Below are 144,179 nucleotides of genomic sequence, written 5' to 3' on the forward strand. Positions count from 1 at the left end.
ATGTTTCACTGAGGGTAATTAAGTACCCCTGATTATTTGTTCACATTACCTACGGAGTGCTGCCTGTTTTTTACTTTGTATATACATGGGACAAGGGTCTTTTCCCCAGGGCCTGCACCCACAAGCCGCCTGTGATGCTGGACTTTGAATTTTCTGTCTAGATAGATAGATATGAGATGAGCAGAAGGTCACCCAATAATTTAGAACACCTAGACCCAAATGTAGGTAGGTAATTAAACCTTTTAATTTTTCAGAATTCGTAATCAAATATAGGTTTTACCCTAACATGACCTCTACTGCCTCCAAGTGTGAAGGATGGTTTATTTGCTTATATTCTCTGTATGAAATTACATTATGAATTATCAAGCAGGATGCCGAATTACTAAGATATGTATTATGTGAAAGTGATTATAATAATGTTTAAATGATTTAGTTTCGTGGAGCAGATATCTTGTCTGGAGTTCCCATCTTGGTTCTTTTGTAGTGAATAGGAAAGTCACTGTTCCTTTAACGCCAGTAATGTTGGTTTCGTATGTTTTATCTTTGACCTTGGCTCCCATACGAAGCTTGCAGAGAAGGCACAGGGAGTGAGATGGGAGGGTGGCAAATATGCTTGTGGGAAGGTCTCCCCCATCTCCACGGGAACATTCTGCCCAAGAGAGATAAGGCCACCTGCAAACCTAATGTGTGAAGAATTATAATGATGTATCTGGAATGTATCGTATGTCTGTAATTGGCTGAATAAGAATTATGGTCACATTGTCCCTGATTGGTTAACCTCAAGCCTACACCCCTTCTGAATGATAGCATTATAGTTTGAGTTTGGAAATAAACCTCCAGAGGAGTATTTTGAGCATATCAGCAGCATCTGTGTGTTTTCTTCTCCTCTCTCTCAGTATGAAATATCCTGATTAGGATGCTGGATAAAGTGCCTGGCATGAGGGTCTGTTGGACTCGTCTAAATTTCAGTCTAATATATTTTGAGCCATTGACTTCCACGACACAAGCCACACTCCATGAGAGTTCTTGTTGACCCAGTAGTTTATCGTCGAATCCCTGTCATCCTAGTTACATAGGATATAGTCACTAGTGATACAGAGGAGAATCCTGTCCCTTGAGATCCAGGAAAAAAAAAATCCTATTCCTGATGGCCCAGTGAGACAAATGAGATCGAATGAGGTGGATTACATTTTCTAATATTTAAAAGGTGATATCCACTGACCCAGAGAAATAGTGTCCAACCCCAGCTTAACCAGTTGGAAGCCCCCTACCCCCAATAAAGATTGTAACTTTCCTCTCTTAATCAAGTTGTAGCCAGTCCCTTCTTGGGATTTCGTCTAACTCCTGATGGCCCAGTGGAATAACATCTAGTGCCTTGGTTTAATGGCATAGTTTTTGCTAGAGCATGAATTTGGCTCCTTTATTGCATAGGCAGTCATAAATCATGTCACTACATCATGGCATCATTTCCTGTGAACTGATCAGATCTTGCTCAGGTGGGCTGTCTGACGGGAGTGTAAAATGTAATAGACGGCTTAGACCTCACCAAAAAAGTTGAAAATGATCAATTTATTATAACCCAGATAAAAAAAAGTCCACCTCAAGTTACCTGTAAGGCTATATTCACACGCTTAACCAAAAACGTCTGAAAATACGGAGCTGTTTTCAAGAGAAAACAGCTCCTGATTTTCAGATGTTTTTTTTAGCAACTGGCGTTTTTCACGGCCGTTTTTGGAGCTGTTTTTCTATAGAGTCAATGAAAAACGGCTCCAAAAACCTCTCAAGAATTGATATGCACTTATTTTTTTAACGTCGGAACAGAACGCCGTTTTTCCCATTGAAATCAATGGGCAGATGTTTGGAGGTGTTCTGCTTCCGATTTTTCGCCATTTACGACCCGAAAAACGGACGAAAATAAGCCGTCCGAACATACCCTAATACACACTGACTTGCAGGAGAGCATTGCATTCACCAGGGACGGTGAACATCAAACAAGCCAATCTTGGCATGTTCCTTACCTCCAGAAAGAAACTGTTTGGTTTTTCAGTTGTGGTTTGATGAGAAAAAAAAAGAAAAAACTATTGAGCTTGTATGCTATAATTATACCTGCCACAGAATATGTCTCATAAAACAGGCATAATCTGCCTTATAAGAATATCCAATTATGATCTATTGATGTGATGAACAGAGGCGTTTGTTGAAAGTGCAACTGATACATGCAGAAACTTTGGAGAACGAAAAAAAAATCAAATAAAAAGTGGATTTTCATAATCTCTCCATGGAATAAAACTGACTACTGAAAATGATACATTATAGTGAGAATTTCATTAAGCTCCTGTCTGGCAACATAACAACAAACATATTTGATGAAAAGTAGAAATGTTACTTAGTTAACTGAAGATCTTGGGGATGATGCTTCAATCTTAAATCTGTATTTCAGTGTCATTGCTATGTTCTCCTGTAACGCAGATACCATTTAAAGAGGCTCTGTCACCACATTATAAGTGACCTGTCTCCTACATAAGGAGATGGGCGCTGTAATGTGGGTGACAGTAATGCTTTTTATTTAAAAAAACGATCTTTTTTCACAAAGTTAGGAGCGATTTAAGTTTATGCTAATGAGCTTTCTTAATGCCCAAGTGGGCGTACTTTTACTTTCGACCAAGTGGGCGTTGTACAGAGGAGTGCATGACGCTGACCAATCAGCATCATGCACTCCTCTCCATTCATTTACACTGCACTAGCGATATAGATATATCACTATGTGCAGCTACATACACAAACCCTAAGGGTATGTGCACACACACTAATTACGTCCGTAATTGACGGACGTATTTCGGCCGCAAGTCCCGGACCGAACACAGTGCAGGGAGCCGGGCTCCTAGCATCATACTTATGTACGATGCTAGGAGTCCCTGCCTCGCTGCAGGACAACTGTCCCGTACTGAAAACATGATTACAGTACAGGACAGTTGTCCTGCAGCAAGGCAGGGACTCCTAGCGTCGTACATAACTATGATGCTAGGAGCCCGGCTCACTGCACTGTGTTCAGTCCGGTACTTGCGGCCGAAATACGTCCGTAAATTACGGACGTAATTAGTGTGTGTGCACATACCCTACCATTACTACAGTGTCCTGATAATGAATACACATGAAATCCTGCCTGGACGTCATGTGTACTCAGAATCCTGACACTTCTGACTCTTTCTTTGTGAGATTCCGGCAAGTGAAACCAAATCTCGTTTAGCTCCGAGATCTCGCGAGATTTCGTATCCGTTGCTGGAATCTCACAAAAAAGAGTCAGAAGTGTCAGTATTCTGAGTACACATGACGTCCAGGCAGGATTTCATGTGTATTCATTATCAGGACACTGTAGTAATGTTAGGGCTTGTGTATGAGGCTGCACATAGTGATATATCTATATCGCTCGTGCAGTGTAAATGAATGGAGAGGAGTGCATGATGCTGATTGGTCAGCGTCATGCACTCCTCTGTACAACGTCCACTTGGTCGAAAGTAAAAGTACGCCCACTTGGGCATTAAGAAAGCTCATTAGCATAAACTTAAATCGCTGATAACTTTGTGAAAAAAGATCGTTTTTTTTAATAAAAAACATTACTGTCACCTACATTACAGCGCCCATCTCCGTATGTAGGAGACAGGGCACTTATAATGTGGTGACAGAGCCTCTTTAAGATTTTGAAAGTAAGGTACAAAACAAGTCAAAAGCTTAAAAGAGTTGTACTCGTTTAATAAAAAAAACTAAGCAGGCAAAAGAGCTGTTTCTCTATTGAGACTCAGTCTCTGACTGCTGATCTTGGAGACAAGTGCTTGCGAAACAAGTTATATCTTTTAAGAATTTCTCTTGAGCAGCCCCTACTCTCTAAATTTCTATCCCTCTCTTGCCTCTACCCCCAGAAAGGTTATTAAACAAGCCCTCAAAATTGACCTACTCACTAATGCCTAGCTATCTTCCCATCTACAATTACTGTCCCACTAGTTCTGATTCCCGTCACTTACTTATCTTTCATAATAATATATACTCATTGTAAAATTGTGCTTAAAGGAGTGTCCCACCATAATAAGTGATTGTATATTTGGCTATTTGATCAGTGACTGCTTGGACCCTAACAAATTATTAAAACAAAGGGGCTACGGCACCTCCTTCAACTTTTTATCTTCAGAGAGTTACTCATGACCAGGACAGAGAACTGTAAAACTGTCCCAATTGTACTCAGCATAGTTGGACTAGTTGGCATGCTTCAAAAAATACATATGTCCGCCAAGTTCAGGCAGGGGCGGGAAGGTTGAAGTGTGAAAAGGAATCTGTAAAGGATCTGCCAGGCACAACTTCTGTGTATACGCCCATAGGTAATCAGTCTGCACCTGAGTCTATGTCTCTGAGACTGACTCCATCTTCCACCACTCAGGATGGCAGGCTTAGGAGTGGGAGAGCCTATCGCAGCCCGGCCAGACGGAGATAGCTCCCGCCCTCTGTCTATTTATACCTGCCTTTCCTGTTCCTCCTTTGCTTGTGATTCTTCTCGTGTGGTTTCCTGGCCCAGCTACAGCTTCTAACTATTTGATCCTGCTCCATACTGACCCTGGCTTACTGACTACTCTCCTGCTCTGTGTTTGGTACCTCGTTCACTCCTGGTTTGACTCGGCTCGTTCACCACTCTTGTTGCTCACAGTGTTGCCGTGGGCAACTGCCCCATTTCCCTTAGCTTGGTGTACCCTTGTCTGTTTGTCTCGTGCACTTACTGAGCGTAGGGACCGCCGCCCAGTAGTACCCCGTCGCTTAGGGCGGGTCGTTGCAAGTAGGCAGGGACAGAGTGGCGGGTAGATTAGGGCTCACTTGTCCGTTTCCCTACCCCCATCATTACATAATCACAAGCCCATATACCTAGTCTACCCTGGTCCCTGACACTACTATGGACCCCCTTGAGACCCTGGCCCAGCAAATGCAGGGTCTCTCCCTACAGGTCCAGGCCCTGGCTCAGAGGGTCAACCAGCCTGACGCTACTATGGTAGTGCCCCTCACCTCACCTCTTGAACCCCACCTCAAGTTGCCTGACCGGTTCTCAGGGGACCGGAGGACTTTTCTCTTCTTTCGGGAAAGTTGTAGGCTCTACTTTCGCTTAAAGCCTCACTCCTCAGGTTCTGAGAGCCAGCGGGTGGGTATAATTATGTCCCGGCTCCAGAAAGGGCCCCAAGAGTGGGCCTTCTCCTTGGCTCCTGACACCCCTGAACTTTCCTCCGTTGATCGTTTCTTTTCTGCTCTTGGACTCATTTATGACGAGACTGACAGGACTGCCTTTGCCGAGAGTCAGCTGGTGACCTTACGTCAGGGTAAGAGACCTGTTGAGCAGTATTGTTCTGACTTTAAGAAGTGGTGCGTAGCTTCTCGGTGGAATGACCCTGCCTTAAGGTGCCAGTTTAGGTTGGGTCTGTCGAATGCCCTGAAAGACCTGCTAGTTAGCTATCCCTCTTCTGACTCCCTTAACCAGGTTATGGCTTTAGCGGTACGACTTGACCGACGTCTCAGGGAACGACAACTTGAACGTTTTTGTGTTTTCCCCTCTGACTCCCCCATGATGCCTCCCGAGGTCCCGTTGCTTCGCTCTTCCACGGAAGACTCGGAGGTACCTATGCAACTCGGGGCCTCCGTGTCCCCCCGACAACGTAGAGAGTTCCGCAGGAAAAATGGTCTCTGCTTCTATTGTGGGGATGACAAGCATCAAGTGAACACCTGTCCTAGGCGTAAGAATAAGCAGCCGGAAAACTTCCACGCCTAAGTGATCATCGGGGAGGTCACTTGGGCGCACAGGTATTTCCCGTAAATATGAAACATAATAAAAACTTGCTTCCCTTTCAGGTCTCTTTTGGTGGTAGGTCTGCTACCGGCAGTGCCTTCGTGGATTCAGGGTCTTCTGCTAATATCATGTCTGTGGAATTTGCTATGTCTCTAGCTATGCCTTTGATTGATTTGCCTAAACCTGTCCCGGTAGTGGGTATCGACTCCACTCCTCTTGCTAATGGTTATTTTACACAGCATACCCCTGTTTTTGAACTCCTTGTTGGCTCCATGCATTTGGAGCAGTGCTCTGTACTGTTGATACAGGGATTATCGTCCGATTTGGTTTTAGGCCTTCCCTGGTTGCAGTTGCATAATCCCACGTTTGACTGGAATACTGGGGAGCTTACCAAATGGGGTAATGAATGCTTGACGTCATGTTTTTCTGTTAATTCTATTTCTCCCCCTGAGGAGGTGAACATGCTACCTGAGTTTGTTCAGGACTTCGCTGATGTTTTCTCTAAGGAGGCCTCCGAAGTGTTACCTCCTCATAGAGAATACGATTGCGCTATCGAATTGGTACCAGGAGCTAAGCTCCCTAAGGGTAGGATATTTAATCTTTCTTGTCCCGAGCGTGAAGCCATGAGAGAGTATATCCAGGAATGCCTGGCCAAGGGTTACATTTGCCCCTCTACTTCTCCGGTAGGTGCTAGCTTCTTCTTCATAGGGAAGAAGGATGGTGGTCTTAGGCCATGCATTGACTACCGTAACTTGAATAAGGTCACCTTAAGGAACAAGTATCCCCTTCCTTTGATTCCTGACCTCTTTAATCAGGTTCAGGGGGCCCAATGGTTCTCTAAGTTTGATCTACGGGGGGTGTATAACCTTATCCGCATCAAAGAGGGGGATGAGTGGAAGACTGCGTTTAACACGCCCGAAGGTCATTTCGAATACCTCGTCATGCCCTTTGGGTTGTGTAATGCTCCTGCGGTCTTCCAGAATTTCATAAATGAGATTTTAAGAGATTACCTGGGGGTATTTCTTGTAGTGTACCTTGATGACATACTGGTGTTTTCCAAGGACTTGTCCTCCCACATTGAGCATGTCAGGAAGGTGCTCCAGGTCCTTCGGGAAAACAAGCTGTTTGCGAAAACCGAAAAATGGGTGTTTGGGGTACAGGAGATACCATTTTTGGGTCAAATCCTCACTCCTCATGAATTCCGCATGGACCCCGCCAAGGTCCAGGCTGTGGCGGAATGGGTCCAACCTGCCTCCCTGAAGGCGTTATAGTGTTTCTTTGGGTTCGCTAATTATTACAGGAGATTTATTGCTAACTTCTCGGTCATCGCTAAGCCTCTTACGGACCTCACTCGCAAAGGTGCTGATCTCCTCCACTGGCCTCCCGAGGCTGTCCAGGCTTTTGAGGTCCTTAAGTAGTGCTTTATCTCGGCCCCGATGCTGGTTCAGCCCAACCAAATGGAGCCATTTATCGTGGAAGTTGACGCATCCGAGGTGGGAGTTGGAGCTGTCTTGTCCCAGGGTACCAGGTCCCTCACCCATCTCCGTCCCTGTGCCTACTTCTCCAGGAAGTTTTCGCCCACTGAGATTAACTATGATATTGGCAACCGCGAACTCTTAGCCATTAAATGGGCATTTGAAGAGTGGCGCCACTTCCTGGAGGGGGCTAGGCACCAGGTAACGGTCCTTACCGACCACAAGAATCTGGTTTTCCTAGAATCTGCCCGGAGGCTAAACCCGAGACAAGCTCGATGGCCGCTATTTTTTACCAGATTCAACTTTTTGGTTACCTATAGGGCTGGGTCTAAAAATATTAAGGCCGATGCACTGTCGCATAGCTTCATGGCCAGCCCTCCTTCGGAGGAAGATCCTGCTTGCATTTTGCCTCCTGGTATAATCATTTCTTCTATTGATTCTGATTTAGTCTCTGAAATTGCGGCTGATCAAGGTTCAGCTCCCGGGAACCTTCCTGAGGACATGCTGTTTGTTCCCCTGCAATTCCGGCTAAGGGTACTTAGGGAAAATCATGACTCCGCACTATCTGGTCATCCAGGCGTCCTGGGTACCAAACACCTCATTGCCAGAAACTATTGGTGGCCTGGGTTGCCTAAAGACGTTAAGGCCTACGTCGCCGCTTGTGAGGTTTGTGATAGGTCCAAGACTCCCAGGTACCGACCAGCGGGCTTACTACATTCTTTGCCCATTCCCCAGAGACCTTGGACCCATATCTCCATGGATTTTATCACCGATTTGCCTCCATCTCAAGGCAAGTCGGTGGTGTGGGTTGTAGTAGACCGCTTCAGTAAGATGTGCCACTTTGTGCCCCTCAAGAAACTGCCCAATGCCAAGACGTTAGCTACCTTGTTTGTCAAACACATCCTGTGTCTCCATGGGGTCCCTGTCAATATTGTTTCGGACAGAGGGGTACAATTTGTTTCATTGTTTTGGAGAGCCTTCTGTAAAAAGTTGGAGATTGATCTGTCCTTCTCCTCTGCCTTCCATCCTGAAACTAATGGCCAAACGGAGAGGACTAATCAATCTCTAGAACAATATTTAAGGTGTTTTATCTCTGACTGTCAATATGATTGGGTCTCATTCATTCCCCTCGCCGAATTTTCCCTTAATAACCGGGTCAGTAACTCGTCAGGGGTCTCCCCCTTTTTCTGTAATTTTGGGTTTAATCCACGGTTCTCCTCCGTTTCACCTGGTAGTTCCAACAATCCCGAGGTAGAGGTCGTTCATCGGGAACTGTGCACAGTCTGGGCCCAGGTTCAGAAGAACCTAGAGGCGTCCCAGAGCGCACAAAAAACTCAGGCTGATAGACGACGTTCTGCTAACCCCTTGTTTATGGTCGGGGATCTGGTGTGGTTATCGTCTAGGAACTTGTGCCTTAAGGTCCCGTCCAAGAAGTTTGCTCCCCGGTTTATTGGGCCGTATAAGGTCATTGAAGTCCTCAATCCTGTCTCCTTCCGACTGGAGTTGCCCCCATCTTTTCGAATACACGATGTGTTTCATGCCTCCCTCCTTAAACGCTGCTCCCCGTCCTTGGCTCCCTCGAGGAAACCTCCTGTTCCCGTTCTCACCCCTGAGGGGGTGTAATTCGAGGTGGCCAAGATTGTGGACAGCAAGATGGTCCAAGGCTCCCTCCAGTACCTGGTCCATTGGAGAGGATACGGGCCTGAGGAGAGGACTTGGGTACCCGCCCGGGATGTTCACGCTGGGGTATTGGTCAGGAAGCTCCACCTTCGTTTCCCCAATAAACCAGGTCCACTTAGAAAGGGTCCGGTGGCCCCTTATAAAAGGGGGGGTACTGTAAAGGATCTGCCAGGCACAACTTCTGTGTATACGCCCATAGGTAATCAGTCTGCACCTTAGTCTATGTCTCTGAGACTAACTCCATCTTCCACCACTCAGGATGGCAGGCTTAGGAGTGGGAGAGCCTATCGCAGCCTGGCCAGACGGAGCTAGCTCCCGCCCTCTGTCTATTTATACCTGCCTTTCCTGTTCCTCCTTTGCTTGTGATTCTTCTCGTGTGGTTTCCTGGCCCAGCTACAGCTTCTAACTATTTGATCCTGCTCCATACTGACCCTGGCTTACTGACTACTCTCCTGCTCTGCGTTTGGTACCTCGTTCACTCCTGGTTTGACTCGGCTCGTTCACCACTCTTGTTGTTCACGGTGTTGCCGTGGGCAACTGCCCCATTTCCCTTAGCTTGGTGTACCCTTGTCTGTTTGTCTCGTGCACTTACTGAGCGTAGGGACCGCCGCCCAGTTGTACCCCGTCGCTTAGGGTGGGTCTTTGCAAGTAGGCAGGGACAGAGTGGCGGGTAGATTAGGGCTCACTTGTCCGTTTCCCTACCCCCATCATTACAGAATCCTTATGTACCCTAGTAAAACATGGACCAATTTGTCACGAATGGGAAAAAAACAAATTATTTCTCACCCCATGACCTCATAGAGGGGGTCCTCCACTCAGAACCTCCCACTTTGAGCCAGAGTCGCTATTATATGGTTGGCCATTACATGTATTACATGGTTGGCCATTCAGTTGAATGGCCAGCACGTAATATTACATTTCCCCTGCATTGGCAACTTCAGAAAAAATGTAGGGCCAGATGAAATTTTCCCCCGCAATCACAGCTGATCGCTGGGGAATCTAGGAGCCCGACTAGCTTTAGAGAATGGGTGGATATACATTCATGTTCTCCCATGATGTAGGACAATAAACCCGACACCTAACACATGTGACATTTACATTTACAACTTTACAAATTTGAAACACCTGAATCATTGGAGAACATGGCAGATTTGTTGTAGAAATTTCTGCAAATCCACTCTATACAAACCTCATTTCTGCAGTCACCGAATTTATGCAGCAAATCTGCCACGTGTGAAGATACAGTAGTACACTTATATTGTAGTTACTATCTACTGAGACATCCTGACAGGGGCGTAACTAGAATTCATTGGGCCCCATAGCAAAAATATTGGCCCTCACCACCTAGTAACAGGAAATGAAAAGAGACGTAAAAGTACTATTAATTAAAGGTATGGATAATAGCGCCATATTTCAGAGAGCCCACATATTAGTGCTAGATAGCAAAAAGTCATAACCCACAAAAAGGATCAACGTTCTTTCACCTGAGAGGGCTACGGCTGTAGTTACGTTCATGGATCCTAAGTAACTATAGAAGAGGTATTTCTAATTATCACAGAAGGCAAAAAAATATTTAAAAAACAAATCACTGCATCATTTAGTAAATAGTCCTCTTCTCTCCAATAAAACCCAGTTAGAAAGTTCTCTTATGCCTTTTCTCAGAAAAGTACAATAGAAGACTTAAAGCCAACAAAGACAAAATAAAAAAACGAATTAATGGAATAAAACTAAAAAGAATGAGTCAAATTTAAATACACTGTCCAATGTACTGAGGCATTCCAACCTTCACCCTGTGACCAGTTCACCTCAGGGATATTCAGTAGCACAATGCATGGACTCTGCACAAAACCATAGGGGGATTTTTTATTTGGTCTTTTTCTTATAAAATGTAGATTATGGATTGACTACCCTGTTCACTTCAGTTTCGGAACTCAATCAAGAAAATTTAATTTGACATGTGAATCCATCTACTGTGGTAATGGGGAAAAACCTTCGTAAAATTCTAGTTGCCTCACATGGAGCACTACAGTTACAGTCAGCTCTATAAAGTCAGCGATCTTCAGTAAAATCTATCATGAAAAAGTTAGAAAACATATTTATTTACTTCAGTAGATTATTTTTTTTCCCAAAAAATCCTTTTCAGAATTTCATATACTTTTAATTTGTATGTCTAGCTACTACATAAATTGTGCCAATGAAGCCTTTGAATATTTCCCATATAAACTTTCCTCCCTTGTCACAGTGTTTTCCAACCAGGGTTCCCTGGAACCCCGAGGTTCTTTGAAAACTGGTCAGGGGTTCCCCAGAAGACAGAAGTATGAAGACCTGCCACTTTTGCAGTAGTACTAATTTTATCCTGTTCATACAGTAGATGGTTGGTAAAGCAGCCAATAACTCTGGGCCAGAATACAACACTGGACAAGAATTATAGAATGCCTTACCTGCTTCTACAATAAGCTTCTGTAAGGTAGGAATGGAAGAACAGGTTCCTTAGGAGTGACAAACATTTTCAGAGAAAGTATAGTGGAAATAGCACCTTGGTAGATGAGCGTCTGGTGCACGTCACCTGGTGGGTTTGGTCCAGCTCACCCACACGGGGCCTGATTATGGGGAAGACACCTGGGGCGCGCTCTGGGATCTTCACCAGAAAATGTTTGTTGACTGCACTCAGTTCCATAATTAGATGTTTAGCAAAATGTTCTTTATTCCAACATGCTATAGCATAGCATATTGGTATAAAGAATATTTTGCCACACATCTTATCATAGAACTGAGTTCTGTAACTAAAAATGTTTTTGAAACGTTTTCAGGGGACCCCTATGATAATAAGGTTGGAATCACTGACTTATTAATGGGGTTGTCTTGTTTAGAAAAATAATTTTCAAGTCCTTTTAGGGAATTCTGAGTTAATTAAAGGAGGTTTATAAAGATAAGATTGTCCTGGAGCTCTTTCCTATCAATTAAAAGAGGCTTTTATTTCACATCCACAGAATAAACTTTTGGTTTAATAAATGTGTCCATTGTGTCAGTCCAGTCCTATCCTCAGTGCTTCTGGGATTCCATTCCCCGTGTTCTTTCTCAGTGTTTCACAATCAATCCTCTACCTAAATGCCACGGAAGCCAACAAACGGACAGACTCTCTCCTCCTTTGCTCTTGTATCCACGCCTCCAGACTACCACGTGTCCTATGGACCTCTGAGTATAACTTAATCTATACATACACCTGTGGCAGTGAGAAAAGAAACACAAACACTGCGCCGAACCCCCGAGTTTTCTTATTTCCACGCTTTTCAAGACAATATTTATAAAAGACAGAGCCCAAGAGAATAGGGCAAAAACATTTTATTAAAATCCAACAAATTAAAATGATCCATAGCAACAGCAATATCTCAACCGTTTTTGCTTTTCCAGCTTTCTCAAGGGATCATTTGTCCTATTCTCTTGGGCACTGCCTTCTGAAAGTGTTTTCTTGAAAAGCGTGGAAATAAGAAAACCCGGGGGTTCTGCGCACACGGTTTGTGCTTTTTCTATCACTGACACAGGTGTAACCACTGTGCTTTGATCTTCTTTTAATTATGGGAAGTTCTCCAATCAGGGGATTTAGCTATTAATCAGAACAGAGAGCGGCTGCAAAGGGCAACTCTCTCTTTAGGACCTGGCATGTCTGTGATTTACACAGACAGCCCAATGAATTCAATAGCAGCTGTATAATGCTCCATTTACCCTGTGGCGGTAATGCAGGAGAAATGAACAATTGCTTCCAGGTTTCCCCCAGATTGCAATTGATTATTTGTGGCCCCAGCAGCAGTATTGTTGATGGACCCTTTTAACCCCTTCATGCACCATGACAAAAGTGCACAACATGGTGCAGGGGGAGAAGTATGGGGCCCGCTCACAATGCTGCGGGTGTCAGCTGTATATTACAGCTGACACCTGGCACTAACGCCCAGGAACAGCGATCCTTTAACCCCTCAAGGTCGTTTAACCCCTCAAACGCTGTGGTCAATCGCGACCGCAGCATCTGAGGCGTTATAGAGAGGGGGCTTGCCCACTCTGACAGCTGATTTGCTACCCCACAACACGAATGTGGGGTGCCGATGGTTGTCATGGCAGCCCAGAGGCATCACAAAGCTCCCAGGACTGCCTTCACTTTGCCTCTGTTAAGCCCTGCCTCTGGCAGGGCTTAACAGAAGTCGGTAAAAATGACATACATTAGTATTGCAGTGTATTGTACCAGCGATCTAATGATCGTTGGTTAAAATCCCATATTTGGACTAATAGAATGTGTAAAAAAAAAGTTAAATAAAGTTTTTAGTAGTGAAAAAAAATAAGAAAAATATTTAAAGTTAAAAAAAACCTTTTCCCATTTTTCCTGTGAAGTAATGTAAAAAAAATTAAAAATTAACAAAATTCGTATCGCTGCATCCGTAAAAGTCTGAACTATTACAATATAGTGTTATTTATTGTGCACGGTGAATGAAAATAAAAGAAAAAAAATAAAATGCCAGAATCGCTGTTTTTTGGTCAACTTAGCTGTGAAAACAAATGTACTAAAAAGTGATTGAAAAGTCGTATGTACCAAAACCTGGTACCAATAAAAAACACAGCTCGTGCAACAAAAAATAAGCCCTCATACCACTCAATCGCTGAAAAAATAAAAAAGTTATGGCTTTCAGAATATGGAAAAAAAAATATATTTCTTTCTAACAAGTAGTTTTTTCTTTGTAAAAGGAGTAAAACATTAAAAAAATCAATATAAATTTGGTATCGGCGTAATCGTGTTGAGCTGAATATTTTTTACCGCGCAGTGAAAGATGCAATAACAAAACGCAAAAGAAAATGGAGGAATCACAGTTTTGTACAATTTTATACAGGATATTTTTTTTTTCGGTTTCCCAGTACATTATATGGTACTTTAAACGGTGTCAATAGAAACTACAACTCCTCTCGCAAAAAAACAAGCCTTCACACCACTTTCACACAGAAAAATAAAAAAATTCTGGCTCATAGAATGCGGGGAGTGAAAAACTAAAATGAAAAAAAAAATTGCCTTGGACTGTAAGGGGTTAATGAACAGCAAAAACTTGATTGGTACTGTGCTAGCCAAAAAAAAAAAAAAGCTATGTAATGTATAATATTTTTGTGTTAAAAAAAGACAAAAGTTTTATAGGAGTGCTACCTTTATTGCCTTACCAGAGTAATTATATGGAGTTCCTTCATCAGGCAAGTTTTTTTGATGGATAACTTGTATTGCCACATCCGTTAAAGTCCATGCTATTACAATATAATGTTATTTAACCCACTTGGTGAACGCCGTAAAAAAAATTAAACGCCCAAATTGCTGTTTTTGGATCACCTTAGCTCCCCCAAAATAATGGAATAAAAAAGTGATCAAAATTCACATGTACCCCAAAATAGTACCAAAAACACTACAGCTTGCAAAAAATAAGCCCTCACACCGCTCAATGGACAGAAAAATAAAAAAGTTATGGCTCCCAGAATATGGCAAATGTTTTTTCTTTATTAGGGTATGTTCACACGCAGTGTTTTCAGACGTAATTCAGGCGTTTTACGCCTCGAATTACGCCTGAAAAAACGCCTCAATTACGCCTACAAACATCTGCCCATTGCTTGCAATCGGATTTATGGTGTTCTGTTCCCACGAGGCTTAATTTTACGCGTCGCTGTAAAAATACGTTGTGTAAAAAGACGCCCGTGAAAAAAGAAGTACATGTCACTTCTTGGGACGTTTTTGGAGGCGTTTTTCATTGACTCCATTGAAAAACAGCTCCAAAAAATGACCGTAAAATACGCCGCAAAAAACGCGAGTTGCTACAAAAACCTCTGAAAATCAGGAGCTATTTTCAGACGTTTTTGGTAACTGCGTGTGAACTTACCCTAAAAGTGGTAAAACATGAAAAAAAAAACTATATCAATTTGGTATCTGCATCATCGTATCGACTCGCAGAATAAAGTTAACATGTTTTTACTGCACGTTGTAAATACAGAACCCAAAAAACAACGGTGGAATCTTTGTTTTTTTTTCCATTCCACCCCACAAAGAATATTTTTTCCGTTTCTCAGTACATTATATAGCACAATAAATAATGACGTAAAAAGCTACAACTTGTACCACAAAAGCAAGCCCTCATACGACTATATCAACTGAAAAATAAAACAATTATGGCTTTTGGAAGGCGGGAAGGGACAAAAAATGAAAATGAAAATCCAAAAAATGGCTGCATTACCAAGGGGTTGACAATGTATGGGAAGACATCACGTTGTCCCCTAAGAAACAATTCTACTCCTAAAATATAAAAGGCACAAAACAACATAAATTCAGTTCAAGGGGATAGTGACAGCTTTATTAGTTTTCTTATATAATACAAAATTAAACAAAAATAATACATCTAAAAGTAAATATAAATAAATTATAAAATAAATAAAGTCGTTAGGCCACCAGCCGCTAACCAAAACCAGTTACACTGGTGCATTCCTCCCCACATAAAGTAATACAAAATGCATGTCATGCCTATGGCCGTGGGCCGTCAGGCTCACTTACCTCCTGACGCCCGCAGCCATGGAACTAGAGCGCTGGTCCCCATCTCCTCCTCAGGAGACACCAACGCTCACTTACGCTTCTCCCGGCCGGGTCCCGTAGGGTGAGCGCGCACGCTCGTGCCTGCTCTTAAAGGGCCAGCGCGCGCACCTGAATTTAAGTACAAAATTGGCCCATGAGTATCTGGACTATAAGAGGGGCCCAGCCCCTTTCTGCCATGCCTGAGCCTTGCTGTCGTTACCTCAGTCTGTCTATGCAAATGGCCTCCTAAGTGTTTTCCAGTTCCCAGTGTTTCCCGTTCCTGCTACTTGTAACCTCTATCCTGTGCTATCCTGGTCAAGTGCCGTGCTGAGCTGAAGTCGTGCTGTGCTGAGTACCACTCCTGCCCTGCTCCACCATGCCTGGTGCCTGCCTGCTGCCTACCTGCTGCCCAGTCCCAGCCGAGCCTGTCTTGCTACAGTCTGAACTACCACAGGTACACTATATGAACTATAGACTGTGACCTGTGTCCTGTTGGCCAGCTGCCATACCGTCAAGGCGGTGCGGCCCAGTGGGTCCACGTACCCAACGTGGCAATGCACAGGGGTTGTCTTCATGAGGCAACCCCATTAAAAAAGACCTGTCATGTCCCAAAAAGTTGCATTGGCGCCATACCTTGGATTCCTGTCTTCCCCATATTCCTGATCCTTTTTTTATGTCTCTGTGTGACTCTGTTCCTCATGTTAATAGATAAATAAATTGACAACTGCTTGGTCTCCCTCCCAAGTGTCAACTGATTGTGAGCCTAAGCCCCATTGACTCTGGGTGGTAGAGACAACCCAGTTGTCAATTTCTTCATCTATTAGCGTATTAGCTGCAGAAAAGAGTGGGGCTGATTGTGGTGGAACAGAGTCACATAGAGACATACAGGTCCTCTTAAAATATGATTTTGGAAATTATTAAAGGTTAACTCAACATTCAACAAACTTCTGACATGTCTCGAGCACTAAGACCCCCACCATTGCTAAAACGAAGCGGCAAAAGAGCTAGTGTGAGCGCTGAGCCGCTTAGTTTCTGTTCGGCTTTTTCCAGAAAGCCGATGTCGGAGTATGGGCTCATGGACTTTCTATTGAGCCCGTTCTCTGCTATATTGATTTCCGGAAAAAGCCGAACAGAAACGAAGGGGCTCAGCACTCACACAAGCTCTTCTGCTGCTTCGTTTTAGCGATTGGTGTTCGGACCCCCACCAATCAAAACTTATGACATGTCACTATGACATGTCAGAAGTTTGTTGAACGTTTAGTTTCCCTTTAACATATTTCAACAACATTTTTATAATCTCCTCTGGATTCATCTTTATGATGTCATAGCATTATCATAGAAACATTCCGATGAGTACTACACACTTGTATTCAGACTCAACAGGGATGTGAAAAACTGATATTAATTCTAAGAAATGTGAATTATTAGGCTAATGGTGATGCAACTGGTTTTTGGGTTAAGATGTTCCCTGCTTTTTGTTCTGAAACAAGTCATTATCATACATATGCAATAGTAAGGTACATCAAGAAGAGGGCAAATAATACTTTTTCACTGCTCTTTATACTTTTTCCACTGCCGTTCATATTTCTCCATTCAAATCTATAGTGATGGATGGGAGGGAGACATAAGAAATAAGAGCAGCATGACAAAATGACTATAGATTATTAAGCAGGTCAGCAGAATAGAAGACTGAAAGTTAACATTCTCCAACAAAGACCCAACTTATATTTTGTTACCATGGTAAAACTGGTAACAAATGTATTGTGCTGTGGAAGCCTCAGGGAGTCTTTGGCTACATGAACCCAAAGTGGGCTTTTATCAGTAACAGGGCTAATCCCATTCTTAGCCTTTTCCTAATAGAAGTGTGTTGCCATAGCGACAGACATTACAATGTATCTTTTAGAGATGTTAATTTTCACTAAGTATACACAAACTGTCGTATTTACATGGGAGACGTTGCTATTATTTTAATCCCTGTATATGATTTGTACTAGTCACCAGGTTTTAAATGCCACCAGTTCTCACTCTGATGGACTTTTGTGTTTTTGCTCATTACAATATAATGTCATTAAATAAAGTGATTTATCCAGGGCTGATTTATCATAGATATTTTTACATTTTATGTAAATCAAACAGGACTGGTAATGCTCAGCTGTGCATTATGATGTTTGATAAGATTTCCTACTACCCCCAACTATGCAGCTGCTGAGATCTCTTAAAGACGTGAACATTCATGGCTACCACTGCATGAGCATACGTATTTCTACATAATGTTTTCCTTAAGGCTGGGTTCACACGACCTATTTTCAGACGTAAACGAGGCGTATTATGCCACGTTTTACGTCTGAAAATAGGGCTACAATACGTCGGCAAACATCTGCCCATTCATTTGAATGGGTTTGCCGACGTACTGTGCAGACAACCTGTCATTTACGCATCGTCGTTTGACAACTGTCAAACTACGACGCGTAAAAATACCGCCTCGTCAAAAGAAGTGCAGGACACTTATATACATTATATGCAGGACACTTCTTTCAGATGTAATTTGAGCCGTTCTTCATTGAACTCAATGAAGAGCAGCTCAAAATTTACGGCTGTCCTCTAGAGAAGCCTCGCATAATGCGAGGAGGAGGAATTATGACTGAAACGAGGCAGCTGTTTTCTCCTGAAAACAGTCTGTCTTTTCAGACATAAATGCCTGCTATCGTGTGCACATAGCCTTAAACTCTAAGGACTGAGCCCATTTTGGCATTAACCCCTTCCCGCCGCACCCATTTTTCAGATTTCCACTTTCGTTTTTTTCCTCCTCACCTTCCAAAACCCATAACTTTTTTATTTTCCCGTCTCTATAGCCGTATGAGGGCTTGTTTTTTGCAGGATGGGTTGTAGATTTTCACTGCACCATTTATTATACCATATAATGTACTGTAGTAGGAAACTGGAAAAGAATTATTTGTGGGGTGGAATTGAAAAAAACAGCAATTCCTCAATATTTTGGGTGGTTTCGTTTTTACGGTGTTCATCATCCGGTAAAAATGTTAACTTTATTCTACGGGTCAATACGATTACGGCGATACTTATATAGTTGTTTTATGTTTTACTACTTTTACAAGGAAAAAATTGATTGTTAAAAATAAAATTTGTATTTTGTCACCATATACTGAGAGCATTACCTTTTTTTTCCCCGTCGATTAAGCGGAATGAATGAGGACTTATGTTTTGAGGGGCAAGCTGAAGTTTCTATTGCTACCATCTTGGGGTACATAAGACTTTTTGATCACTTTTTATTTCATTTTTTGTGGGAGAAGTAACGAAAAAAACGGCGATTCTGGGGTTTTTTTTTTTTGTTTTTTTTTTACAGCATTCACCATGCGGGTTAAATAATTAGATATTGTAATATTTTGGACTTTTACAGACGCAGTAATACCAGTTATGTTAATTTTTTTTACATTGCGCTGGGGGAAAAATGAGAGGGTTTTGCTTTTGCACTTTTTTTACTAGTCCTCCATGGGAACTTGAACGGATCACTTGCAAGATATACTGCAATACTAATGTATTGCAATATATGGTTATACTGACAGTCTGCTAGAAAAACGCTGCCAGACGCAGGGCTTCAAAGGAGTACAAAGATGGCAGACCAGGGGGCCTTTATTAAGGCCCCCAAGCTGCCATGCCAACCATACGCACCTCGCAATCACGTCGCAGAGGAAGCGATGGCACATCTGAGGGGGCTGCCCCCCACTACTTTCTAACGGCTTAGATGCCATGGTTGCTATTGACATTTCGACACCCTTGTTCTACGGAGTGGGCTCAGCCCATGAGCCCGCTTCATACTCCCACATCTGACCTCCGCCGTGTATATATATGGCGAATGACAGGAAGGAGTTAAGGACTGCAGGAATTTCCTATTTGCATCACCACATTCCGAGACTCATAAGTATTTACATTTTTCCATCCATGTAGCTGTATGATGGCTATTTTTTTGCAGGATAAGATGTATTTTTTTAATGACAACATAGCACTTATTGATTTCCTTATATTATTATTTGGGGAGAATGCAAAAAAAAAAAAGCAATTGTTTTTTTCGTCATTAACCATGCGGTATGAATAACGTGTTCACTTTTTTTGCGGGATGACCTACATTCTTCAATGGCACTACTTTGGGGTGCATATAACTTACTGATTAACTTCTATTAACTTTTATTGGGGGAATGAAATAAAAAAAACAGCAGCGTTTGTTTTTTTTTCTTCTGAGGGTATGTTCACACGGCCAAATTTCAGACGTATACGAGGCGTATTATGCCTCGTTTTACGTCTGAAAATAGGGCTGCAATACGTCGGCAAACATCTGCCCATTCATTTGAATGGGTTTGCCGACGTACTGTGCAGACGACCTGTTATTTACGAGTCGTCGTTTGACAGCTGTCAAACGACGACCCGTAAATTTACTGCCTCGGCAAAGAAGTGCAGGGCACTTCTTTGCCACGTAATTTGAGCCGTTCTTCATTGAAATCAATGAAGCACGGCTCAAGGTTTACGAGCGTCTCAGACGCCTCGTAAATTACGAGGAGGAGCTTTTACGTGTGAAACGAGGCAGCTGTTAACAGTCTGTCTTTTCACACGTAACTGCCTCTCAGCGTGTGAACATACCCTAAATGTATGCCCTTTACTGTGTGGCGTAAATAATGTTGTTGTTTTCTCCGATCTTGGCCGTCGGAGTGGTATGTCAGCTGTTTATTATAGCCGGCACCCGCTGTTTATGGTGCGGGCACGGCTCCACTGTTCTTACATCAGTGTATATATCTTTTAAAATTATACCATCAAAGTTGAGGTAAGGAATATATTAACAAGCAACTGCATGCATACACTATATGGCCAAAAATATGTGGACAGCCCTCCTAATAATTAAGTTCAGATGTTTAAGGCACAACCATTGCAAACAGAAGCATAAAATCAAGCACACAGTCATGCAATTTCCATGGACAAAATTGGTACTAGTACGGGTCTACTGAAAAGCTCAATGACTTTAAACATGGCACTGTCACGTCAGTTTGTGAAATTTCAGGTCTGCTAGATGTTCCCCCGAGCAACTGTAAGTGTTATTCTTCTGAAATAGAAGCCTCTAGGAGTAACAACAGCTAAGCCACGAAGCGGAATACCACGTAAACTCACAGGGCCACCGAGTGCTGAAGCGTGTGGTGCAAAATATGGCCTATACTCTGTTTACCTCTCACTACAGAGTTCCATACTGGCTCTGGAAGTGAAATCAGCACATGAGCTCTGTGTTGGGAGCTTCATGAAATGGGTTTCCATGGTCAAGCAGCTACACATCAGCCTAAGATCACCATGCAGAATGCCAAGCGGTGTCTGGAGTGGTTTAAAGCATGCCAACACTGTACCCTGCAGCTGTGGAAACGTTCTGTGGAGTGATGAATCTCGTTTCCCTTTCTGGCAGTCTGAAGGATGAATATGGGTTTGATGCATGCCCCGAAACGCTACCCATCGAAGTCCATAGTGCCTACTGTACAATTTGCTGGGTGAGGAATAATGGCATGGGGCTCTTATTCAGGGTTTGGGTTTAGCCCCTTATTTCCAGTGAAGGGTAATGGTAATGCTGCAGAATTTTAGACAATCGTATGCTTTCAACTTTGTTGGAACTGTTTGGTGTGCGGCCATTTTCTGTTATTGTATTACTGTGCCCCTGTGCACAAAGGGAGGTCCATAAATACTGGGTGTGACAATTTTGGTGTAGAGGAACTTGAGCCCTGACTTCAACCTCATTGAACACTTTTTGGATGAATTAGACCGATGATGGCGAGCCAGACCTTCTCGTCCAACATCATCACTGTCCTTACAAATGCTCCTTTGGCCCAATAGGACCAAATTTCCACGGACGCACTCCAAAATTTTGTGGAAAGCCTACCTAGGGGAGTGGAGGCTGTTATTGTTGCAAAAAGGGAGACCAGCTCTATGTTAACACCCATGTCTTTGGAATGAGGTTTCTAACAAGCTTATATAGGTGTGATGGTCTGTGTCCACCTACTTTTGGCCATATAGAGTACCATAGAGGCAGGCCAGGAATCTTCTGTTAAGAAGAGGGACCCTAGCTTTTATGTTTCACATAGGGCATCTGTAATGATGATAACTACCTCCGAAGTAGGGCCCTATTGAGATTTTAGCTATGGTGCCCCCTCTATTCTATGTATACATCTTATATGTAATTATTAATGATTTTTATTTATGGTCTTGTCACATTGAAGGGGACATTTTAGAAGATGTCTCCGGGTAACATTGTAATGAATGGACTCCCCTGCCTAAGTGTTATAGAATACTTTTCCTTTCACATGCTATTGGTTGCCACTATTCACATGACATTGGCCACACCCATAGACAACAAACTATGTCAAACACCAAACATAACCCAATACTATCACAAAGGTATAACTAAAACATAACATGAATATGTTTCTGTACACAAAAAGAAAAAATTTACCTTCTACACATACAGACTAAAAACTATGACCAAAAAAAAGAGATATGACAGCTCCTCTTTAAATGTGTTCCCAGAATATAACATTGATGTACTTAGGGTAGGCTATAAATATGTGGTTCATGGGAGTCTGACCCCCATCACTCCCAATGATCAGCAGAAAGATGGTGTTGCAATTACTGGAGTACCCAACGCAGCACCACCCTCATTCATGTAGCTGTGTCTGATAGGGCAGAGAGGGGACGGCAATTCTCTGCTGATCAGTGTGGATCCCTGTGCTAGAGCCGCAGTACCGGACACAGCCACATGGTCAATAATGGTTCTGTGTGAGTTACTGCAGTGAAGGGGCCTTGACGTTCCAGCAAATGACTCTTATTTCTGCTGATTATGAGGGTATCGATGATCATACAAACACTCTCAATATTGCTGGAAAACACTCTCAATATTGCTGTTTTTCACATTGTGCACAGTCAAAATTGTACTAAAATTAAACTCAAACGATTATATTTTGTAACATTATCTAATTTGCTTTTCTTGTGAGGAAAAAATAATAATATATCAAATAATAGTATGTCATATATTTACAGAGCAGGGCTTATCTGTGCTTCCCTCCCTGGGTCTATGATGTAATCTTTCGGCTGCCTCATATCCACTCCCTGCTCTTTTATGTTACATATCGTATATGTTTTTTCTCAAAGATCTGCATTCATTTCACCTCATTTTCTGGAGTACAGAAAAGTCTTTTGAACGTGTTTGTTCCTGTCAGCTGGAGTCTATCTCATTTATATCTGATGACATTCATGGAGGGATGAGCCAGTCTCAACTGTCTCTCACCCAGAACATAGCAGAATGGTGTTGCAAGTATAAATACTCCATTAGACATTATATATTTGTTAGAATGGCCCCACAGGTTCATATTGTTAGAGTGGAAGGCATGGAACTCTCTGAGATGATGTTCACCCAGCTTTGGATAAAAGTTTCTGCCAACTTTTGCCTTTACTTCCCAGGTTCCCAGTTAGGTTCTTCTTCAGTTAAACCTAGTACCATGGGTAAAATTGAGCAATCTGTATACATTAGTATTTTCCTGCTGGCGCCCAATAAAACACCAAAGTACTATTGAATTAGAGGGTGTATTAAAAGGGGTTGCCTGCATCAGACAATTCCTTTTTGCAAGAAGGGTACTCCAACGATAAGCTGAGACCTCTAACCATAAGCTTTAATCTGTGGGGGAATTCTGCAATAGGTGTTCAATTTGTCTGTCCCGCCACAAGGGAAATGAACCGTTACATAGCTCTTTTAATCTATATTGACTATTAGTGTATGTAAGGTTGTGCCACATCCTCCAGAGACTCTCTCTGCTCTGGCTACTTGATGAAGGTCCCGAATGAAAAATCTTCTCTATTAACTCAGAACGTCGTAATAGGGTATTAGGGAGTTTTCGAAACAAGACAACCCCTGTAAGGCAGGAGCGACCTAAATCATATATACAAAACATCACGTTATGGTCATTTATTGCAAGATTGGAACTTTTTGGTATCCCTGTACTGCATAGCTCTTATACTTGATGAGTAGTCGTCAAGGCTGTGTGTCTTCAAGGAATATCCATTCCTCAATTATGGACATGATAGCAGGAAAGTGGTGAGGCTGTAGATGAAGGAATGGTGAGGTGTAAAGAGTAATATATCTTCATTGTATACTAACACCCGATATTAAAAGTTGCCTTGGTGTTCAAGTAACTAACTGAGGACTTTTAGTATCCTTAGATCCTGCTACCTACATTCTTGCAGTTGTCAGATCTGAGTAAGAACAAGACACCACTTTGAAGCACTTAATCCTAAGTGAGTTTGCTAAATGGCACATAAAATTAGAGATCTTCTCCATTCTTAACAAGAAACATACAATATTTCATGAAGTTTTATTGCCCCAGAAAAAAACATTAATTACTTCAATAACAAGAGCAAGATCCCAGCATTAAATAACCATGATCTGTTGAAAGGGGATTTGCTTCTCCATGCCGGCCATACATCACGTTACTTCCTTTCCTCAATAGAAAGTGTCTCTGAGTGATTGTGACATCATGTGCAAAACATTTCTCTTTTTTAATGTAAATTCTTTTCAGACATTTCTCCCCATTGCCCAAGTTTGACTTTATTTTACGGTTCAGTCAGAAGAAAAATCTAAATGTTGTTTGGTTTCACATAGCTCACATTGTGTATTGGATAGCCAGGATTCTCTCAGCAGCTCAGCAGCATTTTCCAATGAACAGTCGCCGTTGTTGTAGCAACTGGTAGCTGATTTGTAGATAAAGGATATGTCAGGGTGGCAATGCAAAGAAAGAGCCATCTATCACCATGTTCCTACCACTCTCTCTGCCCAAGCAAGCCACTAAAATGACGCTGCCGCTCTGGCATTCATTCATTATATAAGGAACATGCATTTTTTCATGTCCCCAGGAAGGAGAATGATATGCTTCTACTTGTGTTACATATTTTTGCAACTGCCAAAGGTTTATCATAGCCAAAAAATTGAATGAGCAAAATTTGGAAGTGTGAACAGTTCACAGAAGAAGTATAATACATTTTATCATTTCTAAATAGTTTGTTTCTAAGCTTTAAGTCAACAAGATTAGATAAATGTGGTTTTGTTTTATATCAGCCTTCAATAAAAGTTTGATGAAAGCAAGTAAAGCAGTTATGACTTCCCCCAAGATATTTGCCAAGACATTCAGCCATACTCAAGTTCAGTAATGTTTTCTGTATATAACAGAGGTTGTAAAAACTGTTACTAGGAAACTAGATCTAACCACTGTTATTACAAAAATTAGGCCAATATTTAAAGGGGATGTCCACTTTTGACAATCCTTTATGTTATAAGGACTTCCCGAAAATAAGCTGATCACAGGACTCCCAACAATCAGCTGGAATCTGCAGTCTAGCGTGGTGGAAATTGTTTAATTTACCTGCAGTGCTCCAACAGGGGAAATTAAGTATTACACAATGTCCATTGAAATCAAAGGACTCTCTGTGTACTGCAGACACGTCATGTCCTCCATAAAGAGAGAGACGTTCTTTGTAACTGCTCTCAGTTCCAGCTAATTAAAGTCTATGTACACCTTCGAAAATTTTATTTTTAAATAAAAATTATTTTTACTTTTTCAGATACAGCTGCTTTGTATCCTGTATACAGACAAGCTGTATCTTGCACTGAGACCTGCATGCAAGATCCACCTGTTATCGATCACATCTAAGTTATGAACTTAGATGTGATCGATAACAGCTCGATCCTACGTGTCAGAGACACGCAGGATCCTCTGTCACTAAACCCGTCAGTGCCGCTGACCTTACCAATACAGGTTTCAGCATTAGATACAGCTGCTCTGTATACAGGATACAAAGCAGCTGTAGTTGAAAAAGTAAAAGTAATTTTCAATAGAAAGTTGCACCAATCACACTGATAAACTTTTTTATTAAAAACAATAAATAAAACGTTTTTAAAGCTGCATATAGCCCATATTGATAGGTTCTGAATGTGAAGTCATTTCTATTACAGAGCTTGCCTTATGATGATAACCCCTTTATATATGCTCTATGAGGACATCATAGAGTGGGTCGCAAGCTCTGGTGGACCTGGCACGTCTATGTATTACATGGTCAGCAATTTATTTAAATGTCCGGCATGTAATACTACATTTCTGGTCACAGCAGGAAAAATATATAGGGTAGCTGCAGCATTTCTTCCATTAACAGCTGATCCCCAAAAGTAAGAGAAGCCGGACCCGCTGTGATCAGCTGATAACAGGGTGACTGGTATTTACATAGGGGGTGACTTACTTTAACTCAAAATTTTCTATTAGGGTATTTAAGAATAGGTTTTCTAAACTAGACAGCCCTTTTATTGGTCAATATCAATTTGGACTTTGACATTCCTTCTAAACTATACTGGTCCATTTTCGTTTCCATAGTCATTGTCAAAATCCCCAAAAATAAAATAAAACTCCAGGGTACTGCTAGACCAAATCAGCTACTAATGAAGAACTCAAAAAAATAGTCCACATTTTTCTGTACATAGACGTATAAGCAAAGAGACGGTGGATCTGTGGCAGTAAGGGACAGAAAAATGAGGAGTCTTAATGGATTTCTTTTGATTATCTAGGTAATATTTATACCAACTAATAGTCCAGAAATTCTGATAATCCAGGACTTTGGCAGTGGCAAGCATTCCAGTCTATCAAAGTCCTACCATACCTAAGAGTTGTTAAATGAATGATGGTGACGTAACTAGTAATAATAGACAATGAGCTATGGGACCATGTAGAGCATAGTCTTTTTTTGTATAGACTAGTATATTTAAAAATGTTGGTAGTGTAACTTCAAACAAATGATAAGGTTTCACATATGTAGATACTTATATGTTTATACCAAATAATTGTTAAAGGCATGGTGTTGCCCTAAAAACATGTTTTTTTTAAAAAAATTAAACATTTAGTGTGTGGGTGATTAAACATTGTTCAAATTTTTTTTTTTTTTTTTGGCACGAGCCATGTAATATTATAAATTATTTCTAATTTATAATACTACCCATTTTTGGCCACTAGATGGGGCTGTTCCCAAAATTGCAGCATTGCAACATTGGGTTAAAAGCCCTCTCTCTAGTGAGCTCTCAGCATCCCCCCCTCCTTTATCCTGGCTAGTGCCGGGATAAACGAGGGGTTTGAAAGGTTTAACCTGCTACACTGCGTGTCGCCATTTTTTGAGGTAACCCACAGTGTAGTAGGTTTACATATAGTAGTAAACACACACAAACACTAACATACATTGAAATCTCTTACCTGCTCCTGCCGCCGCGGCTCCCTCTGGCCCGTCCGCTCCGTTTGCTGCCGCTGTTCCATGTGCACAAGTCCGGAAGCCGCGACCGGAAGTAGTAATATTACTGTCCGGCCGCGACTTCCGGTCCACAGGAAAATGGCGCCGGACGGCGCCAATTTCGAATAGGACTGTGTGGGAGCGGCGCATGCGCAGTTCCCACACAGACGCCGTACACGGCAGTCAATGGGACGGGAGCCGTTCGCAGTCCCTATGGGACTGTGGCTGCCGTGTTCCATGTCTGTGTGTGTCGTTAATCGGCACACACAGAAATGGAACAAAAAATGGCAGCCCCCATAGGGAAGAAAAAGTGTAAAAATAAGAAACAGTAAAACACAAACACACAAATGAATATAAACGTTTTTATTACAGCACTAACATCTTTAACATATAAAAAAATTATTTGCGATGACACTGTTCCTTTAAGTACCTTTTTTGTCAGATTTTTGTTGTTCACATACACCCTAGTATGTGTATAACTGGGTATAACATTGATATTATGAACATAGATAAAAATGCTAAAAAAAGAAAAACATCAGTACATAAAAAGTGAATAATATTATGTACCATTTGCTCCTAGCACCATTAAGAAATAAATTAAGAGCTGGTACTGCGGGGGTTCTAGACTTGGAAGACCCTGGAGCTGTTTATCAGCTATGACCCCACTCCAAAAACTACAGCTGCTTCTTGGGGCTGAGCCAACACCACGGGGTGAGGTTCCCAGGCAGCAAGTTGCTGAGTTGGATGTGGCGGCTATTGGACATATGTTTAAACTATATATAATATATTTGATTAGTATACTGTGTGAGGTGGCTAGCAGAAGAGGACGACGTGGGAGTGGGGCAAGGTGAGTACGCTACAGTTGCTCCTATTAGGATTGTCTGTGATGACAGAAGGTGTCCCCTTTCAGGAGAATAAAGAGTTTCTCTTGCTCTGGAGGACACAGCAGGTCTATGTATTACAATCACAGTACACAGATTTAAATAAGAACTGTGTAATTCTTAATTTTACCTGTGGTGTAGAAGAATTTAAAATTTGCTGGAAGAGTCCACCACAAATTACTACCAGCAGCAGAATAACCTGTGATCGATCACCCAGGGGACATTTCAAGCAAAAAGTGAATGTCCAATGTTGACAATGATTTTAAAGCAAAACCACCTTCACCGAGATTTGCGATATGAAACTCACACCTATCCACGGGATAGGGGATAAATACCTGATCACTACAAGCAGCACCACTGGGACCCCAAGCGATCACTTGAACGGAGGTCCTGAACCCCGCTCCAGTTTGAATGGAGCGGAGGACAATCATGCCGTCAGTCCCATAGATTTTGAAAGGAGCAGTAGGGCACATGCTCTATTTTACCTTCTGCTCACTGTGATCATGCAGTGAGGAGGAATGTGTCTAGTGAGCAGTGGGGTCCCCAGCATCCCCAGTGAGGTCTAGTGAACATTCTAATGAGAAGTGGGGTCCCCAGCTATTAGACATTTATCCCCTATCCTGTTGACAGGTGAGAAATTTTAATATTGGGACAATCCCCTTAAAGGTAATTGTCTGCATAAGTAGAATAAATATATTTTCTCCAGATCTAAAGTAGAAAATAAGTGTGAACAAAATAATTTACACATATATATACTGTGAACCTCCCTATTGTAAGTAGATTTAGCAGTAATGCATATTTATTTATATTTAGCGGTTTAGGTTACATTAGTGTTCGCAGTGTGATGTCACCATTTTTTTGTGTGCTGTATAAATTTGCCATCACAGGTGTTCTTGCACCTGTATACACGTTTTGTTTCATTTTTCTGGAATGTGCTGTTCAAACGTTTGTGTTGTTTATGTGATCCATATATGTGGGGTTAGTGACTGCCTCCATTTTTTGATCTTGCACTCCTCCCATTCGGCCCTGGCTGATTTTAATTAGTTTAATACTGGTTCCTACCATCCCCAGATATATGTAGGCTTAGTCCCAGCTCTATGTGTATGTGCAGCGTAGTTCCCAACCTATGGAGGTCGCCTTGTCGTGGCAGGTGGGCAAACACTTTTTGATCAAAATGTGCACTAAGAGCCTCCCTATTGTAAGTAGATTTAGCAGTAATGCATATTTATTTATTTATCTTTATTAGTATATATATATATGTTTATATATATTCCCCTTAACTCTTTTTAAATAATTGTTTGATCACATATACTGTAATATACCCCTTATTTGCTAAAGGAGTATTGTATGTATTGTATGCACATTTCTTACATGCTGTGACTAGACTTGGATGTCAGAAACATTCAGATCAATTAGCAAAATATTTACTGTAAAAGCATGTACTTCCCATAGGGGGTGCTTTGTCCTGTTGCCACCATGATTGCATCTCATTAGATTTCTTTACCAGTAACGTAACTACCGCCATAACAGCCATAGCGGCTGCTATGGGGCCCGCGCTCCAAGAGAGCATTGGGCAGCCCGACACCACTTTCAACTGTATCTGCATCCTGAGGATGTAGATACAATTTAATAAAACGGTGGAGCAGGGAGCTGTCAGAGCCTTGTTCCACCATTCACTCACCCCTGACGTCGGCTCTGGTCTGGTGCAATACAGTGCCATCATCGCGCCTACCAGTCCCAGACTGCACATGCCTGAAGAGTACGCAGCTCCGTCTATCAAACGAACAAAAGAACAAGGCTAGGTATGTATTACTTTTATTATTTTAAGAGGCACTATTACTGTGTGGGGAGGCACTAAGGGGGCATCACTACTGTGTGGAGAACTAGGATGGCATTACTAAAGTGTGGGGGGCACTAAGAAGCATTCATTACTGTGTGAGGGGTACTAAAGGGACACTATTACTGTGAGCAGGCACTAAGTGTCATCATTTCTATGTTCGGGCACTAAGTATTCTTCCTATGTGGGGACACTAGGGGGCATACCTACTGGGTGTGTGTGGCACTAAGGAGGCATAATTACTGTGAGAAGGCATCCTGTGCGAGGAGTACAAAGGGGGAATTATTACTGTGAGGGGGCACTAAGAGGGCATCATCACTGTGTGGTGGCACTAATACTGTGTGCCACACAAAGGGCACTAAGAAAATGTGTGGGGCACAATGAGGCACTTTTGCTGTGTGGGGGCAGTATTACTGTGTACTGCACAAAGGGGATCACTATTACTGTGAAGGGCACTAAGGAACAACTCTTAAATCTGTTTTCCACTATTATTTCTTTGCTACTATTATTTTTGTGTGACACTATTTTTGCAGCAGTAGGTAAAGGCGGCAGCAGAATGGGAAGTTTATGTAGAGGTTTAGGGTTAGGATGTGCTGGAAAAGCGAAGAGCTAAACACATCTGGGCAGCAAACTCAGTAGAGACGAGTCGTGGCCAGGAGAAATTGTATGACTGTCTGGGTCTGATGGGGAGAAAACGGAAAGTGAATAAGTCCAATCAGAAAATACGTCACTTGTGAGTCACTGGATATAGTTTACTGTATTCATTGCACTGTATTCACATACTTTGTAGAGCGCCAGTGTAGAACTGGTATTTGACCACAGTATGGGATCTGTATGGTGATATTATTGGTTATGTTGGTCTTTTGCCAGTTATATGTAGTCATAATGTGGAGGTATTATTTTGTCCTTGTATAGTATTATTATTTGGTAAGTACATTACTTTATTACTGAGAGGTAAATTATCATATATACATTAGTATTTATGATGAAGTTAATTATTTAGGGGCAGGGCTGATGCATTTACAGATATAGGTTTCAGGCACCGCAATGCTGATTTTCATTATAAAGTAATTTTTCGGGGACACTGTACTGTTTAGACTGAGTATCTAAGCCTATTATGTGTTCAAAAGGTTGTCTTCTTATAGCTATACTGCCTTCAATATATCTTCGGGGGAGGACATATGCTTTTTGGTTTGTGCCACTGATCTTCCAGGGCCCGGAAGTGAAGAGGACCAAGAAGACCCATGAAACTAGTATATTGGGGTCTGGTCCGGGATCTAAATTTTGTTTGTCTGGACTGACAATTAAATGCAATAAAAGTCTTAAGTTTTTCACATGGAGCTGTTAAATGTTTTTGCTTGGGTCGGGGATCATTCAAAAGTTTGCTGTGGGGCACAACCTTTTCTAGTTACACCCCGTGAAATCTAGCCTGTTTGTAAATAGTAATTCTATGTCTAGATTGGTTTTGATTTCCTTTAAGTGTCATAACTCAACAGTTATATTATTGTCCAAAAAAATATGAAAGACATTTGTATGTATATACTGTTTATTTGCAGTCGCAGAATTTAACGCAAACATACCCAGTGAAAATTACCTTTTCCCTCATAGAAAATATTTATATAATAGTAACGTAACTAGGTTTAGTGAATCATGATTTTTATAATTAAAACACTCCTTCGGCCAAGAATAAAAATGTAGTCCACATGTGTAGTTAGTGGGTGAACTTTCTCAAATTACAAGTGGGTATATTTAAATCGGCATGTTTCATAGGCTGACCTCCATTCTTATGTTTTCCTTCATAACCCTGTCAGTAATGTGAGTGTCCTCCAATTGCCTCACCCCCTTTTGGTTCCTATTTGGTGCAATAAGTCATGTGCAGATAGGGAGAGACAAGGAAAGCTCACACTGTGTCAGAATGGCCATTCCTCTATTTCTTGTTATTGAGAGGTAAGGTCCTTACAGGGCAGTACCTGGGTATTTCCTTTTACAATGTTTGCCAAGATCAGTGTGGGGCTTACAGCCTGCAACAAACGCACCGATACAGGATTACAAACATAGTAATGTACTTAAAGAGGCTCTGTCACCAGATTTTGCAACCTCTATTTGCTATTGCAGCAGATGGGCGCTGCAATGTAGATTACAGTAACGCTTTTTATTTTTTAAAAACAAGCATTTTTGGCCAAGTTATGACCATTTTTGTATTTATGCAAATGAGGCTTGCAAAAGTACAACTGGGCGTGTTGAAAAGTAAAAGTACAACTGGGCGTGTATTATGAGCGTACATCGGGGCGTTTTTACTTCTTTTACTAGCTGGGCGTTCTGACGAGAAGTATCATCCACTTCTCTTCAGAACGCCCAGCTTCTGGCAGATCACGCTGTGACGTCACTTCCCCAGGTCCTGCATCGTGTCAGACGAGCGAGGACACATCGGCACCAGTTGATTCTGCAGCAGCATCAGCGTTTGCAGGTAAGTAGCTACATCGACTTACCTGCAAACGCCGATGCTGCTGCAGAATCATCTGAAGCCTCTGGTGCCGATGTGTCCTCGCTCGTCCGACACGATGCAGGACCTGTGAGTGACGACACAGCGTGATCTCTGGAGAACACGGCTGTGTCTGCACTGCCAGAAGCTGGGCGTTCTGAAGAGAAGTGGATGATACTTCTCGTCAGAACGCCCAGCTAGTAAAAGAAGTAAAAACGCCCAGATGTACGCACATAATACACGCCCAGTTGTACTTTTACTTTTCAACACGCCCAGTTGTACTTTTGCAAGCCTCATTTGCATAAATACAAAAATGGTCATAACTTGGCCAAAAATGCTCGTTTTTTAAAAATAAAAACGTTACTGTAATCTACATTGCAGCGCCTATCTGCTGCAATAGCAGATAGGGGTTGCAAAATCTGGTGACAGAGCCTCTTTAAACACCCGCCCTGTGTTTCTTTGTTTTAGTCAATGGATGACCACTTTAAATGGATGGGTAAAACAGGTAGAATTACCTGTATTGACCTTACTGCATTTTCTCTGTTGCCAGTTCAAACCACCAGGTGGTAAAGCTATGAGACTTTCTGTCTCTGGGAGTGGTGATGGTTAACTTAAAAAAGATCTAGATCCCTTTCCTGAAAAAAACTGATATTGCTGTTTATCTGTATTACTTTAGTATAAGTAATTGAGTCAATTATTCATCTTGTTTGCCTTGTATTGACTTTTTTTTATTCCCCTGCATATGCTAAAATGAGCAAATGCCCATGGCCATTTCTTGAGGATTTTTATTGATTCTACTGAGTTCAATTCTCAGTGAAAACCACCACAAATTTCCAGAATAAAAAAGGCTCTATAGAGCATCTAGACCGCTTTGGCATGTTGTCAGATTTCCGGTGAAACTGAAATATGTGTCAAAGGGGTTTAGCTCTCTATGTCTAGAAGAAAGAACAAAAAACACGGCGCCACATGGTGCAGGTCACAAAATATGAATGAGTAATAAAACACATGAATTAGTGGCAGCTCACCTATTTGGGTTGTGCAAGGACAGGCACAACACTGGTGAAAACAGTAAATGTGGATGAGATCAAGCTGCTGCTGGGTTCAGTATCCGGTCAAATGGCCAAAGTGAACGCAAAAATATAGGAAATAGGGTTGTAGATACCTGACCTGACGAAGACGCCTGTTCGGCGTTGAAACGCATTGTCTGCATATTAAAAGCTCTTACCATTACCACTTCATGTCTATCCTTGGATGTTAGCAGCGCTATGTTTGGTTACATTTTTTCCACAACCCTATTTCCTATAGCTCTCTATGTAGCCCTTTCATCCTGTAAATTCATGATGGTCTGAGATCACAGGCTTCACCAATATGACTTTCTCATATATCTATGACATATCTAAGGATGATTTTGATTGTACAGTATTTCCCCATTAAGCATGCTGTTATCTGCAGGGGTACAGGGGATTTGGAGCACTGTATGAAAGAAAGGGATCACCGACTAGTAATACAGTTTCTACTTTACCATTTTAATGTAAAGCTTTTCTGAAATAAGAAAAAAGTGATAGGTAAATTTTTACTATTCTATGTAACTTCCTACCTGTGGATTAGACAGGCTGAAACAATACACACATGGTTCTTAGTATGAGTACATGGCCCCACACCGTACACAACTTTCACAGTTTTCTTGGAATTTAATTTAAGATACATTATTGAAGGCATTATCCAGACAGAGAACGTAAAAACCTACATACTCAAGGCTATATATATCAGAGATTCAGACCATGCGACTGCTACGAGGCCATTGGAGAGAGGAAGCTCAGCCTTGATTAGTCCTATCCCTTTCGCTATTGGGTTGTGGGAGAAAGTTCATTCTTAGCAAACAAGTTAATGGAAAGGGTGTGGAGGCTGTTCTGTCCTAGTGGCACCGTAATAGTACTCTGGGGCTCCCTTTCCATTATGTACACCTCTGCTCACATCGTAATAGCTTAATAGAAGACCATATTTCCCATATATCCATCATCAGTGACAAAAGAAGGTGGTTGGCACCTCAAAATATTAATTTAACTTTAAGCTGTCGACCTATTGTCAAATTATAATTAATACCCTTCTCCAGAGCAGGCATTCAACCAGCCACATCCACACAACACCAAGCCTCCCATGTTTGTTGCTTTCAGCCAATAATATAGTTATATATCCTCCAGCATGAAGATGTTATTCTTTGGATAAGTTAAGTATTAAAGAAGAAAAGACATAAAAAAACATATTTCAGATCCATGATTTTATTGCGACTAAAATGGATTGAGGAGCTGATATAGTCATTGAGTTCACACTGCATATTACTGGTCAATGGGAAAAAAAAACAAATTTCTGCAAGAAGCCATCTTAGCTGGATGCTTTAAGATGAAACCATACTGCAAAATTAGAGATGTGATCATTTAATATCTAAAGACACATTCTGGACTGTGTGACAACTGCGTCAACAAGATTAATGCTCTTTCCAGTAGTAAAACTATGATTTTAGTCAACTGTAGTGAAGCTATTTTGCTCACAGAAACACAACTTTTTGAATACCCTCTTACCAGAACTACAGCATTGTGCATTATATATATCAGTAGTTAATAAAACCAGAAAATTCTTTATAAAAATATTTTTCATCTTTTATCAGTTCAGTAGTCTGACAATAAATTAATCTCACCTAAAACCTATTCTGATATCTTATACAATGATCTAACACTGTTTACAAAAATAAAAATAAAAAAATTTTACATAAGGACTAAAACAAACACTGCACTAACTGTTAACATTGTATAGGATATTTGTACTTGTTTTATTTTATTTTTCGTATTTTTTTGTATTTTTCTGCTAACATTTCGCTTCCCGCATTTTTGAAGAGACAAAGCAGGCGAAAGCTCAGAGCAATCGGATAAAAAAAACTTTAAGCTTTGTGTGTTATCTGTGAGAATCAGGCTGTGTATGTGAAGCTAGTTTGTACAGTCATAGTCTACAGTCTGTCAGTGATAAAATCAAATTTGACAGTAACACAATATAGAGATTTAATAGGCAGCATACACAGCACATTTGCTAATAATAACCGAAGAGTTTAACGACTGATGCATGTGGGAAGCAAAATCTGATTTTCTCTTTTTCCTCTTCCGAATGGGATAAGCAAGTAAATATTTAATGCTAATCACAAATTTAAGCCTTGTGACAAATTGTAGACTACATTACCTCTACCAATTACGTGTATTCTGCAAATTGCTTATTAGAATACACACGACATCTATTAACTGTTAATTCCCTAACAAAAGAAGAGGAAAAAAACTGACATTGAATTCTACCTATTATTGATATCAGACTGAAAAAAAATCATACTAATTATAGTAAACTGGATATTAACAGACTCAATCCGTATGTGTTTGCTAAACCCCAAAAGTGAGATACTGAGTACGTTCTGATGAAAAACTGAAGATTATAAAATTATACAGGCAGGCATAATATAAATAAAATATTCATATAAAAATAGTCTCTTACAAAATATACTCTTTTCCGTATGGTCCATTTTCTATACGTTTTAAATTTTGTCTGGAACATTCCAACATTTAAATCCAAATGTATTAATTTAGAAAAAAAATCAGAAAAAAATAACATAATCAGACAATTAAATATCAATAGTGATTATTCCAGACAGCTAGCAGCAAACAGCATTAAAGTATTGAAGAAAAGACGTCTGCTTTCGCCATAGAACAGGAAAACAAACACAATTATCCCTTGTACACAGCTATAAATGGGATCTGAGTAATACATATTATTTACACCTCCAGTTTTTCCAATACAGAGATCTCATTTTCTAAATAATTATACGTTTTTTGTTTTGTTGGTTTTTTTTGCTCGGTATAACACATTTCCAAATGGCAGTAGGTTTTTTCTTTATGTTAAATAAATTAATATTAGTTTACTCTAAAATATATTGTTAAATATCATCACTAATATTTAAATTCCCTGTGCCAACAAAAATAATTAAAATATATTTATATGTATATATAATATATATAATAGCGCCTTATTAAAAAAAATCAATCATGGAGCAATAAAATCGAAAAAAAAATTAAAAATTATGTCGAGAAAATTAGGAGCATAAACAACCTTAATCTGTATAATCCACACACTAAGCGGGAAATCACGCAAATTCATTGTTAAACTATCCATTCAACTTTGTTAAAATGGCAACTTTGTTAACATTTTATAATGTCTTTCTGGTTCCAGTCATGTAGTTTACAATCCACAATTCCTTATTTTTAGGTTTGAACCACCAGTGGCCTGATTCTTCAGACGATTCATGTCTATCCAGAAGAAAAAAAGAAATAAAAACAGGGTTCAGGCTCCGACTACTTCTCAATTTGTGATGTGTTTCTTGATGGAATGAATCATTGAATGCTTTAAGAAGAAGACCTCCTACATATGGAGAACACCTCAAAAAACGATCTTATCTCTCTTGTACTCTTGTAGTTGTAGACAGTCTGCACAAACCTACAATGAAGAATTTAGACATAATAGGTTGTCCTCGAATGAGTGGTCTCATAAATACTCAAACAAAAGACAACAATGGTCCATTCACTTCGCTTCCTACAAGGCAATGGGACTCTAGGCCACAGTTTTGCTGTTTGTGGCTTGAGATCTTGTGCAAATGTACGATATTAGTTACTAGTGATAAAAAAAATGTCCTCATGCGGGTAATGATCTCATTTACAGGTGAAAACTTCTGTTCTTTCACTGCATGTGTTACATTTCACATAGCAGCACCAGTGAAATTTACAGTTACACTGCCATACACGAGAGTACTGGTGGGTATTGTACCCTCTCCCACAGCACATTAAGTCACAGCCACTGGTGTGTTGGGCTGTTTTGTTGCACATTCGACCCTGTGTCCCCATACTGCCTGATACTGGGTCTTCATCACAATAATTTGGAGATTTTTCTATATACACTAAGTCTCTGTCCATTGGTTTGCGATATGACAGGGGCTTTTTGATTTTGAGGAACATCGGTCGCTTATGTCTGCTGGCTCGAACAGGCTCAACTTGAACAGCATCACTGTATTTGTCCTTCAAGATAAATCCTATTTCACGGAACTTTGGCAGTGTGGTCCAGCATGTTTTTGTCGTACAAGATCCGGATACTCCATGACACTTACATTCCAGTTTCATGTTGTCCTCTAAGACCTGCAAAAAACAAAAATTCCAAAAATTATGTTAATAGAACAAGAGAACAACAGTCCAAACTGTAAAGCAGCCCAATAATTTACCAACCATACATAAGAAGCTCAATCAGATAGAAAAAAGAAATGTTTTCAGATGATCAAATAAACCATCAGGAAATATTACAAGTACTACTTCTGGTGACCATTCAATATGTTGGAAATGTTTGGAAGGCTTTTCTGATTAAAAAAAAAAAAAGACTTCAATGACATGTCAATTAGACATGTCATTAAAATTATATTGGCAAGAATCCTGCAGATGGAACCGAAATATGAGGGTCCAGTCACTGAACTTCATAGAGAGATGATTGTAGACAGGCAAATACTAAAATCAATGGGAGTTTCAGAACCCATAGATTATCTCACTCTTAAATTTCCATGAGCCTACTGATTTTGCAAAGGCATTATGGCATGCTTATTAATCTTCACATAAAGTCTAGCACTAGGACTCTTTTATTCAATACATCAATGGGAGTCCCAGCCAGCCATGAAAGTCTTATCAGTCTTTAAACCTTTTTCTGTACTGTAGACAAGGCTATATATATATATAAAGCTCATTAAAGGGGACCTGTCATGTGATACATGTTGTCCAATCTGTAGGCACTACGTTATAGAGTAGGAGGAGCTAAGCAAAATTAAAAGTATTGGGACACCTACAAATTACACCTACTGGAGCTTTTATGACATTACATTTTAAATCCACAGGCATTAATATAAAGTTTCCCCCTCCTTCCCCCTTTGCAGCTAAAACAGCTTCCAATCTTCAGGGAAGACTTTCTACAATATTTTGGAGTGTGTTTGTGGGAATTTATGCCCATTCATCCAGAAGAGCATTTGTGAGATCAGACACTGATGTTGGACAAGAGGGCCTGACTCGCAATCTCTGTTTCAGTTCATCCCACAAGTGTTCAATGGGGTGGGCTCTGTGCGGGCCGTCAAGTTCTTCCAAACCAATCTCACACAACCATGTCTTTATGGACTTTGTTTTGTGCACTGGGGAACAGTCATGCTGAAACAGAAAAGGGCCTTCCCCAAATTGTTCCCACAAAGTTGGAAGCTACAATTGTCCAAAATGTCTTGGTATGCTAAAGCATTAAGATTTCCCTTCACTGGAACTAAGGGGCCTAGGCCAACCCCTGAAAAACAACCCCATAGCAATATCCCTCCTCCACCAAACTTTACAGTTGGCACAATGTGTTTTCCTGGCATTCACCAAACCCAGACTTCTCCATCAGACTGGCAGATAGAGAAGGGTGATTCATCACTCCACAGACACGTTTCCAGTGCTCCAGAGTCCAGTGGCGGCTGCTTTACACCACTCCATCTGACACTTGGCATTGTGCTTGGTGCTGTAAGGCTTGCATGCAGCTGCTCGGCCATAGCAAACCCATGCCATGACGCTCCCGGCACTCCGTTTTTGTGCGGATGTTAATTCTAGAGGAGGTTTAGATATCTGCAGTTACTGTTGGTGACTATTTTGCACTATGCACCTCAGCACTCGGCGAACCCTTCTTTGTAACTTTACGTGGTTTGGCACTTCTTGTCTGAGTTGCTGTGGTTCCTAAATGCTTCCACTTTACAATATTACCACTCACAGTTGATTGTGGAATATCTAGGAGGGATGACATTTCATGAACTGACTTGTTGCATCGGTGGCATCCTTTACAGGACCATGCTGGAATTCAGTGAGCTCTTTAAATAGGCTCTGTCACCAGATTTTGCAACCCCTATCTGCTATTGCAGCAGATCGGCGCTGCAATGTAGATTACAGTAATGTTTTTATTTTTAAAAAACGAGCATTTTTGGCCAAGTTATGACCATTATTGTATTTATGCAAATGAGGCTTGCAAAAGTCCAACTGGGCGTGTTGAACAGTAAAAGTACAACTGGGCGTGTATTATGTGCGTACATCGGGGCGTTTTTACTACTTTTACTAGCTGGGCGTTCTGACGAGAAGTATCATCCACTTCTCTTCAGAACGCCCAGCTTCTGGCAGTGCAGACACAGTCGTGTTCTCGAGAGATCACGCTGTGTCGTCACTCACAGGTCCTGCATCGTGTCGGACGAGCGAGGACACATCGGCATCAGAGGCTACAGTTGATTCTGCAGCAGCATCGGCGTTTGCAGGTAAGTCGATGTAGCTACTTACCTGCTAACGCCGATGCTGCTGCAGAATCAACTGTAGCCTCTGGTGCTGATGTGGCCGACACGATGCAGGACCTGGGGCAGGAAGTGAGTGACGTCACAGCTTGATCTCTCGAGAACACGGCTGTGTCTGCACTGCCAGAAGCTGGGCAGCACGGATGGAGGTCGGTGCAGCAGGTAGCGCCAGACATGGCGGGCAGTATCCGACGTGGCAGAAGACACTGGACGTGGCAGAAGGCACTGGACGTGGCAAACGACAGCCCAGCTTTTACAAAATCATTTGGAACCTCTTCTTCACATCGACTCCGGCTGATTCTCCAGCCGCCGGTGTTCACTCTGAGGGCCAGCAAACTGCCTATACATGGAGCATCAAGGCTCCATACGTTTGATGATCGAGTTGTGCCGACCACCTAGCACAACTCCAAAAGGTGAGTGTATTTCACACATACACATCATTGCTATCACTGACCACCCTGTTTCTGAGGCATTACCCCAGAGGAGCGCTCTGTGTCTCTCTCTTTTTTTCCCATATCATTGTCAAAGTACAGTATATAGCTGGTTTACAGTTCTATATGATATGAAATTTGAGGTGCAATTCAATTTATGTCTACCAAAAGATATTACCTGCTAATACTTACAAAATGTATAAATTACAATGACAATCAGAAAGGAGTGATATCAATTCTTGTACCAAGTAATCAAACACTGTAAAGTGCAAATTAGGTCATTGCTGGCAGTTTGGACCCCCCTTTCTACTTCTATATGGTACAGCAGTCCAGAATTAATATACAGTATATCACATTGGTTACTTTTTTACTACTGTTACATCTGGATTTATTCTGTCTGTCAGGGTTAATGTAAAGACTGTCTACAAAATTATAGAAAACAAAGAAAAAGCAAATCTTAGTTTTGCCCAGCCAGAATCCAGACAAGTACCCAATGGAGCTTCTAATTGAAACTGTCAATATATTGTCTACCCGTCCATGTGTGCCTAATACGCCCCTTCCAAACAGCATAATTTCCTATCAACGTATTTCATTAGCAGCCAAGCTGTAGACAATAGTGATGCTCTAAGGGAATAAACAGTTTGATTGGAAAAAGCTGAGTGTGCTGATCAAGTGGATCAACAAGCGAAAGAGTCCGCTGTTCACGGAGCTCCTATGCAATATCGCACAATATGCCAGCTGACTCAGGAGCTTGGTGAGCTCAGAGCTTTCTGGGTGTCGCATACCTGGCAAAGGACCACTGTACGGATTTGGTGTCCCTTCTAAACCAATAGCTAATGACATTTTGCCTAACCTTCTTGTCATAAACCCAGACAGATTATATGGTTGTATCCTGCAATGTTTTACTGACACAAGTGACTGTTCAAAAATATGTAGTATTTGTCCAAATAGTTAATATAAATTAAACTATAGTAATACTATATAGTAATATACTAGTAATACTGTATAATAATACAGTAGCAATACTATATAGTAAAAAAACTAGTAATGCAATAATTTATAGTGCTATACTAGTAATACGACACTATATAGTAATATGCTAGTAATACAATTCTATATAGTAATATACTAGTAATACAACACTATATAGTAATATACTAGTAATAATACTTTTTAGTGATATACTAGTAATACAATTCTATATAGTAATATAATATATTATGCTAATCTCTACTATATTATACAATGTTATACAATGCTATACTATACTATATTATGCTATAGGATATTAAGGAAATCAGTATGATTGGTGCAACTTTGTAATTACTTTTTATTAAAAATTATTTTTACTTTTTCAGCGGGACTGACAGGTTCAGTGACAGTGACTCCTGCGTGTCTCTGAAAAAGTAAAAATATTTTTTAATTAAAAGTAATTACAAAGTTGCACCAATCACACTGATACACATTTTTATGGAAAAAAAATTGTCTTCAAATGTGTATATAGCCTTTATAGACACAGCTCATTTAGATCTTGAGTACACAGCATATTTTTCTGTGTTTGTCTCAATGCAGTCTGAAAGTCATAACTATTATGTGGACATTGATGCGGTTGGTGACTAGGGATTTTGAGACTTGCTGAGACTGGATACAATTGTATACATCTCTCAGCTCTCAGTGGGCAGGACTAGTTCTGCACAGGCTTTCAACCTCTGGATGCAACTGAAAATGCTTTTCTCCACTGACAGCAAACAGAGATCTTAAATCACAAAGTATATTAGAAAGTTGCATAACATTTTAATTCACAATCAAGCTTTATTCACATAAATTCTACAAAACTAGAGCTCAGAGCAGGATTTGCGTTCATAGGGAAGTCACCATTTTCCACGCGTCTAGGACTGGAAGTGCTGATGCCCCACAGGGCCAATCTGGCCGAACGGAATATCCGAGGATCCTCGGATGGGCACAGATTATGATACTATTACAGCCCCTGACACAACAGTGTCTTTTAGGTTCAGCAGGCAACCCTTTTTGAGGCAGATTTTGAAGATCACTTTTCGTTGTGGTCATTACATTGTTTTTGGTTAATTCACAATCCATTAGTCCTAATGATCATGATCTGGCCTGTACATGCAATGGCATAAGCAGAGTTTACAATACAATATAAAAGGACATGCACTAGTTCTCTCTAGCTATGGGGGGAACCTCTGGTGGGCTATGGTACCCTAGTCTAACACTGGTGACTTCACAATGTGAGTGACAATGTGCAGGTTACTAAGCAGTGGTCCAAACTCATTCACATGTTTCAATATGTGTTCACCATACGTCACAACTTTTAAGTATCACATAGAGAGGAAACGCTCAGGCCAGGTATTCTGCTCCTGGATTAGCCTCTGACGTCACTGACATCAAGGGCTTTCCTAAGACAGGAGTCACCGGCCAGAGAGCTTGCGTTGCTCAGGCCAGGGACTCTATAGTTGAATGCTGAAGCAGGGAGCTGACAGTTCCCTGCTTCAGCATTGGATTTAACTGTATCTGCGTCCTGATGACGCAGTTACAGTCGACAATGGGACACCGCCCGGAATCCGGGACGGTTGGGAGGTATGGCTCACTAGTGTAGCGTCCATGGCCACGGGCCGTCGGGTTTACTCACTTCCTGATGCCCGCAGCCATCGCTCCGGTCTGCTGTGTCCCGTAGGGTACGCGCGCACGCTCGTGCCCGCTCTTAAAGTGCCAGCGCGTGCACCTGTAAAACAATCATCATCATCAACCATATGATTTCCTGGTCTATAAGAAGGACCCAGCCCCTCTGATCCTTGCCTGAGCGTTGTTAGTTTATCCCAAGTCTGTCTTGCAAATGGTCCCTTAGTGTTTCCGTTCCAGTTGTTACCCGTGCCCTGTTACCAGTTCCTGTATCCCGTACTATTCTTGTTCCTGTGCCTACTAGTGTTGGAGTCGTGTCTACTGCACCTGCTGTCGTTTGCCACGTCCAGTGCCTTCTGCCACGTCCAGTGTCTTCTGCCACGTTCAGTGTCTTCTGCCACGTCGGATACTGCCCGCCATGTCTGGCGCTACCTGCTGCACCGACCTCCATCCGTGCTGAAGCCACAGCCACTGTCTGGACTAGTTCAGGTACCCAAGTGTTACTATCTACTATAGACTTTCGTATAGACTGTGACCTGGTCAGCTGCCTCTCCGCTACGGTGGAGCGGCCAAGTGGGTCCACATACCCTGTGACCGTACGCTCAGGCCATGGAACCCGCTGGTCAGCCCAAGACCGCAGTCCTGAAGATACCGACAGAAATGCATGACCAACGCACACGTCAGGATCAACTCTTTGACGCTGTGAATTCTATCTTGGTCTGTCTGTATCTACTAACTGTTCCACCTCCGGTTCTTCCTCCAGAGGCTGTTGCTGTGCCACTGCCCGTTGCTCCTCCTGTTTGTTCCGGATCCACAGTTCCTCTGCCTCTTCCTCCTCGCCACGACGGTGATCCCAGAGCATGTAGAGGATTTATTAATCAATGCACGGTTTATTTTAGGCTATGGGCTCATCTCTTCTCCTCCGAGGAGGCCAAGGTAGCATTTATCATCTCCCTCCTTGCTGGCAAGGCCCTCGCATGGGCGAACCCAATCTTGGAGCAACAAGGACCTGTATCCTTGGACATAGCCTTGTTCCTGCAGTCCTTTCGTGCCGTGTTTGAGGAGCCGGGTCGAACATCCTCTGCCACAGCTACTCTGTTGACCCTCAAGCTAGAGGGTTCCACAGTAGGGGAGTATGCTACCTCCTTCCGTACCCTGGCAGCCGAGCTGGCATGGAACAATGAGGCACTGGTGGCGACCTTCTGGCAGGGACTGTCCTCTCACATCAAGGACGAACTGGAAGCCCGCAACCTTCCTTCTACCTTGGATGCCCTCATACTATTAGCCACCCGGGTTGATATGAGAATCTGGGAGCGCACTCAAGAGGTTCGACAGGAGAGCTGGGTCCACAGACCAGCACCCTCGCTCCAGAGACCACTATTGCCTTCCCCTAGTGTGCTGCCTGAAGAACCCATGCAGGTAGATAGAGTCCGGTTGTCTGAACAGAAGAAGCAGCGCATACGCTCCTCTGGACTATGTATGTATTGTGGCCTTAAGGGTCATTTTGTGCGCCATTGCCCACAGAAACCGGGAAACTCCAGTACCTAGGGTTGGTTGGAGAAGCAACTCTAGGTGGAACGTCTCCAAACGTTAAAACCTCTGCCAAATTATCAATTCCTGAGGCCATGATCTCCGGAGAGATGTCACATCCCTCCTCCGCCTATCATGACTCCAGAGCGGCTGCTAATTTCATCCAGCAGGATCTAGTGGATCGTTTATATCTACCCACAGTTCGTCTGGAGAGACCCCTGGCTGTTGCCTCTGTGAATGGTCTACCATTGCCCGATCCGATTGTCTTCATCACGGAGCCATTGACACTACGGGTCGGAGCTCTTCACTCAGAGCAGATCGCCTTCCTTGCACTACCTAAGGCTATCAATCCTATCCTGCTGGGTCTGCCATAGCTTCGCCTACACGCCCCGGTTATTGACTGGAGTTCCGGAGAAGTTCTTCAATGGGGTTCCAGATGCCATAGCTATTGCCTGTCACAAGTCCGTCCTGTTATGCCCCCTCTGCCTCAGTCACTCTCCGGTCTACCATCTCAGTATGGCAGTTTTGCGGATGTCTTCTGCAAGCGAGAGGCTGAGACGTTGCCTCCACATCAGAATTATGACTGTCCCATTGAACTGGTTCCAAATGCTTCTCTTCCCTGTGGACGGGTATATCCTCTCTCCTTGCCAGAGACTTTATCTATGTCAGCCTATATCAAGGAGAATTTGGTGAGGGGTTTTATACGAAAATCTTCATCCCCGACTGGGGCCGGCTTCTTCTTCGTTAAGAAGAGAGATGGATCTCTTCGACCCAGCGTTGACTACCGTGGTCTCAACGCATACGAGGAGCCAAAACGTTTCTAAGCTAGACCTGTGGGGGGCTTATAACCTAATCCGGATTCGCCAGTGTGACGAATGGAAGACGGCATTTAACACCCATGATGGGCACTACGAATACCTAGTAATGCACTTCTGACTGTGTAACGCTCCCACAGTATTTCAGGAATTCGTCAATGATATTTTCCGAGATATCCTCTATATGTGTGTTGTAGTTTATCTCGATGATATTTTGATTTTCTCCACAGATCTGATGACTCATCGGAGGCATGTCCGTCAGGTTCTTCTGCGACTAAGGGAGAATCGCTTATATGCCAAGTTGGAGAACTGCGTTTTTGAAAAGAGGTCTTTGCCCTTCCTGGGCTACATCATCTCAGATCAAGGTCTTAAGATGGATCCTGAGAAACTAAAGTCTGTCCTGGAATGGCCACGTCCTCAAGGCCTAAGGGCCATACAGCGGTTCCTGGGATTCGCCAATTTCTACCGACAGTTTATTCCAAACTTCTTATTTCTAACGGCACCCATCTCTACCCTTACCAAGAAGGGTGTGAATGCCAAGGTATGGACTCCAGAGGCAAAGTCCGCTTTCATTAGACTCAAGAAAGCCTTCACTTCAGCTTCGATCCTCCATCATCCTGACGTATCTCGGCAGTTCTCATTGGAGGTGGACCCTTCCTCTGTTGGTGCAGGTGCACTTCTGTTCCAGAGGAGTTCCAAAGGAAAGGCAGTAGTATGTGGCTACTACTCAAGACTTTTTTCTTCTGCTGAGCGCAATTACTCTATTGGAGATGGATAGCTACTGGCCATCAAATTGGCTCTGGAGGAGTGGAGACATCTTCTAGAGGGCGCAGCTCACCGCATCTTGGTCTACACCGACCATAAGAACTTTACCTACCTTCAGTCCGCTCAATGACTAGATCCCCGTCAAGCCAGGTGGTCGCTGTTCTTCACCCGTTTTCAATTTGTGCTCCACTACCGTCCCGCTGACAAGAATGTTAGGGCCGATGCCCTGTCCAGATCATTTGAGACAGAAGACACAGTGGAGTCCCTTCAGACTATCATAAACCCGTGCTGCATTGTCACTGCTAATCCTCTGCAGGTTAGAGATATCCCTCCGGGGAGGACTTTTGTTCGGTTGGCAGACAGGAGAAGAATTCTCCACTGGGGACACAGTTCTAAACTGACTGGGCATGCTGGTGTCCGCAAAATCTGAGACCTGATTGCTCGTCACTTCTGGTGGCCCACGCTACCTAAAGATGTTCTGGACTTTGTCTCTTCTTGCACGGTGTGTGCGTCTAACAAAGTTACTCACTCCAAGCCTGCCGGCCTGCTTCAACCTCTGCCTGTACCCAATGCCCCCTGGCAGCACATTGCAATGGACTTTGTCACAGACCTTCCCCCCTCAGCAAGATGCAACACTGTCTGGGTGGTGGTGGACGGGTTCTCTAAGATGGCACATTTTATCCCGCTGACCGGCCTACCTTCTGCTCCCCGACTGGTGAGTCTCTTCATTCAACACATCTTTCGCTTGCATGGCTTGCCTCTTCACATTGTGTCCGACCGGGGGGTTCAGGTTACCTCAAAGTTCTGGAGAGCCCTTTGTAAACTCCTGGATTTGAGATTGGACTTTTCCTCAGCCTATCACCCCCAGTCCAATGGACAAGAGGAAAGGATCAACCAGATCATGGAGAATTATCTCCGCCACTTCATCTCTTTACAGCACGATTACTGGGTACAACTTCTTCCATGGGCCGAGTTCTCGTACAACAACCACACAAGTGAATCCACCACTTCCACTCCATTTCACATTGTGTACAGTCAACATTCTAGAGTCCCTCTTCCAGTGTCGACTACATCTCAGGTACCCGCTGCTGACTCTGCATATGGGGACTTTCTGCAAATCTGGCAACAGACCCGGTCCTCTATTTTGCTGGCAGTCGATCCCATGAAGCGAAAGGCAGATACAAAGAGAAAAGAGCCGCCTCAGTATCTTCCGGGTACCAAAGTCTGGCTATCCTCTCGGAACATTCGTTTGAAGGTGCCTTCGTACAAGTTTGCTCCCAGGTTCCTTGGTCCTTTCGAAATTCTGCAACAGATAAACCTCGTCTCCTATAAGCTGCGGCTGCCTCCTACCCTCAGAATCCCCAACTCCTTTCATGTGCTTCTAGTTCCACAGTTGCTCCCAGCAGTTCTTCTGATGTGTTTGAGGTGAGGGAGATCCTGGACTGCAAAAGGGTAAGTGGACGGACTTTCTATTTGGTGGACTGGAGAGGGTTTGGTCCTAAGGAAAGGTCCTGGGAGCCGGAAGAGAACCTCAGTGCTCCTGCTCTCATAAAGAAATTCCTCTCTCGCTCTGTCCCCAAGAAGAGGGGGCATAAGAGGGGGGATACTGTAGCGTCCATGGCCACGGGCCGTCGGGTTTATTCACCTCCCGACGCCCGCAGCCATGGATCCGTGAGCGCTGGTTACCATCTCCTTCCTAGGAGATGCCAGCGCTCTCTTCCGCTTCGGTCTGCTGTGTCCCGTAGGGTGCGCATGCACGCTTGTGCCCACTCTTAAAGGGCCAGCGTGCGCACCTGTAAAACAATCATCACCATCAACCACATGATTTCCTGGTCTATAAGAAGGCCCCAGCCCTTCTGATCCTTGCCTGAGCTTTGTTAGTTTATCCCAAGTCTGTCTTACAAATGGTCCCTTAGTGTTTCAGTTCCAGTTGTTACCCGTGCCCTGTTACCTGTTCCTGTATCCCGTACTGTTCTTGTTAATGTGTCTACTAGTGTTGGAGTCGTGTCTACTGCACCTGCTGTCGTTTGCCATGTCCAGTGTCTTCTGCCACGTCCAGTGTCTTCTACCACTTCCATTGGCTTCTGCCACATCGGATACTGCCCGCCACGTCTGGCACTACCTGCTTCACCGACCTCCATCCGTGCTAAAGCCACAGTCACTGTCTGGACTAGTTCAGGTACCCAAGTGTTACTATCTACTATAGACTTTCGTATAGACTGTGACCTGGTCAGCTGCCTCTCCGCTACGGCGGAGCGGCCTAGTGGGTCCACATACCCTGTGACCATGACAACTAGCAGGGCTGGATCAAGGTCAGTGGAGGTCCCTGGGCCAAACATGAACAGCACTGTTCATATGTCGTTATGCGCCGGGAAAACTCCCAGCGGTTACACAAAATGTAGTCATAGGCCCCCATTCAACCTTTTTTACTGTAAATACCTTTTTTTACTGTACAGAAAAGTGCATCAGACTGTGCTTTTCTATACAGTGAGCCACCGCTAAAAAAAAGTGTACTGCATATTGCACATTATTTTTACATTGTGGCCAATGGCCGACATATGCCACTCTATGGCTACTGTATACTATGGCATACATCAGAATAGAAGTCGAACAGTGGCATAACTATAGAGGACACAGCGATCGCAATTGCCCGCGGCCCCCCGCACCACTTCAAAGACAAGTTACTATAGTAACTGGGGCCTATTTAATAAACTACATGGGCCCCCGTTACTATAGTAACTGACAGTACATACCCTCCTCGTTCCGGAGTGTAGCCGAGGTTCTGACGTCACAACTCTATGCGCTGCACACAACATCCCGACCCTGGTTGGAGTCACGACCTCCGCCGCGGCCGCAGAGGAGGGTAAGTTTAAAGAGACTCTGTAACTACATTATAAGTGCCCTATCTCCTACATAAGGAGATCGGCGCTATAATGTAGGTGACAGACTACATTACTAAAGGTTTCCATTTGTCACCGTTGTGACAGGGTTACGTTTTTCTTGACGCATTGATGATCTCAATGGTGAGGGAAACAGAAGCTGAGGTTTCAGTTTGCCTTTCCGTTGAGGGGTTACCCGATGGAAACCTCCGACAGAACCCCTCAACAGAAAGGCAAAGGTGATGTGAACAGGTCCTTACTAATGTTTTATTTTTGTGTTTGTATTTTTTTAAAGGTTCGGCCGTTGGACTACGTCGGATTCGAGAAATACTTTGATGACGGCTTTTTTTCAATATCAATAAAATGGTTAATGAGGGTTGTGTCTGGGTTTTTTATTTCAATAAACCTATTTTTTCATGACTTTATATTTTTATTACTACCGCCTTAGTAACGGCCGTTGACTGATTGACAGCGTCCATTACTAAGACGGGGCTTAGTGTTAGCCGGTGGAAAGGCTAACACTAACCCCCATTATTACCCTGGTACCCACCGCCACCAGGTGTGTCGGGAAGAGCTGGGTACGATCCAGTACCGTACCATCTGCAGTGATGGTCGGGCACTGAGGCGGCTGCAGGCTGCTGTTCTTAGGCTGGGAAAGCCCAAAAACAGTGGCCTTTCCCACCCTAATAATGCTAGCCTACTGCTGTTGTGTTGCATTTGGCCCCCACGTCATTTAAAAAATAAAAAAAATAATTGGAAAGTACGATGTGGGGTTCCCCCATTTTTATAACCAGACAGATACAACATAGCAGCAGCAGGCTAGCATTACCAGGATGCAAAAGGCCACTCGTTTTGGGCTTTCCCAGCCTAATAATACCAGCCTGTGGCCGCGCCAGTGCCCCTCCATCACTACAGATAGTTGGGTACTGGATCGTACCCGGCTCTTCCCAGTACCCCTGGTGGCATTGGGTACAAGGGTAATAATGGGGGTTAGTGTCAGCCTCTTCATGTCTAACATTAAGCCCCGTCTTAGTAATGGACGTTGTCAATCAGCCAGCGGCCATTACTAAGGTGGTAGAAATAAAGTTTACAAAATTACAAAGACATAGAAAAAATATTTTAGTGAAATAAAAATCCCACGCACAATCCTTGTTATCCATTTTACTGAGAATAAAACCAATGCTGTTATCGAAGTAGTCCTAGAATCCAATGTAGTTGAACAACTGAACTTAGAAACATAAAAAAGCAAAACAATTCTTATACTTCCCTTTCCTGGGTCCAGCGCTGGAGCCGCAATGTCAGCGAGCTGGGCCCTATATCTAATCCTATCATGTGGGATACTGTCTTCTGAGCCACTGTATCTAATCCTATCATGTGTGATACTGTCTGCTGAGCCACTGTATCTAATCCTATCATGTGTCATACTGTCTGCTGAGCCACTGTATGTAATCCTATCATGTGTGATAGTGTCTGCTGAGCCACTGTATCTAATCCTATCCATAGCTATAGGGTCGTAGTGCTATAAATATGATGTCTCCTATATACACATGTACATACATGCAGACACATTTTTTGGGGGGGCATATGTATTGGGGCAATTTCCCCTGACATTTCAAGACATTTCAAGACATTAGTGATGCCCCTGGCTACAAGTGCTGCATCATTGTGTCACTTAGGAGACCCAGCGATGCAGCTGAAAGCTGCGGGCTGTCGGCCATGAAAAGTTTGGGGGGGGGTCAAAGAAGAACCTTTGCATCGGGGCCCATGAGCCTTTAACTTTGCCCCTGAAGTCGAAGGTATACGTCATGGATGTAAACCTCAGACGTATAGTCGTAACCTTCAGCTACAATATAAAAGATTACAAACATGACAATCACAACAATTTTATTCCAAAACCTACCATCAAGTGAGCAAGTAACAGTACCCTGCAGTGTCTAAATAATGCCGCCACAATACTCAAATAACAGAGCAATATAATGCCCAAATAATAATACCAGTAAGTGCCCTAATAATACCGCCATACACTGCCTAAATAACAATGCCAGGGCCGGATTATCAGTGGTGCTCCTGGAGCACATGCTCCAGGCCCCAGCCTCTGATTTGCTCAGGGGGGCCCCCCAGGCATAATTTTTTTATTTTTGCATCTATGCTTCAAAATTGTGGCAAATTTAGCAGGATTTGTGCATAACTACATTGTCTCTAAATGCCTCTACGCATTTACAAAAAAAAAACGCTGTGTTTTTGCCGCGATTTTGCGCAAATCAAGCCAAACAGCAAGTAGGAGAGGAGTAGGACCTTTGGTGATATCATAGTCACATGACAAAGGTTCTAAACCACTGAGGAGGATAGTAAAGTGATAGACGGTAGAGTGGAGGTCAGGAGACCTCAGAAAGGGGAGGATATTACTCCTAATGCATCTCTATGCAGGGAGAAAAGATACAAGGATGCTGCAGAGAGGTGGAAGGTAATGTGTGGTCTGAAAAGGAGATAGAGCAGTGTGTGTGAGGAGGGGGGTACATATGAGCAGTGTGTGTGAGGAGGGGGTACATGGGAGCAGTGTGTATGAGGAAGGGGGTACATAGACGCAGTGTGTGTGAGGAGGGGGGTATATGGGGAGAGGTGTGTGAGGAGTGTGGAACATGGGGAGCAGTGTGTGTGAGGAGAGGTTTACATGGGAGCAGTGTGTGTGAGGAAGGGGGTGTACATGGGGAGCAGTGTGTGAGGAGTGGCGGTATATGGGGAGCAGTGTATGAGGAGGGGGTACAAGCGGAGCAGTGTATGAGGAGGGGGTATATGGGGAGCAGTGTGTGTGAGGAGGGGGTACATAGGGAGCAGTGTGTGAGGAGGGGGGTATATGGGGAGCAGTGTATGAGGAGGGGGGTATATTGGAAGCAGTGTATGAGGAGGGGGGTATATGGGGAGCAGTGTGTGTGAGGAGGGTGGTACATGGGGAGCAGTGTGTGAGGAGGGGGGTATATGGGGAGCAGTGTGTGAGGAGGGGGGTACATGGAAGCAGTGTGTGTGGGGAGGGGGGTACATGGGAGCAGTGTGTGAGGAGAGGTTTACATGGGAGCAGTGTGTGTGAGCAGGGGGGTATATGGGGACCAGTGTTTGAGGAGGGGTGTATATGGGGAGCAGTGTGTGAGGAGGGGGTATATGGGGAGCAGTGTGTGAGGAGGGTGGTGTACATGGGGAGCAGTGTGTGTGAGGAGGGGGTATATGGGGAGCAGTATGTGAGGAGGGGGGTATATGGGGAGCAGTGTGTGAGGAGGGGGGTTTATGGGGAGCAGTGTGTGTGAGGAGGGGGGTACATGGGGAGAAGTCTGGAGACGGGGGCATGAGCGACAGTCTGGGGGGTACTGGAGGTACATGGGGAGCTGTGGGATACTTTAGTTTAGTGATGTGTTGTAAGTAGTGTGTGTGTATCTAGTGCTTATGTGGTGAAGTGTATGTACCATCTGTGTGTGAGACGTGTGAGTGGTAAATAGGGGAGTCTAATCTGAGGATCTAATATTTAGGTGTCCTTTTGCGGGTCTGAATTTATTTAGGGGACAGAATTGATTTTTTAAGGAGGACCTGTCACCAGATCCCAACATCCCATTTACATGTATTACCTTTCGCCCGCTCCCTCCCTGTTTCCAGCGCGAGGCAGCTTAGAACAAATACGTTTGATTAGAAGGCTTCTCCCTGCGCGGTGTCACTGGACAAGGCTGGTCATAAGCTACTTCTCGCTGATTGGACAGCGTTAGAGGCTGTGAAGATGGCTCCACCCAGGGAGATTCACTGTAGTTCACGCCTTGTTGGCTAACTACAGAGAATTACCATATCGGGACCTAAAGTACGGAGCATCATTACTCAGGAACAGGGGGGAGCAGGACAAAAAGAAAAACAGCGTTGGAAACAGGGAGGGAGCGGGCTAAAGGTAATATATGTGAGTTGGATGTTAGGACCTGGTGACAGGTCCTCTAAGTCTAGTCTGGGATTAAATTAGTGGTTCAGTTTTGGGGTCTGATTTAATTTTGCAGAAGTGCTGGGTCACAGATGTCTCGGCAGCAAACTCTGCAGTCATCAGGAGACAACGTCACAGCGGCCTGTACCGGATGAAGAATATAAGTAAAGAGAATGCCTCAGAAAAAAACATCACCTGTTAGTCACTGAATGTAATAGGTATGAATTCTGTCTGTGAGTGCAGTTTATGGTCCGTATTATGTTACACGGTTCTACACAGATCACCACAGAACTGATCATAAGGGCATGTTCAGACTTGGCAGAAATTTGCCACTACCTGGCCACAAAGGAATTCTGTAGCAAATCCGATAAGTCTAAACATGCCCTAATAAGAAATCAGGAAAACCACCCCAAATTACAAGTTTTGGGAAAGGCTGTCCTGCATACCCCTGATGGGTTATCAAGCTTTTTTTTTTCTTTTTTTATATAAAGCATACAGCACTTAGGCTGAACAACAATACAATAGTGTGGAATACAGTCATATGGTGTCAGGTGGAGTGAGAGGTCAATCTGTCTATAAATGAAGACCGCCGATAAATGAGATTGTACTATATGAGGAAAATATTTATAGATTGAGAGTGTTGGAAGAGAAACCTTTGCATATGTGGGTTTATGGAAAAACACTTCTCTCTTTGTGGCTGTGGTGGGTCACAGGTCAGTGGGGTGGAGTTGGGTTTATATTTATACTTTATATTTGTACATTTTTTAAAGCAATAATTTAAAAAAAAGTCAGGTGCAGGACTACAACAAGAGATGGCAGTGCTGGGGGTTGGGTCCTAAAGCAGAGAGTAAAGTACCGTGTTGTCCTGTGCGTGTAAATAAAATATGTCCTTATTGTATTTTATGTTCTGTATGGAGCACTATATGGGGGTATTATTTACACATGGCATGGTGATATTATTTGGACTGTATGGAGGTATTATTTACACATGGCATGGTGATATTATTTGGACTTTGTATGGGGGTATTATTTACACATGGCATGGTGATATTATTTGGACTGTATGGAGGTATTATTTACACATGGCATGGTGATATTATTTGGACTTTGTATGGGGGTATTATTTGAGTACTGTAGGTAGTTCAGCATCACTTGCTTTTAGACAGTATAGATGCTGTATTACACTATTTTTAGGCATTGTATAGGTATTATTTTCACATTGGAAGTTATTATTATGTTTGTTATTATGTTGGTATTGTATTGCATTATTATTTCTATATGATATTATAGTAAAAAGTGGAGCAAACTGAGTACATCAGGATATATTCAGTCATAATACTTTTGACTTTATTAGGCTCTGTTCACATATGCATTGGAGGCTGTTAGGAGCCTCCGTAGCAGATTTGCCTGACATTACTGAAAACAAAAGGCAGAGCATGCTGCGCTATTGTTTCCAGTAAAACCATGCACAACCCTACAGAAAGCCGATGGAAAACATTAAAGTCAACTGGTTTCGTCGGCCGCCGGTGGTGTCCATGTTGCAATGGAACCGTTGCTTCCAGTATTTCCTTGTTCTGCTTCTCTGATGGAGCAGAACAACGGAATTACCCGACACAGGTGTGAACCCAGCCAGAAATGTAAATATGTCCCTGCCTGGTAACAGTGATATTGTGCTGAAGGAAGAAGCACAGTGTAGCAGGTAGGAGCCAGGTAGTTAATGGTGTTTTTATTGTGCAAAATTCTGGTGCAAGATAAGAGATATGTGATTTATGCTACAGTATATATTGTCAACCACACAGCTTAAAATGTAAAGTAACATTATCATTTTTGTCTGGAGTTGGTGAAGGTCCCCAAATTAGTAGGGGGGCCCCATATAAATTAACTGCTCCATATGCAGGACACCCTTAATCTGGCCCTGAACAATGCCATACCATGCCCAGATAACTGTGCTCAGGTCTTAGTTTTAAAGCCAAGAATCAGAAACGACTTTTCTGTAAATAATCCTGTGAAGTGTGATTTAGGCCCATAGTTAGTGAAGACATAGGGGCATTTGCTCCCAGTGCCCTTCAGGCCCCTGTTCACTAGGATGCAACCCGCAATAAAAATGCCTGAAATGCTCTCTCGGGCTTGGATAATTCCTTGATAATTACCTTCTTGACCTGAGCAGAGGGAGTTCAGTGGCTTTCAATAAACTGTCCTGTACAACATTTCCAACTATGCAACCAAACAGCAACTCCGCCTGAAGCAGCAAGCATGAACTTACATGTAGACATTCATATCATACTATTTTATTTTGAACTTGTCATTTATTGTAAGTCTTATGAAAGGAACAGGGAGTCATAAATCTTTCCGACTGACAAGTACTTCAGTTTATCAATTTCGATGTTTCTTTGGTATGTTAATAGACTATCTATAGACAGTAAATTAATAGCAATAGTGGAATTATGATAAAAGAGAAAGTTTTAAACTTCCAGTATTTGATGCTTATTACAGATTTAGGGGTGATTTAAAATAAAATGTGCCAATATGAATAGCCTTAGGTTGGATGGTGTTCTTTGCAGTAGCTTCTAATGATCCCCCCTTATGGTGTAGAATATAGTGACCAAATAATACAATGATTTAGTATACAAATAACCATACCATATAGTGTCCAAATAACACCACCCACTAAAAAAAAATAAAAAAAATAGGGAATATAGCTAGATCCAATACAGCTGCATCTCCATAAGTTCGTGCACCAAGTGTGGGATTGGGGGAGGAATCTCCAGGTCCCCAAGCCATCAACACCAGTTATGCCAAGTCACACGGAGATTACTCAGATCCCAGCCTTTTAACCACTTAACTGCTAATCAATGGCGACCGCGGCATCAGGGTTGAGGGGGGTGGCCTCCTCTGACAGACCATCGACCCCCCAGGCCACAGTCACGAGGTGCCAATGGTTAACATGGCTGCCTAGAGGCCTACTGAAAGCGCCCAGGTCTACCATCTTTGTGCTACTACTAAGCCCTGCTACCATCTATTAGGAGCCGGTAAAAAAAACACAATATACTGATATACGTAAGTATTGCATTATATTGTGCAAGCAATCCAATGATCGCTAGTTCAAGTCTCCTAGGGGGACATATAAAAAAATATAAAAAAAATTGCTAAGGTTTTTTTTAATGTAAAAAAAAATATTACAAATTTAAAAAAAAAGAAAAAGATTTTTCCCCTAAAATAATGTACAAGAAAAAAAAATTAACATAATTGATGTAACTGCATCCATAAAAGCCCAAACTATTCTAATATAATGTTATTTAACCTGCACAATATTCTGTCAAAAATAAATATAAAAAAATGCTTGAATGGCTTTGTCTTGCTGTTTTATAGTTTTTTCTTTGTAAAAGTGGTAAAACATGAAAAAACTATATAAATCTCATATTGCTGAAATCGTATCAACCCGTAAAATAAAGTTAACATGTATTTTATACCACATGTGAACGCCATAAAAGCGAAACCTAAAAAAAGCTATGGAGGAATTGCAGTTTTTTTCTAATTGCACCCAAATTTTTTATTTTTTTTTCAGTTTCCCAGTACATTATATGGTACATTAAATGGTGCAATTAAAAACTACATTATATTGATCGTGGGGTTGACAAATGAAAGGGGGCGGGTCCCGTTGTCTCATGCTGCAAGCCATGACATTCTGATCATCGGAGTTAATGGTTTTATACTGAGAGCTCAGGGGCTTACAAAGGTCCCAGGGCTGTTTATTGCTAATGCCTACTAGGGCATACCTTAGATATTCCCTAAAAAATGCCATTTTATATGCAGAGGCAATAAGGTAATGTCATATAGAAATATGACATTAAGTTATTCTTGAAAAAAATAAAATTGAAAAATCCTCTGTTATATTTTCTTAGAAATCAGTTTTTATAATATAATAAAAAAAACAACAGTTAGGCTTCGTTCATATCTACGCTAGGGCTCTGTTCCGATGGAGCTTTCCGTCGGAACGGAGCCCTGACAGACACAAACAGAAACCATAGGTTTTCATTTCCATCACCATTGATTTCAAGGGTGACGGATCCGGTGCCAATGGTTTCCGTTTGTCTCCGTTGTGCAAGGGTTCCGTCGTTTTAACGGAATCAATAGCGCAGTCGACTACGGAACGTCGGGACGGAGCCCTAGCGCAGATGTGAAAGAAGCCTTAGTTAAATCCAGATACATATTTTGGTATCCTCACACTCATAACAACTTGTTCAATAAAGAAAAAAAGTATTACATTCAGTATTTCTCATTGAAATCAGTGTGTCATGTGCCGGAACAAGAGAAACACTTTGTAGCCGCTCTCCTCTCTTGCTAATATATGAGGCTCCTAAACAGGGGTCCCCCGCTATTAACTTAGAATGCCCTAATAGGGTATTTTAAAAAGGGTTTCCTAAAGAAAACGGCCCCTTTAAAGTCAAAACTGGCTTCATTCATAAGGGATTAGATAGCAATTCCAAAACCTCCTTAAAATAACGCCCACATCTCTCTAAATCTTAAACAAATTACGTCTTTATATAAACCAATTCTATTCTTAAGAAAGGAATGAAATTATGTCAATCTGTAAAATCTTGTGTGATAACCTGAAACAGATAAAAGAACCATGAGACAGCGTTCATCTCCTGACTTTTGATCTCTTTAATTCCCATTCATAACTTAGTACATTAATGTCTTCTTATCTGCTGAAGTTGAGAAGACGCAGAACCTGTGTGTCATGTCTAACCTTCCCATGTAATGCAACATAGTAGAAGTGTTCTGCCATTGTCGTAATCTCTCCTAGAGATCTCTTCACACAGAAACAAAATATTGTGTAAACTCAGGGGCATCAGCAATTTGTCAAGCATAGCACATATTCATCCCATTACATCTGTGGGGGAGTACAGGCAAAAGTGTGAACAAGATACCTGTAGTAAGATTGCATTGCTAGGAGACGTTAACTGTTTACAATGTGATGTCTATCCCTGTAGGAGTGTGAGGAGCATAAAATAAATATTCTCTGCAAACCTAGGAAATAATAAGGACAAACTTTATTTATCCTTAATCCCAAGGCAGTAGATTATTATAGGGAGAGACATCCGATCACAATGAGCGCTGCTCATATTGACTTTTTAGTAAAGTAACACTTTTTGTAGCTTACCTACTCAGACAAAAACACAGAATTGTGGGCAAATGTTGCCCATAATTTGAATAGATGTAGTACTCTATGTAGCTCCCTTGATTCTGCCCAATTTTTAAACATATTGTGAGGGGGGGGGTCTAAAATGCAACACTTGATTCCATGAAGGGTTAAAAATCACATTAGATAGGGCAAGGTCATGGGGTAGTCAAATACACATACACACACACACTCACACATTTACACATATGTTTGTGGCTGACTATTTCTCTATAATTTTTTATTTAGCTGAAAACAGATTTAGATTTAGCAGAAGACGCAAACAATTTTTCACATAGATCTTCCAAGACCTGTTCTCATTTTTGGCAAAAGATATGGAAGAAGCACAAAGCACCGGCATATAAAGAAAAAAAAAGTCCATAAAAAGATACAAATACTAAAACAAACACAACTTTTGTGCACCAGGTCTCATCGTGCTTCGTACTGCTTGGAATCAATGAGACCCGCATGAGTCTGGTGGTATCAGCTACTCCCGCGTCTCCTCATGCTTCTCATTGATGGTTTGTATGTGATGCACTGATAGGACAATTTCCCTCTGTCCTTTTTCCCTGTTATGGTGACTGGGTCAGGTTTAATCAGTGGGTGTGAGATGTGAATAGGCATACTGCAGGTCTTCGATTCCAGGACGCTCTCTTTAGAGATAGGGGAAGAACAGACCAGTTGTTGCACTTTACCTATACAACCTTATTATAGGATTGTAACAGACTAATTATTAATCCTATAAGTACTGATAAAATTAGTGCAGCAATTTTATTTTATACATACGTTACAGGTTTAATAAATAAATAATACAGTTTATAAATTCTAAATAAATGCTACGTTTAGAGTCTTTGTGAGCTCTAAGAGAATATAAGAATTTTTGAAGACAAACGCTATTATCATACGATAGTTAGTGACAGCCTGCATATGAGTAGATTATACCGGCTATAGAGAAGACGCTGGGGCAGCTGAAAAGTAGAGGATACCCTACCTATATACAGGAGTGTGCTGATAAGGGACACCTTGCTGGCTAAATTTGCAAAGGGGTTTGAACTGAGGACTCCACAGTGTGATGTAAAGGTGGCAAGAAACCACCCATTTTTGTTTCTTTCTCCTGTGCCGTATATATTGGCTGTATAACACCAGGGTTTCAATACATGAAAGGATTGTCTTTAATATAAAACCTAGTGCTGACTGGATAAAATAGCCGTTTCTATAAGTGGACCCAGTGTGTAATTACAACATGCAGTAAAGCCATGACGAGGTGGGCTACCGCAGAGAACCAGGACAGTTCACCAGTTGGTGTTTAATACTTTGGGGCTGACCATTTTCTTTGGAGGGATTCAGTGGCATTGTATAATATTTGAGTCTAGTTTTTACATAGGTTGAAGGTTTGAATAGTCGGGAAAGATAAATAAACTAAGTACCCCAGGAATATTATGTGATATTTAGTGCTCCCGAGCGTATATGCCAAGATAAAACAAACGCCAAGTAAGAAGGAGACCCAGCGAAATGAAAGGTCTAGAGGGCTGACACCGATTAAAGACTTAAAATGCGCGTCCTGGTTAAAATAGACACCACACAAGGGGAGAACAAAATGCAGAGATACCTTAACTCCCCAGGAGCAGCTTGTGGATTCAAGGAGAGCTGTAGATAAAACAGCTTCCTGCTCTAAGGCTAGGGCTACACGGCGACTTTGGCCGCAACAGAGGTGGCACGGCCAAAGATCACATTGTCCCGCTGGCTGCATCGGAGGTAATAAGCGTGAATGTGGTTCATTTGCAACCCGCAAGTTTCCACGACTGTGACACCACAGTTGCAAGGAATCCAAGGCCACTGGACTTCTTAGAACTGTCGGGTCATGGCAACATGCGGGTCGCAAAATTCACTGTGTCGCAGCCAAAGTCGCCGTGTAGCCCTAGCCTTAGAGCTGGAGGCTGTTTGAGATGGGGTGCTTTGACATCTGGAGAAGGAATAATTTATCCAGGTGTCTATTCTCCTGTTTTTCAAAAACACATAACTCACTAAGTAGAATAGACCTGGTCCTGAGAAATGAGGAACTGGTTCCACATACTGTATATCAAAGGTTAATTTTTAAACCTGGGGATGCCTCTAATCATTCCCTTTGTTAGTTATATTAAAGAAAAATCCAAGAAATACTAAAAATAATGGAACAAATTCGAATTGACTAACAAGTATCGAAACTCCTGAAAAAATAGAAAAATAGCTAAAGAGGTTTTTTTAAATTAACCGGGATAAACAGCCTCACACCTTACAATATGGGACGCGGGGAAGGTGTTCCTTAGAGGCATAATTATTAAAGAAATCTATAATATTAAGAAGGGCTCTAGGAAACAGAAAATGGGGTTCAGGGAGGAAGTTCATAGGATTGGAATTGGAGTAGGTAAATAAATCAAAATGGTGGGAGGCTCAAAAGCAATACAAGGATGTGCTCTGGAGGAAGGCGGATGATTCTTGCATGTTCTATAAATAAAAGGAATTTTTGGAAGGGGGAAGAGCAGGAAGATTGTTATCAACATTGATTCAGAATCAGAAAGGGTCTGGGTGGGGCAATAAGAACAAAAGAAAATAATTAACGATCCGGATGATATATTGAATCAATTTAGTGAATATTATGAAGAGCTAAGAGCTATATAGTACACAAGTTAATTTTGATATTATACAGTTAAGTGAATATCTAGAAGTTATTAAATTTTCCCAAATTACTTAGGTGCCGGTGGAATTTTTAGATCCCACAATAACAGTGGAGGAACTTGGCTCCACTGCCTTTTCCCAGACCATGAATCCTCAGGACTGGATGGTTTACCATTCAAAATATACAAACAATATCGAGGCACTCTTATTGTAGAACTCCTGACAAAATTTGACGGCTCATATGATACTGTAGCAGTACTGATCTCAATGGAAGAGGCTAACATAATTTGGATTTTAAAGCAAAAAAAGATGGTCTACTCCCAGACTGTCCAATTTCATTATTAATGCTGATATAAAAATATTAGTGAAAATCTTGGCTAGCAGGCTACGGAATTGATTCCCTCGTCCATACAGGTCAATGTAGATTCATGCCAAATAAGACGTGTAGTAATAATCTTAAAAAACTATATTCTATTATGCAATTGACAGAAGAGGATAGAGGGGACTGCTTGATACTGTCCCCAGACACTAACAAGGCTTTTGATAGTGTTGAGTGGCCCCTCCTAGGGAAAGTAATGAAAAGATTTGGCATGGACCCAAGATTCATCACCTGAACAAAATTACTTTACAACAATCCTAGGGTAAGGGTATCAGTGAATGGAAGAACTTTGGATTCCTTTCCTTTAGCAAGGGGTACAAGGCAGGGATGCCCACTTTTGCCATTGTTTTCTGCGCTAGTGATTGAGCCTTTAACAATGTGCATAAGAAAGGATCGTGATAGCCAAGAATTTAAGGGACAATTGTCCGAGAGTTGACAATCACTATATGTGGATGATTTGTTAATTTTCCTTAGAAATACAGGGTAATCTATTAAGCAGAAATTATTTCGGCGTTTGGGAGATTTTCTGGGTTAACAATAAACTGAACAAAGTCTTTTCTGCTTCCATTGACAGAAAAGCCTTAGGAGATAGAAACAAAATGTCAGGCCTTGTCCTATTTAAAGAGGCTCTGTCACCAGATTTTGCAGCCCCTATCTGCTATTGCAGCAGATAGGCGCTGCAATGTAGATTACAGTAACGTTTTTACTTTTAAAAAACAAGCATTTTTGGCCAAGTTATGACCATTTTCGTATTTATGCAAATGAGGCTTGCAAAAGTACAACTGGGCGTGTTGAAAAGTAAAAGTACAACTGGGCGTGTATTATGTGCGTACATCGGGGCGTGTTTACTACTTTTACTAGCTGGGCGTTGTGTATAGAAGTATCATCCACTTCTCTTCACAACGCCCAGCTTCTGGCAGTGCAGCACTGTGACGTCACTCACAGGTCCTGCATCGTGTCGGCACCAGAGGCTACAGTTGATTCTGCAGCAGCATCAGCATTTGCAGGTAAGTAGCTACATCGACTTACCTGCAAACGCCGATGCTGCTGCAGAATCATCTGTAGCCTCTGGTGCCGACACGATGGAGGACCTGTGAGTGACGTCACAGCGTGATCTCTGGAGAACACGGCTGTGTCTGCACTGCCAGAAGCTGGGCGTTGTGAAGAGAAGTGGATGACACTTCTATACACAACGCCCAGCTAGTAAAAGTAGTAAACACGCCCCGATGTACGCACATAATACACGCCCAGTTGTACTTTTACTTTTCAACACGCCCAGTTGTACTTTTGCAAGCCTCATTTGCATAAATACAATAATGGTCATAACTTGGCCAAAAATGCTCGTTTTTTAAAAATAAAAACGTTACTGTAATCTACATTGCAGCGCCTATCTGCTGCAATAGCAGATAGGGGTTGCAAAATCTAGTGACAGAGCCTCTTTAAATAGTTTGAATACCATGGGATAAAAAACTCAAAAAATTGAGAGAAATATAAAAAAAATATAACTTTCGGAAAATCTTTAAATTGTTAATTGCAAGTAGAGGTTTTTAATCTTTTTTTCCAATAGTCCGATGGTTCAGTGACAAGTCATTCAAGACACTAGAAAATATAGTGAATGACTAGATTTGCGAGGGTAAGGATCAAGCAGATTTATTTAAAATTTAAAGGCAAAGATGTGGGTTTATCCATTCCTAATTTAAGATTATACTTCCTAGCCAGTCAAATATAATCCCTGGTAGGGTGGAACCAGCAGGACTATAATACTTATGTTTTGAAATCCTTTCATAGTGATAATATATTTACGTTACCTAAAGGCGTTATCCCAATAATACAAATTACTGTATCACTTATCCACAAAATAGGTGATAAGTGTTGGATCGCTGGGAGTCCCACCGCTAAAACCCCCACCAGTCCAGAGAACAGGGTCTGGAGTCCTCTGTATAAACAGAGCGGCAGGTCATGCATGTGCGCTGCCGCTCTGTTCATTCTCTTTGGGGCTGCCAGAGATAGCCGAGTGCAGTTCAAGGCTATCACGTACGCATGCGTGACCTGCCACTCTGCTCATACAGGGGACTCAGGATCCCATTCTCTGGATCGGTAGGGGTTCCAGCGGTGGGACCCCCAGCGATCAAACACCAATCAACTATCCTGTGAATAGGTGATAAATTGCTTTAGTGGGATAATCCCACCAAAGATGATACTGTAACATATTATTTGGAAAGCGTGAAGGAACAATTTCGTATTACTACTCATAGATTTTTTACTTTATTTAAAAATTGTTTTACTTTTTGAGATACTGCTATCTGTATGTAGCGCTAAATCCTGCTCCCCGCAGGTCCGCGGGACTGACGTGTTCTGTGACAGCGGGTCCTGCGTGTCTCTGACACGCAGAATCCACCTGTTATCCATCACATCTAAGTTCATAACTTATATATGATAGATTACAGGTGGATCCAGTGTGTCAGAGACTCGCAGGACCTGCTGAAACAGAGCCCATCTGGTCCACGGGACTGCCGAATTCAGGTCACAGCGAAAGATACATTTGCTCTGTAAAGTAAAACAAATTTTTAATAAAGACTGACATAAACGTTACACCAAACACATAGACTGACTTGTTTTTTTGTTTTTTTAAATGCCCCTGAAAGTTTACATAGACTTTAATTGAATGTGTCCCAGAGATCAACACCATTTTTTTTATCATACACTTTATTATACACAAGTTAGAATCAGTACAAGAAGAACAGATAAATGTCCTAAATGTTTAGGAGGGGATGGGGACCTTATTTATCTGCTCTAGAGTTGTCTGAGATTACACGGTTACCGAGATATTGGAAAGGAGAGATACAGTAGATACTGTTGAACAGATATAACAAGTGCCCTTGCACCCGATTGTATTTTAGGGGAGGGATCAAATTTGAAAGGATCTATGAATGAAAAAAAAGGGGATAATGAGGACATTGTTTCAAGCTAGAAAAGATAAGTTAGATACTGGATATCGATTCAGTTTCCATCTGTTGAGGAATGAGAGGAGCAGATAAATCAGGTCATACATTTTGAAAAAGCTTGGTTTTAATTTTTTCAGGTATGGAACCAATAGATCAAAAGCCAAAGCCCGGTCTATAATAAACTAATACAGTTCAGACTGCAATTTAATTGTGATGTTTTTGAGGTTTTTTTTATCTCTCTGTGTCACTCTCCAGGGTGTGGGGTGGGGGAGTATATAATACACAAGTGTTGCTTGTTGTGGTTTTAAAGCTATTATTTCTTTGGATATTAAGGATACTTTTATGAATAAAGAAGAAAAAAAAATTTGGAGATGGAAAAGATACCACAGTGCCCCGTCAGTACAGTCCTTACTTAAAGAATGACTTGGTCTAGACAGATGTACAGAGGTACTGGACAATATTATAAAAATGTCATATTAATAATATTTAATATTATTAATATATTTAATATTACCTGCACTATACAGTCAGTGATTGGGCAGATTTATTAACACTTGTGAACCGTGCAAATATTTCTCCCCCAGTGCACCATGTACCAGATTCATGAACCATGAATTGATGAATCTGACGTCCACTACACAACCTCAGGTATGACCTGGCGTTATTTGCCGACACTTTTCTAAGTAAAAAGTGACAAAAAACAGATACGTTTGTATGTGTCAGAAAGAGATGGTGCAGGGGCTTTATAAATAGAGAGTTTTAGCATAAATGCCATCATTTCCATGTATTTATGCCTAGAAAGTTGGGGTAAATAAAGATATCTGCCCCTTTGTCTCTGAGCTGTTTGGGGAGTTCTTCCATCTTTAATAAGTTAGTTTTGCCAGGAACATTCCCGATACAGGTGTGTTTATACTACAATCACTTGAAACACTTTAGGCCTTGCGCGTAAAAAGCTCTTTTACAAAAATGTTGGTGTTGTCGTTAGCAACCAATCAGTTCCCTTCATTTATTTTCAAATATGCCTTTGGAAAACACAAGTCGACCGGTCACCATGGGCATCACTGACACTTTTTGTCTTAGCAATTTTTTATGGATCAGACCTGTTGACTGCACAGGTGATCTCCATTTGGCAAATTATTTCTAAAACCATTTGGTTGTGCCAGTGATGATTTAGGTGTTTAAAAGCTAAGACCTAGTATGGCAGCACATGGAGTCCCTGCAGTTTCATACTACATAGACAATCTGTGTGACAATGTGTAGTGACCACACAAGTAATGGGGAGAATTAACAATGTATTCACACAAAGAGATACTGACAACAAAGTGTTAAAGCAACTTCCTACAGTGCACTGTTTTCTATTTTCTTAGAATTCACAGTGTCTATTTATGATGGCGTCCTATATCTTAAATTGTAATCCACTAAGAATATAGATGTCTCTTTTCTGTTATCCAACAGGAACGAACATATAGATATATACTTGTAATCCACTGGGAATCCGGAGAAGTCTAAACTGTAATCCAATAATAAGGAATATATTTTTGTAATCCACTAAGAATTTGGATAATTTTATTTATTTATAGTCCAACAGGAATGAATATAAACATGTATAAACTTTTATATGTTGTTAGATAGAATATTCCTTGAGAAAGAGTACGCACAGACTGCGCACTATACTGTGGGACAATTTCTCCCCAATTTGTAGGTTGAACAGTTGGGTTTACTACTCTGTGTTGAACTCCAATTTTCTATGGTTATGTTGGAGTATCTCTTCTGTGACACGGTATAATATGCTATCAAATTTCATTTGCTGAGGGAATGGTCCCTTTTATTACTGGGATACATTTTTCTCTCGGAGACGGCCAAGTTTCTTCTAACTGTTTAATTTCCAGAGCAGGGGTCAAATATATACAATAAGGGTGATATTGTTGTTCACTCACAATACTTTTTATTTCTTCTGAACTATCACCTTCATCTTCTTCCGCGGCCAAACGACCCGGGTTACGAGTGTGAGTTTGCTTTAAGGTCCCCTCACTCGTTACATCTTTTCCCCCTTTTATATTCAACTGTGGTCCAACAGGGGCGTAACTAGGAAAGAGTGGGCCCCATAGCAAATTTTTGACTGGGGCCCCCCCCTCCCCTGGGTGTCACACAACCCCCCCTCCTTGTAGATAGTGCCTTTTTTACAGCCCCCCCCTGTAGATAACGCCAAACAGCCCCCCTGTAGATAACGCCATACAGCCCCCCTGTAGATAACGCCATACAGCCCCCCTGTAGATAACGCCATACAGCCCCCCCAGTAGATAGCGCCATACAGCCCCCCCTGTAGATAGCACCATACAGCCCCCTCTGTAGATAACGCCATACAGTCCCCCCTGTAGATAACGCCATACAGCCCCCCTGTAGATAACGCCATACATCCCCCTGTAGATAACGCCATACAGCCCCCTCTGTAGATAACGCCATACAGCCCCATCTGTAGATAGCGCCATACATCCCCCCCCTGTAGATAACGGCATACAGCCCCCTCTGTAGATAACGCCATACAGCCCCCCCTGTAGATAACGCCATACATCCCCCTCTGTAGATAACGCCATACATCCCCCTCTGTAGATAACGCCATACAGCCCTCCCTGTAGATAACGCCATACAGCCCCCTTTGTAGATATCTACAGGGGTGACTTTTTGGCGTCATCTACAGAGGGGGCTGTATGGCGTAATCTACAGAGGGGGCTGTATGGCGTCATCTACAGAGGGGGCTGTATGGCGTCATCTACAGAGGGGGCTGTATGGCGTCATCTACAGAGGGGGCTGTATGGCGTCACCTACAGAGGGGGGCTGTATGGCGTTACCTACAGGGGGGGCTGTATGGCGTTACCTACAGGGGGGCTGTATGGCGTTACCTACAGGGGGGCTGTATGGCGTTACCTACAGGGGGGGACTGTATGGCATTATCTACAGGGGGGACTGTATGGCGCTAACACCATACAGTCCCCCCTGTAGGGAACGCCATAGAGTTCCCCCCTGTAGGGTACGCCATACAGCCCCCCCTGTAGGGTACGCCATACAGCCCCCCCTGTAGGGTACGCCATACAGCGCCCCCCTGTAGGTAATGCCATACAGCCCCCCCCCCCCTGTAGGGTACGCCATACAGCCCCCCCTGCAGGGTACGCCATACAGCACCCCCCTGTAGGGAACGCCATACAGCACCCCCCTGTAGGGAACGCCATACAGCGCCCCCCTGTAGGGAACGCCATATAGCCCCCCCCCTGTAGGGAACGCCATACAGCCCCCCCTGTAGGGAACGCCATACAGCCCCCCTGAAGGAAACCCCATAAAGCCCCCCCCATAGGGAACACCATACAGCGTCCCCAACCCCACAAAAAAATGTGACCTACAGTGTGTGCTACAAATAACATGCATCCCCTATCCACAGGATAGGGGATACATGTGTGATCGCTGGCAGCGATAGGGAGAACGGGGGACTGAAAGTCCCCCGAAGTTCTCCATGACTAACCTCTGACTTCCGGGGTCTGCGCAGCTCAATAAAAATGAAAGGAGCGCGGGTCACGCATGCGCACAAGCGCGCCCGGCGCTCCATTCATTTCTACGGAGCTGCCGACACAGACCCCGGAAGTCTGAGGTTTGTGATGGAGAACTTCAGGGGACTTTCAGTCCCCCGTTCTCCCTATCAATGCCAGCGATCACTCATGTATCCCCTATCCTGTGGATAGGGGATACATGTCTTTTGTTTAATGGCAGAGCGGGGAGATACCTCCCTGCTCTGCCGTAGTCTTCAGTGGCGTCCCGCTGTAGCAGCCATAGCGGCTGCTAGCGGAGCCTCCGGCCCCCTCATGCCACGGGCCCCGTAGCAGCCGCTACGGCTGCTACGGCGGTAGTTACGCCACTGGGTCCAAGCAATCTTCTTCAAGGTGATGGAATCTTTCAATCTTGGGGGTGGAACTCCAAATTTGATCTCTGTGAGTGTCATACTATCATGGGTCCAGGAACAAGAATTTCTTCTGATGAGATATTATTGAGTTTGCCTGTTCTTTCGATTTGGGCTTGCCCCCATACTTCTTCCTCTTCAGGAGTATCTAAGTTTCATGGTATTATACTGTCCATCTTTTGGATTAATCATTCATTGGTGTAAGTGCACGGACGTAGCATGTTTCAGTGAAAAACACGCTTTGGACCTCGAGTCCCTTTAATTTTGATTTCAAACACTGGTAAATTTGGATCTGGCTGTCTTACCACTTCATATGGTATTGGTTCCCATCTCCATCGGATTTTCCCTCTGTCCCTAGTAGATCTATTATGAAGTAACACTCTCTTTCCTACTTGTAAGGGTAAATTATGCAATTTTAAATTTGTGGACCATTCTCTGGGGTCTAATCGATGTACCAATATTTCATACACATCTTGTAACCGCCTTTGGTATTCTTCAGCCCATGTTTGCGGATTCCATTTGTCTTTGCTTGGAGTTTCAGGTACCATAAAATTCATTGGGCAACGTCCGTTTTGTCTGAACATTAAAGGAATGGAGGGTATCCAATTGTAGTGTGTACAGTATTGTTGTAGACCCACACTAATTTCCTTGAGAGTGACATGGAGTAGTGTGTGTTTTCTGAATTTGATACATACAAAACAGTTCTTCTATGACCTTCCTTCGCAACAGGCACCTTGATCTGAATGTAATCGGGTAGGACAACCATATGGCAAGACTAAATGTTTCCACAATGCGTTAGCTGCGTACTCTGCAGTTTGGTCTCGGGTAGGAACTCCTACAGAAAATTTTGAAAAGAGATCGGTAATGATTGGTAAAGTGATTGGTAATGACCAATACATAACGGTACCCTTGTGTTGAGTCTTCTACTAGTAAGAAGTCTATTGAGACCATTTGTAATGGATAAGTGGTCTGAATATTTTGTATTAGCGCATGTTGCTCAGTTTATTTGGCCAGAGTACAATTTCGGCAAGTAGTACAGATGTATTGGTCAATGGCTTTTATTCCTGGATAATAATAGAACAGCTGAACCCATTGAAACTTTTTTTTCTGTTCCAAAGAGCCCCTTTTTCTCGTGAATCCACCGGACTGCTTCACTCATCTGTTCCATGTTGGTTCCAGATCAGTGGGTAATTATGCTCCTCGTTATAGAATGTAACCCTCCAGAACGAGACTATCCTATTGTCATAGTATTTTTATCTCTTGAGTTGTAGTTTTTCATTCTCTTTATAATTTGGCCAATGATTCCTCTCTAACCACCCAATTATTTTGCATAGAAGCGAGTCCTGTTGCTGGGTTTTGGCCCAATTTTTACGAGGGAACAGAGTATAATCTTCATTACATGTTTCATGTATATTTCCACTCAACTGTATATAAGCTTGTAGTACTTCCTTTTCAATAGTTATGAAGTTAGACGTTTCTACTTCTTCTAGCTTTTCATCAGTGGGTCCTTCCGGAGCATCAATTGGATTTCTTGGTAATGCATCAGCATTTCCATTGTTTTCGCTTGACCGGTATTTGATGTTATATTGAAACTTGGCCATCTGTGCCCTTTTTTTGTTGATCCGACCAGTTTACATACTCTTAGAACTCTCTGCTCTGACTCCACAGGTTCGACTTGCCATTCTGACTCCTGTAATACACTGTTGTCTGGAACTGGAAATAGTTTATCTACTACTTTGCAAGGTCTAAGAATTGTCTGTTCGGATATGTGGATGTCTCGTATAAGTACTCATCTTGCTTTCATGGTACATAATATTCGAGCAATAGCAAGTTCCTCACGTTGAAAAACAGCTTCTACTAAAACAGTGTTTCCTTTTAATAACCAGTGAGTACCTACTGGTACTGACACCACTGGTTTGTGTTGTGACGGTACTATAATTGGAGCTGTACCTAGTATCTTTACTCGTCCGACTTTACCTGGGAGATGTTGAAGCACTTGTTGAATCCTACATTGTCTCACGGCTCTCTGTAATGCTACTTGGGGTGGTTTATTGGTAGGCAGCTGTTTACAATATTTTGGACCCATTTCATTTACCATAAGATCATCAAGGTCTTTCAGGACGCTCATCCCTATTATTATGGGAATGCAAGGATTCACGTTTTTTTCTACAATTATCACTTCTTTTTGGGTTATATTATGACCCCACAACTAAATATTCATTTGAGCCACTCCTACTTCAGGTATTGGTATATTATTAGCAGCTGTTAATACTATCCATGATGCGTTATCTTCCTGAAGTAAATTAGGAAAATATTGTGCAAAAACGCTTTTCGCCATTGTAGTCTGGATATCCAGTATCGACTAAATATTCAAAAGGGATCCCATTACATTTTGCTGTAATTACTGGGCATTCTCCAACTAAATCTTTGGCTTGTAAAGTGGGATAGGTAATTACAGCTTCTCCAGCAATTTCGTGCAAAGTGACCTACATGACCACAACGCCAGCATTTAATCTCTGTCCCTCTAACTGTTCTAGAGGCTTTGATTAGTCACCGGGGAGATGGTCAATATCTAACCCTGTCACTGTGTTGTGTCGTCATCTCATCTTTCCACATTGTCATTACATCCTTCAGGTCCCGAACCATATTCTCCAATGAATCTATACAAGCTTCCAGTATTTTTCCTGTTGTGGAAGTTGATTCTACTTGTTGTGTAGTGGTAAACGCGCCATGTTGTTGTTCTTTTTCTTTAGTTATGGCTTCCTTAGGCTACCGATGTAGGTTCAATTCTGGCTCACAGTCTGCTTTATCTTTGAGAGTTCTTAACGGCAGGCTCCATAGTCCTAAAATAAATTGGTTTCTCAAAACATCTTCAGTTTCTCCAAACGCTCTTAGTCCTTGTCTATCTTTTCGCTTCAGAGCAGCCATAAGTTCGTGAAGTCTGTTTGCAAATTGTGGTAAAGTCTCTCCTTCTTTTTGGAAACGGGCAAAAAACCTTTTTATTAATACGCTCACTGATGTTGTATCTCCATAGACGCCTTCTAAAACTTGGCTAATTTGATTGAAAGTACGTCTCTCTTCTTCTGGTAACAGTAGTACTGTACGACGGGCTTCACCTTCCAATGCATTTAATGCCAATTCTGCTTTGAGATTAAGAGCAATATTATAGAGTCGGGCAGCACCTTCTATTCTCTCCCTCCAATCTTCCAGGAGCAGGTTGGATCCATTAAATTTGAGTAGAAGGGTGAGGAGAGTACCAAAAGGTACCATAGTTGGTGTAGGCACTGACGAAGATGTAACTCCTTCTGTTGTATTTTTTTTCTTTTTTTTTCTCTATCCTGTTTGTGACGCCAAGTTATAGTGACCACACAAGTAAATGAAAGAATTTAAAATTTATTAACATAAAGAAATATTTACAACAGAGTGTTTAAGCAACTTCCTACAGTGCACTGTTTTCTATTTTCTTAGAATTCAAAGTGTCTATTTATGATGGTGTCCTATATCTTAAATTGTAATCCACTAAGAATGCGGAAAAGTCTATTTTCTGTTATCCAATAGGAATGAACATATAGATATATACTTGCAGGGCCGCCATCAGGGGGGTATTAGGGGTAGTAGTGTAGGGGGCCCGGCCAAACTTAATTGAAAGGGGGCCCGGCAACTGCCGCGACTTGCCTTTGGTAGAAAAAAACAGGCCCCTGCAATGGGGCCTGTTTTTTTCACCAAAACAATGTCGTGAGCTGCGGGCCCCCCTCTCGTGAAACACCGCCGTGAGCTGCGGGCCCCCCTCTTATCACCGCCGCGAAACACCGCCCGCTTGCGCGCGTACGAGCGAGCGCGCATACGAGCGAGCGCGCGACCGCGCGCGAACGACCGCAAGCGCACGCGCCCACGCGCGAACGACCAGGCGCGCCGCCGAGAGGGAGGCGGTGCGCCCGCAACACAAGATATAGGGGGAAGGACAGCCACACTGGACAGCGGCGCAGTCTACTTACCTGCTGGCCCGCCTCCGACTCGTCCTCCTCCGACTCCGCCTCCTCGTCCTCGTCCTCCTCGTTCGACTCCGCCTCCTCCTCTTTCTCCAGAGCGTGGCTGCGTAAGGAGAGGGGGAGGAGTCTAGTTGTTGCGCGGCGGCAGTTCTACGATCCCCGCCATTTTCTGGAGCCTGGAGGTGAAGGACGACATCTGGACCGAAGACATCGCCTGAAGAGGACTGGAGTGGGAGCAGCTCTTCTGACACGGTGAGTAAAGTGTCAAAAAGTGCTGTTTATGTATGGCCCTGTTCACACAGAGTATTTTGCAGGCCGAAAAAATCTGCCTCAAAATCCCTTAAAGAATTTTGAGGCAGATTTTGACCTGCCCACACTATCTTGCCGCGTTTTTTGCTGCGTTTTTTGCCCGCTGCGATTGAGGACAGCAGACAAAAAACGCAGCGAAAAATGCATTTTCTGCCTCCCATTGATTTCGATGGCAGGTCAGAGGCGGAACCGCGGCAAGAAAGGACGTGCTGCTTTTTCTTTTTTCCGCGACTGGCTCCCATTGATTTCAGATTAAATCAATGGGAGGCGGTTTTGGAAGTTTTTTTGGTGCTGATTCTGACGCAGTGTCCGAGTCAATATCAAGGCCCAAAAACTCTGTGAACTTGGCCTTATTGTTAGGGCTTATTCAGACGAACGTGTAATACATCTGTGCAACGCGCGTGATTTTCACGCGCCTCGCACGGACCTATGTTACTCTATGGGGTCGTGCAGACTGTCAGTGATTTTCACGCAGCGTGTGTCCGTGTGTCTGCTGCGTAAAACTCACGACATGTCCGATATTTGTGCATTGTTCGCGCATCACGCACCCATTGAAGTCAATGGGTGCGTGAAAATCACGCCCAGCACTTCCGCAGCCGTATAAACTATGAATGAAAACAGAAAAGCACCACGTGCTACAAACATACAAACAGAGTGTCATAATGATGGCGGCTGCGCGAAAATCACGCAGCCGCGCATCATACGCTGCTGACACACGGAGCGGTTATGACCTTTTGCATGCGCTAAACGCCACGTTTTTGCGTACACAAAAAGCACACGCTTGTGTGAATCCGGCCTTAGGGTAGGAACACACTAGGCATGAACACTGCGGATTTTATGCAACACATTTTATTGTGGAAAATCCGCAGCGTATCACAGTCGCAGCAGAGTGGATGAGATTTAAACAAATCTCATCCACACGCTGCAAAAAAAATGGACCTGCAGTCTGGCTTTTTAAGCCGCAGCATGTCAATGTATTCTGTGAAATCGCCGCTCCTCTGTTGCGGAAATGCTGCGGTTCTGCCGCAAAAATCACACATGAGAAAAAAAAAAGGTACTTTTTTACATTTATAAAAAAGTTTAGACTTGCCCCGGCCGTAGTCCTGGTGACGCGATCCTCTATTCTTAGCGCAGCCCGGCCTCCTGTCATGACGTTTCATCCCATGTGACTGCTGCAGCGGTCACATGGTCTACAGCGTCATCCCAGGAGGCGGGGCTACGTTCAGAAGAGAGAGATGCGTCACCTAAACTACGGCCGGGGCAAGTCTAAACTTTTTTTTCCCTGCAGGATTCCCGCAGCGGACACGCCTCACAAAACCTGAGCCACTATTTGGTGCGGTTTTGCTGGCGGAATTCCCTGCGGCTACCGGGGCGGATAAGCTGTGGAGTTTTACTCAGCATATCCGCCTAGTGTGTTCCTTATGATGTCGCTCCTGGAGCTGCTGCCGGTCTCTAAATAGGCAGTTGGTCCAGTAGAATTTGGAATTATTTTTTTTTGTCAACCAGCTTAAAAAAACACAAAACTTTTGTGTTAGGGCCTGTTCACATCACCGTTCGCTTCCGCTCCGGGGTTCCGTCTGAGGTTTCTGTCGGGTGAACCCCGCAACGGAAAGTGAAAGTGACAGCACAGCTTCCGTTTCAGTCACCATTGATCTCAATTGTGACGGAAACATCGCTAATGGTTTCCGTTCGTCACCATTCCGGCAGGTTTTCGGACGGAATCAATAGCGTAGTCGACTGCGCTAATGGTGACGGAAACGGAAGCTGTCACTTTCACTTTCCGTTGCGGGGTTCACCCGGCGGAAACCTCAGACGGAACGGAAGCGAACGGTGATGTGAACAGGCCCTAACACAAAAGTTTTGGATTTTTTTAAGCTGGTTCACAAAAAAAAATAATTCCAAATTCTACTGGACCAACTGCCTATTTAGAGACCGGCAGCAGCTCCAGGAGCGACATCATAAGGAACACACTAGGCGGATATGCTGAGTAAAACTACACAGCTTATCCGCCCCGGTAGCCGCAGGGAATTCCGCCAGCAAAACCGCACCAAATAGTGGCGCAGGTTTCGTGAGGCGTGTCCGCTGCGGGAATCCTGCAGGGAAAAAAAAGTTTCGACTTACCCCGGCCGTAGTCCTGGTGACGCATCTCTCTCTTCTGAACGTAGCCCCGCCTCCTGGGATGACGCTGTAGACCATGTGACCTGCAGCAGTCACATGGGATGAAACGTCATGACAGGAGGCGGGGCTGCACTAAGAATAGAGGATCGCGTCACCAGGACTACGGCCGGGGCAAGTCTAAACTTTTTTATAAATGTAAAAAAGTACCTTTTTTTTTTCTCATGTGTGATTTTTGCGGCAGAACCGCAGCATTTCCGCAACAGAGGAGCGGCGATTCCACAGAATACATTGACACGCTGCGGCTTAAAAAGCCACACTGCAGGTCCATTTTTTTTGCAGCGTGTGGATGAGATTTGTTCTAATCTCATCCACTCTGCTGCGACTGTAATACGCTGCGGATTTTCCACAATAAAATGTGTTGCATAAAATCCGCAGTGTTCATGCCTAGTGTGTTCCTACCCTAAGGCCGGATTCACACAAGCGTGTGCTTTTTGTGTGCGCAAAAACGTGGCGTTTTGCGCATGCAAAAGGTCCATAACCGCTCCGTGTGTCAGCAGCGTATGATGCGCGGCTGCGTGATTTTCGCGCAGCCGCCATCATTATGACACTCTGTTTGTATGTTTCTGTTTTCATTCATAGTTTATACGGCTGCGGAAGTGCTGGGCGTGATTTTCACACACCCATTGACTTCAATGGGTGCGTGATGCGCGAACAATGCACAAATATCGGACATGTCGTGAGTTTTACGCAGCGGACACACGCTGCATGAAAATCACTGACAGTCTGAACGGCCCCATAGAGTAACATAGGTCCGTGCGAGGCGCGTGAAAATCACGCGCGTTGCACGGATGTATTACACGTTCGTCCGAATAAGCCCTAACAATAAGGCCCAGTTCACAGAGTTTTTGGGCCTTGATATTGACTCGGACACTGCGTCAGAATCAGCACCAAAAAACTTCCAAAACCGCCTCCCATTGATTTATTCTGAAATCAATGGGAGCCAGTCGCGGAAAAAAGAAAAAGCAGCACGTCCTTTCTTGCCGCGGTTCTGCCTCTGACCTGCCATCGAAATCAATGGGAGGCAGAAAATGCATTTTTCCCTGCGTTTTTTGTCTGCTGTCCTCAATCGCCGCGGGCAAAAAACGCGGCAAGATAGTGTGGGCAGGTCAAAATCTGCCTCAAAATTCGGTGCGCGGTTCCAGGCGGTCGCGGGTGCGCATGCGCGGGAGTTTGCGGGTGCGCGCGATCGGTCGCACGGGCGGCAGTGTTTGACGGCCCCCATGTCGACCCCCATGCTACCCAGGGCCGCCATCAGAGGGGGTATTATGGGTACTGATGTGAGAGGCCCGGCCAAACCTAATTGAAAGGGGGGCACGCAGCTCACGACATTCTTTTGGTGAAAAAAACGGGCCCCATTGCAGGGGCCTGTTTTTTTTCTACCAAAGGCAAGTCGCGGCAGTTACCGGGCCCCCCTTTCAATTAGGTTTGGCCGGGCCTCTCACATCAGTACCCCTAATACCTCCCCTGATGGCGGCCCTGGGTACCATGATATAGTGCTGGACGGAGTACCGTTAACAGGCGGTGCCACGGTAGGGGGGCCCAGAAAATTTAGCTGTAGGGGGCCCTGAAATTCCTGATGGCGGCCCTGTATACTTGTAATCCACTGGGAATATGGATAAATCTAAACTGTAATCCAATAATCAGGAATAAATATTTGTAATCAACTAAGAATTCGGATAATTTTATTTATTTATAGTCCAACAGGAACGAAGATAAACATATATAAACTTAGAAATGTTGGTAGATAGAATATTCCTTGAGAAAGAGTATGCGCAGTTATTATTGTAAGTATCTCTCAGACTACGCACTATAATGTGGGGACAACTTGACCCCAATTTATGGGTTATCTAGCTGGGTTTATTACTCTGTGTTGAACTCCAATTTTCTAGGGTTATGTTGGAGTATCTCTTCTGTGACATGGTATTATGTGCCACCAAATTTAATTTGCTGAGGGAATGGTCCCTTTTATTACTGGGATTCATTTTTCTCTCTAGAAATGGACAACTTTATTCTAATTGTTTAATTTCCAGAGCAGGGGTCAAATATATACAATAAGGGTGATATTGTTGTTCACTCACAATACTTTTTATTTCTTCTTCTGATGTTGTTGACTTTAAAGGGGGTTTTACACTGGGCAATTATCGGGCAAACAATCGTTCATAGAATGCTCGTTGCTGATAATTGCCCTGTGTAAACAGGGCAGCAATCAGCAGATGAACGATCAAACGCTCAATTATCTGCTGATCGTATCGTTATCGTTGTCGGCTGCGCTTCTGCCTGTATAAAAAGAGAGACGCGCTGCCAACATGATAATAATGTATGGGGACGAGCGATCGGAGTAACAACCGCTTGTTCACATACATAGCTCCTTGTGACAGGAGCAGATGAGTGCCGATCAACGAGCTGTCTCGTTGATTATCGCTCGCTGCACTGGCCAAAATCGGCCGGTGTTATGGGGCCTTTAGGGTGTTTAAGACTCTATTATGTTCTCTAATCCCTCTCTGGCGAACTTCTTCTTTCCAACTGTATCTCTCCTCCTCAACACCACTCCCTCCCTCGCTCTTCCTGCTCCCTGAACTATTATCTTAGCTTTTCCCTCATCTCCCTGATCTGACCATACAGCTCCACCCTCACCAAAGTCCTGCCTCATCTCTTTCTCACACAACAGGACTCCACCGCCTTCAGTGCCCGGCCTCTCTGCACTCTCACTCCCCGTCACAGTGTCAGGGCCGGTTCGAAAAGAAATGAGGGTAAGTTTGATTTAATGTCCCCTCTCTCCCTACAAATGTTTAGTGCCTCCACAAGACATCATATTCTTCTCTAGAAGAATCAATGCTTCTAGTGAACAATACTGCTGTAATACGGCATGGGTTAGAACATTACCCAATGTTTTTCACAAGTATTCCATATAAATCCTTGAGTAAAAACATTGGTGGACCTTCATATAAAATTGGAGGTATAAGGAGGCACAGCGTGGGCCCATAGAAGACAATGTGAGTCGTATTATGAATCAGTACAACATATATCTGTAATACGGCTGTGTGTATGGATCCTAAAGAGCTAAAGTGTAACTAAACTTTTATAAAACTTTTGATATGTCCTAGTGACATGTCAGAAGTTTTGTACAGTGGAGATCCAAGCACTAATACCTCCACTGATCGTTAAAGCGAAGCAACAGAAATGCTTGCGCCGCTTATTTTCTAACCGGCTTTGTTGAAAAGCCGAGAGAGTGGTGTACGGGCTATATAGAAAGTCTATGAGTCTATACACCGCTCGCTCGGCTTTCTGAGAAGTGAGGCAGCACAGCGCGCAATTGAATTAGTCCAATTAGTATAATTACAAAGTGCTATCATGTCTATATATATATATATATATATATATATATATATATATACCTTTGTTATTTGTATGCATTCCACTTGCCTGATGAAGATGCCGGTCCGGCGTTGAAACGCGTAGCATCTTTCTTATCATTTACCCTCCATTAAACATGAACTTGGGTTCATTTCATTATTAAGCAGCGCCTTTGTGGTCCCTCTTTTCCCTTGTTCCATTTATCACTACCGGCAACTCCTTATGGTCGTTGCGTATGGGACCGGGCAGGAGCTTTCCTCCACATGACACAGTGTACCTCCATATTACAAGTGTAATACCTGCCAGTATTCACAACTACAAGGTGAGCACGTATTCTTTTCTTGCTCTCCTACATTACTTACTGATCTGCACTATGTGGCGCCGTGTCTTTTTTACTCTGTTTTAGTACATATGGACAAGAGTGGCGCTGTTTCTGAAAAAATGCTTCCATTTTCTAAACTCATACCCCTTGTCACTATCTGTAAGTATGTAGACCCACTGGGCTGTACCGCCATACCGGGATAGCAGCTGGCCACACAGTGTACCAAGTAAAGTCTATAGTCCGAGTAAGGGTACCTGTGGTAGTTCAGACAGTAGCGATGGTTAGGCTCGGATGGGATCTTGGCAGCAGACACCAGGCGTGGTGTAACATAGCAGACGTGATCGGTGGCACAACACAACTCCAACTTTCTAAGGTACAGGAACAAGGTAACACGGGATACAGGATACAGGTAGTAGGAACGGGAACACTGGGAACTGGAAAACACTAAGGGACCATTTGCAAGACTAACACGGGTAACACAACAACGCTCAGGCAATGAGTCAAGGGGCAGGGCGCTTCTTATAGTCCAGGGTGATTAGACAATTCTAAACATGTGTGCACGCTGGCCCTGTAAGGCCGGGACTGAGCTCGAGCATGCACCCTAGTGGTCACTGCAGGCCAGGACGGCCGCATGTGTTGGCATCTCTGGGAAGGAAGGCGTCGGAAGGATGAGAGGAGTCTGCGGTCTATGGCCGCGGACCTTACACCCCTCATTTAAACCTAACCTTTAAATCAAGGTTGTTAAACAACAAAGCATGAAGAAGCCCAAGGAGGGTGACACTGGAAATTATACTATTTGCATAAAAATATTGTACAGGTTATTTTTCTTTTTTAACCATAACTATAAACATGTTTACATAAAATATTAATCCATTTCACAGCAAGCAACGCTGCTCAAGTTAACAATAAGAAATCAACATCCCACATAAGCGTTGACTGTAGTGTAACATATCCCTCCTAATGTGTGAGGTCATACTGACAGACTGTGCTAAGTGCAAAGAATCCAAAAGCAATACGGGGGCCGGGATTCTTTTCCTGCCTCACTAGGACTTTTCTTGGCCAAATGAGACTGCCACAAGAAATGAAAAATTAGCCTCTCTCAGCTGCCATTGTTGAATCCTTGACTTCATTCTTCAGGAAATGCTGCATCTGACCCAGAGATAAAGGCAACTCCCAAATTCTAAATCATTTCATTTTACAAACCCAACAGGAAAGAAATACTCTATCATTATCAGACATGGCTGAATACAAATGAAAGTTGCTGCAAAACTAACACAAGTGAAAGTGAATGATCTAAATAGTTATTATGTATACTGTACATTCACATTCCAGCTCTACTAGGAAGAGATCCTACAGAGTCAGTGGATCTGAGACTACTGTATTATTATAAACTATCGCACTTTATTATGCTTTTACTTTCAACTCATAAGAGGGTTTTGAACCCCTAATTGTAGATAGAACCAATATTATAATAGAAATGTTATCGCTAGTAAAATATTATTTGGATGTTGAGTGATATTAAAATTCAATAAAAAGATTGTAAAAATAAAAGAAAAAAGTAAAGAAAAACGGGCTAACAGTGCCCCTCTTAACCAAGTGCTATGTCTGACATTGCAGTTCAGTCCAGCCTGTGGAAACCATGATACTGGTATGGATAACTGTGCATGTTTGAGGTACTGGGTTATAGGCCCAGAGTCTCATAGTGAGTGTGAAATTCTAAGGCCGAATTCAGCCAAACGTAGTATACGTCCGTGTGACAGCCGTTAAAACAAATTAAAATATGCATGTATTTCAATGGGGCTGTTCACATGCCGTTGTTTCAACGGACCGTGTGAAGGGTCCGTTGAAAAATAGAACATGTCCTATTTTTTTCCGTTTCTACGGATCCCTCCATAGACTCAAGTCTATGGGGATCCTTGAAAACAGGACCCGCACGGGTGCAACTTGGACGTGAAAAACAAAAAATTTTCACATCCGAGTTTTCACTTGTTTGTGTGAATCTGGCCTAAGTATTTAGTTAATGGCTGGACGGCCTAGGATGTATTTTTGCACTGTGTTGTAAAACTGTTTTACCGTGTTTGAAGAGAATAAATCTGGTTGCCGTCAGTTTTACACCTATACCAATATATGTATATCTGTATAAGTGTGTCTATATATATATATATATAGATATATATACGCTACCGTCCAAAAGTTTAGGGTCACTTAGAAATGTCCTTATTTTTGCAAGAAAAGCACAGTTTTTTTCAATGAAGATAACATTAAATTAATCAGAAGTACACTCTATACATTGTTAATGTGCTAAATTACTATTCTAGCTGCAGACGTCTGGTTTTTAATGCAATATCTACATAGGTGTATAGAGGCCCATTTCCAGCAACCATCACTCCAGTGCTCTAATGGTACATTGTGTTTGCTAACTGTGTTAGAAGGCTAATGGATGATTAGAAAACACTTGAAAACCCTTGTGCAATTATGTTAGCACCGCTGTAAACAGTTTTGCTGTTTAGAGGAGCTTTAAAACACAAAATTGTCTGGGTGACCCCAAACTTTTGAACGGTAGTGTATATATATATATATATATATATATATATATATATATATATATATATATATATATGTGTCTATATGTGTATACATATAGGGTTGCTATCGTATTAAAAAAAGAAGTTCTGCCATGGCATAATGTCATGTGGGTGATGGTATTGAGACCCCTACAGATCGCTAGAATGTAGGGAGAAGCACTCAGCTAGGAACTGTGCTCATTTGACATTTATCACTTTTACTTGTAAACCTGAGGAAATTGGAATACAGGTTAATTGAACGTCTATGACCCAAACATTGCATAGGTACAGTACATGGCAGCATTATTTGTGTACAGTATATAATTACAATTTTTGTGTGTACAATGTATAGCTGTATTTTTTTTAAGTATAAAATATATGGTACATTATGTGTGTGTTCAATATATATTATTTATGTATACAACATATGGGCAGCATTATTTATATGCAGTATAAAGTATGGCAATATATATATATATGATAATATAAAACTTGGGTTCTTGTTGAAAAGTTGAATTTTTATTTTGGAATCCACAATATTATTTATGAACGCTTTCGTTCTAGCAAGACCTTCATTAGATCATTCGGATTGCCTTGGTGCTAAAAAGTTTAAGGGATATTTCCTAATTAGTATGTGCCTTGTGAGGACACGCTCTCATAGGCAACGTCTATTGCTGTGAATAATGGCGCCCTTCTTCATTCTATTAGGGAATACAGTTGCCATGAAGGGGTTTGCTTGGTCTGAAACTATTTTTAGGTAGGTTGTACGTGTCAAAGTAACATCCACTTATATGCCAGGAACCAAGATTTCCGAACAGAACATTGCCCATAGCATCATACTACCTCCGCTGACTTCCCTTCTTCCAATAGTGAATCCTGGTGCCTTCTCTTCCCTATGTAAGCCACCCACATGCACCCAGCCATCCACATCATGTAAAAAAAACGTGATCAGACCAGGCCTCCTTCTTCAATTGATCCATGGTCTAGGTCTAATGCTCACATGCCTATTGTAGGCACTTTTAGCAGTGAAAAGGGGTCATAATGTTCATTCAGACCAGTCAGCCCCAACACAGCCACAAATGCAGAAAGCTGTGATGCACAATGTTTCATACAACTTTACATCATAGCCAGCCTTAATTTTTTCAGCAATTTGTGCAACCATAGCTCTTCAGCGGGATCGGACCAGACAGGCTAGCCTCCGCTCCCCAGTCGCATCAATGACACATAACCGGTGACCCTGTCGCCAGTTTACCGGTTGTCCTTCCTTAAACCACTTTTGGTAGGTACTAACCACTGCATAATGAGAACGCCTCCACAAGACCTGCGTGAATTAAGGGGGCCCTCAAAATTGTTGCCTAAGTGCCCACACAGACCTGGAGCCGGACTTGATTCTGGCCCACCTCCCAGGCTGACCTCCCTTGTTCCGCAATTTTCTCAAATTTTCCACAGATTTTCCCCTGCACTTAGCCTGACCCAATCCTTTTTGTACCAGTGCTTCAGATAGGCTATTTCAGACACAATACATAGCAAGTAAAGTCTGCCCCACACATTACTTGAAGATGCACCAAGTCTTGTCAAGTGCAATGGGAAACCAGCGGAAAAACAATAAAACACAGAGGAGCAAGTAAGGTGAGACAACAGGGCTGGTGTAAGGCCCTATATACTGAATATGAAGCATAACACTAAAATCTGATTTAGTATAAAATTTGGATGATGTGTATATATCTAGAAACTTTAAATATTAGGATTTAAGTTAAAGGCTATGCAAAACTTTGAACACTTTTTAAAAAAAAATAAAACAATGTACCAAAGTATTTTATACAACTTTGTAATTGTTTTTTATTACAAAAATGTTTTTTTTCTTTTGGACATACAGCTTCTATGTATCCTGGATGCATAGATGTAATCAATAACAGGTGGATTAAACCAAACAGGATAGACTATTAGACATAGAATTTACCCCAGGGAATAAGAGGGGAGTCGCTCATCATGGATCTTTTAGTCACAGAGCAGAGCGGCAACAAAGAGCATCTCACTCTGGATGACCCAGTACGTCCTTGCATTACACAGTCATCCCATTCATTTAAATGCACAGTTTCTGCTGTATTCCCCACAGATCACAGCTGACTGCTGGTGCTCCCCGCGGGAAACTCTGTGATCAGCTTATTGTCGAGGGACCATTATAAAAGAAAACGGGGTGGCCAAGCGCACAACCTTTTTAAATATGCTACTATGCTGCAAGTTTTTGTAATCTAATATGTGTTTTCTAAATTGTTATCTAAGGGAATTTTCTACCTCTGAACTCCACGATGGTCAGGTCTGTACTAAATAATTATCTCGAATTTCATCATACTGGCTAGAACCAGGTCCGTCACAGGGTACAACTACTTGTGTTGTCCATTGAGATCAATCATGTCAAAGAGGATTCCCAACTGTACAATGGTAGAAAGACAATAACATGGATGTTTATCACTGTTTATTTGGGATGAGGTCAGCAATAATACTCAGAATTTTTACAACCTGAAAAACGCAGATTTCCTAGCGGTCCAAGACTCTTGATATATATTCTTATTCCTGCCGGCAGTGACTTTCGTCATAGAATAATTTGATTAAGATTAATATGCGTCCATGGTTTGGCATGATCTACTGTATGTAGACAGATCCATTTTAGAGCCAGATTGTGGGGTGGCTCAAACACAATTAACCTGCGTTATGACAATGGTTTGTACAGACAAACCATAACTAGGACCAGATGTTATATATTGTATTCAACATACCAAAATGTGGAGCATTTCGATTTTTTGGTGCAGTATGCCAAGATTTCAAATAATTCTGATTGAAATATTTTATGAATAAACTTTCAAAATTTGATTTTATTTTTAAAGTCGCAATTTGCACAAAAAATTCAACTGTTGATGCATTTACGCCACTCACGCCACTTTAAAAAGTGGATGGAGCTTAGCCGAAGGGGCAGAGCCACTCGCGGCCCGATACATTTACTATAATTTACACCAGAAACTGGCGTAAATTTTAGGGGAAATCTATGCTAGCTGATAGCTGACGTAGATTTTCCTTTTTGGCGCAAGGACAGCAGAAGATGCAACAAATTTAAGAGAAGTGCGACTCTCAATAAATTAGCCGCATCTTACTCCTGCGGGCTTCATACTAAGACTGGCATATGAAATGGCAGCCCTAATAACTCTGCCCTATTGAGTGCAAAATGTTGCCTAAGTATAAAGTGGACAGTAATGCTTATTATTAGACAGATATTAAATGTTGTTTTACAATTTCAACTGAAAGTCTATAGTATAGTTACTGTCCCCTTCAATCTAAGTGGTCCCCAACTAGTGGCTTGGGAGCCCTAGTGGGAAGAGGGATACCATAACATTACTAGAATTTGGTACCAGGGCACAACCATATCACTAACAGTTAACACTGGTGTAAGAGCCATATGACTTTGTCATGACCTGTTGCTTTTAAAAGTGGCTTAAGAACACACAAAAGGTTGGAGACCTCTGTTTAAACCAATCTGTCCAATCCCAGAGACAGTCATAACATATCGAGGACCTGTCACCTCTCCTGACATGTCTTCTTTAATAAACAATTGTATTCCTAATGAAATAACAAATTTGGAGCATCTTTTCTTAGAACTCTATGCTGTGCTGATCCTCTGTTATTCCTCCTAGAAATGTATGAATGCATTGACAACTGGATATTACCAGTTGGGGGTGTGTCTCTACACAGATTGACAATGTCCAATCAGTGCTAACAGAGTGAGACTGTGTAGGGACACGCCCCTTTGACAAGGGGAATGGTAACACCCAGTTGTCAATTTATTCAGAAATTCTAAGGAGGAAAAACAGAGGAACAGACCATATGAAATAGACCTATCAGGAGGGGTGACAAGTCCTCTTTAAATGTGTGGGATGTTTCTACAAAATTAAAACACTGAATACTGGTTTAATGTAGTTGCTTCCACTGGGAACTGGTCAAAAAGTAGCTCCATAAAAAGATGGAACTGGGCATGTCCCTGAAGCCAATCATAAAAATGTACAGAAATGATATGAGACGAACAAGCCTCCAAAAGATGCAAAGAAGCTTTCATAACTTTTACATATCCATATTTACAGGAAGTAGCAACAATTCAATTTAGTCTTCATCCTTCACCAAGCTTAAAAATATGGAAGGTTATATATTCGATCAGGAACAAGTACTGTATGAGGTCTGCAACCTATTCCCGTGTGTTCACTTTATTAAAGTCTATGCGTTAAAGTGCGTCTTAAATCTGCTGTGCTTTTCATCTTACATAGAAATCTATTGATATCCTATTCTGGACAGTAAAGGGGGTTTTACAGTGGGCAATTATCGGGCAAATGATCGTTCGTAGAATGATCGTTGCCGATAATTGCCCTGTGTAAACAGGGCAGCGATCAGCAGATGATCGAGCAAATACTCGTTCATTGGCTGATTGCATTGTTTTAAAAAAGTCAAATGTTATCGTTGTCGGCAGCACATCTCCCTGTAAAGAGGGAGACGCGCTGCCGACGTGATAATAATGTATGGGGACGAGCGATCGGAGTAAAGACGGCTCGTCCCCATACATAACTCCTTGTGACAGGAGCAAACAAGTTCCGATCAAAAAGCTGTCTTGTTGATCGGCGCTCGCTTCACCGGCCAAAATTGGATATGGTATAGGGCTTAAAGGATCTGAACTCGCAAATAGTCCTGTCTGCTGAAGCTGGTGATGAGTGCAACCATTGGAACCAGGTTATACTTTAAAGTAGAGATACTGTCCCCATTCAAGGATAAAACCTAATGTCTCAACTGATAAGTAGAATAAAGGATAGATAAAGGGTCTATGGCGCTCAATCACAATCAAACTCAGATGACGTGATATAAGACATACCTTACGTCCCGCCTCATTGTTGTGCAAATTCATGAGAGTCCGTGCATTCTGCTTGATCTCTCTGGAGTCCACAAAATCCTTGGAAAACACTAATCCGTAACGGATGTCAGCAGAGCAGCCTCCCCATTTCCAGCCTTCTTCCCTATGGAATTGTCCTTGTTTTTCCTTGTCACACCCACAGTCACTCATGTTTCCTTGAGTACAAGCAGACGTGATGGCATGGGCTACGCCAGCTGCAATGATGGCATATGTAAATGCTGCCTCTCTGCTGCCTGTAGAGTAAGAAAGGGTATGTCAAACACAACTAGGCAATGATGGGTACAATAAGGTTACTTAATGGTCAAATTTAAAAAATAATAATATAAAACATCAATTCCATCAAATATAGAATATTTTGGCATAACGGAAGTGCACTCTAAGGTCTCTTGCACATGACTGTTGTGCTACTCGGGCCGTTTTTGATGGCATCCGAGTGGCACCCAATAGTCTTCACGGACCCATTCACTTTAGCAGGTGAATCAGGTCCGTGAAAAATGGTCCGAGTCTCTGATCCGAGGAAAGATACAACCTATCTTTCCTCGGATCACTAACCAGACTTAGACGGCACACACGATCGTGTGCATGAGGCGTAAACCTCAAACAATGTATCAGAACCAGCAGCGTTAAACTGGGACATTGAGTTTTTTGCAGGCATTGAAATCAATGAGAAGCATTTTCGGACGTTTTTTGGTGCGTTTTCCGACGCAGTTTCTGCGTCAGAAACATGTTAAAAAAAAACTCTGTGTGAATAGGGCCTAAAGCAAATCACGAGGGTCATGTCTCTGGGACCAAACAAGAGATGAATTATAAAAATGTTGAGAATATGAAAATGATTCAGCGGACTGTCCCAAAAATATTGGTTTCTGGGGCCTGCCTAACACATTGCTGTTGCCGGTGAGCCTACATTCACCCTTCTAGAGAATACAGTATATATGGGTAGCAATTGTCCTTTATTTTAGATGAGTAGGAACAAAATGAAATTCAGAGGTAGTGACAAAATTACTTCTATTATTCTGAGGAAATTGTGATAGTACGAAAAATCTGCAATAAATCAGTAAACTACATATGTTTTGTCTGTTTCAGCAGCTGGACAGATCACTACAAGAACTCAGGACTAGATTATTGGGAATATCTAGTATCTGCCCCATTGTGTTTCGTAGGTACATATTACAAGGCTAATAAAGGGTCTTAGACGTTATTCCAGTATTGTAAAATGTTTTGATCCTCCGCACGTGCCCTCCTGTTACTGTTTCACCAGCTTTTATTGGAACATCTACAGCTCAGTGGGACTACTTTTCCACGTACTTAGAGTATTGAGGTCATAAATATCCATCCTAATAACCAGAATATTCCATATCAAAATTTAACCTGCCTTTGCATCAGTCTTGCTTTTATTCATTGACACAAGCTAATTTTGATCCTATTTTCTCCGACTTGACTTTACTGTTAGTTTAGGCAATTGTAAAAAAAAAAAACTAGGACCCATGACATGGGTTACGAGCTTGCAGAGATTTGACAAAATATCACTCAATATCACACGTTTATCCTTTTTGCGAGGTATAGCCTGTCGTTGTGTATTCGGAGGGTCACTTCTATGCGTCATATTTAAGGGGTGCTGGGCAGCCCGCCTGTTATAGTGGCCGTGACCAATAGGCATGTGCACTATATGTAACTTTGTGACTTAGGGTATGTTCACGCAGAGTTTTTTGCAGGCATAAAAATCTGCCTCAAAATTCCATCACAAATTTTGAGGCAGATTTTGACCTGCTTGCACTATCTTTGCCACATTTTTTGTGGTGTTTTCATCTGCGGTTTTCGTCCATTGAGCGCTGCGGGCAAAAAACGCAGCGAAAAATGCTTTCTCTGCCTTTCATTGCTTTTAATGGGAAGTCAGAGATGGAACAGTGGGGAGAAAGAGCATGTCGCTCTTTGGGAGGCGATTTCGGACATTTTTTGGCGCGGTTCTCGACGAGGTTTGCACCAAAAAACAGAACCAAAAAAGTGTGAACTAGTCCTTAGAATCATTACCTGGGTGCATTTATACATGATACATAACGCCCTCCTGAATGGCAGTTGTGTGAGTGGCTCCTCATCAGTATTTTGCACATGTGCTTGTTCCCTTATATAACACGTGGCTTATCTGCATTCTGCTGGTACTGGTGTTTCATTTTCCCTTGTATTAGTACATTTAGTCTTTTTCAGTAATGTGAAGTAATTCAGTGATTTGCACATAGAATGTTCATTGTGGGTCAGATATAATATTTTTGCACCTATAACACAAAATCTGATTAATTCTGTAGTCTGAGTTGGGGAATTCCATGTTGTGACTACTCTTACAAGCTGCTTCTCGCTTCTGATGTAAAGACCAGTGACAATCCAGTTTATAGCTGACAGTCTGGTTGCTAGGGATATAGTGTCTAGCAACTGCATTTATTCCAGGACTATACAGATCAAGGTTGTACGTAAAAAATTCCTTCCCTCTGGCACCCAATGAACATATATGTGAGAAGGCCGGTGTTGGGAAAGCCTCTCACTTCAATGGAGCTGAGCTGCAATACCAGACATAACCCATGGACAGATGTGGCGCTGTTGTTGGAAGATAGCAGCCATGTTTTTCTACTTCTGAACATTCCCTTTAAAGGAGTTGTACAATATTAGAATAAAGGGTCTGTGTTTTTGTGAGAAGAAGCAACACTCTTGTCCAAAGGTTGTGTCTGCTAATGCAGTATTCAAGTAAATTGTTCTTAGCTGCAATATCAGACATGCGCATGGACGAGAGTGGCACTGTTTTTGGGAAAAAAATATCCTTTTTTTCAATCACATAGAGCTGTTCAACTTTACTTGGCAAATGTCTTTCTGCTGCCCCTTCTATAACACAGACCTGTTTTTAAATTTACTATTATTGCAAATAGAATTGTATAGTTTTGGAAGTGCAAATTATTTCCGGAATTCATTAATATTATTTCGGAATAAACGTAACTTTAAAAGGTATATTATGGAAATTCCACTTTCCATAATAGTACCAGATGTTTTCCACATGGGCTAAGAAAAGTCTTATCTTCATTTTCCAAGAATAGTTTTTTTTGCAGGTCTACTGAAAGAAAAGTGATTGCTCATATAGTGGAACAAACAGTCTCTAAGTCACAAAGTTAGATCAATATCGAAAAAATAAGGTTCTATGATTTGTAAAGGATGAAATAAGTAAGAACAGTGCTAATAAGTTGTTAAATGTTTATATGTATATATAGTAGATAGCAGGGGCGTAACTAGGAAAGACTGGGCCCCATAGCAAACTTTTGACTGGGGCCCCCCCTCCCCTGGGTGTCACACAACCCCCCCCCTTGTAGATAGTGCTTTTTTACAGCCCCCCCTGTAGATAGCGCCATACAGTCCCCTCTGTAGATAGCGCCATACAGTCCCCCCTGTAGATAACACCATACAGCCCCCTCTGTAGATAGCGTCATACAGACCCCCTGGAGATAACGCCATACAGCCCCCTCTGTAGATATCTACAAAGGGGGCTGTATGGCGTTATCTACAGGGGGGCTGTATGGCGCCAGCTACAGGGGGGGCTGTATAAAAAGGAGCTCTCAATGCAAGTGAAACAGACCATCGTTAGGTTGAAAAAAATGAAGAAATCCATCAGAGAGATAGCACAAATGTTAGGAGTGGCCAAATCTACAGTTTGGTACATTCTTGAAAAAAAAGCGCGCACTGGTGATCTCGTGAACTCCAAAAGGCCTGGACGTCCACAGAAGACAAAAATGGTGGATCATCGCAGAATCCTGTCCATGGTGAAGAAAAACCCCTTCACAACATCTACCCAAGTGAAGAACACTCTCTTGGAAGTAGATGTATCATTATCTAAGTCTATTATAGAGAGAAGACTTCATGAGAGCAAATACAGAGGGTTCACCACAAGGTGCAAACCATTAATCAGCCTCGAAAATAGAAAGGCCCGATTGGCAAAGTCTAAACAACATCTAAAGAAGCCGCCCAGTTCTGGAACAGCAATCTATGGACAGACTAAACAAAGATCAACCTGTACCAGAATGATGGAAGGTAGAAGTATGGAGAAGGCTTGGAACCGCTCATGATCCAAAGCACACCACATCCTCTGTAAAACATGAGCATCCTCTGTAAAGCATGAGCATTGGGCATGCATGGGTACCAAATGCACTGGGTCACTAGTGTTTATTGATGATGTGACTGAAGACAGAAGCAGCCGAATGAATTCTGAAGTGTTCAGGGATTTACTTTCTGCTCAGATTTAACAAAAAGCAGCAAGGTTGCTTGGACGTCGCTTCACAGTACAGATGGACAATGACCCAAAACATACTGCGAAAGCAACCCAGGATTTTTTTATTGCAAAGAAGTGGAATATTCTGCAATGGCCAAGTCAATCACCAGATCTCAACCCGATCAAGCTGCATTTCACTTGCTTAAGACAAAACTTAAGGCAGAAAGACCAACAAACAAGCAACAACTGAAGACAGCGGCAGTAAAGGCCGGGCAAAGCATCACAAAGGAGGAAACCCAGTGTTTGGTGATGTCCATGGGTTTCAGACATCAGGCAGTCATTGCCTGCAAAGGATTCTCTACAAAGTATTAAAAAAAAAAAACATTTTATTTATGGTAATGTTAATTTGTCCAATTACTTTTGAGCCCCTGAAATGAGGCGGCTGTGTAGAAAAATGGCTGCAATTCCTAAACATTTCACAGGATATTTTTGTTCAACCCCTTGAATTAAACCTGAAAGTCTACACTTCAATTGCATCTCAGTTGTTTCATTTTAAATCCAAGGTGGTGGCAGCAGAGGCCAAATCATGAAGATTGTGTCACTGTCAAAATAATTGTGGACCTAACTGTATGTGGGGTTAGTGACTGCCTCCATTTTTGATCTTGCACTCCTCCCATTCTGTCCTGGGTGAATTTAATTAGTTTAATGTTGGTTCCTACCATCCCCAGATATATGTAGGTTTAGTCCCAGTTCTGGGTGTATGTGCAGCTTAAAACCCATAAAGTCAGAGGTCGTCTTGTCGTGGCAGGTGGGCTCACACAATTTGATCAAAATGAGCGCTAAGAACCTCACTATTTGTAAGTAGATTCAGCAGTAATGCATATTTATTTATATTTTGTGCTTAGGTGGCATTAGTGTTCGCAGAGTGCTGTTGCCATTTTCTTGTGTTCTGTATATATATAAAAAGATGATTCATTGTACAATGAAAAGTTCTGTAACTTCCTAATATATGTAATATACTGTGTTTGATTTCTTCTCCATTTTCAAATTCTCTGCTAGCTGTCAGTGGTGGGAAACATGCTTGTCTATATCCAGAGGCTGCAAATTTACAGATCTAGTTCTGCTCACACAGCTGAAAGGTGGATACAATTCTATCCTGACTAAATAGTTTTGTGTAAACAAGAATGTCCTCATTCAAAGACTGCAATCAGAGATCTTGATGATGTTTAGGAATTGAAAAACTAAGTATATTAGAAGTTGCATACCTGTCACAACAATTTTTGGTGGACTTTTGATTGGTCAAAAGGTCAAAGGGACAGTAATTAAAGAGGTTTAAGAGCAGCTCCCATTCAGGCATACCCGAGCCGCCATTGTATTACATACTTTTCCATTAATCTGAATGGCCACCAGGTAATACAAAAATTTTCCTGCAGCAGAAGATGCCTAGGTGGCCACAGGCCCTGGTCCTGAAGCAGATTTTTATTAAATTTTTTTCAAGTGTGCTGAATCGTTTATCAATCTAAAAAAACTTATGGAGAAGCTTTCTCACTTAAAGAGGATTAGTCAATTCTCCTGACATTTCTATTTTAGTAAATATTTGTATTGAACATGAAATAACAATTCCAGAGTATCTTTTCTTATAACTCTCTATTGGACTGTTGCCCTGATATTCTTGCTCAACATTTAAAAATAATTTGACACCTGGGTGTTACCAGTTGGGGGGGAGGTTCCCCGCACAGACTGACAGTGTCCAATCAGTGCTGACAGAGTGAGATTTTGTAGTAACAAACCCCTTTGAAAAGTGGAATGGTAACACCCAGTTGTCAATTGATTCATTAATTTCTAGGAGGAATAACAGAGGAATGGCACAACACAGAGTTCTAAGAGAATATGCTCCAGAATTGTTATTTCATGAGGAATACCAGTATTTAATAAATTAGACATGAAAAAGACATGCCAGGTTCACCTCAAGACATATGTATCAGTAAGACCTATCATCAATGTCGGATCAGTGGGGTTTAAAAATTGTAACAACCTCCTCAAACCACTCGAAGTGATATTAGTGCTAGGAAAACCAACCACGCGTCCAGTCCACTTTAAGACATAAGTATCAGTAAGATCTATCATCAATTTCGGAACAGTGGGCACTGAAAATTGTGACAACCTCCCCAAACCAGTAGTATTGCTAGGAAAACCAACCACGCGGCCTCCGTAAAAATCCTAGCGGAGCAAACAGGACCTGTAGTGGCATGATGCTTTCCTAACACCACCGTCACTTTATTCTAGTGATCCGCAGTGGTCACAACCGTCTTGCTCCCAACAATCAGACATTGATGGCATATCCTGCCATCAATGTCTTTGTGACACAATCTCTTTACGTTCAGTATATCGGTAGCTCTTGATAAACTGTTTGACACATTTATTGTCACCTTTAAACCAGCTGAAAATCATTATTATAAACCCGAATACCGTATTTCAAGGACACAAACATGTTTATGCATAGATGAATGACAATTCTTCTCATTAGCATTTTATAAAGACATAATACATAAAACATTGTTTTTTTTCATACAGCTTTGGTTTTAAATTTCTGACATCTATTTTCTTAGAGAAACCATAATGTAGAGCATATGAAAAAAAAGAAATATGAATTGAATATGAGATTTTTTTCCAAAGTTCAGTCCAGCACATCAGCAAATGTTACATTGTTAAACATAATGCTATTCCAACATGAATATCGGCTTATAACCGTGTATAGGAGAAATAAATATGTATTCTAAATTTGCAAAATAATGAATACAAAACGGCACATTTTTGGGATTTTCTGAGATACATTAAAACCATAAAAATAGGATTAAAAGTGGAAAGGATTAGCATATCATATAAAAACTCAGGGAAAATTTAATCTGTACCTATGTGTATACAACTATAAATATATAAAAACGAATTTCCACCCAAAAGCAAGAACATCACCATAAAATAGTCCTTAAGCTGTCTTGGTCATCAAACCAAATCAAACTGTCTTGGTAAAAAAAAATATATATATATTTGGCTGCCATTACAGCCCCTTAATGGGGTTTGAACCCAGCATCGTAGACTCCTAAAGACAAGTGAATAAACATATTGTAGAATAGGTATACATTGTCTGCTTCATGAATAGGCAGATTTGCAATTTGGGAACCTGGGAGAGATGGATGGCCACTCCTGTGGCAGAATTAAAGGGAACCTGTAACATTGAATATGCCTCTACGGTCATCATGATATAGCTCAGGAGGAGCTGAGCAGATTCATTTATATTGTTGGTAGGAAAATATTCAGTATAAGGCTATGTTCACACGGGGTCTTTTGCCGAGTTTTTTGACGCGGAAACCGCGTCGCAAAACTCGGCAGAAACGGCCCGAGAACGCCTCCCATTGATTTCAATGGGAGGCGTCGGCGTCTTTTTCCCGCGAGCAGTAAAACTGCCTCGCGGGAAAAAGAAGCGACATGCCCTATCTTCGGGCGCTTCCGCCTCCGACCTCCCATTGACTTCAATGGGAGGCAGGAGAAAGCGTGTTTTCTGCCCGCGGCGCTCAATGGCCGCGGGCGAAAAACGGCGCGATCATTGCTATTCACACGGAGTATTTTGGGGGAGGAATATCTGCCTCAAAATTCCGTTTGGAGCTTTGAGGCAGATATTCCTCCCCCAAAATACTCCGTGTGAACATAGCCTAACTTGTCATTTATTGAGCTAAGTCCCTGCTCAGTCGAACTTGAGAGACCGGTGGGTGGTCTTGTGCCCTAATTGACGGCCTCCTTTGTATGAGTGTTAACGCAAAGATAGCTGTCAATCTACCACTAGATTCTTAAGCTCAGAGTGATCATGGATTTAGCTCAATAAATTACAAGTTATACTGAATCTACTGAATATATTGTCTCCTTTTAACAATGTCACAAAATCAGAATGTTAAGTTGATCTTAATTCAGACTATAAGCATGAGACTGCATTTCTGCCATGCACAGCAATAAGGTCTCACTTGATGATACTGTATATTCATTCACTCAATTCCACGTAATGGCCTTTTTACAGGGGCTGTTAATTGTCCGATCAAGCGTTCGTACAAATGCTCATTCCCGATCACGGGACCATGTAAAAATGGCAGCGATCAGCTGACCAACGAGCAGGTGCAGCTTTGTGCAGCCCAAAAAATAATTATTGCCAGCAGCACATCTACCCCAGTAAATATGGGATGTGCTGCTGACAATATGCAAACTGTATTGGGACTGAACGTTCGGTCCCTATACAGTTTTCATTGGCCATGTAAAAGGTCCTTTAAAGCACCGATCGACTTGTTAGAACACCGATCAGTGGTCGTTATGGGAAAAACTCTACATGACCCATGAGAGGCTCATACACACTGCAATATTGTAACTGATACTGAGTAATTTATCTGACAGCACACAATTTATCGTTTCAGCATCACTTCTTATCACAATGGTCATTTTTAAAAAGGGGAACATTATTGTCAGGGGTGGTCTGATCATACTCTAAGCTCCTGGGCTCAGACTAGTGATGGCAAAGGTGAATGGATTAATGTCACTAAATGAGAGAAGCTCAGCAACTCAACAGACTGTTGAGCCGCCAGGGTCCGCTGGCACTACCCAACTATCTGATTGATCAGTCGATAACTGGTCAACAGTCCTGGCTGCAATGGAGGATGCAGTGATCTAACTAATCAGACCTAGATGAAGAGCTGGATTTCATCTGTTGTTGTCAACCATGAGTTATTCTGTTTGTCATATGCAAGTGGAATCAAATGCAGCCATATCTCCATTTAAGAATGAATTGCCCGGTGTAGCAGGCTAAAAGTAGGAGATAAGTCAGACCTCCATAATTCTGGAAACGTCCAAAGACTCCTTGAGAAAGCACAAGTTTGGCTAGAGTTTCCAGTTGTCTCCCACTCCCCTAAATCCAAACTGACCTGTTGAACCATTTTTGACATTGGTGCCATCTATTTTCCCTCCGGCCTACTCCAGGAAGTAAGAAGGAATGAGACAAACAGATCTCATCTCCTCTCCCTATTACTGCCAGTCAAGAATTGATAACCTATTCCTACGCTACCAGGCAACAACAGAGCAAGGCTTAGGGTCTGATTGAAAAGATCCCTGTCATTTCCTATTGAGAACAGGACAGCAGAGAAGTGAAAGCAAGGAGCGAGAAGAAATCTCATCACACTTAAAGGAAGTCCCCAGGTAAGGGAAATAAGGTGCTGGAAAACACTATTATTGGAGGGGTTTATGTTAAAACCCGGGAAGGAGCTTACTGCAGCAGAAATATCCCCCCAAAGCCATGTCACCTGTTGATGACACCATGTCACCATACCATTGATTTCTATGGAGCTGTTCTTTCCATTACCTGAATCACCCCCGAAATAAATCAATTTCCGCCGCTTGTACTCCTAAGGGCTGTCAATGGAATGGACGTATTAATTAGTATTTACTGTGCATGTATGCTGCCAATAGAGTAAGGACAGGCTGTAATAGTGTGTTGATGGCTGTCACAGTAGACAGTTTTTGGTTTTTCTTTGCATATTTCCTCCCTAACACCTAAATTGCTTCTGTTTGTGGTCTAGGAAAAAAATTCCACCATATGTTCTTCTTTCATTGCAAATTGTGAGAAATTGACACCTAGACCTCTCTTCAATAAGCTTTTAAGACATCTTCTTAAAGTTATAGTGTTTAGCTTTCTATAAATGAAAAGAGAAAAGATCACCATTTTTTTTAGCCTGGAGGAGACATTTATATAATAGCAAGCCCAGGCCACCCCCCCCCCCCCCCCCACTTCTTATATGTCTTCTTGTTCAAAATGATAATAGGCTGAATGCTGAACCAGATAGAGGCGTGTGATGGTTTCAGATCAGTCTTTGTTAAATTTCTCAAATTTGGAAATTCACTTTTAAGTTATTTCGCTTTTCCCTTTTTGAAGCCTGGCTTTATTTAAAGTCTATAGAATGTCAACTAATCCCTGGGTCACTAGTGACCTAATGAGCTACTCCTGTCTTCTCTTCTTAAAATGCTTAAATGTCTAATAAAACTCAATAAAACCCATTTTAAAAATCCTGAATATTTTACAAAAATAAAACATGCTAAAACAATCCTAAAAGTCCTATAAAAAAAACAGATTTCATATTTTGAATAAGCATTTTGTTGCTATCTAATTTCTAGTTTATTTTTTCATTACACTATTAAGTTTTATTTTATTCTATTCATTCCAGAAGTGTTGCTAAATAGTTGTTTTTTTTTAATTCTATTAATATTACTTTAAAAAAAATATTACTAATTAAATAATGATCATAATAAACGAAATAGTATTTTGCTGTTTGTTGGTTTTTTAATATTTCTCCATAAAAGAGAATTAGATTGCTTAATTTAATGTCAATAATTTAGAAGTTCACAAAAGAATGATAATAGAAAATATATAACTAGGTACAGCTGTTTTAAAGCAATCTTTCTTCCTGAATTTTTTTTATAAAAATTAAAAATTTTCACATCTACAAAAAAGTTATGTGAAATTTAATAAATTGTGTGAAATAAATAATTTGATCATTTTCAATAAAAAGTAAGGTTTATTGGTATATATTTTTTTTTATTATTAAAGTCACGCAGACAACAAGGTCCCTTAACATCTTTAACATGTTTAACTAATGGACTTTGATAATAAACTTTTGTAAAACCATGAGAGCTGACATAGGATAAAGGGTTGGGTGACAATGAAACCTTGGAACAGTTTTCTATAGAGATGGATGAATTGAGACATTCAGAGGCTTATTAATATGGAAGAAAATGCGTGAAAAATTGCCAAGAAAAAGAAGCTAAATATGTCATTCTGTTTTTGTATATAAATTCAGAGATTTAAAAATGTAGAATAAAATATGGGAAAATGGATAATAAGGAGCAGCAGGCAGTACATTTTCACTTAAAATTTTTGTTTATTTTTAGAATGCTGCATAAACAGGTAATATGGTGTGTACAGTATGTAAAGCTCAGTATATACACAGACTTACACTACCGTTCAAAAGTTTAGGGTCACTTAGAAAAGCACAGTTTTTTTCAATGAAGATAACATTAAATTAAGCAGAAATACACTCTATACATTGTTAATGTGCTAAATGACTATTCTAGCTGCAAACGTCTGTTTTTTTAATGCAATATCTACATAGGTGTATAGAGGCCCATTTCCAGCTACCATCACTCCAGTGTTCTAATGGTACATTGTGTTTGCTAACTGTGTTAGAAGGCTAATGGATGATTAGAAAACACTTGAAACCCCTTGTGCAATTATGTTAGCACCGCTGTAAACAGTTTTGCTGTTTAGAGGAGCTATAAAACTGACCTTCCTTTGAGCTAGTTGAGAATCTGGAGCATTACATTTGTGGGTTCGATTAAACTCTCAAAATGGCTAGAAAAAGAGAGCTTTCATGTGAAACTCGACAGTCTATTCTTTTTTCTTAGAAATGAAGGCTATTCCATGTGAGAAATTGCCAAGAAACTGAAGATTTCCTACAACAGTGTGTACTACTCCCTTCAGAGGACAGCACAAACAGGCTCTAACCAGAGTAGAAAGAGAAGTGGGAGGCCCCGCTGCACAACTGAGCAACAAGACAAATACATTAGAGTCTCTAGTTTGAGAAATAGACGCCTCACAGGTCCTCAACTGGCAGCTTCATTAAATAGTACCAGGAAAACGCCAGTGTCAACGTCTACAGTGAAGAGGCGACTCCGGGATGCTGGCCTTCAGTGCAGAGTGGCAAAGAAAAAGCCATATCTGAGACTGGCTAATAAAAGGAAAAGAATAATATGGGCAAAAGCACACATTAGTGTTATGGACAGACGAATCGAAGTTTGAGGTGTTTGGATCACACAGAAGAACATTTGTGAGACGCAGAACAACTGAAAAGATGCTGGAAGAGTGCCTGACGCCATCTGTCAAGCATGGTGGAGGCAATGTGATGGTCTGGGGTTGCTTTGGTGCTGGTAAAGTGGGAGATTTGTACAAGGTAAAAGGGATTTTGAATAAGGAAGGCTATCACTCCATTTTGCAATGCCATGCCATACCCTGTGGACAGCGCTTGATTGGAGCCAATTTCATCCTACAACAGGACAATGACCCAAAGCACACCTCCAAATTATGCAAGAACTATTTAGGGAAGAAGCCGGCAGCTGGTATTTTATCTGTAATGGAGTGGCCAGCGCAGTCACCAGATTTCAACCCCATAGAGCTGTTGTGGGAGCAGCTTGACCGTATGGTACGCAAGAAGTGCCCATCAAGCCAATCCAACTTGTGGGAGGGGCTTCTGGAAGCATGGGGTGAAATTTCTCCCGATTACCTCAGCAAATTAACAGCTAGAATGCCAAAGGTCTGCAATGCTGTAATTGCTGCAAATGGAGCATTCTTTGACGAAAGCAAAGCAGAAAATTATTATTTCAAATAAAAATCATTATTTCTAACTTTGTCAATGTCTTGACTATATTTTCTAGTCATTTTGCAACTCATTTGATAAATATAAGTGTGAGTTTTCATGGAAAACACAAAATTGTCTGGGTGACCCCAAACTTTTGAACGGTAGTCTATATATACACACACACACACACACACAGACCTTTATAAATTATATACTCATATAGTAGGGAATTGCATTACCAGTAATTTACTAATATTCATCTATTGCATTAATCGCTCCAAGAAGCATAACTGGAAGCTCTGGGGCCTTATGCAAAATCTGTAACAGGCACCCATTAACTTATTGCCATTTATAATACTTGAGTCTTCCCATGTGGCAGAGGAGCCTTTGGTCTCTCTTAGGCAATAGTGCCCGGGTGCATCTTCTACCGCTGCACCCAATAGGTATGCCACCTCTGCACCCAATAGGTATGCCACCCATCACCTCATATGGATTGCATCAAGTAGGGGCAATGATCCATATAAAACAATGATCACACAGACAATTGCTGTTGTGGTGTTGTCTGTTTTTTTTTTTTTGCTTTTGTAAAGGATCTGCCAGGCACAGCTTCGGGGTTAACTCCCTTAATTAATCAGTCAGCACCTGAATCTACATCCCTGAGACTGACTCCAGCTTCCACCACTCAGGCTGGCAGGCTTAGGAGTGGGAGAGCCTATCGCAGCCTGGCCAGACTCAGCTAGCTCCCGCCCTCTGTCTATTTATACCTGCATTTCCTGTTTCTCCTTGCTTGTTATTCTTTTTCGTGTGGTTTCCTGGCCCAGCTACAGCTCCTTCTATTTTGTTCCTGCTCCATACAGACCCTGGCTTACTGACTACTCTTCTGCTCTTCGTTTGGTGCCTCGCACACTCCTGGCTTGACTCGGCTCGTTCACCACTCTGGTTGCTCACGGTGTTGCCGTGGGCAACTGCCCCTTTCCCTTGCTTGTATTCCCTTGTATGTTTGTTGTGTTTGTCGTGCACTTACTGAGTGCAGGGACCGCTGCCCAGTTGTACCCCGTCGCCTAGGGCGGGTCGTTGCAAGTAGGCAGGGACAGAGTGGCGGGTAGATTAGGGCTCACTTTTCCGTTTCCCTACCCCCCCGGTCATTACAGCTTTGGTTCAATTAAGGCTGCTTTCATGCAAGCTTATTACGCCTTTGTGCAGGAGCCATATACTTAGTGTCATGAATGGGATCAGATTCTGTCTTGTGAGATCTCACAGCAGGGGATCTGATATCATCATATACTGCGTTTAAATTTATTGAGTCGTAATACACCCATGTGTAACTGCCTGATAGCATTCCTCTATACCTCTATTACCTGTTCTATTGGATCAAAGTTTTGGCATAAAAAATTGTATGTAGACTAGTCGCATTATGATGCGACTAGTCTCATTTACACAATGTATTCTGCTGTCAGAGACGGGTCAGCAGCCATAGAGACTCTGATTTCCCTGCAGCTGCTCTCCTCTATTGAATGTGTCAACTGGCTTAAAAAAAAAAAAAAACACATGATGGCAATCTGAGTTAATAAAATAAAGTCCCTCATTTATCAAACCAGAGAACAGCTACAAAGAGCTTTCGCTCAGGAGAACCCAGCCTGTCCATGTATTACATTTTTTTAGACGAAAACCGTGTAATGTTTCATCTCTCCTGTGGTGGCGCTGCAGGGGAATTGCACACTAACTCCACGTTCTCCACAGATTACAGCTAATCACTGGGACACCCAATATTTTGAGGATCCTCCTAACCAAAAGAGATTTTTGCTCACAATGGGCAACCCCTTTAACTAATTATTTCCCATTAGTAGACCCTTGTTCACATAGCACAACTTGATGCAGTCTTTACTGTATTTTCCTTTAGCCAAAGCCAGAATCCTAAAAAGAGGAAAAGTATAAAGGAATGGAAAAATACTATCCTGGTTTAACTGGAAAAAAATACATATACTAGGAAATCCTTACAATGCAATTTCCCAATATATTGGATAAAGTGGCTCCAAACTAAAGCTTCACTTAACGACATTTACAAATGTAATGTGAACCATGTTTATTAACAGTTGTGCCATTTTTAATCTTGTTCTGTAACAAGTACAACAGATTTAAAAGCCATGTAAAACTTTGAAAGCAATTTATTTAAAAACAATTTTTAATAAAAAGGTCAATCAGTGTGATTGGTGCAACTTCCTAAATACATTTTATTAAAAACTCTTTTTCGTTTATGAAATACAATGGCTTTGTATCCTGTTTACGCTAGGAGTCCCTGCCTCTCCGTGGAACTACTGTCCCGTACTGAAAACATGATTACAGTACGGGGCAGTTGTCCGGCAGCGAGGCAGGGACTCCTAGCGTCGTACATAACTATGATGCTAGGGGCCCGGCTCCCTGCACTGTGTTCGGTCCGGGACTTGCGGCAAAAATATGTTTCGTCCATTACGGACGTAACGTGCTCGTGTGAATCCAGCCTTAGCAATAATATCTAAGTTCATAACTTGAATGTGATCGATAACAGGGGTGTCAGAGATACGCAGGACCCGCTGACACTGAACCCTTCAGTCCCGCAGACCTAATGGATTTAGCGCATGATAGAGGTGTTCTGTATGCAGGATACAAAGCAGCTGTATCTCAAAAAGTAAAAATAATTTTTAATAAAAACTAATTATAAAGTTGCACAAAACAAACTGACTAAGCTTCTTATTAAAAACATTTTTAATATCACCTTCGAAGGTTTACATAGCTTTTAATAAAATGCAAAGGGGCGTGGTAAAATTAATCACGATGGTTGCGCCAAATATATTACTGACTTGTGACATTTGTTTTCCTTGTCTCATCCAGAGGACCGCTGCATATGGGAGCGACTTTGGAGACTCGGTGTTTAGATACATACTGGACCATACGGACAGATCTATGGACAGAACTCTCTATGAAGATACCCAACTTATTACGTCCATAGAGCAGATTGTGCATGTATGTGCATATATACTCTGTGTATATGTATGTATATATATATATATATATATATATATATATATATATATATGTATATAGTATAGTATAAGAATATAATATATTATTTTTTTTTAAAAATACACAACAAACAATAAAAAACATTTACAATTAGATTAAGAATCTAGAGGAAAATCTTGAAAAGAGAAAAAACAACAGACCTATTGAATTGTAAACTTCTTGCTGTGGAAAATTCCTGACGATACAAAGAACAGACTTTAATAAAACTTCTGTAAAGATTCTGCATTGATACATCCACGGGTTTTGCAGCTGATGGACCAAGACAGGTAAGATAATTGAAGTGTCAACTGTACAGTATCAAGTCATTGGTAACATACCCACTTTCAGCTCTTTCCCAAACACTGTCCTTTCTCCCAGGGCAGAACAGTTCCACCGTCCATTTCTGAACTGAAACTGACACTCATTGATCCCCATCTGCGCTCCTTCTCCGATCACAATGATAGCATCAGGTCTGTTGAGACAGATAGTCCTCTGTCTGGGTGCCAGGCCTGGAATCTTACTGCAAATCACGCTGGCCCCCAGTGCCACCACAGAAGAGAAGCCTCTATTATAGGAGACAGGAGAAGAAGTAACATTAGTACTGTCAGTTACAAGGTCTGAGGAAATCAATCAGAGCTCTGTCCACACCGAAGATACCTAGAAAATCTCCTTATTTAAAAACAAATACTGAGTATGAATATTATACAAGTAAGAATAATGTACTACTGGTTTATAAAGGAGATAATTTCACTTTCCGTATTGAGTATTGAGTACCGTTATTTATTCATTTTTTTTCATTAAAATACACATATACAAATAAGGAACCATGATATCTGATAACCATTGTAAGGCTATGTTCACATCTGAGTTCAGTATTCAGTTGTCCTGCTCTGTCAGAGGAGCAGAACAAGGGAATAACCGGAAGCGCTGGTTCCGTTGCACCACGGACACCACTGGCAGCCAACAAAACCCAGTAATGGGTTCCATCGGTTTTCCACCAGGGTGTCAGTGGTTTTACCTGAAACAATAGTGCAGCGTGCCGGTATTTTCAGCGGAATCTGCGATGGAGGCCCCTAACAGTGATCCAACGCAGATATGAATTAGGCTTAAGCTTCAAAAGTAGGGTACCGCTTAAGAAGAATGCCATAATATTGTGTCATTGCATTGTATGCATTGTTGGCATTGCTCACTTGAGTGCGGCATACTGCCATACATTGTTGTAAGGATAGTCCATACTGCACTTCCACAGGTACACAGTCTTCTGCATATGAATTCTTAAAAAGCAAATGGTGGCATGCTGTATTAAGCAGGTATTCTCCCCAAGATGCATTGGTTCTTCTAAGCTAGAATATACTGTCTCACGGAGGTATACAGTGGCACATTAAGTGCCCATGGGCCTTTAGGGACTTTGTGTGCCACTATGCAGACCATTTTTCTGTGGAATGTGCAGGCAGTGGAGAATACCAAATTCCCTGCTTTCGTCTTGTGGCTGTTTTATGACAACCTGTAGTCAGGAGTCCATTTACAGATTGTAGGTTGCAGTAAACAGCCGTTTATGGTCAGCAAATAGATTTGCAGGAAAAAAGACAATTTCCTGCAGACGCGGATTTCAGTTAGTTTTGGTATCTCAGGGAAACAGTAGTAACATGTTACATCATTGCTATTTAAACAATTCACCAAAGTTACCGCTCTACAGAATTTGGTGGAAAATCGTCCAAGAGTACAATAGCATATTCAGCGTTATTAAAGGGGTTATCCAATTTGGAAAAAGGCCCCAGCAGATTTGGCTACTAAAACCCCTGGCGATAAGCTTTCCCCCCAAGTAACCGCATATTTCCCCGACACTTTAAGGAATATGTAGTAGTGGATGGTGCTAATTGAAGTGAATAAGCGACAAATTGTGACATTACATTGTCGCCGACAATGCAATACACCAAGGTTGCACGACCTGCGGACGGGGGTCACATGCAGCCCGTGAAGCCTTTCTCTGCTGCCGCCAGTGGCACTGTGTGGCTGGCACTGTTATGGGGCATACATTGTTACAGTGTTATGCCTAGCACAGTACTGATTGGGCGATACATGACTGGTATTCTCTGGAATCTATTGCTGCCACTTCAGGCCCTGCACTAGGCATAATGCAGTGGGTCAGCTTTTCCCAGAGTGATGCTTTAAAAGGGTATTGCAATCTGAGATATTTATGGCATATCCCCTGATCGGCACTTTAGAGAGAATGAGAGGAGGTGGAGACGTGGCACGCATGCTGTTCTCTCCATTGTAGTTTATGGTAATTGCGAAATGCCCTGAAAAGTGGAACCCCACTTGCCGGACATGTATGGCATAAACTGTCGATATGCCATAAATGTCCCATTGGGAAAACCTCTAAGTGTTATTATGGCCCTTGGGAACAGTACAATCTGACAACGAGGTCCTCGGACCAGAAAAGTTTGTACACCCTTGCAATACACAGTCGCATTAAGACCTCCAGAGTGGGAGCCACTCTGTGTAGCAGCAAGGAGGTCCCAATGGGCAAAAAAAAAACCCTATGATAGCCATATGACCTATGAGATGGGACAAGTTATTTTAATGTAAAGGGACCTCTAATATTGAAAGGTTCCCTTGAAGTTATTAAACCAGAATCTGTTAACAGAGATGATTTGCATTACAAAGACCTGTATTCTGGAGTCCGTTTAGGTAGAAAATGCCTCATAAAGCGATTATCTGGTTAAGAAAACCTTTCTTCAAATACTCTATAAGGCTCTGTTCACATCTGCGTTGGGGTCCCGTTCTGATGTTCCGTCGGAAGTTTCCGTCAGAACGGGACCCTGAGCAGACACAAACTGACACTGACGGAAATCAGAGGTTTCCGTTTCCATCACCATTGATTTTAATGGTGACGGAGCCGATGCCTGTGGTTTCCGTTTTGTGCACCGAATCCGTCCGAAGCAATAGCGTAGTCGACAACAGACACAAACAGAAACCATGAGCACCGGATCCGTCACCATTGAAATCAATGGTGATGGAAACAGAAACCTCTGGTGTCAGTTTGTGTCTGCTCTGGGTCCCGTTCTGACGGAAACCTCAGACGGAACGTCAGAATGGGACCCCAACGCAGATGTGAACAGAGCCTAATTCTCATTCAGGATCTATACAAAGTGGAGAGCGGCCACAAAGGGGAATTTTGTGGCATGCATGAGCATTTTGTGTTCATATATCAGAATCGGTTACCTCAAACTTAGACTATGACTGTTGTTCACAGTAAAATCGTGGGTTACCGTGGCTGTCACTCGACCAAATTTCACCGTAAAGCCCTAGTGTTAAGAAAGTAACCTAAACACACAAAAAAGTAACCTAAACACACAAAAAAGTAACCTAAACACACAAAAAAGTAAACTAAACCCACAAAAAAAGTAACCTAAACACACATAAGCAACATTTTACTGCCATACTGATGACATGTTATGACATGAGCTATGCATCGGACACAGTCATTTTGCTGTAAAAAAGTCAAATTCTAGCAACTGATCATAACAAAAAACACTAGTGCAGAACAGAAATGAACAGGAGATACAGATAAATTCGGAGCAATGAGAAATATTTCTATGTATTATTATTCGGGGTGGCATTCAGTACGTTACAAAAACAAAATTGCTCTTGTAAAACTGTTCATAAACACAAAACGGATTTTGTGATTGTTAGTATACAAAAAAGATGGTGCTGTGCCCTGATTCGTCCATAGAGAACAGAAATAGAGTGAATATTAAAGATTGCATGTGACCTACATCAAAAACAGCAAGTTGCAGTGTGCCATTGTCTACATATACTGAGGACGAGCTGCCGAGAATACAACCTTTGTAAAGAGACTTATTGTATACGGGGACAATAGACATGATAGAGCGGGCAGAACAAGAGAAGTTGTGCTGTGCAGCTGTCTAAATACAAAACTAAGAACAGATAGTGAGATTTACATTTCTACACATTCTACAATGAAAGTCCAAAAGGGCCAAGAAATGTTAAATTGAAGAAATGACCCTTAATTACAACAAAATAATAACATTGTAGCAACTATAGAGGAAAAGAGGGGGTTACATTTTTTTTAGGAGATCACCAGAGAGAGACTTAAAAAAAAAAAAAAAGGCACATTTTTTGGGCCAAGCTGTTTGCTAAACAGCAGCCCAAATATGATCGGGCCTTTGCTAGGCTGCCGGTTTTTACCGGGTCTCTACACCCACTTGGTGATCTGGATATGTTCCATTCAATGGAGGTGATGGGAAGGCATGTTGCTTCACGCCACTCAGCACTGAACATTTGGAGGGGAAAGGGTGGAAGACCCAGTAGGGGACTACCAGAGTTGTTCTTTAACAAGGGTTTGGAAAAAAGTTTATACTTAAAAGTAGCTAGAGAAAAAAAAATTACAAAGCAAGTTCTGAATAAAGTATGGGGGGATGTTTATACCTCTTTATGATTATCAGATGTTGGAAGATATGATTTTAATAGGCAATAGTGAATAAAAACTAGTGAAAAAAAAGTAGGACAATTGAAAAAAGCAACCAATCAGATTAAGGCTCTCGTTTTTGCACGTTATGTGATGATGTTGCTACTATAAGGGATTACGTGTTGCATGGAGCTGTAATGTGGCACTCATAGACTTCTATGGTGACATACTGTACCTACATATTCCTCTAAATTAATATGAAGACATAAGGTATGAATCCAACAAAAAAATTTGGGCCAAATGAATTAACCCCTTAATGACCAGCCTATTTTAGACCTTAATGACCAGGCCATTTTTTACGTTTTTCCATCGTCTCATTCAAAGAGCTATAACCTTTTTATTTTTGTGTCGACATAGCTGAATAAGGTCTTATTTTTTGCGGGACAAGTTGTAATTTTTAATAGCACCATTTTGGGGTACATAGAATTTATTGATTAATTTATTGAAAAAATTTTGCCACCCTTTTTTGCATCCTGAATTTACGCCGTTTACCGTGTGGTATAAAAAACACAATAACTTTATTCAGTGGGTTGTTGCGATTGCGAAATTTGTATAGTTTTTGTATGTTTTACTACTTTTACACAGTGAAAACACTTTTTTTTTCAAAATTATTTGTTTTTGTCTCCATATTTGAAGAGCGGTAACGTTTTTATTTTTTTGCCGATGCAATTGTAGGAGGGCTTTGTTTTTGCGGGACGACTTTTAGTTTTTATCGGTACCATTTTGGAGTAGATGCGACTTTTTGATCACTTTTTATCACATTTTTTTAAGGCTGGATTCAAAGAAAACAGCAATTTTTGCATGTTTTTCTATTTTATTTTTTACAACGTTCACCGTGCGGGTTAAATGATGTAATAAGTTTATAGTTGGGGTCGTTACGGATGCGGCGATACCAAATATGTGTAACTTTTTTACTTTATTTTGTTTGTTAATAATAAAGCAGTTTGTAAGGGGGAAAAGTGGGTTTTTCATTTTTTTTTCACTTTTTTTTTTTCACTTTTTTTTCCACTTTTTTACCAGTCCTACTAGGGGACTTCACTATGCGATCCTCCGATCGCTATTATAATACACTGCAATACTTCTGTATTGCAGTGTATTACTGCCTGTCCGTGAAAAACCGACAGGCATCTGCTAGGACATGCCAGAGGCATGATCTAGCAGGCATTTACTACAGGCAGACCTGGGGGGGCCTTTATTAGGCCCCCGGCTGCCATCGGAGATACAGACACTCAGCGATTATCGCCGGGTGTCGGTTGGATGAGAGGGAGCTCCCTCCCTCTCTCCAAAATCACTCAGTTGCGGCGCTCGCTATTGAGCACCGCATCTGAGAGGTTAAACGGGTGAAATCGATACTAATATCGATCTCACACGTTCGAGCAGCACCTCTGGCAGCTGAGAGCAGGGAGATTTGACAACTCCCTGCTCTGTTTATTTATTCCGATGCAGCGACGTAAAAAGTCTATTGCAACGGAATAAAGCCCGTTAGTGACCGACGTAAAAACACTATGGGCGGTGACTAACGGGTTAAATAATTATTAGTCTCAAACATAGTAACCAATCAGATCTCTTCTGTTTTTCTGCACTGGATGAATGAAAGTTGTTTACTTACTGCAGCAACAAAGATTTATAGGGATCCTCCATTTTGGACCATCCCTACTTGCTTGAAAGTCCCATGACAATAAGCAGATGACAAAATGTCCCACTGCTGGGGCCACCAGTGATCAGCTGCAATCTGTGGGGAAACCTGGCAGTAAGTGCTCAATTTCCCTGCAGTGCCACCACAGGCCAAATTAAGCATTACACATTACCCACAGTATTAATGGGTTGTCTGTGCAATGCAGTACAGGACAGTTCCTTCAGAGCGAGGGACTCTCTTTGTAACCGCTCTTGACTCAGGCCAAAAGATGAGGGTCCCTTAACAGAGGACACCCCCCCCCCCATCTATTAACTCAGAATTCCATAAAAGAGTACATGAAAAAAAAAATTTAGCTGAACAACCCCTTTAAATTCAAACATGTGAAATTGATTTGAGGTGCAGTGTCAAATAACTTGAGTTTTCTAGCAGAGAACTTCAATTTCCATGCAGGGAATGGTTCAGCTCATGTAACAATGTAACAATTTTTGGTATGGGATAGACACAACATTCAACCAGTCTGAGCCATTTAATGTTATTTCTGCCTTCCCATTGACTGTCACTGATCCTTCACATTCTCATAAATTTGTCCCAATGTTATGTTATATAGCAGTATAGGAGATGTTGGCGTATAATTATAGGGGGTGCACAGGTCACACTTTGGCCCTGGTGCCCGAGGGAGCCAAACAGCCCCTTCATCCACATCCACGTGTTATAAATGTCACCTTAAAGTGAGAGCCCTGTTATAGATTTTGTATTAGGGCACCGGGAGATTTAAGTTACGCTCCTGGGTCCCAGATCCCACGCTTTCAGTGTGTTAGGACTGACTGATCCATGATAGGTCGGGATCCTCGGGATAGGGAAACATTTTCCAAGAGTTCCTTGATGGTAAGAAGGTTGGAAGTCACTGATCTAGACTCTAGTGTATCCCAATGGCAGACAAACTGTGCATCAATGTGTGAATCAGGAGGGTCAATTCACTTATTATATTCTGAAATGTTCTTTTTATTTTCCTATACTCCGTCCTGCAGATTATATCACATTGTACGGAATTCAGGGACATACTGTAGTAAGTGCTGAGGATATTAGGTGTTCACTTTCTACAAATATGCCAGCTTTCCTAATGAATCTACTGTGCCCAATGGTAAATTCCCCTATGAACATTCCCACTAAACGCCCCTCCTTGGATAACCTTTATCTCCCACCTCTGCACATCTAGAGGAGCAGAGGAACATCTAGATTTACCGCCCACGGATTATTTTCCATGTTCCAAATTTGTTTCTAAACTATTTTTTCCTTTCCTTAAGTAGCTGGTGGTAATCGCACTGATGACGTTTGAAGGAAAGAGTGTGGACATCTCGTGGATGTTTGAACCTCGCCTTTCCCTATCAGTTTATGTGTGTGTGGTTTTTTTCTGCTTTTTTTTTTGCTATAATTATAACACAGATAAAAAGCCGGAGGCTCGTGCCAAAACGTGACAATACTTCCTGAGTCATAAATTACTGAACAAGTACACAGCCGTAGAAATGTCCACAGTATGGAGCACTCTCTAGCTCTGACGCTTGGACTTTTTAGCCGATGTAGCAGAGCTGAAATTGTATTTTAACTTTATAAGGCTGCATTAACAAAAACAATAACAAACCTAGCACTGCTACATCTGTTCACACTTGTATATTATGCTCTTTCTGCCAGGTGTTCCTGTATTTTTTATATCAAAAACATAGACTGCAGCGCTATTCTTGCAGTCAAAAATACCAGGACCTTGACATAGACTCCATTGTGAGTCAATGGGATCCATAAGAATTTTAATAGATGGAAAATGGATCCGTCATAGCTGTCATGTCGCCATTATAAAAAGTAAGCCATGTCGTTAGTGTGAACAAAGCCTAAAAGTGCTCATGTCATTTAACCCCATTTAACTAAATAATACTAAGTTCAATTTAGTAACACCGTATTACAGACATTTAAATGCGGCCATATTACGGCAACGAGAAACCGAGCTTTAGGCGATTTAATAATTAACTCCAAAGACACCTGCCATGGTATCATACTGACCTGACAAACTCAAATCTGCTACATCTGTATGTCATATTGATGCCATAAGAATATGAAATAAGTCAATTGGCTTCCTCTGAAATTCACCTTAAGTGTACGTCCGAGATAAGGAAATTCTATTTTAGGCTGGAGATAAAACTTGAAGAGAATTTACTGTGTTGAGTTTTACTAATTATTAGTAAACCTGGCCATGGATTTAAAGATTTGCTCATCTACCAGACAAATGTTTTGGTATCTCGTATTGGACCACATGGGAAATTCCTTGCCAATTGATGTACAAATACAGCAATTTATATTTGTGCACCATTTCCTATCTTATAACATCTTATAGAGATACCCATGTCCCAAGACCCCCACCGATCACGAGCACAGATGCTGTGGTGCCTTTACAAGTGCCATGGTCCTTCGGGTCCTGGTGGCTTCGCTCAGGATCACTGATGCCTCTTCACAAACGGTGGAGGGTCCGGTCATCTGTACCCCCATCAATACTATTTTTTGACCTGCCTCGATGACATTTCAGAAGATAGGAAATTTTGCTAAAATTTACTCTAACAACTACCAACCGAGAAGTCAATTCAGCACCATAGACATAACAATTATCACTACTCATCCTCCTTATTATATCAGTTAATTGTGCAAATTATTTTTTTTCTATCGGCAGCTAAGGGTATGTTCACACGCTTAGCAAAAAACTTCTGAAAATACGGAGCTGTTTTCAAGGGAAAACAGCTCCTGATTTTCAGCCATTTTTTAATTAACTAGCATTTTTCGCTGCGATTTTTACGGCCGTTTTTAGAGCTGTTTTTCTATAGAGTCAATGAAAAACGTCTCAAGAAATGACCTGCACTTCTTTTCTGTGGGTGTTTTTTAATGCGGCTGTTTTCAAAGCGGCCACGTAACAAAACGGCCCGTCGGAGCAGAACGCCGTTTTTCCCATTGTAATCAATGGGCAGATGTTTGGAGGCGTTCTGCTTCCAATTTTTTGGCCCAAAAAACGGCTGAAAATAGGTTGTGTGAATATACCCTCACAAGTTTATAAACCTGGACAAATGATTATGTTAAGTATGATCTTCATGTTGGAGCTTTCTGATGAAACGTAACCATGCAAGATGGGAGCTCCCAATTTAAGTGGATCGTAGACATAACAATTTTTATTCAAAACATGAAATGATCTAGATCAGGATAATATTACAATAACCATGTGTCTCATATGTAGAACTATTCATTATCACAATACAGACAACTTCACATACTGTATGCCTGATCGTCTACAGAAAATGCAAGACCAGTGTGATCAGTGTGCGTCATGGTGACGTATCGTTCATGACTCATCAGATCACCAAATACATGTCATCACTGCATAATTCTCATCAACCAATAGAAACGTTAGAACGTGCCTTATTATTAGGCATCATATGGTTATCGTTACAAGGGCTGAGTATTGGGCAAATCATAGAAGGAACTTTAATGTGCATGAAAAGGTTACTATGTGAATACATTGGTTTACTCATTTTATGCAGCTTTTAGATATATTATGTTTTATTCTCTGTTCAGTCAGCAAGCTAAATGTAAGATTCTGTGAATTCCTGTAAGCAGGGAACAGTGCATTGTGGGAGATCCGTTGACGGTTATACAGTTAGGTTTATACGGTTTGGTCACATGTCTGACAGCAGAATGAAGATAAACCACTGTGTGGTCCAGTTATGTATGTGAATGGAGAAAACTGCATGAAATAATTCAAAACAATAAAGCAATGTATTGGCAAAAAAACTAAAGACTTTAAATGGATTCAAAATGTGAAATTTTGTTAAAAGTCAAATTCCACTTAAAATATTTTTATGAGAGCCCCCGGTGACTACGTATATCAGTGGTCTTCAAGTAGTGGCCTGCAAAGATACAACTTCCAGCATGTCCTGACAGCCACAACAGCGTGAAAGTCACCGGTTAGGCCATGGCTACACTGAGACTTTTGTAGCGCTACTGATTTTAACTGTTGAGGTACAGCTGCAGTCCAAATAAATACGTTGATTTGCATACAATCCTGTGGACTGCAGCTGTCACTCAATAGTTAAAATCAATCATTAGCGCTAGAAAAAGTCTCAGTGTAGCCCCGGCCTTCTAGATCACTGATGTACAGTGTTACATAGGATGTCCCGGGCAAGCTCTGAGATACCGATCAACTGGCATATTGAGGAGAGTGTTTTGGAACTGTGACATTTTCCGTGTGAGTCAGAAAAGACTTTCCTTTATGGATCCATGCGTTTCATTCAGACCTATTATATATGTTATAAATTAACTAAGAGAGTGGCACCGGACCAGTCAATGATTTACTACATGTTTGATACTATTATGGACTGATAAACACTTCCATTCATTACCCTGGTTTACACAAGACTGATGTGACCTATGTTATGCTCGCCATAGATGTAACGATTTTTGGGTGCGCAATCCTTTTCCAAATAATCTAAAGTCTCATAAGACTACCTCCAAGCTCCTGAGCCCCAACGCGAAATCCGTACCCCCACCTTCCATGTGCCATTTAACCGGTTCAGGACCGGGCTATTTTGGGCCTTCAGGGTAGGAACACACACAGTGTAAACACTGCGGATTCTCCGCAACGGATTAATTGCGGAATATCCGCAGCCTATTACAGTAGCAGCAGTGTGGGTGAGATTTCAACAAATCTCGTCCCCACACTGCAGTAAATACGCACATAAATTGACCTGTGGTGCGGTTACTTCAACCGCAACATGTCAATTAATTCTGCAGATACGCAACTCTTCTGTTGCGGGTTTACCCATTGAATTCAACGGGGTGCTTAAACCCACAACAAAGCAGTGTGTGTTGCAATTTTTGATCACAGTGATGCGCCGCAAAAATCGCAAATAAGAATAAAAAAATAATAAATTTATACTTACCCAGAGTTCCCTGCTTCTTCTCCAGTCCGGCCTCCCTGGATGACATTGCAGGCCATGTGACTGCTGCACCCAATCACAGGCTGCAGCGTCACATGGCCTGCAACGTCATCCCAGGTGGCTGGACTACATGCTGAGAAAAGGGCAAGGATAAGTATGAAGGTTTTTTGTTTATTTTCCCGGCACCGCTTCGCAGCAATGCGGTGCCATTTTCCGGACGCCATTCCCTGCGGTGTTCAGGGCGGATACGCTGCGCAGCTTAACACAGTGTTCCTACCCTTAGTTAGCCATTTTTAGCACGCGTTGGTTAAACGGCTATAACTTTTTTATTTCTTGGGCTAGCAATGTGATATTAGTGACCTTTTTTCGTAGACAATGCAGGTTTTCTTTTTTATCCTTTTTATACACATCCTTTTTGCTCTTTTAGAATTTTTAGGCTTATAGTTTGAAAATAATAGACAAAAATATCCTTTTTTACTTTTCAGTTAATTTTTTCTGGTCATAATATAGTTTTACCCTAAAATAGACCATGTATTTGTGATCCTCATTGTCTACCGTAAATTTTGATATATTACATGTCTATTTTAGGGTAAATGGGTCAGGGCTAGCATTACTACAATGATTGGGATGGGGAATGTTTTTTTTTGGGTTGGTATTTTATGTGTATTTATTATTTCGTTTATTTGGACTTTATATTACCTTTATTTTTTTATTATTATGGCCTGTACCTCAAAGATCAGAAAAGGCACATCAGCCCCAGTTACAGGGGAAATCAGCCCTCTTATAGTAACTATTGTCACTAATAGGGCTGTGCTGTGTCTAGTAAGACCCAGCAGCAGTCTGCCACTAACGGCATCCCGGCGATAATGTGACCAGTCACATGATCACCGGGACCAATAGAGGCAGTGGCGCTGATTGAGCGCTCTGTACAAGCGATCAGAGAAGATAGAAGCAGTGAAAGCTGCTTCTATCGTCTCTTGAGGCACCCGACATTTAGCTGCCCAATCGCTCAGCAAGCCAGCTAAAACCCGCGCTGTAGATCTACTATGGTGTGGGTTTTAAGGACCTTGACCGCCAGCCATATATATATATATATATATATATAGTGGGCGGTCGGGAACCAGTTAAAGTACTGATATCATATCTGGCAGAGGGGTTTTTGGGCCCCCTCAGGCACCATGGCCCGGGTGCAACAGCAACCCTTTATAGCTACACCCCTGCCTCCAAGTGAATTATCCAATGGAAATTTGTTGACAACTTAAAAACATATATTGCCTGCCAAACAAATGTCACAAGCCTACAATTACACTCAATAGTTAATCAAAATTGTAAAACGCCCAATAAAAGATACAAAGTCAAATTATTTCATCTAATTATATCCAATCATTTTGGTACAATAGACTTAGTTAACAGTTTTTGGTAATTATTGTCATTCTTGGACACGTGTATAGCAAGTTTTACTATACAATCATAGACATAAAATATCCATTCATCAACCTCATACATTGCGTCTGCTTGGAGAAAGCTTTTCATATTGTAGGTCTCCTTCAGACAAGCTAATCATAGGGTGTCCTATGGATTGGAAATACCCCATGATCAGCTGATATAACCTGGGGAATCTCTTTATAAGTTGTATTTCCTGGAAGCCACGCAGCAGTGAAAGCAAAGCATTGCAATGTCCAATAAAATCAACGTTTGTCCACTCATTTCAATGGATGTTAGTGGTTCTTCCGAGATTTTGTAAACCACTATGGGAACATAGGGTAGTCCTTATCAGATTAACAGGCCCTAATAGGACATAGGGGTGAGGGTTGGTAAAACTAGAAAACCTCTCTAACTGATCCTGCACAAATAATGCTGCCCAAAAAGTGTTTGTGTGTGTGTGTGTGTGTGTGTGCGTGCGTGCGGAGAGATAGATAGATAGATAGATAGATAGATAGATAGATAGATAGATAGATAGATAGATAGATAGACAGACAGACAGACAGACAGACAGACAGACAGACAGATAGATAGATAGATAGATAGATAGATAGATAGATAGATAGATAGATAGATAGATAGATAGATAGATAGATAGATAGATAGATAGATAGATAGATAGATAGTGAATCCTGGTGAAAAGTCACTTGTAAACTAGTTCTAAACTTTTTTGCCAGTTACATCATCAATGAATGAATGGACTGTGCAGCCAGTAGTGTAGACCAGCAGCAGCAGCTGAGATGCCACTGGTCGTCATATGTGGTCACCAGTAATTGTCATCAGTGTCACACCACTTACCCTATCTTAATGTAGACAATCCCCAGACTGAGAAAGATATGAAAGATCCAGCGTCTCGTCTTCTTGTTCATATTCCTTGATTAGGGGGCTTCACCAGTGACCAGTGCTGACAGTTTGGGGGATCTGTTGAACCAGACAACGGAGCTCCAGGTCAAAGTATCAAAGACCCACCACAGCAAACCAAACCCACTTTTGTGATGTGATCAGGAAGTTTTAGTGTTTGTAAATCCCAAATGAAGCTGAGCCAGGATCAGTCAGTGAGTGCAGCCCACCCCCCTCTTCTCTGCCGCCTCCGCTCAGGGGGTCCAGGGGATTTGTATGCAGGTCACACTTGGAGTGTGTAATGATGGGAGTGTGCAATACACCCACTAGTGATAATGCTGCACCATCAGCCCGTACAGTCTCCTTGCACTGTCTTCTCACTCTCTGGGGTGTGGATTTGAAGTGGCAAAAAAAAAAGTGAAAAACTTCAAAAAGAGGAAAAAAAATGAAAAACTTCAAAAAAAGGAAAAAAAAAAAAAAAGAAGATGGAGATAACTGCAGAACATTCACCTGTTGACTGAAGATCTGCAGCATCTGTGTCCTTGTGCAAGGGCAAGAAGCATGGTGTTCCCTCAGCCAGGGTTCGCTTCATGTGATAGTCAACAGGTAGACTGTGCCGGAGGAATACCTGGAGCTAGGAGGACACTGGGATCCTGTTTCATTGTGCACATTCCTCTGGTGTTGTGAATCTCAGCCAGTGCTGTCAGGGAGGGATGCAGCTGGGTGTGCGGAGATATTGGTGTTCCTCTACTGTAGTATGGACAATGCTGCAGGGGGGGGCTGGTTATATCTGTTTACCACTCATACAACTGCCCCTCCCTCTGCTCCTTTGACTTAAACTTTTTAAAAAAAAATTTCCGTGGCTTCCTTCCTAAAGTTATGTTATGTTGCCCTGGGATATTCTGACAGTGCCCACTGCCCCCCTCCTCCTTTGTGAGTCAGTGACAAGGCAGCAGATGAGGAGGGAGCCCATGCCTGCCACCCTCATCTATTTAGATCTTATCAAAATTTATTAAAGAAAAGCTAGACAGCACCCACAAAGAAATAGACCATTGTTGTCTGAAACAGATGCCCTCCTCACTTAGCTCTGATTGATTGACTTAAAGACCAGAAGAAAAACTTCAACTTTCTGCTGCCGGCACAGATAGTAATTCAGGTGCATAGTGACAGTCATCCTTATACATGAACTTGGAGAGGGAAGGGGGTCTCCTACCTTTAACTATATTCACTATAAAGGAAGAACATGGCTGTATTTTATAGGTGGAAGTTTAACAGCATTTCCCCTTGAAATAATAATAAAATAAATAAATAAAATAATGTTTCCTGAGTCGTCTTCTTTTGTCAAGTTGTTAAAAGTTAAATTTAGCGGTTTCTTAGTTCCTGGGAAAACTGGACCAATATGGACATTACTGCGGCTTCAACATGGGATGTTACCGAGCTTTCCTAAAGTCCTGAATGGTATTTTGACCCGATTATGCAATGATAAATCCTCCATTCCCATGTTGCTACTTAAAAGCTATGTACACCTTTAAAATTAAAATTATATATATATATATATATATATATATATATATATATATAAATATAATGTGTATCAGTGCGATTGGTGCAACTTTCTAGATATTTTTTATTAAAAATTATTTTCACTTTTTGAGATACAGCTGCTTTGTATTCTGTATACAGATCAGTTGTATCGTGCGCTAAGACCTGAATCCATCAGGTCAGCGGGACTGACGGGTTCAGTGTCAGATCTACTTATGATCTATCACATCTAAGTTAACAGCTCGATCCTGCGTGTCAGAGACATGCAGGACCCACTGTCAATGAACCCGTCAGTCCTGCTGACCTGACGGACACAGGTTTCAGCGCTAGAAACAGCTGCTCTGTATAAAGGATAAAAAGCAGCTGTATCTCAAAAAGCAAAAATAATTTTTAATAAAAAAGTATTTTTAAAGCTGCACCAAACACACTGATAAACATTTTTATTAAAAAACAAAAACGATTTCAAAGGTGTGCATTGCTTTTAACTAAGCAGATTTGCCAAACAGAGGTCTGGGAAAGCTGGTTGACAACTCCATTGAGATTTGGGGTTGTATTGGTTGTCATCAAAACAAACAAAAATAAGAAAAAGCTGAATAAAATTTAGAACATCTTGAAAGAAGACAGAAGAAATTCTGGTGATTTTCAACAGATAATATTCAACTCTAGGGGGTGTATGCACATATCCTATCCATGTGGTTAAGCAAACAGTGCCCCCATTACACAGGGCACCCATCAAATCTAATGTCTATGGGGCCAGGTCAAAATTTGCTCAAGAGTCAAAGGGGTTATAAGCAAGGGGGGAAAAAAGATTTGACAGATTTTATTTAGGTTTCTCCATAAAGAGTTGCCCAAATGCTTTTTTTTAGGGTTCATGGACTTGAAAGAAAGGAGTCCCCCACTCAAGACCTATTATTAGCCAGAAAAGAGAGCCGCTAACAAAGGGCAGTTCTTACTGAGGGCATTGCATTACCATGTATTATAGACATATATACGATAGATAGATAGATAGATAGATAGATAGATAGATAGATAGATAGATAGATAGATAGATAGATAGATAGATAGATAGATAGATAGATAGATAGATAGATAGATAGATAGATAGATACCGTAGAGAGATAGATGATAGATAGATAGATAGATAGATAGATAGATAGATAGATAGATAGATAGATAGATAGATAGATGGATGGATGGATGGATGGATGGATGGATGGATGGATGGATGGATGGATGGATGGATGGATGGATGGATGGATAGATAGATAGATAGATAGATAGATAGATAGATAGATAGATAGATAGATAGATAGATAGATAGATAGATAGATAGATAGATAGATAGATAGATAGATAGATAGATAGATACCGTAGAGAGATAGATGATAGATAGATAGATAGATAGATAGATAGATAGATAGATGGATGGATGGATGGATGGATGGATGGATGGATGGATGGATGGATGGATGGATGGATGGATGGATGGATGGATGGATGGATGGATGGATGGATGGATGGATGGATGGATGGATGGATGGATAGATAGATAGATAGATAGATAGATAGATAGATAGATAGATAGATAGATAGATAGATAGATAGATAGATAGATAGATAGATAGATAGATAGATAGATAGATAGATAGATAGATAGATAGATAGATAGATAGATAGATTAGATAGATAGATAGATAGATAGATAGATAGATAGATAGATAGATAGATAGATAGATAGATAGATAGATAGATAGATAGTTTGCAAAATTCTTTAGCTATTCAAACTTTGATTTTCAAAACATTTCAACTATATAAAAGAAATGGAAACCACACGCAGAGACTGGGGACAGTTCTCTAAAAGATCCCCCAACAAATAATTACATAGTGAAGTCTCGGTTTGCGTAATTTTTTCCTTTAATACCATTATTGTCCAGATGGCAATACTATATATCTAGCAATATTATATTTCTAGTACAGACATATCATAATGAGTCAATACATTTCACAAAATATTTGACATTTACATGCATCTAATAAAAGAGGACAGAAGACATCATTTACATATACCAAACTCTTATTAGACAGATGTAGCAGAGCTGCGGATTATTCCATAGGACTATAGGTAAAATTAGTGAATTCTATGTTATCATGATGGGCAAAAAAAAAAACTGTTAAGGCTTCGTTCACATCTGCGTTGGGACTCCGTTCATGGGTTCTGTCGGTCCTTTCCTTTAAGGGAACCCATGAATGGAAGCCAAACTGAAACAAGCGGAAACCATAGGTTTCGGTTTGCATCACCATTGATTTAAATGGTGACGGATCCGGTGCAAATGGTTTCCGTTTGTCGCCGTTGTATAAGGGTTCCGTCATTTTGACTAAATCAATAGCGCAATCGACTACGATATTGCTTCCAACAAAACAACAGAACCCTTATACAATGGTGACAAACGAAAACCATTTGCACCGGATCCGTCACCAATGAAATCAATGGTGATGCAAACCGAAACCTATGGTTTCCGTTTGTATCAGTTTGGATTCCATTCATGGGTTCCCCTGACGGAAAGGTCCAACGGAACCCATGAACAGAGTCCCGACGCAGATGTGAACGAAGCCTAAAAAGCAAATTCAGCTCTGCTACGTCTGTATTTAGGATCTAATGCACACTAACGTGTACATATTGGCAATTCTATGGTGCACGATATAAAGCCATATGTAGCCCTCTTTATCTTGACTTTTAACGCATTAAATTAACTTTAACTTGACTTTGTCAATGGCTTTTGTTGTGTGATATCACGCAGCAGCAAGTTATCAGAGTGAAGATAAACTTGGCTACATCTGTATGTTTCATGATATTGTAAGTCGTTTAGTTCTGTGTGAGGTTACAACTCCAGTATTATATATGGCGTCCGATGAAACATGATGCAATTTTTGTTTATGTGGATCGAACGCAAAAATCTGCGTATACCACCATAAAATGACACAGTGCTGAGCATGGCAATATTGGAATACATTAACACTGTATTCGCAAAATACGCTCTTGTGCATGAGGTCTTAGTAAGTTTAGGACTAATTTATAGCCAGAGTCCAGTAAAAGATTTATTGTAGAAAAGTTATAGTCCATAGCTCTGTTAGTTAGTTAGTGCGCCCTCTTGTGGAAAATAATGGGTAGTACAACTTCTGAAACACCGTAGAGTCCAGAATTATAAGCAGCAATACAAGTCATTCATGAATTCAGTCAAATGTGTAGTCACAGAATAATGTGTCTTTAATTATTATTCTTAGATACAGGCCTGATACATTTCATAAAACGGAATTATTTTAAAGACAATTTCTACGCAAAACGTAAAAATCGGCCATGTATTAGAAAATGAGAATTTACAGCAGCTAAAGAATGGTAATTAGGTTGGTATAGAGATAATGAAATTTTTCTGTTCAGTTGTGGTGGCCATTTTTGCAAAAGAGAAAGTCATATTGGTTGTCACTAATTCCAGTCATTTGTAAATTATATGATATTCATGGTCTACGAAGAAAACATTATACACCATGTAATGGCTTCCATTTGTAGTTGTTGCCCTCAGAAATTCAGCATCTATTAGATCAATATGAGTTACAAAAAGCTAAATAAGATGTTTAAAAGTATTGAAGGGGTTAAAAAATAATAATAAAATAATAATTTATTAGGGAATTCTGAGTTAATCAGGGGGGGGGGGGGGTTGTCCACCATTCAGAACTTTCATCTGTTAGCCAGAATAAAGAGCAACCATAAAGAGCATCCCTCGTTCTGGAGGACCCGGCATGTCCGTATGTTACATGGACAGCCCAGTGTTTTCAATGGACACGGTGCAATACTTCCTTTGCTCTGCGGTGGTGCTGAGGGGTAAATTCAGGGTAAACCTTAGAATGGTCTTGCTGCTATATAATAAATGAGGTAACAGAAATGGAGCAGAATTTTGTGCAGAACTTTAACCATTTCAAGGAATACAGACAAGTGCTAACAAATTTTGGCTGCAGGTCTGAGAAGTAAGTGCCCTGTGGTACCTTATCACCACTATAAATGCTGATAATTACAGGTTATTATTGGAGGAATGTAAAGGTAAGAACTTGTCTTAAGTCTCCATTGTCCTTGTCCAGGATAATTAAGGTTGAGCCTATGTTTTCTCTTGAAGCCTTGAGGGAATATCTGCTATATAACTATATGTATAGCTCAACCGTGCAGGTGTTACATAGCTGCCAACACACAGCTGGATATACTTTGATACACAAATCCAATACAATGAGGACAATACACACGTAAAAAAGAAAAGAAGTTACTTGTGAGCTCCAATGGGGACAGGGCCTGATGCGAGTGATGACAATATCTGTATAGCGATGCAGAATATATTGGCGCTATATAAATGAATTAAAGTAACAAGTGAAAACGTTGCTTATCTTCTGTATGACTATTTGGGCACAATTCACTTGGTCTATTGAGCAGGATGCAGTCACTTTCACTACAGTTTTACGCTTAAAATGTATGCCCACCCTTTATCTCCGTATCGTTTTAGGTCTAATATTCTGTGCTGATTTTTTTATATATCTTTATAGAGGATGGAGCTCCATTTTTTTTTTTGATACAGAGAAACAAATCCCGGCATTGGCATAGATTTAAAATATAACATTTTGTCTGTCTGCAGCCACCACTTAAGGGAGCTTAGGAGAATATTTCATACTGAGTTTTGTTATTATTGAGTTCAATGTATAAGAATTATGCAGTAAACTCCTACTGGTGATGGCCAGTTGCAGGGTGGGCCGGGGCAGGGGGGCATGAGCCACCTGGGCTTTTCCCCTAGTAGACATTTGGGGTTGCAGCAAAATTGGGCCTGGGAAGCGGTGAGCACAGCTGTATTAACTCACCACGGCTCGGTCCTCTTCTCCTCCTCTTCTGCCACCCAACACACGTTAGGGATGTCAGCCAGCCAGTATTGTCTCTAACCAGGAAAGAGGGGTGGGGCCTTTCCAACAAGGGGGCGGGACATGTTTGGTGTGGAAATGGGAGAAAAAAGAGAATTGGGAAGGAGAAAGAGAAGTGGCAAGAATCAGCAACAAGGCCTTCCGTCAGGGCGCAGGAGCAGGTAAGCACCATACCGTGCAGCTGTGCGCTGCCAACCCTTCACTCCTGGACAACAAGCAACCCAGAGTGGGGTGGTTTCCAGGACTTGACCCTTAAAGGGTTTGTGCCACAATGGATATTTATCACCTATCCACAGGATTGGTGATAAATGTCTGATTGCTGGGATGACCACAAACACACTAGAAAGGGGGTCCCGCTTCACATAACATCCAATGCCGCCCAGCATCAGGACGTAGTGGCTGGCAGCGCATGCTATATCCTGACGTTGGACGGTATTAGGACATAATGTGCATAATGTGCAGCGGGCAGCAGAAGGGGCCCAGGTAGAAAGGACAGGTTAGTATAAGGAGGCGTACATTCTGAGGTCCGAATACACCGCGTTCCAAATTATTATGCAAATGTTATTTTTCGCTGATTTTCTTAAATAGTCGATGCAAAATGACAGTCAGTATAATCTTCAAGCCATCAACCGTTGGAGTATAATGCAAATTTTAGTAAAAAACTCAAAATGCACTGTTTCACATTATTATGCACAACAGAGATCAAAACATTTTAAAGGTTGTGAATAGAACTAAAATGGTAATTTGTTGAATTTGCAGCATCAGGAGGTCATATTTACAGAAATCAAAAGCTCTTTCAATCAAAAAAAACTTAGCAGGTCAAGTTACATGTTAACATAGGACCCCTTCTCTGATATCACCTTCACAATTCTTGCATCCATTGAATTTGTGAGTATTTGGACAGTTTCTGCTTGAATATCTTTGCAGGATGTCAGCGTAGCCTCCCAGAGCTTCTGTTTTGATGTGAACTGCCTCCCACCCTCATAGATATTTTGCTTGAGGATGCTCCAAAGGTTCTCAATAGGGTTGAGGTCAGAGGAACATGGGGGCCACACCATGAGTTTCTCTCCTTTTATGCCCATAGCAGCCAATGACACAGAGGTATTCTATGCAGCATGAGATGGTGCATTGTCATGCATGAAGATAATTTTGCTACAGAAGCCACGGTTCTTCTTTTTGTACCACGGAAGAAAGTGGTCAGTCATAAACTCTACGTACTTTGCAGAGGTCATTTTCACACCGTCAGGGACCCTAAAGGGGCCTACCAGCTCTCTCCCCATGATTCCAGCCCAAAACATGACTCCGCAACCTCCTTGCTGATGTCGCAGCCTTGTTGGGACATGGTGGCCATTCACCAACCATCCACGACTCCATCCATCTGGACCATCCAGGTTTGCACGGCACTCATCAGTAAACAACACGGTTTGAAAATTAGTCTTCATGTATTTCTGAGCCCACTGCAACCGTTTCTGCTTGTGAGCATTGTTTAGGGGTGGCCGAATAATAGCTTTATGCACACTTGCAAACCTCTGGAGGATCCTACACCTTGAGGTTTGCGGGACTCCAGAGGCACCAGCGGCTTCAAATACCTGTTTGCTGCTTTGCAATGGCATTTTAGCAGCTGCTCTCCTAATCCTATTAATTTGTCTAGCAGAAACCTTCCTCATTATGCCTTTATCTGAACTAACCCGTCTGTGCTCTGAATCAGCCACAAATCTTTACACAGTACGATGATCACGCTTAAGTTTTCTTGAAATATCCAATGTTTTCATACCTTGTCCAAGGCATTGTACTATTTCACGTTTTTCTGCAGCAGAGAGATCCTTTTTCTTTCCCATATTGCTTGAAACCTGTGGCCTGCTTAATAATGTGGAACGTCCTTCTTAAGTAGTTTTCCTTTGATTGGGCACACCTGGCAAACTAATTATCACAGGTGTCTGAGATTGATTACAATGATCCAAAGAGCCCTAAGACACAATACCATCCATGAGTATAAGTGAAAAACTAATAATTAAATGTTTATGACACTTAAATACAATGTGCATAATAATTTGGAACACGGTGTATATATTTTTTTCTCTGGTCTGGAGTCTGATTAAATTAGGGAGTCTGGTCTGGGGACAAATTAATTTAGGGTATCTGGTCTGGGGTCTGATTAATTTAGGGTGTCCGATTTATTAAGGGGGTTTGGTCTGGAAATCTGATTAATTTAGCTTTGGTCTTGGGTCTGAATATATTTATGTTGCTGTAGAGGCAGAGAATGTCTGTAGAAGCAAGGGGCCAAGGAACTGTAGCCTGCATGTAATATACAGTATTATAGGGGATCTCTAGCTTTTATTTACTATATAGTAAGGGGTGTTCTCTAGCCTGCATGTCATTTATAGTAAGGGGGGGTGGGGTGGTCTCTAGGCTGCATGTAACATATAATAATGTTAGAGGGTGGTCTCTATCCTGCATATAGTAAGGGGGTCTCTAGGCTGCATATAATATATAGTAATGGGAGGTCACTAGTTTAAATATTATATATAGACAGTTGGGGTCTCTAGCATGCATATAATATAAAGTAATGGGGGGTTCTCTAGCCTTCATGTAATATATGGTAAAGGGGGGAATTCGTTATCACAGTAAACACATGATCAAGAACCAATAGTTTTTAATTCCTGGTCCCTCTGTTGCCCACAATTCAATCAGGTATCTGGGATTGTACAGTACACGTGTATGTGATCCCAACATGAAAAACATCACCACCAGCTGCTGTCTCTTAGCATCTTTTTAGATATAAAGCCCTGTTACCTCTGCTGCCTTGATGTAGCAGGCCGAGTTAAAAAGGTTAAGGACGGGCCACTTCTAACTGGCCGGTGACGTGTGCTTGCCCCGCAGGCTAACAGTTTGCCAGCTAGCCCTTGGTGGTGGCTGCAGGCAGCCAAAGCTTTATCATGTAACTCTGTCTACGCAGACGATTTGGAGCTCTGTCAGAAAAAAAGGGAATTCCGACCACTATAAAGACTTATTAACAAATTTATCAGCACCACTCAAACTCATAAATAGGAACATACAGTATGATTGTATGGGCTCTTTAACCCATTTCCTAAATAGCACTTTTTAAATGTCCAGATATCTTTGGTAATAAAACGTTGGTGTTGCGAATAGAAAATAATCCGTTTCTAGTTGTCATTTCTCTTGTATGAAGAAAAAAAATTGTGAAGATTATAGGTCAGTAATAAAGAGTTGGGATGTTTCGGCGTGATGATCTACTATGCAAGGCCCCATGCACACGAACGTAAAAACGCCCGTAATTACAGGCCCATAGACTTCTATTGGCTACGGGTACCTCCCCGTATGCTTACGGGAAGGTGCCCGGGCCGTTGAAAAATATAGAACATGTCCTATTTTAGGCCGTAATTACGGCACGGGCAGGCCCATAGAAGTCTACGGGGCTCCCGTAATTACGGGTGACTACGTGTGTGCACCCGTAATTATGGGAGCGTTGCTAGGCGACGTCAGTGGATAGTCACTGTCCAGGGTGCTGAAAGAGTTAACTGATCGGCAGTAACTCTTTCAGCACCCTGGACAGTGACTTGCGATCATAATATAAATCAACGTGTAAAAAAAATAGAAGTTCATACTTACCCAGAACTCCCTGCTTCTTCCTCCAGTCAGGCCTCCCGGGATGATGTTTCAGCCCATGTGACCGCTGCAGCCAATCACAGGCCAATCACAGGCCAATCACAGGCTGCAGCGTTCAAATGGACGGCCCGTCATCCAGGGAGGTCGGGCTGGATGTCAAGCGAGGGACACGTCACCAAGGCAACGGCCGGGTAAGTATGAATTTCTTTTACTTTTACCTCGGAAAGGTGTGCCACTTCTCTCTATCCTGCACTAATAGAGAGAAGGGGCTGCCGATTAGTGCAGTGCAATTTTGCAGCGAAAACGTGCCCGTAAATACGGGTGGAATACTGGTGACACCGGACCCGTATTTACGGGCACGGGTCCGTAAATACTGGTGCAATATGGGTCGAATACGCGTGTCCAAGGACCCGTATTTACGCCAGTATTTACGGGAGGGAAAAAATAAGTTTGTGTGCATGAGGCCTAAGAGAGGAGATGCTAGTGATAAGTTCCCTCGTGTCTTCAGTACTTACGATCTCTACGTTTTCCAGTTGTCTAGGGCATTGTCACTTCATCTTTGAAGGTTTATATGCTGTATGTACTGTAATCATGGGTTGGGTTCTACTACTTGGATATTTTGCAACCTTTATTTGAACTTCCATTTGGTGAAGTCCTTTGATAAATGACAAGAAAATGTGTAAGTACTGTACAACTCTTATTGACTTATAGTTATATCCTCTTGATCAAAGGTAAGATAAATTGACAAAGACAATGAAAATCAATATACTGTTTGACACATACATCACAACATGTAATTTTATAAAGGAACTTCTTTGAATAGTTCATTGATATGCTATTTTTAGTACATATAGTAAAAAATAAAAATCATTATAACCAATAAATGTCTATGCTCATAAGGGCTAGGACCAGCAAGCCTTAGATTTTTGGCCCGGTGCCCCAGATCCATGGGCACGTACCACTTCCAACTCTATTTGCGTCCTCAGGATGCAGGTACAGTGTAATGCTATGGTGGAGCAAGTTGCTGACAGCGCCTTTTACTCTGTGGCCTGTGCATCACGCCAGCCTGTACTGGGTTCCGGTTCCAGTTCCAGCGTTTTGTAAGCTGCAGGTCTAAATTGACCTGTAGCCAACAAGATGCCAGGATAGAATACAAGCACAGATATGCACAATTTTGTGATGTTAATGTGCCTTCCCGCACTAAGCCGCCGACTGCACAGGCCACCAAACGGAAGAAGCTTGTAGCATGAGCTGCTCCGCTCATCGTGAGAATGGGGTCGGTGAGTATTATTTTATTATTTGAAGCGCCACTATTACTGTGTGGGGGAACTAGGTAGGTACTATTACTATGAGGGGTACACTAAGGAGAGACACCATTAATGTGTGGGGGTACTATGATTGTGTGGGTGACAAAGAGGCCACTATTATTTTGTGGGTTGCACTAAGGGTGCACTTTTACTGAGTGGGGCAGAAAAGGGGGCACTATTATTGTGTGGTGGCACTAAGAGGGCATTATTACTATCTGGGGGCCTATCTATTTGCCCCTATAAGGTTTGATGGCACTATCTGTGTGGCACTATTTTTGCAGCAGTAGGGCACTGTTAAAGGGGCAGCAGGATGGTTAGTTTGTGTATAGGTTGGGGATGTGCTGGAAAAGCGAAAATCCAAAGATATTTGTGCAGCAAACACTGCAGAGACGAGTCATGGCCAAAATGACTTGTCATGGTGCTCTGGGCCGGATGCAGAAGAAAAGGGAAAGTGAACGACTACAACAAGAGAAGATGTCAACTCTCATTAACTGTACTGTATTCACAGCATCAAGGCGAGCTATCAGTTAATTACCGTATCAGGCCCACTGACAGCTTCCTTAATTAATCCCTTCCCGACCCATCACGTTCCGGGACATCATGGAGCAGGGGGGGGTGATGTGTGGAGCTGAGCCCGCTAGATACACTGCAGGTGTCAACTGTGTTTTACAGCTGACACGCTGCTCTAACGGCCAGGAACAGCAATCATACTGTTCCTGGCCGTTTAAAGAGGCTCTGTCACCAGATTATAAATGCTCTATCTCTTACATAATCTGATCAGCGCTGTAATGTAGATAACAGCAGTGGTTTTTATTTTGAAAAATGATAATTATTGACCAAGTTATAAACAATTTTAAATTTATGCTAATTCGTTTCTTAATAGACAACTGGGCGTTTTTTACCTTTTGACCAACTGGGTGTTGTACAGAGGAGTGTATGAGGCTGACCAATCAGTGACCAATCAGCATCATACACTTCTCATTATTCCAGTCCTTCTTCTTTCACTGAACAATCACACTGTGCAGTGAAAGAAGCTGGTCTGGAACAATGAGAAGTGTATGACGCTAATTGGTCACTGATTGGTCACTGATTGGTCAGCGTCATACACTCCTCTGTACAACGCCCAGTTGGTCAAAAGTAAAAACACCTCCAGTTGTCTATTAAGAAAGTAATTAGCATAAATCTAAAATTGTTTATAACTTGGTCAAAAATAATTGTATTTCAAAATAAAAACCACTGCTGTTATCTAGCTTACAGCGCCGATCAGATTATGTAGGAGATAGGGCATTTATAATCTGGTGACAGAGCCTCTTTAACTAGTTAAATGGCGCGGTCAATAGCGACCGCGGCATTTATAGGGGTTTTTCTATGAAGGACATTTATCACATATCCACAGGATATGTCATAAATGTCAGATAGATGTGGGTCCCAACTCTGGGACACGCATCTATCTCTAGAACGGGGCCCAGTAAACCCCGTTCTAGCTTTTTGTGCTCTCCCGGCCACTTGATTACATAACGAGTTACTGAAACAGCGTAACTCGCTGAGCTACGATGTTTCCGTAGCTTCCATAGACCTGAATAGTAGTTAAAGAAACAGAGTAGCTCGCATGCTACACTGTTTCTGTAACTGCCATTCACTACTATGGGAGTTACGGGAACAATGTAGCTCAGCGAGTTACGCTGTCTCAGTAACTCATCCACGTATTGCAGTGTATTGAACCATCGATCTAACGATCGCTGGTTCAAGTCCCCTGGGAGAACTAATAAAATGTGTAAAAGAAAGTTAGATAAGTGTAAACAAAATATTAAAAGTTCAAAAAAATAAACTTTTTCCCCAAGCACAATGTAAAAAATTTAAAAAAAAAATGGTATTGCTGCATCTGTAAAAGTCCAAGCTATTACAATATACCATTATGTAACTCGCATGGTGAACGGCGTAAAAACAACAACTTTAAAACACCAGAAACGTTGTTTTTTGGTCACCTTAGCGCTAAACAAAATGAAATAAAAAGTGATCAAAAATTGCATGTCCCAAAAAATGGTGCCAATAAAAACTACAGCTCGTCACTCAAAAAATAAGCCCTCACACCGCTCAATCAATGAAAAATATACAAGTTATGGCTCTCAGAATGTGGTGAAACAGAACAAACTTTATTTAACAAAAAAAAAATTTCTTTGTAAAAGTAGTAAAATATGAAATATTTTTTTTCCTATTTTCTGTTGTCTAAAACCTGGGTCCGTCTTATAGTCAGGTGCGTCTTATAGTCCGAAAAATAAGGTAACTTCTATACAGTATTTATAAAAAAAATAAACTTTAAGTTTTAATGTGTTTTTTTTATCACTACCACATTATACCACGCTATTGATGGAACTCCCTGATTTGCAGGTGAAGTAGAAACTTATGGGACCTAATAGTAGAGGGGGCGTATATTATCTATTAACAGATTGCCGACACTTGACGAGTATGCTCTTCATGAGCCACAGAATATGGCTGCATCAGGACGTGCAATCTCGTCATGCTGATCACATGGGCATACGTTAGCATGTGTGATCTATGCAGATAATACATTGTATGCCGCAATCTACGCTGATCATGGCATTTACAGGGAAAGACACATGGGGAATCCCTGTGACGCGATTGAGGGACCCCAGGGCTGTCTGACCATATGTCCTGTTGTTAGGGCATATTAAGGTATGCCCTTTCAACAATGGCTGTCCAAAGTACAATGTAGTTTTGTCGCGTTTTTGCAGTGATTGTGCCGCCAATCGCGGCAAAAACCACGACAAAACTGTATTGTGTATGTCCTGCAAAAGGACCTTTAGACATGAGGTCACATGACCTTATCTCTGAAGTTCTTACTATTGCTTAGAGACCTGCTGGACACATGACCGCAGGACGAGCAGCAGCAAGACTCCACAGAAAAGACTGAGGTGAGCGGCTTTGAAAGTATAAGGGGATGGATTTGTTTAAGGGGTCTGTATTTAGGGGGACTGTATTTAGGGGGCCTGGTTTGGGGACTGTATTTAAGAGGTTTGGTGTCTGTATTAGTTTAAGGGGTGTATTTAGGGGGTCTGGTCAGGGGTCTGTATCAGTTTAAGGGGTTTATGGTCTGTATATTTAGGGGTCTGTGTTAGTTTAAGGGGTCTGTATTTAGGGGGTCTGTATTCGTTGGAGGTCTGGGGTCTGTATTTAGGGGGTCTGGTCTGGGATCTGTATTTAGGGGGTCTGGTCTGGGGTGCGTATTAGTTTATGGGTTCTATTTAGGGGGCCTGTTCTAGGGACTGTATTAGTTTAGGGGTCTTTATTTAGGGGTATGTATTCAGGGGGTCTGTATTAGATTAGGGGGTCTGGTCTGGGGTCTGTATTACTTAAGGGAGTCAGGTATGGGGTCATTATTTGTGTAGGGGGTCAGGTCTGGGGTCTGTATTTAGGTGGTTTGTATTAGTTTGAGGTCTGGGGTCTGTATTAGTTTATGGGGTCTGTATTAATTTAGGGGTCTTTATTTAGGGGTCTGTATTAGTTTAGGGGTCTTTATTTAAGGGTCTGTATTAGTTTAGGGGTCTGGTCTGGGGTCTGTATTAAGGGAGTCAGGTCTGGGTTCATTATTAGTGTAGGGGGTCAAGTCTGCGGTCTATTTAGTGGTCTGGTCTGAGGTCTGTATTTATTTAGGGTGCTTGTTCTGGGGTCTATATTTGTTTAGGGGGGACTGGTCTGGGGAATGCAACAGTTTATAATGTTTCTGGTCTGTATTTATTCTATGATATTGCCTGGGGTCCAAATGTATTAGTCTGAGTAAAAGGGGTTGTCCAGGCACATCGATAGGTCATCAGTATAAAAAAACGGTCCGTGCCTGGACAACCCCTTTAATGTATGGTCCTGGGCCTTGGTGTCTAAATTTGTGTGTTTGTATAGAGGCTGGAAATGGCTGCAGAAGTGATTGGCAAAGATGTCTCATCAGGAGAAGTCGCCACAACGGTCTGCGTCAGATGGAGAAGAAAAGAAAACGCCTCCCATCAGAGAAGACGTCACTTGTGAGTCACGGGATCTTTAGGGGAATCTGTCACCTCTCCTGACATGTCATCCTTGTATTCTACATAAAGTCTTTGTGTACCCAGGACTAATAGACAAATGCGTGTTACCATTCCCATTTTTAAGAGAAAGTGTCCCTACACAGTGTGATACTGTCAGCGATGGTTGGAGACTGTCAGTATGTAGGGACACAGCACTTTGAGAGTGAATCGTAACACTCATTTGTCAATGCACGCACAGAAATGTGGTGTTTAATATAGACAAGACATGGCAGGGCGGTGGTGGAGAGGGGGGCCCAAGCTTGTGGAACAGCCCAGGGCCTATGGTCTGCTTAATCCGCCACTGCCTTTCAACAGGCAGTGTACTATCAGTACACGTCTAATGCACTGGCATATACAGTAGATATATGCCAGTAGGTTATAGTTAAAAAAATAAGATCAAAATTTAAAATTCCCCCATGGGATTGAAAAAAGAAAAAGTAAAATGAATAAAAAAAAATATTTTGTTAAATAAAATAATAAATCAGTATTAAAAATTACACATAAAGGCACAATTTTTACAATAATTAAAATTTTATAAATATGTCCAAAAACCATAAAATAAAATGCACATATTTGATATTGTCACGACCATAACAACCTGCACAATACATTTTCTAGCCTCATTTACGATGATCATTGTATGCTGTAAAGAATAAATAAATAAAAACTGCAGCAGAACAGCTTTTTTTCAGCATTTTTGCCAAAATAAATTTATATAAATTAAACCAACATAAAGTACAACTTCTCCAATGCATGGAAAAAAATAAAAAAGTTATGACTGCCGGTATGCAAAGAAGAAAAATAAAAAAATAGTTCTGGTCCTTAAAGGGAACCTGTCACCAGCATTTCACCTATTGAACTTTACTTATCCCTCACTGGCCGCTGCTATAAAAAGTTCATTGCCATTATCCTCTCTTCTAAACTCCTCCTCCGACTGTAAATAACGGTCTTCAAACATTTTGCCCCTTTTATCAGAATAATCCGGTGTCCCTTTTTCGCACACACCAGAAGAGGACATCAATGCACAAGCAAGGACTTTGTGTGCTGGGGGAAGGCGAGGAGCTGTCAATCAAAAGGAGGCAGGGTAAACTGGGAAAGACTTAAGGAATGAAGATATGACTCTTTTCAAACGAAGATTTGACTCTTTTATGCTCATTAGCATACGGTGTGGGAACACTAAGAAACTGAATACTAAAGCTACAGAGCTGACTAGGAAGACAATTATAGGTTATATAGAAATAATTTTTCACCCACTACCACCAGGTATTGCTGGTTTAATAGGTGAAATGCTGGTGACAGGTTCCCTTTAAGACCAAAATTGGCTGGGTCCTTAAAGAGGCTCTGTCACCAGATTATATGCTACATAATCTGATCGGCGCTGTAATGTAGATAACAAAAATGTTTTTTATTTTGAAATACGATAATTTTTGAGCAAGTTATGAGCAATTTTAGATTTATGCTAATTAGTTTCTTAATAGAAAACTGGGCGTTTTTTACCTTTTGACCAACTGGGTGTTGTAAAGAGTAGTGTATGACGCTGATCAATCAGCGTCATACACTTCTCTCCATTCATGTCCATTTGTACTCAGCACAGCATGATCTCGCGTGCTGTCATTCACAGCGTGATCTCGCGAGATCACGCTGTGCTGTGATTAAGTCCCACACAAACTTTACCGAAGTGTCGAGAGTGTGAATAGACATCGTGTCCTGGCTGGAGGTGATGTCTATTCACTCTCAAGACACTTCAGTAAAGTTAATGTGGGTGTATGTGACAGCACAGCGAGATCTCGCGAGATCACGCTTTGCTGAGTACAAATGGACATGAATGGAGAGAAGTGTATAACGCTGATTGGTCAGTGTCATACACTTCTCTTTACAACGCCCACTTGGTAAAAAGGCAAAAAACGCCCAGTTGTCTATTAAGAAAATAATTAGCATAAATCTAAAATTGCTCATAACTTGCTAAAAAATGATTGTTTTTAAAAATAAAAACCACTATTATCTACATTACAGCGCCGATCACATTATGTAGGAGATAGGGTACTGGTGACAGAGCCTCTTTAAAGAGAATCTGTCACGTTGGACATGCTGTCTGATCTGCTATTAGCATGTGGCGAAGTAGACTGATATATATTATGAGAAAAGACATATTTTATTCACTTAAATCCCTGATGATTCTGGGCTTAGGAGTCCAGTGGGTCGTCCTATGCAGTAGTTGACAGCCTTCCCTGAATAAGTGTGCATACAGAGATAGATAACAATCACTGAATAGAACAACCCACTGGACTCCTAACCCTAAAATAAGCAGGAATTTAAGTGAATAAAATATGTTATACTGATGTTTTTTAAGGGGAAAAAAAGCTTTTTATCAATCTGCAGATCAAACAGCATGTTTCACGTGACAGGTTCCCTTTGAGGTGTTAAAGGAGTTTCAGTAGGGAATGGCAGCATAAATGATCAGTGTGGTACAGTAAGATGACCAGAATGATGATGGTCACAAAAGAGATTGAGTTTGCTGTAAAAAAAAATAATAAGGGTCAAAGGATAAGGGAAAAGGGAGAAGGTCTGAGAGATTCAGAGAACGACACGAATAAAAAAAAGAAAAGTAAATGGTGTCACAAAGAAATCTGTCATTCTATTTCCCCAACTTAAAGGGAGGGAATCCATCATTCAGGACATCCATCAATAAGATAGAGCAGAAAAAGGGTACAAAGGGCATCCCTTTATCTGGAGTACCCGGCTTATCTATGTATTACATGGTCAGTCCATTGATTTCAATTGGCACAATGTAATGCTTCCTTTTTCCTGTGGAGGTGTTGCAGAAACACTGAACACTTGCAAAAAGGTTCCCCTGCAGATTACAGCTACTCGCTGGGGATACCAGCAGGGGGACCCTCTTTGATCAGTTTATTTTTGGGGACCCTTCTAATAAAGAAGAATTTTGAAATGCATTGTTGAGTAGTGCCCCAATACAATTTGTGTTGTAGATATTTACTACAGGTTTGTATTTTTCTTTCATAAAATGAAAAACCAGTAAATCCAGTCAGACTGTAGGCTAGTGACCATACAACTGCATTCAGTCTTATCAATGGTCCTCACTTATCTAGTGATCATCAAGATGCCACTGGACATTGGCCAAAATGTTTCTAGTCTGGCTCAGTTTCTTGCTGAATGGCTTGGCAGTAATCATACCCACAAACTTCCAGTCAGACAATGGGGAGAGCTGAAACAGTTTACTCAGCTTATTTTCTACCCAGTATCCATCCATTGTGTTGTCCGTACCAGGAGAATCGAAAACAAATCTAACTAATCCTCAATAAAAGAGCCTTCATTTATAGGTCTAAATGGCAGCGGATGTGTAGAATTACTTCTAAATAACAAAAAACACAAGTTTGTATTATAGGGAAGCTCACTGAATTATGCGAAGGGGGTTGTTGATAAATACACTCATTGCAATGTGCTATGACCTTGAAAGAATGAAAGCAGGTGATACCTTTTACGTGCTACAAGAATATTATATCACTTTTCTTAAGTTCCTTATGTGAGCCCTGTGTTGGTGGAGGGGAATCAGTGTATTTAAACCGGCAAAGCTTTAGATCTATAAAGCTTGTCCTATTTTGTAACAGATTTAAAACTAACATGTCTTTATAAATGTCCGCTTATCCTTAAAGAGTACCTATCGTTTCCTGAGAAACCTTATGAAGTAATAGAAGACCAAAGTATAAAACCTTTCTAAAATATACCGTACTGTGCCAAAATTTTAGGAAGTTGTTGGAAAATGCTGCAAACTAAAAATGATTTCAAAGCTTTTAAAAGTGGTAATATTTTTTTTAATCAATTAACAAAATGCAAAGTGAATGAGCAGAAGAGAAATCCAAATCAAATCAATATTTGGTGTGACCACCTTTTGCCTTCAAAACATCATGAATTTTTATAGGTACAGTTGCACACAGGTTTTGAAGGAACTCGGCGGGTAGGATGTTCTAAACATCTTGGAGAATTAACCGCAGATCTTCTGTGGCTGTAGGCTTCCTCAAATCCTTCAGTCTCTTCATGTAATCCCAGAGAGACTGGATGATGTTTAGATCAGGGCTCTCTGGGGGCCATATTATGACTTCCAGGGCTCCTTATTCTTCACTGAATATAGTTCTTAATGACATTGGCTGTATGTTTGGGATCGATGTCCTGCTGCAGAATAAATTTGGAGCCAATCAGATGCCTGCAGAATAAATTTGGAGCCAATGAGACGCCTCCCTGATGGTATTGCATGATGGACAAGTATCTGCCTATATTTCTCAGCATTGAGGACACCATTAATCCTGAACAAATCCCCAACACCATTTGCTGAAATGCAGCCGCAAACTTGCAGGGAACCTCCACCGTGCTTCACTATTGACTACAGACGTTCATTATTGTACCGCTCTTGAGCCCTTCAGCGAACAAACTGCCTTCTGTTACAGCCAAATATTTCACATTTTGACTCATAAGTCCAGAGCACCTGCTCTCATTTTTCTGCATCCCTGTCCCTATATTTTCGTGCATAGTTGAGTTGCTTGGCAAAGTTATGGCTTTTTGGCCGCAATTCTTCCATGAAGACCACTTCTGGCCAGACATCTCTGAACAGTAGATGGGTGTACCTGTGTCCCACTGGTTTCTGCTAGTTCTGAGCTGATGTCACTGCCGGACATCTTCTGATTTTGAAGGGAAGTAAGCATGATGTGTCTTTGATCTGCTGCACTAAGTTGCTTTTGCCGTCCCCTTGCGTCTACTGTATTCAATGTTGCCCGTTTCTTTTTGTTTCCTTAAAAGAGCTTGAACAGCACAACTTGAAATGCCAGACTTTGAAATCCTTGCTGGGAGAGGTATAACTACCTTGTTTCTTGTTGCTGTGCTCAGTCTTGCCATGGTGGACCTGTGATATGAAACGGTCTTCCACAAGCTCACCTGTGTAGCAGAGTTTGGCTGTTTCTCACCCGGTTTTAAGCCTCCTACACAGCTGTTTCTGTTACAGTTAATGACTGTTAGAACCTACATATGAAAATGATGATCATTATGGTATAATTGGTTAATCGTACACCTGACTATAACACTACAAAATCCATGAGTTTGTGCAAGTGTACCTAGACAAATTGATGCTGTTTTGAAGGCAAAGGGTGGTCACACTAAACATTGATTTGGTTTAGATGTCTCTTCTGTCCAAAACCAGGAGTGAAACATAAACAGTGAAAAAAAATATATATTTTTGTTTCATCCCTTTCCTTTTTCCTATTCCTTGGTTGAACTTGATGGACATATGTATTTTTTCAACCATGCTAACTAATTTGTATGATTTGCACCTCTTTCCGTATTTTGGATCCACTCCTGGTTTTGCTACCAAATACTTAAGCAAAATACTAATCAATAAACTGGCGTGTGAAAGAGACATACAGAACATATTTGCACAAAAATCTAAATTAAGAATTCTTCCTTCTATTCACTGTGTTATGTGTTCTGCTCCTGACCTTTACTTCCTCTTGATGCTGAATCCAGGAAGCAGTAGCCATTGTACTTGATATGGAACTTTTATTTTGTCACATACTCACCCAGGCTTAATATAAATGTATAGACCCTGCTCTCCTCCTCACTACTTTCTAAATTCAATGCAGTGAAAAGCTAAAAGAAAATCAGGGCAAGAAATTAGATTTTACAACAAATCATAGTGTTTAAAGAGTAACTGTAGTTTTCAAAAACTTTTCATATGTCCTAGAGACCTATCAGAGGCTTTGATTGGTGGGGGTCTACATTGAATACAGAAAGGATAAGAAAAGCTTTTAGAAAGTACAGTTACTCCTTAATACCATATCCTGTGGGATACACATGAAGTTCTATAGGAATAACTGGCGATCTACTTTAAAGTATTTAACGTTTTCCTTCAAGCTTTCTTCACAGTATAGAAGTCACAATCTACCTTGTTTTTGAACATTTGCCCATCTTAAAAGTTACATAATTTTTTTGTATAATTTTCTCATGTGTCCTGTTATCTGAGTGAGAGGAACCGAAGAGAAGACTCTGCAAGAGACAAACGACACTACAAAACTAATATTTAATTTATGGCAAGCTATTGTTCTAATGTTTTTGCTCAAATGAGTACATGTGAAAGGAACCCGTAATATATGTTATTAAAAGAAAATTCTATTTATCCTCACCATTTATCTTCACCAGCCTATAGTCCTCCTTGCATTACTTAGACAGCCCATTCATTTCAAAGAGCAGTGTAATGCTTTATAACTCCTGTGGCGGCGCTGTAGGGGAATTAAACATTTGCTGCCATGTTGCCCCACAGCTTACAGTTGATCACTGGGGATTCTAACAGCATGACACCCTATGATCAGGTTAAGGTCAGGGGAAACCTTTAAATGAAGAAGAGATTGTCCAAAGTGGACAAGCCCTTTAAGTAGAATACCCTTTTAAATAACTTAGTCCCCACTTTGTACTCAATGATTTTTCAGTGGTTTTTTTTTTGCCTGTGGGTTCTTAAAGAATTGTAAATACCTGAGTGCAAATGTGTAAAACAAGTCTCATTAGGATAAATGCTTTCAGAGTAAAATACCTGCAGAGTAACAAAGCATTTCAGTTACTTTCTACCTTGACATTATGTATTAGTCAATTTGATCCCGTCATGCAAGACAACAATGCTTTGACTTCCTATAAACCTGACCTGGAATTGACTCGACCTCAGACAGGAAGAGCGAGCAGTCACTATATAGATTATTGAAGATAATGCTCTAGACTTTACAAACATGTCAAGCTCAAAGGCAGTTGGAAGTAACCTGCTCATGAACGTGTCCACAGCTTCTGAATTATAAAAGAAACTAAACTGGAGAAATCATATGTTGTGAAAAAAATATTCATAAAGGTGATGGAAAATGTGAGGAAGGTGATATCGGTCATTTGACCCCTAAGACACCACAAACTACAGGGCTCCCATTCTTATACAGGCAGCCCAGAGCGTGTGTAAGGGTCCCAGGTGACAATACTTGGTAGGGCGCGTCATGTACTGACATATATGTCATTGCATTATGATCATAATAATAAAAAAACAAGCAATGGTGAAATCCACTAACAAAAATGTAAATAAAATAATAGCTTATAAACACATCTGAATTAAAAAAAAATAAAAAATACAATAAAAATTACCCCAAAAAAAGAACAGATCTTTACTAAATAAATAACCCAAAACAGTAAAAACATATTAGTACATCATTAGAAGTACAGGTTAATCGGTGAAAGGTGTATAAAAAAAAAAGGTTTTATTTCTGCACATTTAATCAATTAAAAATTAAAGGGGTTGTCATGGAAACACAACAATTTATTAACTGGAATAATTAAAACATTTAAAACAAAATGTTCCTGTTACATGATTGTTATTGCTTTTACATGCTCGTTATGGTGCCTCCTAGTGTTCTTTTAATTCCTTCTGCAAAGTCCACCTAATGTGTTCAGTGCTGATGAGAAGCCGCTTTCAGTGCTGCGATTCTTATTGGCTGGCCTGCACAATAGCAGGTATCACTCCGCCCAGAGAGGGGCGCAGCGACCAGGTAAGTGGTTTATGGCTGATCATCCCTGAATATTTAACCCCTTAATGACAAGTGACGGATTTATCCGTCACGAGCAGGTGCTAGTTTCAGCATTGTGATGGATATATCCGTCACTCTGATCTCGTGGGTACTGCCACTGTACCCACGATATAAGCGACAGGAGCACAGCTGTTATACAGTCAGGCTCCTGCCACAACTGCCAGAGGCACGGCCTAATACATTGCCTGTCTGTTTTAAACTGACAGACAATAATGCTTTGGTATACTAAGTATACCAAAGCATTGAATCTACGATTAGAAGATCGCAAAGTACAGTAAAAATAAAATAAAACCACTTTTATTTCCATAAAAAGTGGTTTTATTTAGTAAAAGTGTATAAAATAGGAACACATACACATTCTGTATATGGTATAGCCCAGGGGCATTGCTAGGGTCTTAAAAGATCAGGAGCACAAGCCCCGAGACATATATTCACCACCCCCCCCCTCGAAAAAAATATATTTTTTTACATATATATTAGAGATAGCATATCTATAAGACTAAGGTTCCTATAGCTGCACCCAGGGCCGGCCCTAGAATAGATGGCGCCCTGTGCGAAATTATCTTTCGGCGCCCCACCTCATCATTAAAAAAAAAAATGCCCCATAAAAAGTTATAATGCTTCTTTAGTGCCCCCATACAGTGTAATAATAATATTTAATAATATATTACAACCCATTCAAGGACACAGTATTTTGTCCTCTAATTGTGCCCACAGTATTATGCCACCTGTAGTATCCCTACACAGTATAATGTCCGCATAGTGGCCCCCACACGGTATTGTGCCCCCTGTAGATTTTGCCATATAGCCTCCCTTTGCCATAATCCCCCACCTCCTTTTTGGAGATCAAGCCATACAGCCCCCCCCCACCTCCCCCTTGTAGACAGTGCCCCCAAACAAAAACAAAAATTGTACTCACCTAGGCCCCGTTCCCATGACGAACTGAGCTGCTCCACGGCGGGATCCTTGCGTAGGCCGGCGTGATCCTGTAGCCTAGTACAGAGTTTCCCAACCTTTACGGACTTGAGTCAGCACTGGAAAAATGACATTTCCTCAGGGCACCCCTACCAAAATTGTTTAGGGAAAGACAGAAAACGGCACTACAAGAACAAGCACTACACTTGTAGGGTATGTTCACACACGTTTTTTGTAAGGCAAAAAAAATCTGCCTCAAAATTACTTCAGGAACTGACAGCATTGTGTGACCTTTTTTTTTTTTGTGTTTTTTCTTAAGCCGTTGAAGCCAATGCAAAAGACACAGGAAAAAAAAGCTCCAAACGGGCGACGCAGGTATTTTCTGCCCCCTGTTAATTTAAATTGGAGGTCAGAGGCGGAAACCACTTGAAGACCATAAGCCCCCCACACACAGTAAAATGACCATCAGCTCCCCAGTCACAGTAAAATGACCATCAGCCCCTAACTCACAGTAAAATGACCATCAGCCCACCACTCACAGATTTCCCCTGTAGGTAGCGCCACAAAGCCCCTGTGTAGCGCCACACAGCCCCCTTGTGGGTAGCACCACACAGCCCCGTTGTAGGTAGCGCCAGACAGCCCCCTTGTAGGTAGGGCCAGACAGCCCCCTGGTAGGGAGTGCCACACAGACCCCTGGTAGGGAGTGCCGCACAGACCCCTGGTAGGGAGTGCCACACAGCCCACAGCCCCCTGGTAGGGGGTGCCACACAGCCCCCTCGTTGGTAGTGTCACACAGCCCACAGGTCGGTAGCGCCACACAGCCCACAGCCCCCTGGTTGGTAGTGCCACACAGCCCACAGCCCCCTGGTTGGTAGTGCCACACAGCCCACAGCCCCCTGGTAGGTAGTGCCACACTGCCCACAGCCCCCTTGTAGGTAGTGCAAGGACTACGAAATGACCCTGATAGCTGGCGGGCAATAGACATGCAAAAAAGGACAACTGTGCAGGAGCACACAAAATACCCAGCTTTCCCAGCTATCAAATAAATGTGTGGAAATAAACGAAGATATAACTTTTATTTAGTCTAGCTAAAAGGATTAATCCTTTTAGCTAGATTAAATAAAAGTTATATCTTAGTTTATTTCCACACCTTTATTTGATAGCCGGGAAAGCTGGGTATTTTGTGTGCTCCTGCACAGTTGTCCTTTTTTGTAGGTAGTGACACACAGCACACAGTCCCCTTGTAGATAGCAACCGCCCCTTCCAGTACAGATAGCGCCACTGTAGCTCCCTGGAACGCTCCTTGATGTCTCTGTCCATATATGGACAGCGACATCAGGGGAAACTCCTGAAGCGAAAGCCCAGTCCACAGCGTTGCCGACGCTGTGACTGTCGATTCCACTCCAGGAGAAGCTCCTGTCATCTGTGTCCATGACGTCATTGGCTTCTCCTGGAGTGGAATTCCCGGGCACAGCGTCGGCAACGCTGTGACCGGGGATTCCGCTTCAGGAGTTTCCCCTGATGTCACTGTCCATATATGGACAGAGACATCAAGGAGTGCTCCAGGAGCGGAATCCCCGACCACATGGGGATTCCGCTCCTTCAGGGAGCTACAGTGGCTCTAGTAGATAGCAGGCAGATACCTCCCTGTTCTGCTATAGTGCCGTCGCTACCGCTATAGCGCCGCAGCGGCTGCTAGCGGCACCACCGCCCTCATGCTCGATCGGTGTCGCCGCTAGCAGCCGCTATAGCTGCTACAGTGGTAGCGACGGCCACTATGTGAAGAAGCACCCGGACGTAAAGGCGACTGCCTAAGGCCGGCCCTGGGTACAGTTAGTGAATGGCACCTGACCTGCTGGTAGTTGCAATGGCGCGGGGATACACACACCTGCTGGCGCCCCTCTTGCAGTGTGGCAGCTGGTGCCCTGTGCGACCGCACTGGTCGTACATATCTAAGGCCGGCCATGGCAGCACCGCAGGATAAAATTGGATGCATTGTGTCAGCAGACAGTATCATATAAGATAGGCTTAGATACATGACCACAGCAGACAGTATCACACATTATATGCTTAGATACATGGCCAAAGCAGACAGTATCAAACATGATAGGCTTTGGGCTCATTCAGACGAGCGTGAATCTCGTCCATGGGCTGTGAGTTGAAATAACAGTGTTAGACCCTGTATCAAAGCATACCACATGGCGTTACACTTACCTCTTCAGCCCCCTGGTGCAGCGAATGATCCAACACCATCTAGTGTGTAAGAGGGGTAAAAATCTGTTGTTCTGGGGACAATGCAGGGACACAGGCCAGTCTGTAGCTCGGGACTTGGGCTCCTGAGCGGAGGAGCGTCTCGGGAGCCATGGCAACGGCTTCTCTGACAGCCGTAAATTTTGAGCCGTGCTTCATTGACTTCAATGAAGTACGGCTCAAATTACGTCTGAAAGAAGTGTCCTGCACTTCTTTTGACGAGGCTGTATTTTTACGCGTCGTCGTTTGACAGCTGTCAAACGACGACGCGTAAATGACAGGTTGTCTGCACAGTACATCGGCAAACCCATTCAAATGAATGGGCAGATGTTTGCCGACGTATTGTAGCCCTATTTTCAGACGTAAAACGCGGCATAATACGCCTCGTTTACGTCTGAAAATAGGTTGTGTGAACCCAGCCTTAATGTTTACATCAAGTTCAGCCTCACTACCCGCTTCTATGGCCATTAACGGTGTCCCTGCGTTTACCCATGAGTGCATATTCCTGTAATCGCCACAATGTAAGGAATAATTTGAACTGTTATTTATATGCATGCTGTTGTGACTAGGAGCAGACAGAAGGAACGGTCAGGTTGAAAACAAAATTTTTGTGGACTATTAACAGGACATTTTAGGAGCGGTACTCGTCAACTATGACCGTTTAGTTGCATTTTAGACGTTCCAGCATTTAGACCGCCGACTGAGGGAGAGAGAGGGCTGGTCACGAAAGGCAGCGGATAGCTCCGCAAGGACCTGTGGCGGTGCCAGTAGGTTCGGGTAGTCCACTGATCCTTACGACACAACCCTAGGGTCGAGAGTGTGACTATTACCTGAGGGTAGGCTGACAGTAGTGGATAGCTACCACCGTGACTGACCGTGGCATACTCCTGCCAAGCTTGGCAACGTGGGGGTCAGGCACGACCTCTCTCAGGGGGACCTCCCGCCTGGTCGACGTCCCCAAACTCAGAGTCCCTGTCTGGCATTACAGTAAAGAGTTGAATCAAGAAGTTGTGTTGCAAGAATTTTGCCTGCCCGAACCTCGAGTTATGTATAACTATAACGAATGTGTCTATTGACCTGGATTACCAGTCTGTTCGGAAACTATTCCAGGATAGCGACATGGGGATTCCCTCCATGAACATCGATCCCTCCATAAGAAACGGATAACCTTTTATCTCCGCTCCTTTAACCCTAAACCAAATCCGTTGTTTACCCATTGGGCACTCTACTTGTGGGCTGGCCATTCCGTGAAAGCATTGAGATTAGATTACAGAAAAGTGGTTATACAAGTGGAGTTGGGTTTTGCAGAAAAAGCAGAAAACAGAATCTGCATTTAGGATTTTACCATCGATCTCCTTCACTAAGGCCTATGGGAGAAAGAAATAAAATAAACTCTACATCATCATTTCTATAAATATACATCAAGTCCGAATACAAGTAAGAATACAAAAGTCCAATCCGTATAACGTAAATCTATATTTACAAAGAAACCAATCCCTGTAAATGCCAACGTACAAATTGTTTTTGAGGGCATAAAATAGCCGAATTTCAGGAACAAATTCCACATTTTATGTGTTTGAGGGATGAAGTCGTTTGTGCCACACTGTATGTTATTTGGGTGTTTGGGCACCAGTGGAACATACCAAAGACCAGACATAATTCCTATTTATGATGACTGCAGTGTCAGTAAATATTTTTGCTTGCTTGCAATATTCCAATAGGCCTTTTGATGACCTGCTCCGCCTTTTGATTTTAAAGGCATAATTCTAGGTTATACTCTTGGCATGCATCCTGGCTGTTTTATCATAATCCCTAAAGTATAGCATAGTAGCAGTTAGTGTGAATTTTAATGTGTATTTTGCAGCACTGTGAAATGGTATATGAATGACATCTACAAAGCAACCTTCAATTAAAATCTATAGGAATGTAAGCAAATTCTTTCTAGACATGGTATGTAAACGAAACGATAGACACAAAATCAGAATGATATAACGATATGTGAAACAATCACGTTTTCACACTTTATAATCATTTGCAATGTCCATAAAGGTGCCATAGAAATTTATATGGGGGGGGGGGGGGGGATTGGCTAATGCTCAGATTATTGCAATACTAAGCAACATGAATCATTTTTAAGTGGGTCTGACAATCTTTATTAAGCCAATGTAATATATTTCCATGATTGGTTGAGAGACTGAAATATTAGGGTAAGTGCACACAGGGCGAATACGCTGTGTAAAAGTACACAGCATATCTGCCCTTGTCCCGCAGGGAATTCCGGCCCAAAAAATGCACCAAACTGTGGTGCAGTTTTTCAGCCGGAATGTCCGCTGAGGAAAATAGCAGGTAAAAAAAGAAAAAGCCCCTACTTCCCCATAGTCATGGCGAAGCGTTCCTCTGCAGCCCGGCCTCCTGAGATGACATTTCATCCCATGTGACTACGGCAGCCTGTGATTGGCTGTAGCAGTTACATGGAATGAAACGTCATCCTTGGAGGCCGGAATGGACGCAGGAGCAGAGAGATCTGGGTAAGTCTGAGATTTTTTTTCTGAGTTGCAATTTTTGCAGCGGAATAGCAGCTTTACCACTGAAAAAATCGAAACATCTGGTATTCGTTGTGGGTTTTAACTCCCCAATAAATTCAATGGGGAAGACCCGCAACAGAAAAGCAGCGATTACGCAGAATATATTAACATGCTGCGGAATGATTTATGAACGGTTTTTCGGCGGGTTCTTTACGCTGCTTGTGAATGAGATTTGTTCAAATCTCATCCACTTTGCAGCTACTCTATTACGCTGTAATAAAATCCATTGCGGAAAATTCGCAGCATTTACACTACTTGTGGACATACCCTTAAAGTGAGACACATGAAATCATACCTAACCAAGCCCACATTATAACAGAGTTCTTCTGTTATTTTCCCATGGGACGTCTAACTTGCTTTTTATGAAGAATAAATCCAGCTTCTGTTCTCCATTTTGTTTGTAGATATCACAGTCTGCCGACAGGAGATGTGGAAACTCAGTTTTCCCATGTATGTGTGGTCAGACTACATCTATCAGAAGTTATTGTTAGGGTATGTGCACACGATAGCAGGCATTTACGCGTGAAAAGACAGACTGTTTTCAAGAGAAAACAGCTGCCTCGTTTCACACGTAAATGCTCCTCCTCGTAATATACGAGGCGTCTGAGACGCTCGTAAATCTTGAGCTGCTCTTCATTGAGTTCAATGAAGAACGGCTCAAATTACGTTGCAAAGAAGTGCCCTGCACTTCTTTGCCGAGGCAGTCAATTTACTCGTCGTCGTTTGACAGCTGTCAAACAACGACGCGTAAATTACAGGTCGTCTGCACAATACGTCGGCAAACCCATTCAAATGAATGGGCAGATGTTTGCCGACGTATTGTAGCCCTATTTTCAGGCGTAAATCGAGGCATAATACGCCTCATTTACGCCTGAAAATAGGTC

General features: G+C 41.8%; 1 protein-coding gene across 1 annotated transcript; it reads right to left on the bottom strand.

Annotated features, from left to right (window-relative positions):
* Positions 1 to 36,164: 36,164 nt before the first annotated feature.
* Positions 36,165 to 114,789, bottom strand: LOC142657348 (protein Wnt-7a). Its single transcript, XM_075832368.1, has 4 exons — positions 114,389 to 114,789; positions 101,352 to 101,578; positions 85,255 to 85,526; positions 36,165 to 37,321 (listed from the first exon to the last, which is right to left on the bottom strand). The coding sequence occupies exons 1-4, from the start codon at positions 114,457 to 114,459 to the stop codon at positions 36,842 to 36,844; spliced, it is 1,050 nt and encodes a 349-aa protein (XP_075688483.1). The 5' UTR covers positions 114,460 to 114,789; the 3' UTR covers positions 36,165 to 36,841.
* Positions 114,790 to 144,179: the final 29,390 nt, after the last annotated feature.

Source organism: Rhinoderma darwinii, chromosome 7 (assembly GCF_050947455.1).
Source record: "Rhinoderma darwinii isolate aRhiDar2 chromosome 7, aRhiDar2.hap1, whole genome shotgun sequence".
Lineage (NCBI taxonomy): Eukaryota > Metazoa > Chordata > Amphibia > Anura > Rhinodermatidae > Rhinoderma > Rhinoderma darwinii.

Excerpts from the sequence above, each read along its gene's own strand:
- LOC142657348 (XM_075832368.1), bottom strand. The coding sequence starts at position 114,459 with ATGAACAAGAAGACGAGACGCTGGATCTTTCATATCTTTCTCAGTCTG. Across the intron at positions 101,579-114,388 it reads ATTGTCTACATTAAGATAGG|AGGCTTCTCTTCTGTGGTGG; the intron begins GTAAGTGGTGTG and ends CTCCTATAATAG. Across the intron at positions 85,527-101,351 it reads TGGGAAAGAGCTGAAAGTGG|GCAGCAGAGAGGCAGCATTT; the intron begins GTATGTTACCAA and ends CTTACTCTACAG.